Consider the following 142072-nt stretch of genomic DNA (forward strand, 5'->3'; position numbering starts at 1 on the left):
GAAGCCTTTGGGGATTGGAAAAGTGGCCCCTAGTGTCTTCCAGAGTCCCTTGAAGGCAGTGGCCACAAACAGGGCTGGAGGTTGAGAGTTAGTTCCCTGGCCATCTCTGTTGCCTCCAGGGCCCACTCCAGGCACCCTAATTCTCACACTGCCTCATGTTCACTGCCCACCCCCCAGCTGTGTCCAGGCAGTGTTCCAAAAGTGGCCCTCTGCCCTCTACAGGCAAAAGTAACCTCCCACAGCTTGTGGACCAGACCTCTGTCCAGAAGTTACCGAGTGTGTCCACCCTGCACACTCACACACACTGACTGGGCTGTGAAACCAGCAGACTCAGCTTGAGAGAACACTAAGATCATATTTCTTTTAATAATTTACCAGTAGCAGTCTGAGGCCCAACCTGCTCATGCTGGCAGTAGTCAGGATTTCTCCTGAGGTACACTTCCCTAGACAATTTCTGGGCCTCCCAAGGACAAGTGTTCATGTCTCCAGTTTTATCCTGGAGTCATTTGTAATCTGACTTTTTTCTATCCAGCTGCTCTTAAGATCTCTTTGGATTTCTGCAGTTTCACTACAGTGTTTCTAGGTCTGGGTTTCTCTTTATTTACTCTGCTTCAATTCTTCATGCTTCCTTCCCAGGATTTGTCTTTTTTATCATTTCTGGAAAATTCCTAATCAATATCATTAAGTGTTGCCTCCCCCAATTCCCTCAATTATCTCCTGTGGAATTCCTAGATGACATTTGTTAAATTCCTTATTCTATATCCCATGTCTTTTTTTCCTCTTGTTCATATTTTTCTCTCTGTGCTGTGTTATGGCTAATGATTTCTTCAAATCTGTTTTCCAGTTCAGTAACTATCTCTTCAACTGTATTTAATTTGGTGTTTAACCTGTGCATTGGGTTTTACACTTCAATGTTATCGTTTTCATTTCTGAGTCTATGTGTTCACTTTCATATTTGCCTGGTTTTCCTGGTAGCATCTTTATTTCTCTAAACACTTTTAACAAGTTTTTGTTTGTTTGTTTTTGTTTTTTTAATATTCTGGATCTGATCATTCCAGTATCTTAAGTCTTGAAGGTCTAATTTGGCCATTTGTTGTTTTTACTGACTCACTCATGAGCAGTTGTTTCCTCATGTGCTTTGTAATTTTGTATTGCAAACTCAAGCTTAGCTGGGTTCTACACGTGGGACTCCTGCACAGCAGGAGTTGAGGGTGTGTCCCTCCCAAGAGAATTTGCTTTTGCTTCAGCCCTGTGCCCCAGGGGCTACCAATACACTTGGAGTTAATTTCACTACTTGAAGTTTCCTTGAACACAGGTAATGCAAACGTTTATCCTAACTAAACCCTTGTGTGGGCAGGCCTGTGGTTACAAACAAAAAGGCTTTTTTTTTCTATCTAGAACACAAGCTGAAATAAACAAATATTCTTATCATTTCTCTTTGCCACTGGAGACTTTTTTTCTCTATCCTTTCACAAAACGTGTAGCTTTGAGAGCCCTGGTTTTTGTTTTTTCGTTTTTTGTGTGTGTGTGTAGAGGTCTCAGTTTCAGCTCCCCACCATGAGTGCCCACAACCTGTCTCCTTCTTCCTTGTGGAGCCTTTAACAAGACCCTAGGCCTTTGTTTCTGGGCCTGGACAACCATGTCCCCCAGAACACATTTCTGGTTGTCACAACTGGAGGAGGGAGTTGCTTTGGCAACAGCTGTTACTCTTCCACAACCTCCCTCCTCCCCTGACCTCCAGGTCTCTTCACCCACCTCGCTCACAACCTCAGAGAGAATGTCCTTACCTCCCCCCAGCCCAAGACCCCAGTCATTCCCACAGCAAGAATATGCATCCCATCCCTCAGAGTCTGTGTCAGGCTTGTCCACTCTGGAATCCAGAGCCTGGCCCACAAGAGATGCTCAGTATTGACTTGCTGAATGAACGAATGAGGCCCTGCTTCTGGAGCCAGCAAGGCCATTATAATAAGCGAACGTACATTTCCTGGCTTCTGGGTTATTCAACTTCAAAGTGACACCATGTTGGGACAGCCACAGTGCACATTTAGGGAAAACTTTTCTCTAATGCTTCAAGGGCACAGCCAGCCGGGCTAGAGGAGCTCCTGATTTCCATAACTAAACAGCGCACTTAACCTTGCAAACTGCCGCATCTGTGCTCCAATTTGTGGTGACTTTACAGTTTCCTCCGAGAACAAATAGGGCGGACTCTTGCTTGTTTGTAACTACAGGGCCCAGCCTGGGATGAAGACAGACAAAGCAAAGGGAGCCCATTCCAAAGCCTTAATTCTCCACCTCCAAAAACTCAAACTGCCGCAACCCCCAACACTCTCCCTGGAAAGAGCAAAACAAGGTCTTTGTGGTCAGAGCAGTCCCTGGAATTCCAAGGTCATTCACTCCATTCATTCATTCATTCAATAAATATTTGTAGAATATCTCCGTGTGCACCGTTTCAAGCATCTGAAGTTTAGTAGAAAATAAAGTCCCTGCCCACTCAGCGCTTTTATTCTCCTGGGAGAGACACAATCAATATACTATGGGATGCCAGGTGGGTGATAAGATCTATGGCTGGAGTAATGGGGAGGTGGGAATGCCGTTTGAGGGGCATCAGAAAATGCCTCTCTGTGAAGACAACTTCGTTCAGTGAAAGTAAGTGCGCCAGAATTGGTGGAGGGGAGGGAAGTTCGGGAAGAGAAAGGGGAACAAAGGAAGGAAAGGAAGCTGGAAAAACACTAGGGCCCCACCCCATTGAGCCTCTTGGGCCTTGGCTAGAGATCTGAGGTTTATTTTCACCGTGATGGGAAACCTGGAGGGTTTAAAGCAGGGGCATGAAAGAAGCCGATTTACATTTTCACAAGGTCCCTCTTGCTGCTGCATAGGACCTGTGTGAGGAAGCAAGAGCTGAAGCAGGGGGCCTAAATAACCCAGGCTAAGTGAAAGACAAGGGAAGGGGGCAGGGCACAACCCTTTAAGAATTACATAGCCACACAGCTGTTGTGGATATGACATAAACTGGTTAGGACTAAGTCCAAGATGGTGGAAGATTCGACTTCCAGTGGACCTTGAGCCTCATTATACGCTCATTGTAATACATTAACTAAATGACACACCCACAGGTGCCAGGACAGTTCCAAGGCCAACCATAAAAGGCCAAAAAGTGGGCAGTGGCCCAATTCCTGGAAATCCCCGCCCCTTCACCAAAATAGTTGGAATAATCCTCCCACTCAATAGCCTATGAAATTACCCAGCCCATAAAAACTAACCACCCCATATTTTGGGGCCCCTCACCTCCTGAGATGGTCCACACTCTGTCTATGGGGTGTGTTTCTCCCAGAGCTGCTCTCGGCCTTTTGAGACGGACCACATGCTGTCTATGGAATGTGTATGTCTCTAAATAAATCCACTTACCTTTCAGTTTGCCTCTCGCTGAATTTCTTCTGCACTGAGACATAAAGAACCTGAGCTTCATTAAGTCCTGAGAACAGGTGTGCAATCTTAATTAAAAGACAGTGGGTTCGAGTCCCAGCCCGTGAGTTCAAGTCCCAATCTGAGTATTGGCTGAGTCCCATCTGAATTGTGCAGTTTCATAAGGATAGTGGTGGTTTGCACCAGATGGGAAGGAGCGGTTGGATTTTGAGACACCTCCTAAAGGCAAGCCACCAGGACTCGCTGACACACTGGATGAGGGGTGGGGGTTAGGGGTCAAGGTTGATCCTATAGTTTCTGACCATGAGGCTGGTGGGCCCTTTTATTGAGAGGAGAGAAGAGGGAGGAGCAGGTTGAGGGGCGGTCGAAGGTCTGGATCTGCACATGCTAAGGTGCAGGTGCCTGGTGATGGGGTTCAGAACAGGCCATCCCAAAATATGGCACCTTGGCATATGGAATATTTTAAGCTGAGTGTGTTTAAAAACGGCAGAAGCAGGAAGGTCACCCTGACCTACCTCCCACCTTCCTTCCCTGAAACAGGTCATAAAACCTTCATGAGACAGGTGCTCTCCCTACGCCCCATGAAAGGAGCTTCCTCATCTCCGAAGACAAAGTGGTGACAAGAAGGAACCTAACAAAGAGGCCCTGCGAAGTTCCCCTAAGTTTATTACACTTACCTCTTACTCTCTAACTTGTCATATTTTTGCTTTTTTTAAAGCTGAGGCTAAAGTGATTTTTTAAAATTAATTAGTTAATTTCTATTTTTGGCTGCATTGGGTCTTCATCGCTGGGCGTGGGCTTTCTCTGGTTGCGGTGAGCGGGGGCTACTCTTTGTTTCGGTGCGCGGGCTTCTCTTGTTGCGGAGCACGGGCTCTAGGCGCGCCAGCTTCAGTAGTTGTGGCTCGCGGGCTCTAGAGCGCAGGCTCAGTAGTTGTGGCGCATGCGCCTGGTTGCGCCACGGCATGTGGGATCTTCCCGGACCAGGGCTCGAACCGGTGTCCCCCGCACTGGCAGGCGGATTCTTAACCACTGCGCCATGGGCGAAGTCCCTCTAACCTGTCATATTTCTATGCAGCTGGCTTCTCTTCATCAAATATAGCATAAAAACACTCGGTTCTGTTTCTTCGGCTCTTCTTTCCTTATGAAGGCTCCCATGTCATGTAAAGCTTACATTAAATAAATGTGTATGCTTTTCTCATGGGAATCTGTCTTTGTCCGTTTAATTTTCAGACCCAGCCAGGGGTCCTAAGAGGCTGAAGGAAAACTTTCCCTCCCCTATGCTGGCAGAACTGGGGAATGGGGAAGGAGCCACACAAGTCAAGTTCAGGTGCAAGAACAGAGAGCTGGAGATGCATGTCTGGGAGTCAAAGCCACAGGACTAGCCCCTAGGGAGAGGGTACAGCTGGAGAAGGAAAGGAGTCTGTGGCCTGAGCCCTGGACACACAAGCATCCAGAGGTCATTAAAAGTGCATGTCATGCCCCATCCTGCTTAAAGCTTTCCAGTGGCTTTCTGCCTGCATGGTGCCGGGTCCTGGGTGATCTCCCCTTGGGGTCTTTGACTAAATGCTGCTCTGGTCCCATCTAACAAAACTTTAAAGCAAGACTTGAAAGGATTGAACCATTTCCAAGTAACTTAACCACATTCTGGACAAGCCTCAAGAATATTTGTATGTACACAAAAATAACCAGCCCCCTAGGAGGTAAAATTTACAGTATCTGGAATCCAGTCAGAAATTACCAGGTATACAAAGACAGAGGAAAATGCAGGCCATAATGAGAAAAGAAATCAATCAATTGAAACCAACCCAGAAATGACATGATGACAGAATTAGTAGACAAGGATATTCAAAAAGTTATTATAACTGTATTCCATGTGTTCTGGAAGTAGAGGAAAAATTGAACATTTAACTAGAGATATGAAAGACATTACAAAAAGACCCAATCAAGGGGACTTCCCTGGTGGGCCAGTGGTTAAGAATCCACCTTCCAATGCAGGGGACACAGGTTCGATCCCTGGTCGGGGAACTAAGATCCCACATGCTGCGGGGCAACTAAGCCTGCATGCCGCAACTAGTGAGCCCACGCACCACAACTAGAGAGAAGCCAGCGCACTGCAACAAAGAGTCCGCGCACTGCAACGAAAGATCCTGCATGCTACAACGAAGATCCCGCATGCTGCAACTAAGACCCGAGGCAGTCACATTAATTAATTAATTAATTAATTAATTAATTTTAAAAAGACCCGATCGAGCTTCTAGAGTAAAAGAAAGCTACAACGCTGAGATTAAAAATGCACTGGACACAAACAACAGCAGACTGGATATTGCAGAGGAAAACGTCAGTGGACTTGAAGACACAGCAATAGAAACTATACAATGGAGAGTGTGGTCAAGACGGCAGAGTAGGAAGACCCTGACCTCACCTCCTCCCACAGGCACATCAAAATTACAACTATTTACAGAGCAACTGTCTATGAGAACAACCTGAAGCCTAGCAGAAAGGATTTTCCACAATTAACGATGTAAAGAGAGAACCACAATGAGATGGTAGGAGGGTTGGAGACATGGTATAGTCAAGACGCCCACACTCGGGTAGGTGACACATAAACAGGAGTGTAGTTACAACTGCAGAGGTTGTCCCCAAGGAGTGAGGGGGCGGAGCCCCACACTGGGCTCCTCAGCCTGGGGGTTCTGCATCCGGAAGACGAACCTCCAGAATGTCTGGCTTTGAAGGCCAGCGGGGCTTGCCTACAGGAGAGGTGAAGGGCTGTAAGAAATAGAGATTCTGCTCTTAAAGGGCACACGCAAAATCTCACCTGCTCCGAGTCCCAGCACAGAGGGACTGTCAGACCCACTTGCTGATCTTGGAGAGCCTCCTGGAGAGGCAGGAGGCAACTGGGACTCTCCCTGGGGACACGGATGCTGATGGCAGCCATCTGGGAGGCTTGTTCTACCACAAGGACACTAGTGCTGGCAAGTACCATTTTGGAGTCCTCCATCTCGCCTGTTAGTGCCTGGGGCTTGCCTGCCAGCCAGCAGGCCAAGGACCCCCTGGACCAAGTAGCCAGCCACACCAGACCCGGCCCCGCACACCAATGGGCTGGCCCCAGCCCTAGGACCTGGCCCCACCCACCAGCAGGGGGCAGCCAACCAGGCCAGGGGTCGGCCCTGCCACCAGTGCGCCCACAGTAGCCAGCCCTGCCACAACAGAGGGGCCCATGCAGTCCACATGGGGGGCACCCTAGACTATATAGCTCTGGTGACAGGAGGGGAGCACGCTGCTGGGCCCCATTGGACATCTCCTGCCTGAGGCCACTTTTCCAAGATTAGGAGATGTAACCAACCTACCTAATACCTAATACATAAAATAAACACAGAGAGTTAGGCAAAATGAGGAGACAGAGGAATATGTCACAAATGAAGAAACAAGACAAAATCCTAGACGAATTAAGCTAAGTGGAGATAAGCAATCTACCCAATAAAGAGTTCAAGGTGCTCTCACCTTCTGAGATGGCCACATCTGTAGAGTGTTTCTCCCAGGGCCATTCACACATTTTGAGATGAACCACATTCTGTCTATGGAATGTGTATCTCTAAATATATCCACTTCTTACCTACCAAAAAAAAAAAGAGCTCAAGGTAATGATCATGAAGATGTTTAAAGAACTCAGGAGAAGAATGGATGAACCCAGGGAGAAACTTAACAAAGAGTTGAAAAATATAAAGAAGAACCAGAGGTGAAGAATACAATAACTGAAATAAAAAATATATTAGAAGGAATCAACAGTAGATTAGATGATACAGAGGAATGGATCAGTGAACTGAAAGACAGGTGGAAATCACCCAAGCTGAACAAAAAAAAAATTTTTTTTAAATGAGGATAGTTTAAGAGACCTCTGGGACAATATCAAGCATACTAACATTTGAATTATAGGGGTTCCAGAAGGAGAAGAGAGAGAGAAAGGGGCAGAGAATTTATTTGAAGAAATGAGAGCTGAAAAATTCCCTAGCCTGGAGAAGGAAACAGACATCCATCCAGGTCCAGGAATCACAAAGAGTCACAAACAAGATTAGCCTTCAGAGGTCCACACCAAGACACATGGTCATTAAAATGGCAAAAATTAAAGAATAAGAGAGAAAAGCAGTGAGAGAAAAGGGAATCTTCGTGCGCTATTGGCGAGTATGTAAATTGGTGCAGCACTGTGGAAAACAGTACGGAGGTTCCTCACAAAATTAAAAATAGAACTACCATACAATCTAGTAATTCCACTTCTGGGCATTTTGCCAAAGAAAACAAAAACTTTAATTCAAAAATAGAGGGGCTTCCCTGGTGGTACAGTGGTTAAGAATCCGCCTGCCAATGCAGGGGACACCGGTTCGAGCCCTGGTCCAGGAAGATTCCACATGCGGCCGAGCAACTAACCCCGTACGCCACAGCTGCTGAGCCTGTGCTCTGGAGCCCGCAAGCCACAACCACTGAGCCCGCGCACCTAGAGCCAGTGCTCCGCAACAGGAGAAGCCACCGCAATGAGAAACCCGCACACCAGAATGAAGAGTAGCCCCCACCCGCTGCAACTAGAGAAAGGCCATGCACAGCAACGAAGACCCAATGCAGCCAAAAATAATAAAATAAATAAATTTTTAAATACCCAAAAATATATGTGCACCTCTATATCACTGCAGCATTATTTACTAAAGTCAAGACATGGAAGCAACATAAGTGCCTATCAATAGATGAATGGATAAAGAAGATGTGGTATACATATACAATGGAATATTACTTAGCCATAAGAAGGAATGAAATCTTGCCATTTGAGACAACGTGGATGGACCTAGAGCATATTAAACTAAAATAGATAAGTCAGACAGAGAAAGACAAATACTATATGATTTCACTTGTATGTGGAATCTAAAAAACAAAACAAACGAATGCACAGAACAAACCAGGAACACACTCATAGATACAGAGAACAAACTGGTGGTTGCCAGAGGGGAGAGGAGTTGGGGGATGAGTGAAATAGGTGTGGAAGATTAAGAGGTACAAGCTTCCAGTTATAAAATAACTAAGCCACAGGGATATAATGTACAGCATATGGAGTATAGTGAATAATATTGTAATAACTTTGTATGGTAACAGATGGTAACTAGACATATCGTGGTGGTCATTTTGTAATGTATAAAAATATCGAATCACTGTGTTGTATGCCTGAAACTAATAAAATATTGTAAGTCAATTTTACTTAAGTAAATAATTTTTAAGTTAAAAAAGAGAAACTATACAAAATGAAACACAACGAGAAAAAAGATTGAAGAAAAAAAAAGAACAGAGCATCCCTGAGTTATTGGAACAAGGTCTAATATACACGTAATAGAAGTACCCCAAGGAGAGAAGATAGAGGGAGGACAGAAACAGTTCTGAAGTAATAATGACCAAAAATTTCCCAAATATAACAAAGACTACTAGCCTACAGATCCAAGAAGCTCAGCAAAATGCAAGTACAAGAAACGTGAAGAAAACCACACCGAGGCACGTCATGGTCAAACTGCTTAAAACCAGTGATAAAGAGAAAAACGTAAAAGCAGCCAGAGGAAAGTGACATTATATACAAAGGGACAAAGATAAGGATGATGCACATTTCTCCTTGGAAACAACACAAGCTGGAAGACAGGGAGCAACATCTTTAAAGAACCGAGATAAAGGCTAGAAGCTGGGAGAGGCACTGGGAGACTGTGCCCGCCACCCAGGGGCGAGAGGTGGTGGGAGCGTGAGGTCCAGAGGTGGCAGTGGGCATGGAGGAGAGAAGAAGAAGAAGTGGGCACAGAGAAGATGGTGGGGACTTAGCCACACATGAGAGGTGGGAAGGGGAGGTCTAGGGGAAGGTTCAGGTTTCTGGTTTTCATGGCTGTTGATCACCAAAATGGGAAGCAAGGAAGCGGACCACGTTTAGGAGAAGACTGAGTTCCACCGTGGACCATTCACAGAGCGAGAACCCTGGAGAACTGTAGCTAGTGCGGTGCTCAGCAGGAGGTTTGGAAGCTGGAAGAGAGATAAATTTGGCATTTATTTGATGATCTATTAGGCAGGATAGGAAAAGCTATAACTTAGCAACCAATCCTGAAATCTCAGCATCCTAGCAAAAAAGAGATTTATTTCCTGTGCATACAAAGTTGGCAGAAGCTCTCCTCCAATCCGTGGTTCAGAGAGCCAGGTGACCTCCATCTTATGTGCCACCGTCTCAACATGTGACTTCCAAGGTTGCCGCAGCAAGAGAAGAAAAGTCTGGAGGACGTACACCTGTGCTCTTCCGGAAGTGATGGACATTGTCGCTGCCCACAGCTCATTGGCCAGAACTGGTCACATGGCCTCAACCCAACTGCAAGGGAGGCTGGGACATGTAGGGGGAGGACATGGAATATTGGGAAAGTACTGAGGTGGAAGAAGAAAAGAGCAAATGGACACTGGCCTGGAGCCCCAGAGGGAGCCCTAGCATTTGAGGAGTGGTTGGAAGAAAAGAAGCCCCAAACCACAGACGAGCGTGGGTGGGTGGGCAGAGGAGGAAAGGAGGGCACATTGTCCTGGAGGGTAAGGCAACCAGGGCTCCAGGGTGGGCTCATGTCCCCTCCTGACCTCCTGTGTTTTCACGATGCTTCTGTAATCATCTTCAGTAGATACTTATCTCCATTTCGCAGATGCAGAAACTAAAGTTGGGAGAGCTGAGTGACTTTGGTGCCCAAGTAACAGAGACCAAAGCCAGGGTTCTAGCCCCAGACCCCTCAGTGGCTCTGTGTCCCCTCCCCCGCCTATGCACAGCCAGGACCTGGCACAGCTGTCTACCTCCCCGGACAGCGTGCACAGGTGGCTCCTGCCTTCCAAGCTCGGCCCCCTGCTTTCCCAAGTACAAGCTCAGAAAGGACAGCGTTTACCAGGAAGATGGTTTGCGGGGCTCCCTGAAAAGCACTCCTCCCCTAACTTCCTAGGTTGACCAGGATGGTGGTGGGGAGGGTCATTCTGGGGCCTCTCAGATCTTGACAAACCTCTCGACTCTCTGGGCTCAATTTCCTCCTCGGCTACTGTACATGTGAGGGGGTAGAGTGCATGGTCATTGGGGTCCTGCCCAGCTCAGACATCTAGTTCTATAGCTACTTCACCAGCGAGTCCATCTCCCACACTGTGGTGGAGGGCGGGGCTGGCAGGCCCACCCTAGACTGGTCCCCAGCTCCCCAACAACCCCCATCATTTCTCCATCCTCTTCCACTGCCCACAACGTTAATAAAGCCTCTTCCTTCAATCACAGACAGACCACCAGGGCTGGGGAAGCCAAACGAAGGGCCTGATTTGCAGGCCTTAGTGTGTGCACAGTTGCCATAGCAACTGACCCTAAAAGACTCTTCTTTGCAGTTGCCTCACCTTTCTGTACCGCTGGAATGCTGGCTGCTTACCCAGCCTCTGAAGGCTCAGAGCTCAATATCTCATTTAATGGATGAAGAAACTGGGGCCTAGAAAGGGAAAGCAACTTGCCCAATGGCACACATTGAGTTAGCCGCCGAGCCTTACTTAGAATCCAGGTCTCCTGATTCCAATTCCAGGCTGCCTGTCATCCTGGGGTGGGGGTGAGGGGGCAGATGGGGGCCAGTTCCCTATCCAGTGACCAGAGTTGTACAACCGTGCTCCCCTCAGGCCTCTGGGGAAGACCTTGGGAAGCTACAACGAAGAAATGAAGCATTGGACTTTGGGCAGGGACTCAGTGATAGAGCTGAGGGCTGGGGGCTGGGGGTGGGGCGGTGGAGGTGGGGATACAGCTAAATAGGTTCCTCTGGGTCTCCAGTCCCACCCCCTCCCCCCAATCCATTCATTCAACTAGTATTCATTATATGCCTGCTGTGTGCCAGGGACTGTTCTAGATTCAGCTGTGATCAAACTGACATTTGTGATTTATGATCAAACTGACAAAAAATCCCTGTCCTGGTGGGGCTGACCTTCTGGTGGGAGGATGAAGATAATGAACAAACCACATGAACGTAAGATGATGTCTGGGGTGAGGTGGTCTCCAGAAAGTGGTGGAGGGAATGCTTGCTACTTGAGTTAAGGGGATCTGGGAAGTCCTTTCAAAATCAAGTCTTTCAAAACTTACCTGTCCCCGCCGTTCCACGCCTTCAGGGCAGCTGGTGTCTTGAAACCTGACTCCTATATGGTTGCCAACCATTGCCGTGTTGTAGGAGAACATGCCTCGACCCAGAAGCCTGAGGCTTTAGCGGTAGAATTTGAGGTAGCATAGATGGCAGGTGGGAAGACGTTTGGGGGCAGTGGCCTCCCTGAAACGACATGGGCAGCTGCCCTGTCTGTTCCCAGCATGGCCTACGGGCTCCAAGAGGATCACCCACCACCAGTCACCGGCACCAAAATAATGACTGAAATGCAGTTCCTGGTGCATAAGGAGCTCAGAGTTAGAGAGAACATCAAGTCACAAGTGCTCCTGAGAGCAGATACCAGGTGCCAGCCTCGGTTAGCAGACCCCTTCCTGGTGAAGGAATTTTATTTATTTATTAAGGAAATTTTCAAACATCTGTAGCAGGAGAGTAGTATCAAGAATTCGCAGATGCCCAAGCGCAGCTCAAGAACCATCAACTCAGGGCTACTCTGGTTTCAGCTCCACACCCTTTCTGCCCACTGGAATCCTCTGGTTTTCTGGAATACTGGGGCTGGTTTTATAAGGAAAGAACTGGAAGAACAGGAAGCTCGTCTCCCCCAAACCTAACCTGGAAGAGGAAGACTCCAGAAGTGCAAGCAAGGGCAGCCAACAAGGGGGGAGTCTTGGGCAGGAAGTACCTGGGGCAGACCCTGAGGTTAGGGAGGCCCCAGGGGTACGTGCTCCCAGAATGGGGCTCCTGGTCCTGCCGATGGAGCAGAGGATCCTGGCTGGGGCAGCCAAGCCCCGTTTCCTGCCCCAACTCCATCTCTCTTTGTTTTCTTTCCCTCCTCTTTTTGGCTTTTTTCCCTCTAATTATGGGCTTTATAAAAAAAAAAAAAAAAAAAGGCAAATTACGGTGACATGCTTTAATTATCTGCCGAGCAATGGCGGGCTGAATTACACAGGCAGGGCCTTGGACGTTACCTAAAAATAAAGCAAGAAGCCTCATTAGATGCTAATTGCTGCTTTAGCCAACTGAAGTGAGATTTTGGCACCGTGTACCACTCAGTGCCGGGGTGTCTGCAGGGAAGTCGAAGCCCTGGGAAGCTCAGAGTGCCAGGGCCAAGGCCTGTGGGGCAGTGGGGCAGGGCAGGGCAGGCACAGGGGTAGAGAGGGGCTCTCGTGCCAGGGAGAGCCCCTCAGTCTCCCCTCAGTGTTCAGTGGCTGGATGGAAACCCCAGGCTGGGGGGAGGGAGCAGAGTCAAAAAAAGTGAGAGCATCAAAAACAAGGGTCCATGGTCTGACCTCTGGCCGGGGAGGGGTCCCACAGCCTCCTAAAAGCTCAGCCTCCTCCTGCGGGCTCCCGAGGACCCCTCCCTGGGCCTGGAGGCTGAAGTGGTGCAGGGGACCTGGCGTGGTGCTAACAGGCTCCCTGGCCCCCTTGCCTCCGCCTCTAGGGCCCAAGGAGACAGGATGGGAGAAACTGACCATAGGACAACTGGAACTCAGAACCAGCCCATCTGAGCTGGAAGGTATCCAAGCTTAGATACTGCTTCCGAAGCTGAGTGCCCAGGATCCTGGGAGTTCCACAGAGGTGTCCCGTGTGCCCAGCCAGCCTGGGAGCTCAGTGGGCTCCTGCTCAGGGCAGGTAGTAGCCTGGTCCTGGTTTTGAGCCTCAAAAAGCTCTTGAATGGCATTCTTCTCTACTGGCTGCAGAAACCCCAAGGTCTGATACCACACCTGGCTCGTTCACCGCTGCATACCCGGGGCCTGGCTCACAGTAGGTACTTAATATCTGTTGAATGAATAAGGAAAGGGGTCTTATCAGATTTGTCTAGATTTTTCCAGGACTCTCTTGGTTTTAGCACTGAAAGTCCTGCATCCCAGGAACTCCCCCAGGCCCCAGGAACCCTAGGCCTGAACTCCACCCTCCCCCTGCCCTCCCACAAACATATTTCAATCTCACACATTGGTCTTTTAACACACAGTTAGTCTTAGGCAGTGGTTCTCAAACTTGGTTTTGCACAGAAGTGACCTGCAGGGTCTATAAAATGGGCTTAAGGACCCACCCCCAGAGCTTCCAGTTCAGCCCACCTCGGGTGGGGGTGGGGAGGAAGCCCATAATTTGATTTTCTAACAAGTTCCCAGGGATGCTGATGCTGATTTAAGGTTCTGTTGTTGGAACGTTGATTCACCTGGCCCATTGGGCTGCCCCCGATCTCCTGGGGAGCTTGTAAAGCACACTTGTGCCAACCCACCCACAGGGCCTCAGATCGTCCTTCTGAGGAGGGCCCAGCATCTGCATAGTCTAAAAGTTCTGGTGGGGTTAGAATCTCCACTAGCCTAATCCTTTCATCCTGCCCTGAGGAGAGCAGCCATGGGGTGTGCCCCTGACCTCACCCCTGGGCCTCTCACTCAGAGGCTGAGGCCCCAGAGGAGGGGTGAGCACAGAGCCTGTGGAGACCCCATCACCCCTCTTGCAGAGCAAAGGTTTCTGGGGGCCGCCGGCTTGTTCCAGGGAGCCAGGGACACTGCAAACCCCCCATCTCATTGAAATAGAAAATCCTGAAGATACAAATATCTGTCCACCTTTCTTGGGTGTCCCATGAGCCTGGTGAATTAATCATATGGGATGGAGAGCAAAGATGAGCAGCCAACTAGCCCAGGAAGGTCTTCCCCACCATGTGCATCAGGGCAGGCCCCACCTGGGCCCACCTGTGGAATCCCAGCCCTGGCCTCATGGGCCTGGATGTCTTCCGTCCCACACTGTTGCTGCAGGCCTGACTTCCACAAGTCCTGCTGGGGACTGGTCCCTCCTCTCCAGCTCTGGACCACGGAGCCTGCACACCTCTCCTCTGTACCAGACCCAGTGGCTCAGCATTCACACCCCACCCAAGTCTTCCCCACTTAACTCACTCATTCCCATAATTATGTTTCTTTGGGACCATCAGCATTTCTAGGCTGTTTGGCTCCCTGAGGGCTGTCTCCCCCATCCAACTGGTGGCCTCCTGAGGGCAGGGCCTGGATGCCCCACCTCCCACCTGCCCCTTCTCAGAGCCCCAGGCAGGCTGGACTCGGCCAAGCCTCAGGGATGCCCGATGGGCCTAAGCCCCACCGAGAGCCCACCCTGGCCTGACCCTCGGCCTCCTCCTCCCCCTAGGAGGCCTTGAAGGGAGGGGAGCAGAGGGGGCAGCACCCGCCTTGGAAGGAAGGTGATTCTCCCTAGAACCTAAAAGGGGGCTCCACAGATGTGGGGGACCTGGGAAAGTCCTGGGCTGAGCATCAAACCCTTGAGTTCCAGGCCAGACCCTCAGTCTAGGCCAGACTCTCAGTCTAGACTTGGGCCCCAGCACGGCGATCACTGTAGAGGGACATGGACCAGAGAGGGAACAAGGTGCCCAGGCTGGGGGTGCTATCAGAGAGCTGGCCCCACTCCCCTTCTACATCCAGCTCCTCCCCACCCCACCCCCACATATACTGCCCTGGAAGCTTCTGGAGGACGCTCTTGGACTGACACCCTAGTTTTGCCTGATTATCCTGGGGCACTGGGTAGAACCTATGCCGGGTGGCAGTCTCAGGGACCATTCTTCGAAAGCAAGATGATCAGTGTGAGACCTCCTTCCCCGCCCCTTCCCTTACACACATATTTACTGAGCATACAGTAGGCGCTGCACACACACGCAGTCTCACACAGACCCTCGGGGAGAACGGACTCCCAAGTGCAGCCCGCCCCCAGGAGTAGATGGGCTGACAGAGGGGCACTAACACGTGGCATGATTGAATGCCCCAGCCTCACCTCTCACACACACCCACACCTAGTCCCCCCCTGCCCCGACCGGGTCCCTCCAAGCCCCGCCCCCCGTCAGGTAGCAGAGGAGGTGGAAGGGGGTACGGGCCTGGGGGTGCGGCAGGAAGGGGCGGCACAGGCAGCCAGGGCTCTAGCTGCTGCCTGTGGGCTCATTGTGTTACTGGCTCTATAATTTACCCCTGGCAGGGCCCAGCCCCTGAGCGGCTCGCGCTCCCTATCTCCCAATCTGCCACGGAAGCCAGCTGCTGTGAACGCACTCTCACACTTGCCCAGGACAGGCATCCTCACGACATGGGTGTGATGTGGACTCACACCCACGTGCGCCTAAACAGACAGACAGACACTCCCACGAGACAAACAAGCTTGAATATGGAAGTGCAGGAGCACCCCCACACACAGATAAAACAGACACGCACAGGAATGGGGGAAGACACACACACACACACACACACACACACACACACACCTGTGCCGTGCACCTGGCCCACCTGGCCACGCACCACACACTCATCACCAAGACAGTCACACGTCAGCCCAGCACCTGTGACCTGAAGACAGGACAGGCAGGAGGGGAGGGCTGTGGATGCTGGGAGCCCGGGAAGGCGATTTCTCAAGAGCAGAGTTTCCTGGCTGGAAGGGGAGGAGCAGCTCAGGTTACGGGATGGGGGGGTGGGGCTCAGGCATGAGGGATGTGGGCCAGAGGAGAGGCAGGGCAGAAATGGTACCCTCCTTAGGGGCTGCAGGATGGAGGACAGGGACAGAACATCCCCCTTACTTAGGGGAGTACCAGGGGCTGATTTCTGGAACCTCCCACAGTGTCCTGGCCCCTCCCTGCCCAAGGACTCTCCAAGACCCCACCTGATGCCAGCCCAGGGAGCAGCCTCCACTGCCCCCAAGCCCTATGTCCCTATCAGCCTTTTCCTCCTTCCCTCTAACTCCAGGCTCTCCAGCTTCAGGCTGGGCCAGGGGTCCCACCGCAGGACCCTCAGTGGATGTGAAGCCAGGGTGCAAAACCATGTGTTTACTTTTATTAGAAATGTTCTTGGTATAAAAACAATCATGCGCTACACATTGTCATCAATAACCATCACCAAACACCCAGGCACTGAACTCCGTGTCATCGGCAGGAGGGGCAGGCGGGCAGGACACATGGCAGACGGGCGGGGGCAGGCGGGCAAGCTGCGGGCCATGGGGACACACACAGAGGCCACCAGGAGGACGCAGCACTTTGCAAGACACTCGAGATTTGTTTTAGTTTTGGCTTTTTTGTGTTTTGATTTTTTTTTTTTTCCTTTTTTCTCTTTTGCGACATGTAAGATTTGGTGAATTAGGAAAAGATGGCAGGGAGAGAGAGCAAAGGTTGGATGTAAATGAAGGTGAGGAGGCGGCTGAGGACAGGAAACAAAAATGCGCAAGAGGAGAGACCTGGGTGGAGCACAAGAGAAAAGACAGGAGAAAGCTGGAGACGGCAGAGAAAAGGCAGAGACAGAAAGAAAGAAGATACAGAAAAAGCAGACAGACACAGAGAGAACAGGCGATACAAAGAGAGAAGAGAAAATAAGGACAGGGATGGAGACAGACTGAGAAGGTCACCAATAGGACGGAGAGAGACGAGGGAGAGAGAAAACCAGCGTGGGGGCCCTCCTGTGGTTTGGGGCAGGGAGGGGCTTTGGTCCAGGACACAGGGTCTTGGGGTGGCCTGAAGCTTCCCCGGCCCCTCATCCTCCTCCTGCCACCAGCCCGGCTTGCCCAGGCAACCCAGCAGTGACCGCTGGGGGCTGTGCTATCTTCAGCACCAAGCCACGTCCGTGGGTGCCCACGGGCAGGTAGGACATCAGCTGGGCCCCCCTGGGGTGGGGAGCCTGGCCCGACGCACCATCCACAAGGGTCTGTTCTCCTCCTCCTGTGCAGCTCCGGTGGCCTAGCTAGATTGCATGGTTGGTGTAGGCGACGTAGGTCTGTTTGGTGGCCAGCGCTGGAACAAGAGAGATAGGGGGAGGAGGAGTCAGGGGATGTCTTCTTCCAACGCCCCTTCCGCAGGGGTGTGGCCCTGCCCACGGCATCAAGTCCGGACCCCTGAAGTGAGCATCCCCCAGACCGGGGCAGGGTCCCACCCCGCCCCTCGCACCACTTCCCCCAGACTCATCCCACCCACACCCACACCTGGGCTGCTGGCCGGGAGGGCCCTTCCCTCTTCACTTTGTCCCTCTAGGAGCACTGCCTCCCGACCCCAACCCTCTGTGAGTGTCACACCCCACACGGAGTCCCTGCCACCTCCTGGCTCCACCACACTTTAAGAGAATCGTTTTTATTTGTGATATACTGTCTTCAAGTATAATCAAGGGGGAGTTTTTCAGAAGTTCAACACACACTCTGGAAGAGCACGTGTGAAGAATATACGTAGATGGCAGCCTAGTGGAAGTGAGTGGAAAATGGGAACAAAGGAGATAAATAATGGAACCAGAGAGGGGTCTTGCAAGGCTAGAAACTGAGGCGTATGACTGATTTGGCCCTCTCCCCATGCCCAAGGGAAACGGAAGTCCTCCAGGGCCCCTCAGGCCTCCGTGCAGCCACGCTTTCCATTTCTGGGTGTCCTGACTCGCCTCAGCCTTGAGTCTCTCTTATCTGCACCCAACACTCTGGCCCCTGCTCACCCCCACTGGGACCAGCGTTGCCTCTCTGGGTGTCTCCTCTCCCCGCCACAGCCAGGTGACAACGTCAGCTCCCCTGGGCAGCACGAGTGCCCCCACCTCCACCCCGCCGGGGTTCACGCCTCACGGCAGCCTCGCAAGGAGGCCAGATAAGCAGCACCCCCATTTGACAAATGAGGAGCTGAGGCCAGAGGGGTGAGGCGCCCAGCCAGGTCCTGGTTTTTGTCCTGTCCTGCCAGGGTTCAGGGTCTCCCTCTGTGGCCTGGGAACAGCTCAGTGAGAGTAATTAAGGCTGGTCTGCTGGCGCTGAGAGAGAAGACTAGATGGGGGAAAGCCCTGGTGCCCTTGGTCGTAAAACTGCCTTGACTCCGTGAGGATCCTGACAGCTCAGATAAGAGGGTACATCTGCCAGGCGCAGCCAGGGGTGTCTGCCTGGAGAAGGTGACATGGAGGGGAGCAGTGTGGTGGGCTGCACGCTGACCACCCCCAACCCTCTTTCCCCATTTTTCACTGCCAAGTTAAGGACCACATTTCCCAGACTCCCTTGCAGCCCCACGTGGCCCTGTGTGACTACATTCCTGCTAATGACAAGTGTCAAGGGCTGTGTGCAGCTTCCATGTCATCTGATTAAAATAGACTGATTCCCCTGTACTTCCTCTCTTTTCCCTTCCAGGGCCAGAACAGACATTTGAGGTCAACCAGCCTCGGCCATGAGGATGAGGACAACCCTCACGGAGCTGATGAAATGACAAAATGGAAGGAACCCGGGTCCCTGCACCTGCCCATCCCCCATGCACTACGATATCAGAGAAAAACAAACATCTGTCTGATTTGAGCCACTCTGTCCTGGGGCCTCTTTGTCACAGCAGCGTAACTAGAAGCCCACTCATACAGGCAGGACTACTGTGTCACCCTCTCAGGGGTTCCCCCAAGTGTGGGAAGAAGCAAAGTTGCCGGGGTGGGGTGAGCAGAGGGGATACCATGGGACCAGTGCGGAGGCATGAGGGTCAGAGTGCAGCTGAGCTAAAGGAAGAACTCTCTCCTGGCCTGAGCTGAGAGCGAAGTAGGTCGCTTTGTGCGGTAGGTGAGCTGAAATGTTCCCTGTCAGCAGAAATATTCAAGCGGAAGATGAACAATCACTGGGCAGGGAAGTTTCACGTTTTAGGTGCTACTGGAAGGAAATGGTGCCCACGACACACAAGACAACATTAAGAACACAGCACAGCGCCTTACAGTTTGTGAAGAACGCCCACCTTCATTTCTAAAATGGCCCAGGTCCCTCCAGGATGCTGGAGGACCAAGAGGCGAGAAGAAGCACAGACCGGGCACCATTAAGGAGGGGCCTGGGCTGGGAGGCACCAGAGGAAGAGAGCTGAGCGACAGGAGGCTGGGACCTGGGGGTGGCACAAGGTGCTGAAAAGGAGGCGGAAGGTGGGAGGCCAGCGCAGATCAGCCTCTGGAGACCAGGGCCTCAGCCTCCCTCTGTGACTTCAAGCAGCTCCTCCCCTGCCCTGCGAGGCTGTGGTCTCCCTGCCAGTAGCAGGAGAGGAGTAGCCCTTTTTGCCTAGACTTCTTTTCCTGTGGGGCTTTGGCCACCCCCACCTCTCCACCCCACTCTCTCCCCCACCACCAGAAAAAGAGCCGGCAGCTGTCTCTGTGAATCACGAGCCCGCAGGCCAAGGCTGGTGAGAATCAATTCCCCAGGGCTCCATCACCCCTTGGGTGAACTGATAATTATTGAGTTTCTAAACCTGTAAACCTGTCAGCAGCTCCTGGCTCAGAGGTGAAGGAAAACCTCAGCAGCAGCAGCAGCAAAATCTCCACTGACTGCAGGGAAACGGGAGCCTGAGGGTGGCCGTAGCGGCACCGAGAGCAGTAGGGACGAGAGAAAGTGGCCGGGAGGTGAGGGACAGCTGGGCCCCTCTTCTCCCTGAAACACCAGAGCTGCCTCCTCTAGAAAACCCAATCTGTAGTTTTCAGAACCTAGAAGCACATTCGGCCCTCAGCTATAAGCTAGGAGCCCCAGAGTCCTTCAGCAGAGCCTCAGTCTGACCGTCTGGAAAATGGGAGCAATGATTGTGCCCGGGGCCCCCAGGAGCTGTGAGGCTCAAAAGGAAGAGTTCTGGCCAAGAGTCAGGACACTTGAGGTCCAGCCCTGCCCTCACTGGTGTAGGGGATCTCAGCACCTGCCACGCGGCCTTTCTAACAAATTGAACCTCTCAGAGCCTCAACTCCCTCATGTTAGATGGGATGATCATAAACCCTTAGCTGCTTTCAGCCACGGCATGGATAGAAATACTCTCTAAACCCTGCAAAATGGTAGGCGAAGGGGCAGGGCTGAATAACCACAGTGATGAGGACAGGATGGGGACAGCGACACTCCAGGGGCAGCCTCAGCATGGGGGGGAGCGGGGGAGGGTGTGGGCAGAGGGCCCCGACCCATCCCTCGCCGACGACAGGCCCTGGCTGCTGGCTTTCAGTCCCCACCGCCTCAGATAACAATTAGCTGGGCGGCGGCAGGCAGAGCTGTCAGCCCCCATTTGTCGGCCCCATGTTTCCTTGCCTAATCTGCCTGCAATGGCGTCCCTGAATTATTTATTCTGTTGTTTGTTTAAAGATACGTGGCCTGCCAGTGACAGAGTGAAAACTGTCTCTGCTCCACGGGAGTGACACCTCCCCACTCCTCCCGCTCACACCCCCTCCATCTGGCTGTTCCCAGAATTAATCACCCAGCTCCTGCCCAGCGCCTTCACGGCCCCTGTTGTCACCGAGCGGAGACGGTGGGGGCAAGGGGCACTGGCCTCTGGTCCTCAGTGCAGGGGGCCATGGAGAGGGGCAGCTCTCACCCTTCCCTCACAGGAAGCAGGGGCTGGGAAGGCTGGGTCTCCCCTCGCCATGCCTGCACACCCTTCCTTGTCCCCTGCCCCCAGGTGACCAGCCTGAGCAGAGGCAGAGGCAACAGTGTCAATGAGGTGACATCAGCGCTGTGACAGCCCTGTCCCTGTGGTCCCCTCTGGCCTGTCACAGCACCATGAGGGCCACCCTCTGGGGTCAGGGTGCTATCTCCTGTTAGATACCCATGGTCTCCAGAGGGCTGATGCCCCACTCAGTCTCATGAGCCCTGGAGCAGAGTAGGGCCTGGAGGGATGGGACCCAGCAAGGGCGAGTCTCCGTGGGAAGGAGGAAAACTAAGTCAGGAGCCTGGGGCAGGGAGTGGCGAGGGGTCCATGCTTAGGATAGGAGGGCCTGGTTAGGGGCGGCAGTGGGGGTTTCTGCATATCTGCGTCGACAAGAAAGGCCAAAGGTGGGGAGGCCCACAAAGACACTGCCCCTTCCCATCGCAAGTAGAGGGCCCACCTGGCATCTGAAGGGAATATCCCAGGCTGTAGGTACAGGGAAGCTGGTGCTCTGGGAGAAAGAGCAGGACTGGAGAGAACCAGATGTCATCTGGTGGAGGGTGTGGCCAACAGAGTCATCAGGGGTGTCCATCAAAAGGGGGGGTGGTGCTGGAAGCCAGGTACACTGCTCAGCAGAGAGAGAGAGGGAGGCCATATGAAGTCAGGGTCAAGGGAAAGACACTGGGTGGGGCCAGCCAGTCACCACCTTGCTATGTGACTTCAGGAGAGTCACTCACCCTCTCTGGGCCTCAGCTGGGGATCCAGCCCAATCCGGGCCTCACAGGACTGCTGTGAAGATCACTCACAGGGGAGAGAGCTCTGGGAAGTGAAAAATCCTGTTTGGATGTGGGAAGCTACTTTCCTCCTTTCCACGGCTGATATTCCTTCTACACGTGGGAATGATGTTGAGAATGGAAGATGCTTCACCCAGAGCCCCAGCGCGGGGAGCCTGTAAGAGGGGCTGTCCCAGTCCAAACACACCTGCGAGGGGAGGTCTCCTGTTTCTCCTGATCTCTTGGTGGGTGACAAAGGGGCTCCTCTCTGGAGCCTACGCTCACCAATGTCCCTCCTGCTGCCACCAACAATGTCCACTTCTGGCCTTTCTCCCAGTACTAGAGGGAGAAAGCAGAGTGCTAACCCCAGGTGCCACCAGGATCTGAAACTCTCCTGGGGAGAGGGGCTCTTCTCCTCCTCCCCCACCAACGGAAGCCCCCCAAGACTCTCAGAGAGCAGGGAGGCAGGAGGAGCTGCCATGTTAACCATTTGGACACTTACAGGGTGTGCAGGGAGGGAGTCAGGTGTGCAGTGGGGCAGGGGTGACCACAGCAACCCCTCAACCCTGTCTGCCTGGGAGCAACCAGAAGCGAGGCCCCTGGAGGCCCAGCCCACAGGCCGGAGGCCTCGGTCTCTGCTCAGAGGCAGCGGGGATACCACGTGCTGCTGTGTGGCCTGGGTGAGTCCCTCGCCTTTCTGAGCCTCCCTTTCCTCACCTGTAGCAGCAAGTAACTAAAAATCACTGCTTTCAAGGTGGCTGTGAAAATGAAAACTGGTTCCTGGCAGGTGTGGCCCACAGTTGGGGTTCAAGAAATGGTCACCACTGTTACCGGTCCCCCAAGGCCTAACCTGTCCCTCACATGCCCAGCCCCTCTCTCCTCTCTGTCCCTTCTCGTCACACCGAGGGCCGGCTCCAGGGGGGACAGGGAGGTAGGCAAAGATGGTGGCCCTGCTCCCTCCTGTACACATCCCTCAACCACTGAGGGACCAAGTCCTGCCCAGGCTTTGGGTCTGCCCCTCAGATGCTAAGGGTCCCACATCCTCCCCCAACCCTCTCAAAGCACAACCCTCTACAGCTGAGGTCTCCTTGGACACCTCCCCGAGAACCATGGCTCTGCGGGCCCTCCTCCCCGCGCCAGCCCTCACTTACCCATCCCAGGGCCCGTATCCTGAGTCCCCATCTCTCAGGGCCCTGCCAGGGGGCAGCTGGGCAAAGCCAAGCCGACGGGTTTCAACTGCTCTGGCACCAGGGCCACAGCTCCCAGGTTACCAAAGGGCCCCAGAGCAGTGGCCCTCCAGACAATCCCTTCCCCAGGGAGACTGAAAGGGCACAGGCCCAGATGTGGACTCCAGGGCAGAGAAATCCCTAAGTCTCAGGTCACTCTGCCTGAACCGAGGCCCCCCCAACACCCCCCCCACCCCACCCCACCCCGCCCCACCCCGCCTCTCCCTAGGTAGGCAGGGATCCCTGGAAAGGAGAGGCTAGAGCGGGGCAGGAGGGTGTGTGGAGCGGGACCTGGAGAGACCCCATTACCCAGACAGAGTGGGGCAGAGGGGGCTAAGCTAGAGCCTCAAGCCTCTCTTCTGGGTGGGGACGGCTCACCTGCGGCCTCAGGGCTCTCCCAGTGCCCTCATTGGACCAGACTTGGGGGGGGCTGACCTTCTCCAGGAAGGGGGCGGGGCCTGGGCGGGCCCAGAGGGAGAGGGGCGGGGCCAGGCACTCACCTGGAGCTTCCAGGTTCTCGCAGAGCTCGGACTTGGCCTCGCCGTTGGGCCGGAGGCTGCCCTTCTGCGTGAACTTGTTGGACATGGTGGCGGCGGTGACGACGGCTTTGAGGCTGCGCTTGCGCTTGGGCACGTTCTGCTCCGGGTGGAAGAGGATGATGTAGACCTTGGGCATGTAGAGCATCCCCAGGGACACCGAGGCGCTCAGACTCACCGAGACCGTCAGCGTCGTCGTCTGGATGTACAGCTGGGGGCGGGCCGGGGGCGGTGTCAGGGCGGGCTCCGCCCCGGCCTCTCGGGGGCCGTGTCTGAAGCCCACGCCCTAGACAGACACAGTGGGGGACAAACCCGGGGACTGCCCTGTGTCCCGCTGGCTTCGGGCAGAAGGGAGTTGTGGTATAGAGCTGGGACTTTAGACCAGAATCCCTGGATTCAGCCGGGCTCACCACTGTCACTGTGTGATCTGGGGCAAGTCACATCCTTGGGCCTCAGTTTCCTCGGGTATAATATGGGCATGATAATTCTAGCCCTTTCCTCATAGGGCTGTTGTGAGTTTGAAATGAATAAATGGCAAAAACATGTAAAATAATATTTGGCACATGGTCAGTGCACAAAAGTGTTCACCACTGTTATGTGCTATTTGGTAGAGGCCCCTAGGGAGGGGCCCTCAGGGGACAGCTGACCCTCCTTGGGGGCAGCGCCCCCTGCACAGGGCTGGGAGTGAGATGAACATCTGTCGGTGCCTTGTAGTAACTCCCAGTGGCCATGGCACAGCCCCTCGACCGCGCCCCCCATTCAGTGACTGCCCCCCCACGTGCCACCCTGTGCAGAGCAGGCCACTGGCACAGGAGCCATGGCCTGAACGTGATCCACTGATGGCAGCCCAGTCAAAGCTCATTTCACGCTCACTCACCAGCACTAACGGTGACAGATGTTTAGCAAAATGAAAGTCCATTAATCTGGGTGTCGGGTAATCCATTCTTCAATAGTGGGGCCTTCCAGGCAGGGCCCGACAATTCCCACCACCCCCGCCTGGGATCCCCTCCCCACCTCCTCCCTCCCTCCGGGTCCTCCAGGCCTCAGCTGCCCCTCTGGCCCCCTCAGCCAGGGTGGGGCCAGGGGAAGCCCAGGCTGTGGCCCCCAGGTCTGGGTATGGGAAAGCAGGAAATGCTCTGCGCCCAGATCTGCCGTTTCCGGGCCTGGGCCCCTCCCCTGGGGCCTGGCTAATGTACCACCTCCTCCAGGAAGCTCTCCCTGAATCTCAGCTCTAGCCAATCCCCCATGATAGCCTTCACTCCTTGCACCCAGCCCAGTAGTGGGGGACCGAGGTCTGGACTTGCCTCCTGAGGTCACAGGAGCCCTGAGCTCATCTGGAAGTCTCCCGAAAGGAGGGGCCAGGTCCTCCCATTCTCACATTCCTCCCCATCTCTCGCCCCTCTCGTAAATACCTCATGACCTGGATCTGAAGGCCTTCATCCCAGCCACCCTTCCCCGGGTCTCCTTTGGGAGAGGGGCTGGAGAAGCTCTAGGGTCCGAGAGGAGAGAGGTGTGTGACCCTGAGGAAGTCTCATCCCCTCTCCGGCCCTCAGTTTTCTCAACAGCGCAATGGGATAATAGCACCTACCTCACCCAAACCATGAGGCTACCCAAGTGCAGACTGTGAGGCCACATGAAACTTACAGGGCACCAGAGGTGGGTGGGGGGGAAGGAGGCTGGGAGTGTAGAGAGGCTGTTTCATTTGCCACCATTCAGAAAATGTCACAGGCCTGGGGAAATGAGAGCTTGTTCCCTAGTGAGCACACAACCCTCTGTCCTCACACGCAACCCACACTCTCACCGACAGGCACAGTGCTGCCGCCCAGCATGTGGACCGGGAGAGGTCATGACAAGCCAGTAGGAGGGTGCTGACCACCTCTCCCACCCCCTGGATGGCACTCGGGGCCAGGGCGGAAGGAGTGAAGGGGGACAGTCTCCAGAATATCATAACAGACCCTTGGAGAAGACAGTGGAAATCTGGGCTAAGCAAGAACGGGCTTGTTACCTGGGTCTTCACGATCGACTGGGGGTCCCGTGGGGACAAGGTGTGTCTTCCTCATTAGACTGGGGGTTTCCTGAGGGCAGGGGTGTCTCTCCTTTTGCGCTGGGGGTTCTTGGGCATAAGGGTGTATTTCCAGGGTAGATATCCATCTTAGGTCTTTTGCCCCCAACTTGTTGATGGGAAGGAGGTATAGTTGGGCCAATATGGGGATGGTGGGACAGGGGTCAAGCACCCTCTCTGGGCAGAGTGAGGCCTGCAGTGGACACAGCCCTGTATGGGGGTCAGGGGGCTGGGTTCCAGATTCCACTCTGCCCTGACCCACTGAGGGATGCTGAGCCCCCTCCACTAATACAGGCAGAGTTCGCTCCATGGGCATGCACACTCGGTTTAACACCTTGCGGCCGCCACCTTGAATCCTGAATAATTTTTGAACAAGGGGCCTTCGTTTTCATTTTGCTCCTGTCCCTGAAAACTATGGAGCCAGCCCCGAGCACAGGCCTCGGTGTTCTGTTCTAATCTGTTTTTCAGCCTAGGAGCATTTCTGCACACAAAATACAAGGAGGGGTGTAAAGAGATCAAACTTGGACAAAGCTGCCCCAGTCTGCTGGGGCCCCTCCCCGCCAGCATGGGCCCTGGGGGCTCCTCTAGCCATGCCCAGGCTGGGGGCGGCTGGCCCTGTGCACAGAAGTGGGGCTGTGCACCCCCAGCCCCTCTCCTTGCCCCAGGGTCTGGAGTTCTCACCCCACCACTGGCTTCAGCATTGTTCTGGGGCCCCCCGGGGTGAAGGTGCATGTCATCACCAGGAGGTGGTAGCGTGTTAACCTTGTCAGAGAAGCAGCGGTCCTCTGGAACCTCTAGCCTGCAGGGATGGGGCCCAGGCACGGATGCAGGTCTCAAACGGATGCAGAGTAAGAGGCGGCTTCCAGGATGTGATTTTACCTTCTCTCTTCTTCCAGGATGTGATTTCACCTTCTCTCCCATCCACCCATCCTCCAGCCTGAACTGCCACCCCTCCTGCTCCCCTCTTTGACTTTGGTCAGGCCCTTGCTACACTCCGTCCTCTGCAAGGAATCCTGCCTTAGCCTCACGAGTCACTGCTCCCCAGAGTGAAGGAGGTTGTCAGAGCTGGGTTTGATGGGGGAGGACAGAGGTCACCTGGGGTGGGGCCAAAGGCAAAGAAAGGAGCTGCTGTGGAGGTGGACGATGCAGTTCCTGTCTTGTGCTCGGTCTGGTGGGGGGCACGGAGGAGTCCGCCTGCTTCGTGTTTCTGCCCAGGCTGACTCTGGTGGGTCCTGAGATCCTCAGTCTAACAAACCAGACAAATGACCTTCCCCACAACCTGGCCGGCCTCTGAGGCCACGGCCCGCCCCAGCCTGGCTGAGCAGTAGCCCCAACCGGTGGAGAGACGACGCCCCAGTCAGCTCAGGGTAACGGCACGCGGCTACGCAGGTGAGCCCTGGAAATCCAGGCCAACATGGGAGATCCGGTCGCCTGCTCACCAGAGCAACATGGACAGCTTCACTCGGCGCCACCTGCAGCCTGGGGGACAGGCGGGGTTGCAAGTACGCGTGCGCACACACCAGGGCACGCACAGATGCTCACAAATCCACACTCATGTACCCATGCAACCCTGCATTCACACACACACACACACCTGAACTCACAGCCGCACACTCCTACCTGACTCAGATACACCTGGGTTCTCACACACACACACCCCTTCATGTACCTGGGTACACACACGTGTGCACACACACAGATGCACTCAACACACCTGCACACATACTTGAACACACACATACACCTGTGCACACACACACCTACACTCAAACATCTGCACATACACTGCTGAGCACGCACACTTAATCTGCACACCCAAATACACCCTAGCAGCCATGAACCCTCAGTGCACACACCTGTCCATCCCCACTCAATCTGCACACATACACACACACACACACTGCCCATCCACTGCTCAATGTGCACAAAAAGGCACACACACATTCTGTACACACATACTTCTGTACCCATAACACAATTCCCCATAGTAGCCCCACTCTACTCCATCTACACAAACACACACACACACACACACACACACACACACTAGCACCCAGGACCCAGCAGTCATTGGGGCTGTTTGTAGCTCAGACATGACACAGCACAGATAGAGCCCCAGGGTTGCCTGAGCCTCTAAGAAGCCTGGTGGTCTGAACTGGAGGGACTTCAGAGCTCCCCTCCCCACCCTCGCCTCATTCAGAAGCCCAGAGAAGGAGGGGGCGTATCCCGCGTTGACACCATCAGGGGCAGAGCTGGGTCTCAGGACCATACGCTGGTGTGGGCCAGCCTGCTTTGTGACCCTGGGCAGGTCCCTCGCCCTCTCTGGGCCTCAGAGGAGATCATCTCAGAGGCTCCTTTTCATAATCTGTACTGAGAGGAGCCTCCTAAAAAGGGAGAAATCAGAGGCAGGTGGGGTGGCCTGGAGAGGTGGGGGGAGGGTGCCGAGAGGGGGGCTGGGCCCCAGCGCCTGGAGGTGGGAGGGTCTGGTAGCAGGATGACAGGGACCGCACTGGGAGCAGCGTGCTGGCAGGCAGCCAGGGGAAGTAATGGGAAGGCAGAGCAAGGGCCTGAACCACCATGCTGTCGGCCACCTGGCTGTGTACCTTTACACCCTGAGGAGGCGAGGGAAGGGGCCTCCTGGGATTGTTGAGGGTAATGTCTCAAGCTGCCAGCTTCCTGGGGCGTGGGCGGCCTCCCCTGATGGCTCCACGGGCCCCCTGGGTGCTGCGGGGCGTGCAGCGGGGAAGGCCTTTCGCTGGCCTGCTGGGGGTGGAGACCCAGCCCACCGTGTGAGCTGTTCCTCAGCGGCGGTGGCTTTGGCTCAAGTGTGCAGGATGGCGTGGAGCCAGGTCTGGTCTCAGACCTCAGGGCGCTCACTGCCAGCCTCAAGGTCTGCTTCTCAGAACCCCCGGCCTGCTGGGTCACCATTGGAAGACAGGCCACAGGCCTCTCTGCACCAGACCCAAGGGATTTGGGGTGGAGGGCGCAGCTCCTGCCCTTGAGGAGCTGCTGGAGAAGGGGTGGGCGCCTACCAAGGAAGGCCCAGCGGGAGAGGTGCCCCAGAGCTGCAGGGAGTGGTGTGGGCTTGGGAGGGGCTCCTGAGTTAGACAGAGTAGGTTCAAGTAGTCCAGCCGTGCCTCCTACTGGCTGTGTGACCTTAGACAAGTCACTTCACCTCTCTGTGCCTCCACGTCCTCATCTGTAAACAGGGATGGTGAATCTACCCTAGCCCACTCTTGTGGTGTCTGCTGACCACCAGGTGAAGTGCCTAACACATGACAAGCAGCCATCTGTGGTTGCTTTGACTGCCGCCTCACTGAGGCCAAGCATCCCTAGGAGCTCACACCCAGGCTCACTCTTTAAATGCTGTCCACAGGATGGCGACTCCCCCAGGTACAGATCTAACCCAGCCCTCGTCCCTGAACCCCAGACCCACATAGTCAACCACTGACTCAACAGCTGCACTTGGACGTCTCATGGGCATCCCAAACTCAGCACCTCCAGAGGACTTCCGGATCTCCGCCCCCCATAGGCTCCGCTGCCGTCTCTACCCCGCCCTGCACCCCCCCACCCCAGTGCAGACACTCCTTCCTTCCCATCGCTCACACCAACGACTGTGGAGTCATCCTGACTCCCCTCTGCGCCTCTCATCCCACATGCACTCCATCGGAAACCCAGCCAGCCCCACCGCCCTGACACAGCAGGAATCCCCCGCTCCTCACCACTCCTGCTGCCAGCAGCTCCTGTGGGGATCATTACAACCACCTCCAGCAGGGCTCCACCCAGCAGCCGGAGGGATCCTTTTAAACCTATGTCCCAACGCATCCCTCCCTGCCCAGAACCCCACAGTGGCTCCCTTCTCACTCCCGGTAAAAGCCAACATCCTTCCCACAGCCTCTGGGTCCTACACCATCTGCTCTGTCTGCCCCTTGACCTCGTCCCCTCCACCCTCCTTCCCAGCCCCAGCCTCCTTACAGTGGGTAAACGGCTTTTACACCCCTCATGTTGTGTGATTGTTACAACACCTGTAAGGACTGCAGAGGAAGGGTCATGGCCCCAATCTATTGATGAAGAAACTGAAGCAGAGAGGCCAGCTGGCTTGCCCAGGATCCCACAGTTAGACACAGAGCTGGGGTCCTCGGTCCCTCTGATTCTCCCTATCTCTGGCCTCTGACATCAGTGACTCCCAATCCTTCAAGATAAACCCCCCCAGCACCCAGGCAGCGCTGGGGCAGTGATGTGGGCAGAGTCCACGGGGCCCTTGGGGTGTATCTAGACCCTCAGGCCAGGCTGGCAGGATGGCCTGACAGAGCCAGCAAGAGGCGGCTCATCGGCAGCTCCGGCCAGTGGAGGGTGGACCCTCAGCTGATGCTGCCAGGTACTCCCGCCTGGCCTTCGGGGTGGCTTGGGGCCAGGGAGAGAGGGAGCGAGTGCCCAATACATCACCCACCTCGGGGACCCATGGGAATCCTGCAAGGGCGGAGAAGAGGGTGGAGAGAGGAGGAAGAAAAGAGGAGTGGACAGAAAGGAAGATGGGCTGAGTAGGGAAAAAGGTAAGGGAGAGTATAGAAGAGAATGGGGAATTCCCTGGCAGTCCCGTGGTTAGGACTCCACGCTCTCACTGCTAAGGGCCCGGGGTTTGATCCCTGGTCGGGGAACTAAGATCCCACAAGCCACGTGGCACAGCCAAAAAAAAGAATGAAAGCGGGGGCAGCATCCCAGGCTGGCAGAGAGGAGAGAGGAAGGTGGGAAAGAGATGGGGAGGAGAAAAAGGTGGGGCGGGAGAGGCAGGGATGGAGAGATAGGGAAAGAGAGAGGAGAGGGAGAGAGGAGAGGCGGAGGGTAGAGAGAGGGTGGGAAGGAGCAGGAAGGAGAGAGATGAGGAAGCGGAAGGTGGGGGGGTGGGCAGAGAGAAAAGGGAGAGGAGGCAGGAGAAGAGAAAGGGAGAGAAAGAGGAGAGAAACCCAGAACCTCGAGAGAAAACTGAGACAGAGAGAAGACAGAATGAGGCAGGAATGAAGGCACTTCCAGAGCAAGGTGGGAGGCCAACTAGCCCCAGGAGGCTGCCCCCTGCTTACCGCCCTCACCCACCCCCAGCCCCTGCCGCTCACCTTGTCAGCCGACTGCGAGGTACCAAAGAAGATGGGGATAAAGGCGAGCCAGACGATGCAGGTGGTGTACATGGTGAAGCCGATGGGCTTGGCCTCATTGAAGGTCTCAGGCACTCCGCGCGTCTTGATGGCGTACACGGTGCACGTGACCATGAGCAGCATGCTGTAGCCCAGCAGGCAGATGAGCGACAGGTCCGAGATGTCACACTTGAGCACGCCCCTGGCGAAGCGGGGGTCGAGCGTCCGCTGGTCCTGGAAGTCCACCACCGAATGGGAGGGGTCCACTACAAACCACACGCAGATGCCCAGCAGCTGCAGGGAGATGAGGCTGAAGGTTATGGCCAGCTGCGAGGCGGGGCTGATGAAGCGCGGGGCGCTGACCGACCGCTTGCCCTGCTCGAAGATGCGATAGATGCGGTTGGTCTTGGTGAGGAGGGCCGCATAGCTGATGCTCATGCCGAGCCCCAGGAAGATCCGGCGCAGAGAGCAGGTACCCAGGTCGGGCTCGGCGATCATGAGGAAGGTGGTGGCGTAGCACAGGAAGATGCCCGCCAGCAGCACGTAACTCAGCTCGCGGCCCGAGGCCTTGACGATGGGCGTGTCGTTGTAGCGCACGAAGGTGACCACCACGAAGAGCGTGGCAGCGATGCCCACCACAGCCAGGAAGAGGGGCAGCACGGCCCAGGGTGAGTCCCACTCAAGCTTGATGATGGGGATGGGCTGGCAGCCCGTGCGGTTCTCTGTGGGCCGCATGTCGTAGGGACACGTCTTGCAGGTGTAGCGGTCCACCTGGTACTGGTACCCCGTGCAGGGCTCGCAGTGCCAGCAGCAGGGCATGCCCTTCACCGCCTTCTTCCGCTCACCCGGCTGGCAGGGCAGGCTGCAGATGGAGCGGGGCAGCTGCTGCCCGCTCCCCGGCCATTGCATCCGCTCTATCTGGCAACAACAGCGCAGAGGAGCGGGCCTCAGGACGTGCCGCCAAGTGCCCTGGACCGCCCCACTGGTGGCACCAATCTGAATCACTTAGTTAGTGATTTTAGTTAGATGGCTAAAATCCAGCTGCCCGGGCCCTGCCAGGATCAGCTGAATCCAACAGTTGCATTTAAATAAGCTCCCCGGGGCAGGATTCAGACCCAGCTGACCATGGGGGATCCTGCTGGAATACAAAACTCCCAAGGGTCGTATGGAGAAACGCCCAGAGACTGGCAGTGACAACCTAGGGTCACATGGCAGAGTGGAGAGAACCCAGCAGTCCCGACTCCCAGCCCCATGAGGCCTTGCTACTCAAAGTGGTCCCCAGACCGGCCACATCAGCATCACCCAGGAGCTTGTTGGAAATGGAAATTTTTGGTCCACCCCAGACCCACTGACACAGAATCTGAGCTTTAACAAGACCCCGCGGGTGACTCCTGTGCACCCTCAAGTAGAAATGTGCTATGGCTCAGCCCACTGGGCCTCCCCCAGGCGGCACAGGGACTTGGGTTCAGAAGAGAACAACGAATAAACATTCAATCAGAGGACCAGTAATGTGTGCCCACGGGTTAGCGTTTCTTTGCATCTTGCTCTAAATGAGTGCTAGTCACTGTTACATGTCTCTGAAGACACAACTGCTGCAAGCTAAGGAGCGATAGAAGCTGGCACGCCCTACTGAATGTGTCACAAAGTTCTGGAAAGTAAGCAAGAGCCCCATAGAGCTCCAGGCACTGGGCAAAGGGCGCCTGACTACACCTGGGAGCCGTATTCAAAGCATCAGTTCTAAATAAGTGGCTCTTAGGAGAGTTCATGCTTAGAGAACAGCAGGCTGTGCTCTTTGCCTTAAGACGTCGTCCTCCTCTGTCCAGACGCAGTCCTCCCCTTCCTCACCTCTCTCCCCACCAACCCCCCCCCCCAAAGCTTTGAGCCCCTGAACTCCAGCGTGACTTCATCTATCCAGAGTTCTTGCCCTGCGAAGGGGCAGCAGGCAAGAAGACCCCAGGCCAAGGGAAAGGGCAGGGGCAGGAAGGGCAGCAGAAGCCCAGCCGCCCTGTTCTTCTGTTTCAGGGTTGGGGGGCTCAGGGCCCTCTGAGGTCTACGGTGGGACATGGAAGGAAGCCCCAACTTGGCAGCAGCAAACCCGGGGGGCAGGGCTAGTCGGCGGCTGCCTCCCCTTGGCCTCCCCTCCCGGGGTTGGGGTGGCCTCACTCTGCCCCCTAGCCCCCCGGGACCCCTCCCTGCCCTCCCGCCAGGTGCTTACTCTGAGGTGCAGGTGGTCAGTCCAGGAGCCGATGACCTTGTACTCGGCAGAGCCGTTGTGCAGCTGGTACTGGTAGATGTCATAGCGCCCAGGTGCGTCTCCATTCTCATTGAAGGTCACAGGGTTCCCCGCGATGCCTGCGGGGGCCCGTGGGGGTCACACACTCAGTTTCTTTGCTGAGCCTTCACCCAGAGTCAGGAAGGATCGTGAGCCCAGGGCAGAGACACCTCTGTAAGGTACCCCTTGGAAGCATCTGAAGAGACCTCCGCGCACTCCCACCCCATGGAGCCCCAGGACCCCTTCCCCAGGGTTGTGTGGTGCCCCCACCTGAGAAATTGACGCTGCGGATGTACTTGAGCAGCTGGGTGCCGTCCACAGGGTCCATGCGCGGGCAGAGCCCCACGCGGCCCGGACACAGGTCACGGTGCATGGCGTGCAGCGCATGGCCCATGGCGTACACGGCGTCAATCACAAACTGCACCTTCCCCTCCTGCTCGTATGCCGAGTCCTGCCCAATGCGCTCGCGGTCTGCAACGAAATATTCAGAGTGGGGGCGCCCATGAGGCTCACCATCCTCACAGATGTATGGTGGGAACCACAGCAGCCCCGTGGGGCCCGGAGAGCCCACCTGGGCACACCTAGGTCTCCGGGCCCCTGGCCCAGTGCTCGCTCCATCACCCCAGGAGATGGTCTTGTGGAGGGCCTGGGGGATGGTCCTGAAGGTCTGCTGCCCTCACTACTGTACCGCTGGACCCTGTGCCCTGAGGCCCCAGAACAGCCAGGGCAGGCTCCCTTGTCCCCATCACCCTTGGAGGGCAGTGAGCCTGCGGGTCTCCCTGTGGCCATGGTGCTTGCCTTCCCTCCCCCAGCCTGGCCTGGACCAAACACGGGAGCAGCTGGCCCTCACACAGGCAGGAGCTGTGACTGTCGATGAGGGCAGTGGTGCCCTACAGCAGCTCACCCATGGGTAGCCCCAGCACAGGGTACGGGTGGGGGAACTGAGGTCCAGAGAGCGTGAGAGACCTGCCACAGGTCCCTCAAGATTCAGGACACCAGATGCCCTCAATGACTTCCAGATGCCCCAGACACCAGAAGGCACCATCATCCCCATCCACTCCTCCCCCATGTCAGTGACATCCCCCCATTAGCCACGGTGAGTGAGCTTTGCAAAATGGGGAGCCCACCCCACTCACCCCCTTCTCACTGCAAACAGCAGTGGCTCCCCAGGGCACCGTGGCCTCCCATCCTCACCCCCCGGGCTCTGGGCACACCCAACCCCTCTGCTCTGGGCCCTGTGCAAACTCTTTGGCTGCCGGAGGTCTCGATGTCCTCTTGGTAAAAAGATCATCATCCTGCCTCACAGAAGTGCTGTGAGCTTTAAATGAGATGAGATACAGAAAACACATGGCACATAGTAGCTGACTAAGCCACACTGTTATTACGCTTAAGTGGTCAGAATAGAGGGTTTCTAAGGTGGGCTACAGAGGTCCCGGGGACAGAGCAGGCCAGGAAGGCTTTCTGGAGGAGAAGGAGCTCCTGGCCTGGGCCCTGGGTAATAATGATGATGAAGAATAAGGACTGCTAACTTCTTTTTTTTTTTTTTAACTTGCTCCTGTTTATTTTTTTTAAATTTTCAATTTATTTTTGGCTACATTGGGTCTTCGTGGCTACACATGGGCTTTCTCTAGTTGTGGCGAGCAGGGGCTACTCTTCCTTGCGGTGCACAGGCTTCTCACTGTGGTGGCTTCTCTTGCTGCAGAGCACAGGCTCTAGGCACGTGGGCTCAGTAGTTGCAGCATGCGGGCCCTAGAGCGCGCGGGCTTCAATAGTTGCGGTGCATGGGCTCAGCAGTTGTGGTGCGCAGGCTCTAGGGCACTTGGGCTTCAGTAGTTGTGGCACGCGGGCTCAGTAGTTGTGGCTCACAGGCTCAGTAGTTGTGGCACACGGGCTTAGTTGCTCCGCAGCATGTGGGATCTTCCCAGACCAGGAATCGAACCCATGTCCCCTGCATTGGCAGGTGGATTCTTAACCACTGCACCACGAGGGAAGTCCCAGGGGCTGCTAACTTCTATGGAGCATCCACTCTGTGTCAGGCACTCTTCTAAGCTCTTTATGTATATTAAGTCATTGAATACTCAGAACAATGCTATGACGTGAGTAATTATCCCCATTATAGAGATGGAAAAACTGAGGCACGGAAAAGCTCACTGGCATTCCAGGACCACAAAGAGCTGGATTTGACCAGGTGCTCCAGCTCCCAGCCTGTGCACCACACTACACCTGAGAGATTGTAAGAGCCTGACTGCAGGGGGAGGGCAGGAAAGTGGGGGGGGGGATGGGGCAGGGGCTCTGAGGTGAGGACAGAGGGGCCGGAGGATGACAGAGGAGAGGAAGGGAGAGTGCTAGGGAACCCCAGCTTCCCCTCCCACAGCCCCTGCATACAGCATGGCCTGCAGCCTCCTCCCTCAAGGCCAGGACAATGAAATTTACCCTCATACACACACACACACACACATAAACACACTCACACACACACCCATGCCTCCCTGCTAGAGGGCCAGTGCTGCACCTTACAGAAGTAATTCCCCAGCGGCCAGCAGGGTGAGTGGCTGCACCTGTGTCCCACCCCATGGGCCACGGGCCTGGGTGTCCCATGTCTGTCATGTGGGGGGTCAGGTTGAGGCCCCAGGGATCCACAGATCACCCCCTAGATTCCTCTATTTTTAGCCAATGCATGGTCACTGTGCCCTGCTGCCCAGGGCTCCCATGGAGCTGATGGCACATCTCATATCCATGTCTTGGCCACCAAGACTCTGTGACCAAGGTCAGAACCTGACTCCAGTACCCCAACCTCAGGGTCAGAGATCAAAGGTCCCCAGTACACAGACTGGACAGTTTAGGGGCAGAGATGCCCAGTTGGCTCTGGGGGCACTGCTGGGTTCAGAGAGAGCCCACAGCTTTTACGGCATGGCCTTGGGGCTGGAGACAGGGTAGTCTTCAAGGGGGCTCACCTGGCTCTCTCAGGGGTCAGCTAAGCCCCTGGCTACCCACTACACTTCATTCACACAAGACTGTCTGGACTGAAACCCCAGCTCTACCACGTACTCTAGCTGTGATCTTGGACCTGCCACCTCATCTATCGGGCTTCAGTTTCCTCATCTGCAAAATGAGGATAATGATGGTACTTACCTCATAGGTCGGGATAGGGTCCCTATGAGGATAAATGGGTTTATATTCACAGCGGGTCATAAGGAGGGGCCTGATGCTTGCCAGGTGCTGCAGAAGTTTGTTGAACACAAGGGTACAAAGAGTTCTAAGCCCTGCCTGCCTCGGAGCTCCTGGGACAGCAGAGCTTTGCTAACAGGCAAAGCTCTCTCTAGGCCACAGCACAAACAGAGATGGATGGACAGGAGAGGCGAGTTCTCCAGCCTCAGCAGCCTGCCCTCTTGTTCAAGGACTTCTGATCACAGCTTCTGAGAGCCAGGAGAGAAGCGCAAGGGACAATCCTGTCCCCAAAGGGTGACAGAGGGGCCTGGGGCAGGGCTGCATGGAAGGCTCCAGCCCCAGACCCCACCATCACCCCCAGCCCCCAGGTCCTGCCCTCTGTATCCCGCTGCTCCATGCTCCCAAAGCTCCCATCACGCCCTCATTTCATATGGATGAGAGACTGAATTACTAACCAGGACGGAGGGGGAGGCTGCAGCCACTGCAGAGAAGAAGCAGCTCTATCCCAAGGCCAAGGACACACCAGGCCAAGGGACACTGGCTGAGCTGCCCTCAGCCCCCTCCTCGCCCTATCTTCCCAGGGGTCCCTCCTCAGTGGTCCAGCTGAAGCATCCATCCCTGGGCCACTCAGGTCCAGAACCACGTGCTCTCACTGGGGTCACGAAGCCACCTGCACTGGCACTGGAATACAGATGACCCCACAGGAGGGCCTCACCAGGGGAGCCCACCTCTGCCTGGGGAGGTTCCCGTGGGAAGGGCTTTGGGGTCCTGTGGGCTGTGGGCTGTCAGCAGCCCTTGAGCACTGCCCCTTTGGGATCTCCACCCCAGAGTTGTCATGGTGCCAGCCATGGACTTCTAGAGATTTCCCAACACAATTTCACGTCCTTGACTTTTGTCTCAAGTCTGCCCCCAATTACAAATGAGATAACAGGGCAGTGAGGTGCCCTGCAAAGGGCCTTAATTTGAAAGGGAGCGGCGGGCCTTGAGTGTGACTCCCTACACACACACACACCCCTCAAACTCCAAGGGCACTTCCCCTGAGCCCCACAGGAAGCAACAATGACAGAGCCTAAGTGTGCTCCCTTTGGGGGAGGGGGAAGGGATCACAAACTCAAGTCAAACAAGGTCAAGACATGCTGTCCTGAACGTCAGAAGCTGTGCCCATAACCAGTGCAGCTCTCCGCACACCCTCGACTCTTCAGCAAATAACCCTGCAGCATGGCTGGTGCTTCCTCTCCCCCGAGCCTCTGGGATGTAGGCCAGACTGGCCCCCATCACAGAGGAGGTAACTGAGATTTGCAGGTGGTCGAGTACGGTACCCAGAGTCTTGAGGGAATCCTGGCCCCCAGCAGGTGTTCCTACCCACCTGGGGATTGGCCTGGCTGGTGAGTAGCTGGGATTTGAACCTGGATCTCTCTGGCTCCCAGAGAATTTCTACCACCCTGAACTGTCTGCCTCCTTCTTCTCCCTCCATCCAGCCCCGACCTGCCTTTCCCCTTCTCTGGGGCTCAGGCCTTGCCCCAGTTGTCTGGCCAGGCCTAACCAGGAGCTAAGGATCCCTGTCGCCAGAGCTGGAGGAGGCAGATGGCCATGGAGGGAAGCGGGGGGGTGGGTCAGAGAATCCCCTTTCATGGGTGGTTGGGACCCCCAGGCCCAGACAGGGGAACCACAGTTCTGGCAGGAAACAAGACACACATTTCTGAGAGCTCCTAGAGGAGATAAATTCCAGACACATGGCAGCAATGACAGCAGCAACAGTTTGAAGATGTCCTAATTGTGTCCCGAGGCACAGTGAGCTGGAGATGTGTTTGGCTCGGCCACGGATGACAGCCAGCCCCGGAACCATCCGGGAGAGGATTTTCTCCGTCCAAACCCCGCAGCTGTGGTTACTACAGCGACTGCAGCCTTTGTCTGCAGGTTGTAAATTGTAATTGAAATGAGTTTTCAAGGTTGAAATAATCAGAGTTCCTCCCTGTCTCCCTGCTCACCTCTCCACAACTACTCACCCCACCCAGCCACAATCCTCCTGAGTTCTAGGCTCATGTGTACACACACACACACACACACACACACACACACACACACACACACACTCCCTCACATAAAGGTATACAAAATCAGCCACATATACACTCACATATTTTCACATCTACACATATAAAGTAGCAACACACAAGCCTGCATGCATTTATATACATCCCTATACACACATCTATGTTCAAACATGTAGAAACCTAAGTGTCCATATAAACACATACTCTATATATTGGGTTGACCAAAAGTTCGTTCGGGCTTTTTTTAAGATTTTTTTTTTTTTTTTGATGTGGACCATTTTTAAAGTCTTTATTGAATTTGTTACAATATTGCTTCTGTTTTTATGTTTTGGTTTTTTGGCACGAGGCATGTGGGATCTTAGCTCCCCGACCAGGGATCGAACCTACACCCCCTGCACTGGAAGGCAAAGTCTTAACCACTGGCCCATAAAGGAAGTCACTCGTTTGGGTTCTTGTAACATCTTACGAAAACCCGAACAAACTTTTTGGCCAACCCAATACACAGCTACACAATTAGCATGACACTCCTACAAGCATGTGGTCATTCAGATTCACTGTCGGCTGAGAAGCCCCACAAGCAGGTCCTGACAAGGATGTGAGTACAAGTGTTTCATCTGGGTGGTGATGGCTGGAAGCACAAATCGGGGGTGAGGAAGTGAGGCGGAGACGGGAAAGGATGGGAAGACACTAACGCCAGGTGTGAGGCTCAACCCCGTGGGGGGCTCTAGAAAACTGTGTAGCCTATGCCTCAGGGCTGTCCCATCTGAGGGGATAAATAGCCCCACTCCCACCAGTCTCAGGCTGCAGACTGTTCCTGGGGGCATTAACTCCATTGGCAAAGCAGGGCTCGGGAGCGCCGAGGGGACCTGGGGCACCACACCCACAGGTTCAAGTCCACACGTGTAATTGGCGTAGGTGTGTGGACATACCACACACATCTACACACATATAAACTTGCACCTACATACAAATGCGCAAACATACACACCGGTTTTCATCCCTTGTGCAAACTTCCAGGGAGCAGGATAAGAGGGTCCTAGGATGCCCCCCCCCCCAGGGAGAGCTGTCTAGTGTGTGGTTCTGCCCTGGACCAGCCATAAGACCCTGGTCAAGTAAAATTTACATCCCCCAGATGTAAATCCAGGGTAATAATACTTACCTTGAGGGGCCACTGAGAGGATTCAAGGAGGCGCAGACGTAAAACACACAGCATCATGCCTTATACATAGTGCTCTCTAAGCCTCCGTTTCCCTCTCCTCCCTAACACTTCCCCGTGGATAACTCCCCACCCCCGGAGGCCTCCCCCCGCAGCCCTTGGCCGCCCCTCCATCCTGTCTGCAGCCCGGCATGTGCTGGGTCTTCCCAGACCCCCAAAAGATGAGGGTGGGGGGCCCAGGTCAGCTCACCCACTGACACTCAGATGGGGGAGGAAGCTGCCACCTGTGCTTCCTGGCCAGTCCCCCTCTTTCCTGACTCTGCCTGTGGTTGAGCCATTCTCCTCGTCACCTCCCTGGAACACGCAGGTCTTTCTGAGGGTCCCTGAGTCCTCTCCGGAGGCCAGGCTCCACCACCCCGGCATCCCCAGAAGTCACAGAGCGGGCTCCCCCTCCTTGTCTGGAGTCGCACTCTTGTTCTTCAACCCCACTCACACCACGGTGTCTGCCAGCCCCTCCCCTTGAACTTTCAACCTCCATCAAGCCACCTGTTTTCCGGGTAGGGCACCTCTAAACAACTCAGCCTGGTCCCCCCACCCCTAGATCTGTTCCGCCAAACTCTGCCACAGCTCTCCGCCAACTCCCGTCCTGGGGACCCCTGAGCCAGCCCCAGTGTCTTGGGGGGTTACGGGTGGGGGCCCGTAACGGTCACCCCCTCGGGGGCGGGGAGGTGAAGGGTCTTGCCCAGCAGCAGGGGCGGGGGGTGGTGGCTCCTGACTGTCTCCCAGGTGCTCTCTTTCTGGCTCTCAGTGGTGGTACAGCCCAGGGCTCCCCGAACTTGAGCCAGCCTCAGGCCCCTTTTGAAGGAAAACAATTCTGTCCCAGGATGATCCTAGGATGAATATGGCCCCGGGATGAAAATACTGATGTCAGAGGCTGAAGCCCTGGCAGTGACAGCTACTGCCAACTGCAAATGATCACAGGAGCAGAGAAGTTGTCTTTGCAATCTGTAAAGACCGCTTTCGGAAGGCCGTCGAATGAAAATGCCAAGTTCAAGAATCGTCATGGAACTCCTAGGTCCCTGAGAGTCTGACCTCAAGAACGTATCCCCAGATGTCCACAGACCCTAGTTCAAGAAACAGGACGTGGACGTCCGGCCAGATGGGAGCAGCTTGACACCTCACCCCCCCATCCGCATTCAGCCTCTCACTAGCCTGCCGAGTTGCTTAGCATCTCTGAGCTTCGATCCCCTTGTCTGTAATGAGGTCGGCTTCCGGGACCATTAGAGAAGAGTGATACCTGCAGCAGAAGCCACACTCGGCACCTGCACAGGCCAGCTCCCAGGGAAGGCCGTTCTCTACCCCTCACTGGTTCTGCCCAGCCCAGGGGCCTGGGCTTAGCTCTCCCAGACAGGGTCAGACTAGGGCCAGGGGTGAAGGGGAGGCAGCTCTCAGGGCCAAAGTCACAGCCAACTCCCCATGTGGATGCCCCTCCTCCCCCATCACCCAGCCATGCTCCTTTTCCTTCCAGGAGCATCTAGTTTTTCCTCTACTGGATCTTTGCTGTCAACATAGAAATATGTTTTAATTTCTTCCATTTAAACAGAAACCGTTTCTCGACCCCACTTTTCCCCCAGCTAGCATCCCTCTCTCCCTGTTTACAACAAAACGTCTCAGAAGGGTTGTCCTTACTCACTGTCATCAATTTTTCTCTCCTCCATTTTTCTCCTGACCAACTGCAGTCTGGGTTTTGCACCCACCTCTCCCAGGAATCTCCACATGGCTATGCCTGACCCTCCACCCCCGCCCCCCCATCTCAGCGCACCACCAAGAACCTCAGAGTCATCCTTGATTTTCTGTCATCTTTCTCTCACCTCAAATCCTTTAGCAAACTCTGAGGCCACACTGCAAAACTGATAAAGAATCAGACTCCTTCTCACCATCTCCATGGCCACCACCTGCTCCAAGTTCCCATCACCTCCCACCTGGACTACAGCCCCGGCCCCTAACTGATCTCCAGCTCTGCCCTCACCCCCATCTCTGCTCCAGGAGGCAGCCAGAGTGAGCCCATTATAACATAAATCTGATCACGTTAATCCTTTTTCAAACCCTGCCATGGCTTTGTCTCATTTGGCATTAAAAGACTAAATCCTTACAAATTGCCAACAAGGCCCACAGACCTGTGCCACCCCGCCCCACCTCTCAGACTTCATCTCCTACCTGTTGATCTCTCTGCTCCAACCACATGGGTCTCCTCACTGCTCCCCAGACCTGCCAGGCCTGAGCCTACCTCAGAGCCTTTGCACATGCTGTGCCCTCTGCCTGGCATGCTCTTTCCCAGTCACCTTCCCAGTGAGGACTTCTGACCTCCTGATTTAAAGGTGCAACATCCCTAGTCTCCCAGAACTCTCCAGGAGGCCTCCTGGATCTGTCCTCTCTGGTCTCATGATTAAGCTCTCTGGAGGCCCTCAGCTCTGACTACTGGGACCACACCATCATGTACCACCTTGTCTTCAAGGCCATATCATCTCCCACCTGCAGGGGGAGCTCCCCAGGGCAGGTCTGTCCCCTTCACAGAGCCCAGCATAGGGCTGGGGACACAGTCAGCCTCTGAGTAAATGCCAGCTGAACAAGTAAGAAACAGCACTGAGGGGAAGGGCTCAGGACCCCTGTGGCCACCAGGTGGCTGTCGGCTTGGGCAAATGTGAGTTCCTCTAATGAGTGGCACAACCTGGCGCATAGTAGGTAATCCCAAATGTGGGTCTTCCTTCCTTTCCCCAGGTTCCTTGAGGAATGTGGAGGTGAAAAGAGCCACAAAGCCACGCTGGAATAGCCAGAGGGCCATGGGGCTGGGATATCAGCTGGCCTGAGGCTGGACATCCCTGGAGCCAGATGGCCAGAGTTCAAATCCCAGCTCTGCCATTTACTACCTGTATGACCTTGGGAAAGTCTTTAACTTCTCTGTGCCGCGGCTTTTTCATCTGTAAAATGGGTTGCTGTGAAAAGCAAATGCAAAACACTAAAACAGAGCTTGACATGTAATAAATGCTATATAAATATCAGCTGTTATTATTGTTATTGCTGCTAGCCCAGGCTGGGTGATCAGCATCTCCCCACACATCCCCAGCTGCCATGCGGCCACCCTCCCTCTCAGAACTCCCAGCCCCTGGGAGCAGCAGGCAGTAAATTTCTCCTATCTCCTCATCAACCAGGCCTTCCTCCGCTCAGCCATCACCTGGCTGGCAGTCCTGTCAAAAAGACGGATGCCACATCTGCCTTGTTTACAGCTTTAATTCCCAAGCCCCGCTCTGCAGGCTCCTGGGGAGGGGGGCCAGGAGAGGAGGTGGGAGGTGGGCACTGCCCTCCCGCAGGCCTTGACAGCTGCAGAGACGCCCTGCTCAGTGACCCCTATCTCGCTCAGTTGTGCAGCAGCCCGCAGGCTATCTTCTAGTGCTTCCAGCAGATCACCTCCACTCCTTCTCTGGGAAACCATGAGCGAGGCAGCTCTGCTAGGGACAGGGCTCTGGGGGATGGAAGTGGGTAGTATGATCCCCATTTTACAGATGAGGAAACTGAGGCCTCAAGAAGTGACCTGCCCCAGGTCGCACGGCTAGGAAGTGGCAGCACTAGGATTCACACCCAGTTCAGGGGGACTCTCACAGTTGTGTATTTGAGAAAGAATGGGTGCCCACGACCACTTGCCACTTTGAGGCACACCAGCCCACACCAGCCCAGTCTCCAACGGCCAGTAACTGCCACTCTTCTGAGACTCTCTGGCCACAGAAGCCCTCTTTGCCAGCCATTTGGCATCTGGAGGCACTGAGGAATTAACACCCTCTGGGAACAGCCAGCAATGATTGACAGGAGTTGGTGTACACACACCCCAGCTCCCTCACACCTCCAGTGGGATGACTGCCAGGCGTGCTCCTTTCTGTCTCCAGAGCCCCCGGGGGGAGTGGAGCTCCAGCTGTTCACAGTGGTAACCTGCTTGGTATCACACCCTTTATGTCTGCCTTCCCTCCCCTACCAATGTTTCCTGGGATTCTCTCCCAAAGAAATGACTGGCTCTCAATTCCTTGTCTTGAGGGGAATTCAACTTTTTTTTTCTTGGCCGCGCTGCACGACTTGTGGGATCCTAGCTCCCCAACCAGGGATCGAACCTGAGCTCTTGGCAGTGAAAGTGTGGAGTCCTAACTACCAGACCACCAGGGAATTCCTGAGGGGAATTCAACTTAACACAGCCTTGAAGGATGGATCGGATCTTCCCAAGTGTAAGACCCCAGCATGAGAAGGTCCTTCCCACCCTCTGAGAAGGTCATCAGGCCCATCTGTTGCCCTGGGGAGGGAAGGCACGGACTTGGCACAGCAAAGGGCAGTGGAACACAGGAGTGGCACTCGCTCATGCTGAGATCGTGGGCAGGGCCCGAGGGACTGAAACAGGCAGAGGCTGACTACTGAAACTGTTAGCATTGAGGGGACCAGAGTGGGCCCACCCAGTGTGGATGGGCAGGCAGCCTGGAAGAAGTGAGCGTGAAGCTAGGCTCGGGAGACAGAGTGAGGCAGGTGGAGAATACAGGGCTAGCTGAGGGCAAGCTGAGGGCAAGCGAGAGGGTGGCTGGGGGCGTGGGAGGAAAGGAAGTGGGAGAGGCAGGTGGGGCACCAGCTGGAGAGCCAGGTTGCCTGGGTATGAATCCAGCTCTGCCAATTCTCTAGCACTGCGATGTTCACCAATCACCTCAGCATCCTCTTCTGTAAAATGGATGCAACACTTGTGACAGCCTATACCACCCACCCTCAGGATGGTGTCCTCCCCATCGGGGATCCTACAACCGACAGAATCCTTACAGCAGACTTGAGCTGTTAAATTACCCAGTTGCAGGTAAATCCCACCTCTCCCCCTCCCTCTCTATCAACAACAACCACCATTTTATCAGCGCTGATCATACACATCCTTTTTCAGCCAGCTTCTTCATACTCTTCAAACACATCACCAATCCTCCCAACAACCCACTGAGATGGGTGGTGACTTCCCTGCCTTCTCTGAGACTCAGAGAGGCTAAATAACATGTCCAAGGTCACACAGCAGGGAGGAGGCAGAGTCGGACCCAGACCCTGACACATTGACAGGTGCCCGGTCCAGAGCCCGTACTCCATGGGTGTCACCCCAGCCCTCCTGGCCTAAGGGACAAGCTCAGCTCAAACCTGGGCAGGGCCATGAGAAGCCAGAGCTGCCTCCCTCTCACCCAGGGTGGGTCTGAGGTCCCACAAACATTCCCAGCAGCTCCCCCGCCCCTCACCTCACCCAGAGATGGACGGGCTCACTGTGCCTGACGTGGGGCCACCCAAGGACCCTTACCAGTCTCTGCTGGGGGTTCAGATGCAGCGAGAAGGATCCAGGTCAGCTGGAATATGCTGTCCTTCCACCCCTCCCTGTGACACACACCCCAAGCTCATCCCAGGCTCTGATGCTTTGCTCACGCCTTCCCCACTGCCTGGGGTGCCGCCGTCACCCCTTCTATCACCCACCTCTCCTTCTGAGGCAGTGGTTCCCATACTTGGCTGCACAGTAAACCACAGGGACACTTTTTAAAAATCCTGATGCCCAGGTGGTACCCAGGGCCAATTACATCAGAATGTCTGGGGCTGGGAGCCAGGCGTCGGCATTTGAAAAGATCCCCAGGTGATTCGATGTGAACAAAGCTGCTCTTGCCCAAGGTTCCCAGTCCTAAATACACATAAAATCCACTGGGAGAGCTTGAAAAACAATCCACCCCTGAGGTTCTGCTTAGTGGGTCTGGGGGTGGGGCCCTAGTAGAGCTCTAAAAGTTCTAGGTGATTCTGATGCACAGCCAGGCTTGAGCACCACCCTCTTACAGTTCACCAAGTGCCTCCAATCAGCTTTCTCACCTGCACCCCCAGACACCCTCTGGGCTGGCTCACCACCAATCCCATTTCTCAGATGAGAAAGCTAAGGTCCTGACAGGGTACAGCTGGCCTCAGGTTCCCAGTGAGGCTCTACACTCTCCTGAATCCTGATCAAGCCCTCCTTCCCCACCTGCTCTGACAGCCCACACACCTCCCTGAGGGCACCTAGAGAGGTGCCCGCCCCCCGCCCCAGTTCACCAGCAGCTGGGGAGTCCTGATGAGGACTGGGAGTCTGGAAAGAGCTTACAGGGACTGACCAAGGCCTTCTCCCTGCCTGCGCCTCCCAGACCAAGAGGAGACTCCAGAAAGCCCCTCTCCCTTGGCGAGCCAGACACAGGGGCCGAGATGCCCCCTTATCCATGTTGCCCCACTTTCAGTCTCACCCATCCCCATCTCCAAGCCAGGTCTCGTGACCTATAATCAGGGTGAACATACAATCTTCCATCCCCACTTGGGCACTTTCAAGAATAAAAGGGGATGCTCTCAATAATTATGCCAGGAAAAGAGAAGTACACAGGATGCTCCTACCCATGAGGGCCCAGCCTCCCACGCCCAGGCATGTTTGTACTTCTTACACCTTTGTTGTGATTACTGCCTCATAAAGACCTTTGCTGTGCAGCCTTGGGCAAGTTACTTGACCTCTCTGACTCTCAATAGCCTCCATAATATGGGGGTCATAAGAGCCCCTAGAGTTGTTGTGAGGGTGAAATGAGATGATGTTGTTAAAATGTCTGGAACATAGTAAATGCATAGTAAAGAGTGGTGTTTGTGGTTATTAGCTCACCCAAGAACGTCGCCCCTACGTAAGACAGACATGCACATATATACCTTCTCTTTTAGACACTCATGTACATACAAAGTCACATATAGTCACACACACAAGGGTGTACACACACTGCTGCCTACACCCACAGGAGTTTGCCTACGTCCCCAGGGGATACCCACAGTCCTAAGTAGCCACAATTGCCCTGGCCACCAGAGGTCAGCATGCTCCCCACCGGCCCACCCATCTCACCATGCTCCCTCCTCCCCTGGCCCTAGTGGACCAACCCCCCCGCCCCCAACTGCCAGTGATTGCATGCAGCATGTCCCTGCGGCTGATCCAGTGGCCCTTGCTCATCTGGCCCTCTGCCCAAGCTGCACCCATCAGTCCAGGAGACTATAAGAGGGAGTTCATCATCCTTGCATGGGCACCACTCACGGTTGAGGGGTACACAGAGCCCTCCCAATGTCCCTGACGCCAGGTCCTGCTGCAGAGCTACCCAGACAAAGAGGGCACAAGGATCCACATCCAACTGTATCAAAGGTGAACGCGCCAAGATGGCTACCGTAGGGGTCTGAGGGCCTAGAGCTCAGACCTGGGCCCACATCCTGCTCCACCACCTTTCATCTGCGGGAACTCAGGTCCCTTTACTTACCTTCTCTGAGCCTCTGTTTTCCAATCTGTAAAAAAGACCCATCGTCCCAGCCTCCCGTGGCTCATTCCCTGTCCTTTTCAGGACTCTGCTGAAACGTTACCTTGCAGGGAGGCCATCCTCTTTCTTATCTATTTTGTTTCTACTGCACTTTTTCCTTCTGACATAGTCTATAGTTTACTTACTTATCTTGTTTATTGTCTGTCTCCCTGTTAAAATAAAAACTCCAAGAGCTTTTTGGCTCTTTCATTCACTGCTATATCCATGGTGCTTAGAAAAGGGCCAGGGAGGGCTTCCCTGGTGGCACAGTGGTTAAGAATCCGCCTGTCAATGCAGGGGACGCAGGTTCGAGCCCTGGTCTGGGAGGATCCCACATGACATGGAGCAACTAAGCCTGTGCACCACAACTACTGAGCCTGTGCTCTAGAGCCCACGAGCCACAACTACTGAGCCCACATGCCGCAACTACTGAGGCCCATGCACCTAGAGCCCGTGCTCCACAACAAGGGAAGCCACTGCAATAAGAAGCCCGTGGACCACAACGAAGAGTAGCCCCTGCTCACTGCAACTAGAGAAAGCCCGCACGCAGCAACAGAGACGCAAAGCAGCCAAAAATAAATAAAATAAAATAAGTAAATTTATAAAAATAAATAAATAAATAAATGGTAGGGACTGTGTTTAAAAAAGAAAAGGGCCAGGGAGTGGGAGTCAAACTGGTGTCTGTTGAGTGACTGTGGGAACCTGGAGGGGTTAGAGATGGTTTCTGTAAAGTGCTCAGATCGGTGAGCGTTAGGATTCACAGGGCAGCTGGGGTCAGTCAGTTCTGTGGGCTTGCCAGAGGGGCGTCCAGATGAAGCCCAAGGTGAGCAGCCAGACGGCACCTCTGCCCAGACCCAGGAGCCCCTTCCCCTACTCAGCAGCGTCCTACGGCTTATGGTATGAGAGATCACCGAGGTTTCAGCTACCCTAAGCCCACCCACCGGCAAGGCCCCGGTGTCAGACCTTGAGTCAGTCCTGGCCCCGTCCCTTCTGGCCCCACCACCTTAGGGCTCCGCCCCTTCTGGCCCCCAACTCCGCCCCCAGGCAGCACCGCCTGGGCCCCTAGACACTGCTACCCCTGAGGTAGTGTCCCGTAGCCACCGCCCACCCCACTTGACACTCTCAGCCTTCTCCCCCATAGCCCCACCCACTCAGGGCCCACCCCGGCCCCGCCCCCTGAGGCTCAGTCCCACGCCCCGCCCCACGCGCGTGCTCACTGGTGCACTTCTTCACATGGCTGCCTTTCTTGAGCGCGTGGCGGCTCAACTTGCAATGGAAGTTGTCCTCCCAGAACTCAGCAAACCAGATGTTGCGCCGGTTGTTGTCCAGCGTGCGGCTGGAGAAGTAGCGGTCGAAGCCTGGCGGGAACCAGGACGTCAGGACCTCGTGCCTCCCTTCCCCACCCGCCCCCTCCCCTTCCCGCTTCCCGCTTCCCGCAGCTTTCATGTGGCCCAGGCAGAGGGAGGCGGAAGTGAAGAGCACATCCTCCGATCCAGGGCCCAGCCGGAAAAAACAAAATGTGGACCATTTCATTTTCTTCACAATGAAAAGAGCTGTATTAAATTCCAGGGAGAGCCTGTGTAATCTTACAACTGCTTCCTTTATGGAAGAAGTACAGGATGAGGGTGCTTCCGCTGCTTCTCAACCACCAAAATGGTAATATGGGGCCTCTTTGAGAAGGAGTCACCTGGGGGCCCTGAGATTAGAGCAGAGAGGCTGGTGGGGGGCAGGCACCCAATCCTGGGAGCACCTGAGCATTCTAGTTCTGAAGAGGAGACCGGACCAGAGAGTGTAGGGAATGACCCAGGTCACACAGATAAGATGGGGAGCTGGATCTTCCTCCTTCAAGTCCAGAACTTCCCCATCACTGACAGAGGCAGCCTCCTTCTCCAAATGCTCCTAAGGGCTTACCCACTCTGCTCTAAGCCTAGAGAACCCCATCCCAGGGTAGGCAGGCTGGTGAGTGAATATCGCCTTCTCTCTCCTACCAGTGCCCCTTCTATATATATCATGATCATTCCGTGTCATGGGCACAGTTGTCTGACTGTCGGAGCTGTCAGGGAGGTGCTGGCACTGGTGGGGGACTGGCCTTAGAGCAGAGTTTCTCAACCTTGACCCATTGACACTAGGCCCGATCATTCTTTGCTGGGGTGGGGGGCGGGAGCGGCAGGGGGCTGTCCTGTACATTTCAGGATATTGAGCAACATCCCCGGCCTCTACCCACTAGATGCCAGAAGCATCACTCCCTAATCGTGACAACCAAAAATGTCTCCAAACGTTGCCGAACGTCCCTTGGGGATCAAAATCACCCCCAGATGAGAACCACTGCTCTAAAGGCTCCTCTAATGTCCCAGAGAAAAAAGGGATTTGCCTGGCAAGTCCAGGGTTCAGATCCCAGTTCTGCCACTTAATAGCAAGTATGTGTCACTTACTGCCACTACATGTCACTAAATCTCTCTGATCCTTAAATGTATTCACCCACTAAATGTGGATAAAAGTTTCTTTTGGGGTTGCAGGGAAGATTGAATGAGATGTCTGTAAGGGGCCTGGCGTTTGCGGGTACCAAGAGCCATAGTTATTGTTATTTTGTGTTTATTATGGCTTGAGGCTGAGAGGGGAGGTGTGGAAACTTCTGCGGCCTATGCTCCCTCTGCCTTAGGGTGAGTAGAGGACACGGCAGTGTGACCCACATCCCTCCCCTGCTCAGGCCTCGGTCTCTTGGAAAGTTTGGTGGAAGCAGATGTCTGCAGGCCTTTCTACCTCCATCAATGCTGGATTCTATTGACCAGAGCAAGAGCAGGGGAGAAGGCCCTGGGAGCCTGCCTCCCCCATGGGGAGGACAGTGAGGTCCCTGCCAAACTGAGCCATTAATAGGAACTTCACGCCTCACGCACAGCAAGGTTCTGGCCAGAGCAATCTCTTCCTGCCCAGGGTGACTGGGTTCTGCCCCAAGAGGATGGGAGGCCGGGCAGGGCAGGCGCAACCCCTGCCCCCACACCCAGGGCCCGCCAGACCCAGGGGGGCTCTGCAGGGAGGCCCCTGCCCCCTGGCATGGCACCCTCTTCTTGTAGCTTGCTGGCAGTGCCCGGCCCCGTTCTGGCAGAGGATGCGCTCCAGGCAGGGCAGGGATCTCACCTCTTCTATCCCAGATGGGAGAAGGGATGAGAGTATACAGGGATGAAGGAGAGTCCTTGATAAATGAGCCTCCTATACTTGCCACCATCTCCCACACCCACAAATATCTGAGACGGAAGGAAGAAAGGTCCTGAATCTGGATTTGAATCCTGCTGGGTTAACTGTGGCCAGAAAGGCTTCCTATCCCAGCACCCGAGCACAAAGAAGCTGTGAGCCAAGGAAGAGGAAAGACAGGATGCAGGAAGACGAGGAGCGGGAGAGGAAGGGCATGGGGCGACGATAAGAAGGAACCATCGGGGTGACACTGACAGCGGTGGTGGATGGTGCCGGGTGAGGGCGGCGGGCGTGCCGTCCGGGCTGCCAGGCCTACCTCGCACAGACATCCTCTTGGGGAGGATAGTGACGGCACCCTCGGCCACCTCCTCCAGGTGCAGCACAGGGGCGATCTTGGAGCCCCAGCTGTCCGAGCCCATCCAGAAGAAGTGGCCGGTCTGGTTGGCCTTCCGGGCCGCCTCCAGCACACGCCTGTGGGAACACGCACCAGCCCAGCCCAACCCAGCCGTGTCTGCCCACGCGGCTGCCGCCACCCTGGCCACGCCTGCCCTTGGCTGACCCCCTTCCCCGAGGCCCACACCTGTCCCCCTCCCAGCCTGTGCCTGGATCCCCCATCCTGACCCACATGAGCTCAGGGCCCATAGCCGCCCCAGCACCCATGTCGTACCCCCAGGCCCACAGTTCCCTGCTGCCCTGGCCCACACCTGCCCATAGGCCCAAGGCTTCCCCTCTAACCCATACGGCACCCCCAGCCCCTGTCTGTCTCCCAGACCCACTCCTGTACCCTAGGGCTACCTCAGTCCCTGCAAAGACCACAGCTGTTTCCCTCAGTTTGGACCTGCTCCACGTCTGACTCAGGTCCCCAGAACCACATCTGCCCAGGCTCTGTCCTCTCAGGTACATGCCACCCTGGTCCTAAGCCCAGACCCACATCCCTTGGCCCTTTCTCACATTTATATCCACTGTCTCTCTCTCTCACACACACATACACACACACACACCCCACTACACCCTTCCCCCTCTGCATGCCACCTTCTGTGACAAAAGTCCAGGTGCTTCAAAGAGCTGCTCCCCACACCCTCCTGGATGGATGAAAGGGTGTGGGCAGCCAGGGCCTCACCCCTCCCCAGGCCCCCAGTGACAGTGGTCCTAGTCAAGTCAGGGGCCCTGGAGCCCAGCACAGGGCCCAGCCCACAGGAGGCTTTCAGTCGGTGCTTAACGGATGCTTGAACTAAGCGGCCCCTCAGAGACATCTAGGAGGAGAAAAATAGGAAGGACTGGGCAGAATTCTCCCAACGCACCTCCTTCCACGGGGGAAGAACGGAGCAAGCAACTTGCTCAAGATCACACAGCGAGAGGCCAGGATACTAGAAACTGTCCAGGCCCTTCCCATGGACAAGGCCAGGACAGACTCCAGGGCTTGGGGTGGCTGCCGGGCCTGAGCAGGAGGTGGCCAGCTGGGGCAGGACCGCCTGGGGCTGCCAGGGAGAAACATGTTTCCCAGCCCCGGGGCCCACACCTGCCCTCCTCCATCGTCTCCTGATGGACATTCCCAGACCCCCAAAGCTGCCGCAGCCCAGGCAGGGCCCCGTAATAGTAGGTGAGGCTGCTCTCAGAACCCACACCACAGCCTATTGATACCCGCCTGCATCCGGCCAGCCAGAGATGACCAGAGCTCCCAAGGCTCCATCTCTGTAAAGTCACCTGGGTTTATTTTTACTTCTGTTTGCTTCTGAACCGCCTGTGGATTTCCAGAAATGTGCCCCCCTCCCTCACACACCCCCACCCCCCGCAGCTGCTCAGGGAGTCAGTCTCAGGCCCTTCCCCCTCTCCCCCAGGGGCCTCTTCTCTGGGACACGTGGCACCTTCATCCTCCCCTCCCCGCGTGTGGGTCCATCAGAGCCGCACAGGAGGCCTGGAGTGGGGTGCGTCCCGGGGTGCAGTGGGACCCAAGTAGTGCTGGGCTTTGGGGTGGGAGTAGGGGCAGGGGGGCAGCGACTGGTGACTGCAGGGAGGGAAAGAGCTCAGAAGGAGCCCCTCCTGCCCCAGTTGCCAGCAGACCTGTGGCAATAGGAATTTAGGGGACCTGAAAGCTTTGAGGGGGTCAGGAGCAGCCTCTGTTTTCAGCTTGGAGGTGCCAGATGGATCCTGAGGACTCCCACACCCTGGTCCTTCGAGGCCTGAGAAACACCTATTACAGTTGGTTCTTGCGGCTTTTGAGGCCTTAATGACCTTCCCGAACTTCCCCCTCCACCCCTCCAGGGACCCGACAATGTCTCCTGGGGGGATATCTGTTTTGCTGAAACTCAGGAGTCCAGGATGGGGTCTTCACAAGTGGGAAAGAGTGCTGGAAAGAATGCGACCCAGAGAAGATGCTGGTTAGCAATGGGGAGGCGGGTGCACGGGGGGGTGGACCAGGCAGGCTGGGCTAGGCAGGTGGGCAGGTCAACCGGAGGACACAGCGGGCTCTGACAGCTCAGGCCAACTATCTGAGGGAGGAGGCCTGGGGAGAACCACATCTCCTCTGCCAATCAGACTCTGAGCAGGGGCTGTGTCTCCCACTCAGACTAGGGAATCAAGGAGGCCGGCCCCTCTTGGCCCTAACATACAGTCTCAGAGGGGTAGTAGTGAGAGAAAAGGCAGGAAGAAGGGAAGTGGGTTAGGAGGGGTGCTCAGGGGTCACCTTTTAAGGGCACCTGAGTTTCTGACCTGAGACTCAGGACCCAGGGGCAGACGTGCAGAGAGGTGGGGTGGTCCAGGGTTTCTGCGCTGCATGGTTCTGGCACCCGGAGTCCACCTGCCCCCAATCTGCAGACGTGGAGACTGAGGACCAGGGAGGGGACAATACTGCCCACAGTGAGTGTGTGCCCAAATCAGGACTAAAACCTCAGTCCAGGCCTCCTCCCACTACTCTGAGCTCACCGAAGAAAGGAGGGAGGGGCTGAGAGGTGGCCAACCTTGCCAGCCTCTGCTCGAAGCCCCTTATGAACATTCCTGCATTCAATACTCAAGCAACACCATCAAGCAAGCATAATTAGCTTCTCTCTTTTTTAAAAGCAGAATAGAAGCCCTGAGAGGTTGAGAAACTTGCCTGAGGTCACACAGCTAGTAGGAGGGAGAGCAGGCGAGGAACCTAGGTGCTCTGACCCCAAGCCCATGGCCTTAGCCCCTCTGTAAAGGTACCTGCTTACCATCCCCAGTTGGTAGAATGGATGCAGGAAACAGCGAGGGGAAGGGGAGCCCATTAGCAGTAGCCTGTGCCCCAGCAAGAAGGGTCTCCCCACCGCCCACTCACTGGCCCACCCCATCTCTCTGGACCCCAGGGTGGGTCAGGCTTGCCTAGGAAGGTCTCCAGCAGGGATCCCCAGCTCCCAAGCCCCATCCCAAGCCCCGCCCCAAGCCCCACCTGCCCTCACCTGATATCATCCTCATTGGCAAAGATGATGACCGCCCTGGCGTTCGAGGTCTCCAGGAGGCGCCGGATGATCTTGTCGAACTCCCCAGGCTTGGGTTCCCGTGGTATCTTGACCGACTGGGCAATGCACACACCCCCTGCAAGAAGGGTACCAGTCAGCCTGGGGCGGACAGAGTCTCTCCCCCAACCCACACTCCTGGGGGCTGCTCACGGCCCTGTAGCCTGACTCTTGGCTCCCAGGTCCCCATCTCTGGGCACGGGCTGTGCAGTCGGCATAGCCCCAGTGGGAATTTCGGCTCCACAACTCACAAGGTTGGTGACCCTGGACATGTCACTTAGGTTCTCTGTGCCTCAGTTTTCATAAATAAAATAGGTTGTTAGCAAGAGGCAATGCAGCATTGTGCTTAAAGCTAGACTGCCTGGGTTCAAATCTCAGCTCTGCTACTTACCGCTGTGTGATCTCAGGCTGGTTACTGAACCTCTCTGTGCCTCAAATACATCATCTATAAAGTGAAGATAGTGATACTACCTATTTCATAGTGTTGTTATAAAGCTACGTGAGTTCATGCATATAAATACAATAATATCTGGCACATAGTAAGTGCTCAGTAAACATTGGTTCTTTTCAATGCAACCACCTCATAAGGCTTTTTGGAGGAGTAAATCTGAGAACGAGAGCAAATTGCCCACCCTGGGCCATTAGTGCCTCTGGCACCCACATCCACACACACCTACCAGGGCTCTTGTCCCCGGGCCCCATGCTCATCAGCAGGCCCCTTGGTAAGAGCAGTGCGCGCATGGCTGCTGACTCATGCCCACACATCCTGGGCAGCGATGCTGCAAGCCCAGCTACAGTCCTCATCCAGGTCTTCCCAGGTCCCCTTCCAGGAACCCACAGGCCACTCAATGTGTAAGTCTCTCCAGCTCCCACCCTGGCCTGGCAGGGTGCCTTGATACTCGAGGCCCCGCCCATCTTATTTGTGATCAGATTCCTAGCAGGGAGCTCAGGAGAGCCCCGGAAGGTCATTCTAACCGGAGTGCTTTGGGTGGAGGGACTGGAAGAGCTCTGATTGGGGTCAGAAGGTCTTTAGGGGCCCTCCTGTCACTCCTTCTTCTCTGGGCCACCGCCTACCTGGCTGGGTCCTGGGGGAGGGGACCCAGGGCCTACCTGCCTCTCAAGCTCATGCCTCTACAAGAAGCCCAGCCCCCAAGCCTTCAGGAGCCAGGATGCAGTCAACACACCCCGGAATTCACAGCCAGGCCATGTGGCTTACAGAAACCCTGGGAGCACTTTCCACTTCACCAGCCAGTCCCCAGCCTCAGACGTGTCTCTCCAGTGCCGGCAGGGGACAGGTATCATGCGTGTATTTCAATCTCCCCTCATCTCCTGCTACAAAAGCACTGTGGACCACTGTTTCTATCAACTGCATTTGACAGATGAGGAAACCGAGGCTCAGAAAAGAGAAGTGGTTTACCCAAAGCCACACAATTCCCTGCCCTACTGAGGTACAGAATGGGGGGCCTCCAGGGAGTAAGACCCCCCCAGGACCCCAGGTGGCAGAGTCAGGGCTCAGCTGATGGAAAAACATGAGGGATTACTCTTGATGAAAGCAGATCCTTTATCTGAGACCACTACCTTCCTCTGGGTCCCACTCAAGGGTCTCAGCCCAACTCCACCTCACACAGGAGCCCTTTAGGGCCCAGCCAAACTATCCACCTTGGCTGCGCACCTGGCTGTCACCCCTGGGCACCCCCGAGCCTTCCGCACAGACTCCACGCACCTCTGCATGGAGGACTGGCTGCAAGGGGCTCCCAGCGCAGGGAGATGTAACACACCCACCTGCCCCCCAGGGAAAGGTGCCAGCCCCCAGCTCCACCCAAGGAGGGCCCTTTACTCCTGGGCGTAGGTGGCAACCAGGGAAGGCTGCCCAAGGGCGGTGACCCTGAGCCGAGTCTTAGCAGGAGGAGGCGCAAGCAGCCGGGGGGTGGGGCATTCTGGGAGAACAGGTACTCACACTAGAATGGGGGCTGCTCTGTGCCAGGCACCTGCAAGGCCTGGAGCCACACGACACAGACACATTCTCACATCGCCAGGAAGTAGTCCCGCTGGTTCTCTGCACCAGTCAAGGCAGCCATGGCCCTCTGCCCCCTGCCCTGACCAGCACCCACCTCCCTTACTTTCTGCCACTTCCGGGCAGACCAAGCTCCTCAAGACCTCCTAAGACACCCAAAGAAGCCCCAAGCACAGGAGAAAAGCAGGTCGACCAGGGGTTCATGGGGGAGGGAGAGAAGGAGGGAGGGTCTGGGGGCAGGACGGGGCCCCTCCGGTCCCGGCTCACAGAGAGAGCCCAGGGAGCTGCCCACAGCGCTGGCTCTGCCCTAACAGAGGCCGGGCAGACACGGCTCCCAGCTAAACCCTCCATATGGTTCCTTTCCAGTTAGAAATTGGGCCAATTGCTACATTTCTCCCCCTATCTGGGGAGACAGATGGACAAGAGGAGGAGGCTGGCTGAGGGGTTAGGACGTGCCACCTGGCTCCAGGAGGGAGGAGGGGGCCAAGGGGCAGAGGGGAGGCAGGCATAGAATAGGAGTTAATTGTTCTCAAGGAGGGAGAAACTTTTAGATTAAGTCATATTTCTGGGCAATGCTCCCCTAAGAAGTTCCATAGGATGGCCCCACTTGACACGCCAGGGTATATCTTGCAGGCTTCGTTTTGCTGGTGAAAGAAGAATTAGGTGACCACAGCTCGGTCAGCTCAAATGTGAGCGAGTCACAAGGTACTTGAGATGAGAGCTGATCTTAGCGGGATGCGATATTCTTACAACCACAGGGGTGGGGGGACTGGAGGGGAGTTTGGGGGTTTATGCAGAGCTCAATACCAGTGAACGTTTATAAAGTGCCTAATGCCTTTGAATATTATTCTGCATATTTTGCATGGATTCACTCATCTGAGGTCAGTATCATCAGCACAGCTCCAATTTAGAGATGAGGACGCAGAAATGCAGAGAGGTTAAGTGGCTTCCCCAAGGTCACACAGTCAGGCACAGAGTGGGGTTTGAATGGAGGCTGTCTGGCTCCCGAGACCACCCCTTCGCCCAGTCCAATGTGTCACGACCGGTCACGTGGAGTCAGGGACCACCTGGGACCCGTATATATGGCTGGGCACAGGGCTTACCCTGGGCTAAGTACCACTGGTGTCACTGGCCCCACAGTGAGAAACCAAGTGTCTCCATGGCCCTCCTGACCCCATGCCACAGCCAGAGAGGACTGGAGTGGCCCAAGAGGGACCGCATTTACTAAGCACCCACGGCATGTCTGACACTCAGTGAATCCTCACACAACCTGGGGCAGGGGCTAATGGCCCCATCTTACAGATGTGGAAATTGAGGCTCGGAGGTGCTAAGTAGCCTGACGGAGGTCACATGGCCGGTCAGTGGGCCTGTAATCCAGGTCTGTGTCCAGAGCCTCCCTCCAGCAGAGAAAGGGAAGGCCCCAGTCGCTGGGTCTCTGTTAACCCCCATCTCCTGCAGCCCCTCCCCACCCCTGGGAAGATCCCAAGTCTCATGCCAAGCCCGCCAGCCCTCCCATGTCCAGCCCCTGCCTCTGCAGCCCCATCACTGTGGGGACCATGACTAGCACTCCCCTGGGACGCCCTCTTCAAACCTCTCCACCAGGGAGGGGGCACTTCTCTGCACCCCTCCTCCTTTACCACAAGGACCTTCTCTTTGGATAAAAAAAAATCCATGAGTCCATACTGAGAGCAAATATAATCAAATTAAACCCAAGCAGCAAGGAACAAGCCCATGCACTATCTCTGCACAGAAGCTGGAACCCTCCACCTGTCCCAGGCTCCAGGAACATGATTATAAGAAGGGGGGTATGAAGGAGTCTGGGGTTCCCCATGGCTCCCCTAGGCCTTCCTGGGTCGCCCTTGGCAAGCCCCTCACCCCACACACAGCCCCAGCCCCAGCCCCCTGTCCAGCACCAGTTGCCACATGCCAGCTGCAAGCTCCACCGTCCGCCCAGCCAGTGCCTCTGTGCAGGGCCAGGGGCAGGAAGCCACAAGCACTTGCCAGGAGCATCTGAGTGCCTGGGGGCAGTAGGGACCTTGGAGAGCTCCTGGCCCAAGTGCTCTGGAGACTGAGGGCAGACCGCACCAGCGGGTCTAGGATCCTACAAGCCAGCGTGTCCCCCTCCACATCCTTCCCAGAGAAAGTCACACACAGGTGCAAGGGAACGTGCCCAAAGATGGTCACTGTGGCGCTGTTCGAAACAGCAAAAAAATGGAAACCACTTAAACATTTTACAACAGAAGAATGGCTAATCTGTGGTGTGTTTGCACAATGGAATATTATGTAGCTCTCATGTATCAGCACGACAAAACCCTGAAAACATAAAGTTGGCTGATAAAGCAAAGTGCAGCACAATCTGTCCCATTTATGTAGAAATTAAAAGCCACGTATAATAAGATTTATTCTATATGGACACATACATATATACGAGCAAAAGCTGCATGAAGGCAGATTTGGTCTATTGTATACACTGCGATCTCCCTGTACCTGGCACACATTAGGTGCTCCATAAATGCTTGTTGAATGACTAAACAGGGACAAGAAGGGAACTCATCCCCTTCAGAGTCGTGGGTAGAGGGTACCTCAAGGGAGGCAGGGATGGAACAAGATTGAGGGCTCCGTGAAAGGGCTTCCAGGCAATCCCCATTTTATTTCTTGGAAAAAAAAAATCAGAAGCAAATACAAGATGTAAAGATGTAAGTGCTTGGTAAATGTGGACCCCAGAACCCAGGCCAGACCAAACTTTCAGACACGAGTGACAGTGAAGGCATTCAGTCCCTCTGTGCGCTGCCCTGAGCCTCTTTGTTCATCCGTGACACGGGGTCACTCGGCCACTCCCAGCCCGGTGGAATCCACAGGACACTGGAGGGGAAGCACGTGGGGAGCCCACCTGGGGCTGCCCTCCTCCTGCCAGCCATCTGGCTCCCGAAATCCTACCTCCCCCTGGGGACAGGCTCTTTCCTGGCCAGCCCTCCCCGGCGCTGGAACCCTGCACCTCCCCCAGGCTCCAGGCACCTGCCCTGACTTGTACGTGACATGGAGACACCACTAGTGAAACTTGATATGGGTTTCCTCTTGTATTTTGTGGTCTTTGCGCCCTTTCCATTTGCAGTCTGGTGACCTTTCCCGGTGTTCTCTGGGTCCAGCCAATATATCTGTGTCAGTGTGTGCCTCCAGCTGCACTCCCCAAGGGCAGGGCCGGCTCTGCATGTTTGTTTGTTCATTCGTTCACTCATTCATTCATTCATTCAAGAAGGGTCCTGCTCAGTTCCTGGCACGTTTGGTCCTTAAGAAACAATAGTAAGTAGGGACTGCCCTAGTGGCACAGTGGTTAAGAATCCACCTGCCAATGCAGGGGACACGGGTTCGAGCCCTGCTCCGGGAAGATCCCACATGCCGTGGAGCAACTAAACCTGTGCGCCACAACTACTGAGCCTGCGTGCCACAGCTACTGAAGCCCGCGCACCTAGAGCTCGTGCTCTGCAACAAGAGAAGCCACCGCAATGAGAAACCCGCGCACCGCAACGAAGAGTAGTCCCTGCTCACCGCAACTAGAGAAAGTCCGCACGCAGCAACAAAAGACCCAACTCAGCCAAAAATAAATAAATAGATAAATAAATAAAATTAAAAAAAAAAAAAAGAAAGAAACAATAGCAAGTAAAACCCCTTCCTTGGGAGCTCAGTCTAGTTGGGAAGCAAGACAGGAAGAGAGAGCGACCAGCCCTAGGAGGGGCACAGGAGACAGCACTGCTGGCCACACTGGTGGTGGGGAAGGCCCCCTGGGTGCCAGGCCCACCGCACGCTTCCCCAGACACCAGCCATCCAACAACGCACACTGTCCTGCGTGCTACCGCTGCTTTTCCTTCGCTGAGTCAAGTGTTTACTGAGCACCATTTAGGTGCTGGGATGCAGCCGTGAGGAGGACAGAGCCCCTCCTCCCATACAGCTCTCATTGCAGGGCAGAGGAGGAAACAAGTGGAGTGAAGTGATGGAGGGAGGCTGGGGGCTGCATCCTAGGGGCAGGGAGGCTCAGGCCGGGCCACGCAGTGGCAGCAGCAGATGTGGACTCTACTCAGACTTTTTTCCAGGAGCTACTGCCTGGACTGAGAGCCAGGAATTGAAGACACTTTGGACGTGTAAACTCCACCCGCAAGTGAGAGATCGCTGCTGAAATGCCCTCATTTTTCTACCCTTCGCTGCGTGGGATTGTCCACACTTGGCTCCCTCCATCAGCAGAGATGACCCAGGGAGCTTATTTGAGGACAGGGCCACAGAGACCTGCAGGCACTAAGGACTCAGCGGGAGGGGGCGGGGGGTTGGTCATCAGCCCAGTTTCCCGCCTGAGGTGTCTCCCTAATGTCCTGGTGGACTCAAGGTTACACCAAGTATGATCACTGCACCTGTGCTCAGCTTCCTTCTTCTCTTGGCACCTCCCTGTCCCCCACGGGGCGGCTCTCTCCACTCCACCCATCTAAATAAGTCCTCCCTACTCGCTCCAAGCAGCCCCCAGACCCCCTGCCTTCACGACACGCCAACTTGTGGGCTGAGCCTAGCCCAGTGGCCCAGGGCAGGCAAAAAGAAAAAGCTTCCTCCTGGAGCAGCCCGCTCCTGCCCAAGCTCACCCCAGGTAGGGGGCAATCGGGGACCTGGGCTCCGCTGTGCCTTCCCAGAGCCCTCAGCCACATCCTCCAGGCTTGGGAATCCTCTTGCTCCCCCATCCTTCATCCTCTCACTCACCAAGAGACCCACCCTCGCCAGGAAGCAGCTAAGCAGCCAGCCCGCAGGCGGTGGGCAGCGAGGTGACCCAGACAGGGCACTGTGTCCACAGCTCCAAAGCCCTCTTGCTCTAACACCCAGGGCCCTGGGATCACATTCTGCAACCCAGGCTGTTCCCTCATCCCAAGCAGCAGCACGGGCTCTGGGCTCCAGACCAGGGGGGGAGAAAATCCTCCTCCAGAGCATCGAGCAATTTCCCTGCAGACAAACAGTGCAGGAGGCCAGCAAGACTGGGCTCTTCTCCTCTCTCTCTCTTTCCCTCTTCTTTTTCTTTCTTTCTTTCTTTTTTTTTTTTTTTTTTTGTCTTTTTAAACTTAAAAAGGGAGAAAAACAATGAAAGACAAATCCGAGGAAATCAAGTGGAAAAAATCTACATTATGGCAAAACAACGTGAAGGCAGCAAATTGCAACATGGAGAGAAAGTGGGGATTGTTAACAACCCAAGGGGGTCCCCCACGCTCCGCTAGGTTCCTGCCAGAGAGGGAGTTGGGGGGGAAGGCATGAAGGAGGCTGGGAGTTACCCTGGACTGTATGGCCTCACACACACACACACACACACACACACACACACACAAAACACACACACATACACTCACACACACACACACACTCACACACAGAGGTCTTTCTCCCTGGTCCTCCCTTCTTTCCCTCCCACTCCAAAGCCAGGCCCTCCCCACAAACCTGCTCTCAGGAAAGGGCGTTACTCAGAGGGCTCAGTGACTAACATGGTGTTACTTTTGTTTTCAACCAGGAAGGAAGTCCTTGTCTAAGTAAATGGAGCCATATGGCAGATTCCAGGCAGCAGAGCTGTGGCTAAAAGGGCGTCTGAGGTCAGGAAGGCACCCAGGCCCTGAGCGAATGCCCCCTAACCTGTGGCTGTCCGGGGTGAGCGGGGCTGGGGGGCACAGCGAGGGGTGGACCTGCACTCTGGCTGGCTCTGGCCCCACAGAGGGCGTGAGGGCTCTCCGGGAGGCAGCTCAAGCCTGGTTCACGCCCGCCATCCCCCTGTCTGCTCCACTCCTGGCCCGACTCCCCACCCTCCGGTGTCCACTCCAGCCTCTTTCTACAGCACAAATCCCTCTGACACATGGCTCCCTGCCTGCAACCCTTGGTGGTTCCCCACCAGTGTGTGTGTGTGTGTGTGTGTGTGTGTGACATTCAAGGCCACATCTCCTCCTCAGGTCTGGTCCCTACAAAAATCCACCATCCGACCACATCTGCTGCACCAACAGGCCTTAGCAGAGGCTGTTCCCTCGGCCAGCCCTTCCCTTGCTGGGCCCCAGTTTCTCCTCGGTGTCTGTCTCTCCACCCCATCCCTCATGGGGCCCAGCACACATGCTGTGCCTGCTCGGGTCAGGCAGTGACCCACGCTTGCCGGTTGAATGAGTCACTGAGTGCCCGACTGACAGGGATGGGAGGGCTGGCGGGGCAGGAGCCGCTGGCGTGGGCAGAGGGGCAGAGGCTCTGTAGGAATCTGAGGTAGCCACCTGCTCAAACCTTCCCACTTCCTTTGGGAACCTCCCTGACCCCCAAAGCCCACTATGACCTCCCCTCTGAGCCACCACCTGGTCACACAGAGTGCCCGAATGTCTGCATGCATAGGCTCTGGGCACCCACTTTGTGCCGGGCTCTGGGCTGCAAAGGTTATCCATGCACAGCGCCTGCAGGACACACTGGTGAGCTCCAAGTACACATGGTGCTGGGCGTCATGCACACCGCGACCTCTCTCTCAGTCCTGCCTTCTGCTGGGAATTTACTTCTCCACCTTGATGCAAATTCCTTGCTACGAGCGCTCAAGAAATGCACATGCAAAAGAACAAGTGGAGAAGTATAAGATAGCCATGCAAACTGGCCGGGCCCCAAGGGCCCAGAGCCAAAGATAGCTGGGCCAGTAGAGAAGGGCATGAGGGCAGGGCGACTCCAGCCCTGTGGACACGGTGGGCCCACTGTGAGAGATTTGACTGGAGCCAGGAAGACCCAGGTACCAAGGGACAATGAGGGGGAAACAGTCACTCCGGTTTCCCAGCTGCAGGTGTCTCCCTGATATACCCCATCAAAGGTTTGTGCAAAGCGTGGATACTGCACCTGCTCTCAGCTTTCCCCTCCCCTCCGGTCTGAGACAGAGGGGAAGATGCCTGCTCCACTGCTTCCTGGCTGTGTGACTTTGGACAAGTTACTTAGCCTCTCTGAGCATCAGGCTTCCCATCAGTAAAATGGGAAAAAAGCCCAGTGGGGCTGGAGTGAGGGTCAAATGCGATGGTGTTTGTGAAGGCCTGGGTTGGCCTCCTGGAGCCAAAGCCGCTGGGGAGCAAGTCCTAGTGGGGGTGGGGGCTGCTGAGGCCGGGGGGCAGGGACCTCATCACCCAGCTCGGGTCAGGACCCAGGGCTGGTGAGAGATGCTCTGGGGACCAGAGACACCAGCTGAAACTGAGAGCTGTCCCCAGGGACAGAGTGCTGGGCAGAACCTGGGGCCTTAGCCTAGAGGCCCAGGGACTATGCAAGGCAGGACACACATCCTTTCTTTCCTGAACACGCTCAGCTCCTCTCCCCACCACTGCATCACTCCCAGCCCCGCCCCGCCACACACACGTGGTGACACACCCCCTCACACAGTCACATACCACACATCACTACAACCTCACACAATCTCACAGCCACACAGGCTCACACACTAACCACACCGCCCCACACAGCCACACTCCCCACGCCCAACCTCCCAAAGTCACACCCTCCACACAGCCACACAGCCGCAGACCCAGGCGCACAAGTCAGCTGTCCACATCTCCACCAGCCAGCCCGGCCACACCTCAGCACCATCAACACCTCGCCTTTGCTACTGGTGCAGGCAAGCCTGGCTGGGGGCTGCTAACGGGGATGGGGTAGTGACAGGGTGGAGGGGTACGGCACCTCTGTCATCCACAGCTATTTACCGAGGAGCCTCAGTGCCCCCATCCGGGCAAAGTCCTCAACTTTCCTCTGAAACCAGGCCGTCCACTCACACCCACCTGCCCCCATAGAGAATCGGGCTGGACCTGCAGATACGGGGGCACAGGCATCAGAGAGCTGGCTTGCTGTGACACAGGAGGCCGAGGCTGGGCACAGATGGGGCCCTCATCCCACCTCAATCCCTTACGTGATAAGAGCCAAGTCACCCAACCTCTCCGAACCTCCACATCTGCATCTGTAAAATGGGACGGCATTCTCGCCACTCCCCAGACGTGGCAGGGGTGTTGTGAGGATTAAAGGGATCACCTGTGGACAGGCCTGGCCCCTGGGGGGATATTTTGGGGAGGGGTAGGAGGCAGGCTGTGGGGGACCAGCCAGGGCAGCTGTGGGGCTCAGGGCCCCTGAGCTGAGTGCTGCTGTCCCCTCGCTGGGAGGCCGCTAAGCAGCGCAAGCTGTTCAGAGCTGCATTATTCATGGCACTCAGCTCTGAGCAGAGGGAAATTTGCTGAGTGATCGACCTAATATCTTAACACAAACCCATTTAGGTAAAACACCTTTGAAGCAAGAAAAGCAGAAAAAAGGAGAGAGAGAGAGAGAGAGAGAGAGAAGGAAGCAAAGGTGTTTGGAGGCAGGTGGTGGCAGGAGGGGACTGAGGGTGGAGGGGCCCTAAGACTGATTTCTGGCCCGCCCCCACCCCAAGGCCCCCCAGGAGACCCCTGCCCCCCCGGCCCACCTCCCCCCACTCTCAGTGGCCATACCGGGCATTCTTCAACTGAGGGAATCCCCCCCATTCCTCAGATTTTGTTCAGAGAGGGAAAGGAGTCTGCCCAAGGCTCACACAGCAAGTCAGGCCAGCCAGCAGCCAGAAACAGGACTGCTGAGTGTTAGCGCAGAGTCCTCTGCTGAAAAACCCCTTTCAGAACAAGACGGCCCAGCTCCAGCGACACACCTAGGGGCTGAGATCACGTAGCAGCTTTTCAGCCCCTTCCTCAGCCTCACGACTCCACACTCTACAGCAAGACCACTTTCTCCAGCGCAACTCAAATTTTCCCACCCTGGAGCTTTTGCTGGTCCCTCTGCCAGAAATACCCCTCCTGCTTCCCCACCTGCCCAACCCCACCTCGGGGCTCAGTTTCTCCACCTCCTCCCCCCACAAAACATCCCAGAGTGGGGACTCATCGCTGCCCACCCCGGCTCTCACCTCACCCCTCTCCGCTGGCACCCGCCATCCCCTGCCTAGGCTGTCGGTTTGTGACTCTCGTGCTTCAGGGCATGAAGGCTGGAGCCAGGTTGCCTGAGTTCAGATCCTGGCTCTGCCACTTCTTAGCTGTGTGACTCTAGACAAGTTACTCACCTCTCTGGGCCTTGTCTCCTCATAACAAAGCATGAAGAATAAGTGAGTCAATACGTGTAACAGTGCCTGGCACCTAAGTACTCAATAAGTGTTTGCCGTTATAACACTGTTGTCCGTTTCCTCCATTAGCCCATAAGCACCTTCAAGGGGCTTTCTTTCTTGACTGTACCTTTCTCTTTCCTAACTAACTCCCTGGTTTCCAGCAGAGTGTCAGGCATACAGGAGGTGCTCAATCAATGTTGGTTGAACTGAGCCTAATTTCTGGCAATGTTGTCTGCCTGGCCTCTTCACCCCTAACCCCTTGGGAAGAGAAGACAGCGCTGGGCTGGTGGTAGAGACCTCTGTGTGGGGTAGGGGCATGGAGAAGATGACCTCTGGCCAGCTCCAGCCCAGAACAGGAAGCGAGGCTCAGCTGGGCAGGGAGGGGCCAGGGTTCGGGGTCGGCAGCCGGGCCTGCGGTTTGGCCAGAGAGGAACAGGCAGCTGCAGGCTGGGATGAAATATTTAGGAGCCCACATCCCCAGGAAGTGGAAACTGACAAGCAAAATGAAGGGTTGAGATGTAATTACCCAGATAGGCCAAGCATGTCTCCCCACCGGCGGCGGGCTCAGGCCTCCCCAGCGTGCCACAAGCAGGCACTGGGTAATGAAGTCCTCCCGGACCCTCTCCCACACCAGCCCTCCTCTTCAGGCCAGGGCAGGGGGAGGGACGGTGAGGAGCCCGGCTCTGGCTCCTCCAAGCCGACACTTTTGATGGAGGAACAGCAGGAAATGCAAGGAATGGGGGGGTCTGGGCCCAGCCTTGGCTCTGGATGTACCTGGGGTGAGGCCTCAGCTTCCTCAGCCAGAAAATGGGGCTGCTGACGCCCCCGGCTGGGAAGGAGGATGAGACGGTGGGCGTGAGTGTTCTCCATAAACTGGCTGTGGTGGAGGAGGGCAGTGAGGACAGCGCAGACACCAGCCCGACCCTGTGGACCGCCGGAGGCTTTCCTGAGGCGCTGGGCTGCCTGGGACTCGGGTTAGTTAAGAGTTGGTAGACAAAGGTCAGGGACAGAGGCCCAGATGTGGCCCTGAGCTGGAGAAGCGCTCACCCCACCCCCCAAAACCTGCCCCAGGCTTTCCCGACGCTGTTGGGGAAAAGCTTGGGGCCCCACAGCCTGAGGGCCTGCTTGGCCAGATCTGGGAGTGCAGAGACAGGGACCAGGGAGGGCTGGAAAGGGGACTCCAGGCCTGGATCCTGGGAGCAGCCCTGAGTGGGCCTCAGGAGGGCATCCGGGGAGGGGGGGTGGGAGAAGCGTGCTCAGCTGATCTTGCCCTTCCTCTGGAAGGCCAGAGCTGGGGCAGGGGATGCTACCATCTGCTAGTTTTTCTCAATAGGCATTTGGGGTCGGACAGTTTTCATAGTGAGAGACTGTCCCATGTTGTAATACAAGGGACATCCTGGGAATCTGGGCACTAAGTATCAGGAGGGACTCGGGTCATTGTGATATTTATGTTGACATTTAAATGCTCTCCAGGCACTCCGGCCCCGGTGGGACTGCCCAGAGCTAAGAGGTCTTTTAATTAATCTAAACCAGAGCCCTGGTCCCTCTCCAGGCTGGCTCCATGCCCCAGGGGCGGGTCCAGCCTCACCTGGCAGCAGCCAGCTGACCCCTCAGGCCCGAATCCCCTGTGTCCCCCGACTCCTGTCGACACTGCCTGACCAGACCAGAGCCCCACACCTGCATGCAAACCTCAGCCTGCCCAGCCTGGCCACCCCACCTCTCCACCAAAACTGATCCCACCCCAGCACACCCCTCCCTCCCACCTTCGCTGGCTCTCACCTCCCTCAGGGCTCAGGGCAAAATCCAAACCCCTCAGCCCAGTCCTGAGGCCCTGCGGCCTCAGCTCCCATCACTCCCCACCTCCAAGGGCACCTGCAGTTCCCAACATTAGACTGTTCGCTCTGCCTTTATGCCCAGTTCCCCTACCCAGACTCCTTCAAGTCAGCTCCTGTCAGTTCTTGAGGATTCAACTCAGGCCCCCTCCTCCAGGAAGCCTTCGTAGTTGTCCCCAGGCTCCTTCTCCCCTGGGTGCCGGTAACGATCGCAATGTCTCAAGCACTGCACTTAGCACAGGGAAGGGAAGTTACTGGACTAGATGCCTCTGAGCTCCAGGGAGATGGCCACTGCTGGGCCCACTGCCGGGCACAGAACAGCCACTGATTCTGCAACAATTTAAGCTCTTCCCGGTGCCAGCTGCTGCCCTCAACACTACGGGGACAGCCACGGATAGGACAGACAAGAATCCTGCCCTTTGGGAGCTGACTTCCCTCTATGAAGTAGACTATAGATGCTGAGGAATGAATGAATGAATGAATAAATGAACAAATGACTGAATGGACTAATTAATTAAGAGCTGGCCTATTGTCCAGAAGGCCTCTTACCCCCATCTCCAGCTCGTGTCCCTCCACCCTCATCTTCCTGTCTCCCCCACTCGGTCCCCTGCCCCATCCTCTCCCTCTCCCACACACACATTACTCCACGGCCCCTCACATTCAGGCAGCACTCTTCAGTCGAATAATGTTTGCACATGTTCTCTCATTAGCTCCTCCCAATCAGCCCACGTCTTAGGTGCTATGACCATCATACAGATAAGGAAACCGAGTCCCAGAGCCTAGTCCCAGCTGCCTCCACCTTCCCTTTCTCCAGCCCATCTGCTCCCTCTCCTCTGCCTTTCTCTCTCTCTCTCCCAGCTTCTGGGGTATCTGGCACGTTTCCACCTCTCTCCGAGCCTGTTTCCCCATCTTAAAATGGGGCAGGCAGAGAGGTTCTGAGAGATGGTAAACAGAGCCCGTGCTTCCCCTCCACCACTCTGCAGCCCCTACTGTGTCCACCCCAACCCCGCTCCATTTCCTTTCCCCTTCCTCCCTCCTCTCTCTTCTTGCTTGTCACTTTGTCCCCTGCTTCCTCCCCCATCCTAAGGCCTCCCTCGGGCCCCAATACATCTGCAAGATGGTCGTTAGCTTTCCTTCTGGCTCATTAAAAATGAGAATTTGCATAGAATATCCATATGATCATTCTGTCTATAGCAAAATGGGGCACAGATATAACCCGCCACATGAGTCAGGGAGAACAAGGAGGACGGTCACAAAGGGACCGGGAGCACCCAACCAGGAAGAGGCCAAGTGCTCACCCTTGGGGTCTGAGGCCTCAGAGGCAGCCCCTCACCCCTCCAGCCCTTTCTTGGCCTTTCTGATGGTTAATTCACCCATTTTTGTCATTCTTACAATAACCAGCACAGTAGGGACTACAATTACCCCATTTTACAGTTGGAGAAACTGAGAGCCAAAGAACAGACACACAGCAAGTCCGTGGAAGCCCTGAGGGTCAACATTGTCTGCCATGGGCCGACCTACCCCGCTCAGTGTCAGGACTGCTGCCCCCTCCTCACTCTCAGAAGGAGGGCATCGTGAATAACCACATTCAGTCACTCAGCTCCCCTACCCAGAGCACCCTGCTGCTCCTCTGAGACAGGCCCACCGTTCTTCAAGGCTCTCTTCCCATCACCCCCTCCTCAAGGAAGCTCCCCTTCCCCCAGTTCCCATCCTAGCACCCCCCTCCATACAACAACAATTTAGCCAGATGCAGAGATTTTTGGAGACAACTGCTTCCAAACCTCTCATCCCAGCTATATAATTGCATTCAAACCTGCCTCATCCCAAAATGGATTCACAGCAGTGCCCAGAAATAAACATATTTGGCTAAAAGAGAAATGGATAACAAAATCGAGGGGAAGGGACCAGCACTTTACAGATGAGGCTCCGATCAGCATCCAGGGACTGGCCATTTATTTGTTGGGGACCTGAGCCAACCAGGGCTTCCCCGGTGTCTGGTGCTGGCGCTGTCCGTGGTGCTGAAGCCAGGAACGCCTGGGCGACGCCCCTGCCCTCTGCCCACACGCAACCCAGGAGCAAGTCCTGTGGGCTCGAGCTTCAAAACATACCCCGGATCTGTCTCTTCTCACCACTCCCAGCCCCTTGGTCCCAGTCATCATCCCTTCTAGCCTGGAGGACGGCAGCAGCCTCCTCACTGGCCTTCCTGCCTCAGGCCCACAGTCTCTCCCCCACACAATGGCCAGAGGGATCCTAGTAAACCCAAGTCCATTCATGTCCCTCTTCTGCTCACAACGCTCCCATGGTTCCCATCTCACTCAAAGCAAAAGCCAAAGTCCTCACAGTGGCCCAGAAGGCCCCCTGTGATATGCTCCTCCCCTTCTACTTCTCTCCCCCTCATTCACTCTGCTCCTTCTTTCTTCTTGGCTATAGTCCCCAAATGCCAGGCAGGCTGCTACCTCAGGGCCTTTGCACTTGCTGATTCTCCTGCCTGGGGCACTCTTCCCACAGATCTCTGCATGGCTCACTCCCTCACTGTATTTAGGGCTCTGCCCGAATGTCACCTCTGCAGAAAAGCCTTCCTTGACCACCTGTGTTATAGTCTCCCCTACCTGCGCCTTCTGTCTACTTATGCTGTTTTGTTCTTGTTCATAGAAATGCCCATCAGTTCCTATCTGAAATTCTATTATACGGTGATGTATTTACTTGTTTACTATAAGCTGCCTCTATCTCTCTCCCCAAACATGAGCTCACAAGGTCAGGGATCTTCATCTGTTTAGTTCACTGCTGCATCCCCCATGTCCTGGTTCAATGTCTGACACATAATAGGTGCTCAGTAAATATGTACCCAGCAAATGAATTAATTACTGTATAGACGTGAGGGGTGAAAGGGCTGAAGAAATGCCCCCACTGCCCTCCTTACCAGCCACATCCCCCCAGAGAAGCCTCTGTGATCTGGAGGCCTGGACTCTCTCCTTCTGAGTCCCTAAAAACCCCAGGAGCACGAGGGAAGCCATCACTGAAAAGGTGAGCATCAGGGGATGCATTCCTCCTGATCTCCAGGCCCCGTTACACCAACTTCTAGACAGAGCCCCTCACAGGCTCATGCAAGGCCACACGTGACTTGGTGACTCCTGTCACACACACATTGTCCGTCACAGGAGCCGCTCCCCCTCCTCCTTCCCTGGCTCTGAGAGAACCTCTGGCCTCTGTGTGCGGCGGTGTCGGGGGGGAGGGGGAAGGGGGAGTCCTCCGAGGTCCATCCATCTGACTGACCCACCAACGCTTCCCTGGAGAAGCCAGGTGAAAGGCATCAGACACCTCATTGAAAGGAGGGCTCCACCCACCTTCCTTCCCTCCAGCTGAGCTCCGGGAGTCACACAGACCAGAATGCACATCCCAGCTCTGCATCTGACAAGCTGTGAGGGACTGCACCAGTCCTTGGGCAGCCTGAGCCACGGTCACCTCCTCTGTAAAACGGGGACAATTCTCAGGACGGCTGTGTAGGAGCTGGGGCCAGGGTCTGGTAGCTTCGATGAGGATGGGTAACGAAATGTTCCCTAGAAAATTGTATATTAAAACAAAAGGAGGTCCAGGGGTCTTCACACAGACCAGGCCGGGCTGGCTGAGGGGCTGGCGCAGGAGGCAGAGCCTGGGGCTAAAAGGCTCTGGGAAGAGGGCTGGGTGGGTGACACAGGATAATAAGGCAAAGATGGCTGCGGGCATCCCTCCGTGTGTCCACGACATGCATGCGCCCATTGAAAAAGGCGCACAGCCCCTTCCCGGTCTTACGAACTTAAGAACTGGAGGCTCGGGGAGGGGCAGTGACTTGCCTAAGGTCACAGAGGAGTAGGGGATGAGGCTGAAACCAGAACCCGCCCAGGACACTCAGCAGCCCCATACTGGCCTGAAGTAGGAACCTCAGGGTAGGGTGGGAAGGAAGCCACAGTGCAGGGAAGGGGGGGATAGGGCTTGCTTTGGTGACACCTCCAAGAAGCTCAGAGTGGGGGGCTGTGGGTGCTGGAACCCTGCCTCAGATAGGAAAACAGGCTCAAACCCAGTAGTCAGCAAACAGGTGAAGAGGGCTTCCTGGAGGTCCAGGCCCAGCCCGGAGCTGGGGGTGGTGGGGGGCAGGAAAAGGTCAACAGCCTTTGCCACCTGTTCTTTAACAAAGGGGAAGAAATCGGAAGGGATCCCTAAATGTGGGAGCCTCGGAGGACAGATCCCAACGTGCTCCAGTGCAGAGGCTCAAGGAAGGGGAGGAAAAAGAAACAAGGGCAGGAAAAGGAACTTGAAGACAATGGGGTTCAGACCAGGTTTAGAGATGTGTTTGTCAAAAGGCTCAGAGGTAAAAAAAAAAATAAACCAAAGAGGCCAAAGGAGCTGAGGAAACAGATGCTGTGGATGTGGCTACTCTGTGGGCTCAGGTCTGGGCTCAAGAACAGACACAGCAGAAGCCAGAGGCCAACCCCATGGTACCCGGACCTCCATGTGGTGAGGACAGAAAAGCCAAGAGAGATGGGTGAGAGATGCAAAGACCCACATCACGGGGGACCTCAGAGGTCCCCTGACCCATCGCCTTCACATTGGTGATGAAGCTGAGGCTCAGAGAGGGAAAGTGACCAGCCCAGTGTTACACAGCCACCCAGAGACAGAGCCAGGACTACAACTGGGTCCTGATCCCCACTTCCCACTCTGATGAATAATGGTGAAAATTACACCTCCAGAAGCTTAGTGCTTAGTGCAGGGCCCAGACTGTGCTAGTTAGTGCGTTACATGTATTAACTCATTTAATGCTCATGGCAACCTGGAAGGCAAGTGCTTCTTTTTTTTTTTTTTTTTTTTCTCTGCAGCACAGCACGGCTTGCGGGATGTGCTTAGTTCCCTGACCGGGGATCGAACCTGGGCCCCCTGCAATGGAAGCATGGAGTCTTAACCCCTGGACTGCCAGGGAAGTCCAGGGAAGTGCTATAAATATTCCCATTTCATGAGGTGGAAACTGAGGCCCAGAGCCCCTAGGTGACTGCTCAAGATTGCACAGTTCATGGTGGCCAAGCCAGCATCTGGGCTCTTAAGCCCTCCACTCTACTGTATCATCCAGGGAGGACAGGATTCACAAAGGGGCTGCAACCAGCAAAGGAAAACTTTTTTAGACCTGGAACAAATCTTCAAACATGTTCCACAAAGAAGCCCGGTGAAAGAAAATGTTGCTTCCTGTCCAAGAGGGAAGGGGTGCAAACTCAGAGCAAAAAGGGTTCAGTGTCCATTCTGTCTCCTTCCTCCTGTCAATCCCGTCAAGCTTAGAGGCAAACTCGGATGGGAGCATGTCCCCATTGTGATAGGCCAGGGCGAACACATCAGAGATGAGTCAGAGAGAGAGAGGAAAAGTGGCCTGATGACACCCAACCCACGGGACTCACAAAATCAAGAAGTGCCAGCACCGCACCGAAGGCCAGAAGGGCAGAGAAATTAGAACGGACAGGCGAAGTCCCCACGGCAGGCCAGACAGCTCAGAGTTCACCTTCAAAGCAGGACAGAGACTGACTGGGTAATCACTGAACAGTCACACTGATGCCAGCACCTTGCCAATCTCCCAGAGCAGCCCGGAGACCCAGCTGGTACGTGGTGGGCCTCACAGCTTGGCAGGGGATGCCCATACCAAGTCCACTGAATTTCCACCCACAGAGCAGTGACGGGCAGCAGACCAAGGGAGAGGAAGATGCAATTTGTCTCAAGTTGGGGGCAGCCTGGTTGATAAGCTAGAATGGTGGGGACTGACTCCGGGGTGGGGTCCACTCCCCGCCCACATTCTTGGAAAATGCATGGTCAGTGGGCAGGGCTGTGGGTCCCTGGGCTGAGAGGCCCAGAGATCTCCCCTCAAGAAGATGCTACAAGCCATCCTGTTCTCTTATACACCAACCCAAAGCCAGTGGCAGGACGCCTCCCTGCTTCCAGCGCCCTGCCCCGTCGGCTAATCTCAACCACATTTCACCTGACTGAGGGTGAGAAGGTCGCATGCTCCAGGATGCATCCCTGAACCAAAAGACCAAGCCTGAAGGGCCCCCATGATGAGCCTTTGCTTACGAGAAGGATGCCTGGCGTCAGGGGCCTCGGCCTAGGAGGACCCAGCCTGCCAGATGTCAGAGCTGGACCTGCAGATGAGCTGACGTGCCCACTCCTGTCACAGATGAGAGACGGAGGCCCCAGAAGGGCAATGACGTGCCCAAGTGCACAGGGCTGGTCATCTGTTCATCCTACAAACATCTATTGAGGCCCCACTGTGTGCGAGGGACGGCGAAGGACACAGAGCCAAGGGGGTCCTGGCTTCCACGGCCTCAAGGGGCCCAGTCAAGTGGAAGAGGAAGAGGGGAAATTCAACAGGCACTGGGGCAGATATGATTGAGGTTCCCAGGAGGCCAGCCTAGGGGAAGATCACACGCCTCCCTGGGTAAGCAAGTCTGCAGGGAGGAGGGGCCTTGGCACCGAGCCGTGTTGGGCAGAGAAGACTCCCCAGGGCCCTAAGTAACTTGGACATGGCAGGTGGACACAACAACCCCAAGTGCCAAAAAACTGTTAAATGCAGGGTTGACCTGAAAGAAACTGCTCAGCTCCATCTCACATGGGTCCCCATCCCACGGCTACTAGGACCAGGCCAGGCCCCTCACTGGGGTCCCATCTGCCTGCTCACTCCTTCCCCCAGGCTCCTGCTCACGCTGTTCCCCCGCCTGGCACACCCCTTCCTTCCTCTCCACTTGTCCAAGTACCCCTCCTCCAAGCCCTGCTGGACTGCCCATCTTGATGCGCTGGGCCCCTTGCAACCCTGGAGTTCATCTCTTCACCTCAACACATGCGTCATCACATCCCTTCATTCAATTATTAAGGCAAATTCTCCTGGGCACCTCCTGCAGGAGGGCAGGGTGCCAGGTCTGGCTGGGCACTGCTCTTCCCACGCCCGCTGAGAGCTGGCAGAGCCCACTGCCTCTCTCCTCTCCTCGCGCAGGGGCTGGGTACCCAGTGGATGTGAAATAAATCCGTGAAGTCCAGACCAGTGGGAGACTCGAGCAGGGTCTGGAAATCTGAGCCTCTTCCCGTTCCTGCCCTCTGGGGCAGGCAGCACCTCAGAGCAAAGCATCCCAAGGCAGGTGCTGCGGTGGAAAGGATATCTGTCCTCAATGAGTCAGGATAGGGTTGGGGGCAGCCAGGAGCTCATAGGGGAGGGCAGGGTCCCAGGGCAGCCTGACCCCAGAAGCCCGTGCTCTGTCAGCCTCAGTCTGCCCTTCTATAGACTGGGAGATCAACCTTTCAGGCCTAGGATGGGAAGAAGGGCTAAAGAAGTGAGTAGGTGGCTGGATTTCATGATCACTCATCCCACAAACATTTACTGAGCAACTACTCTGTGCCAGGGACTGTGCTAGAGGCTGGGGAGGCACCAGAGAACAAAACAGGCAAAAAATCTCTGCTGTCATGGACCATAAACAAAAAAAAATGTACTTGTCAATTGCTATAAAGAAAAACAGAGCAGGGAGCAGGGAATGGAGAGCAGTGGACTGGGGACGCAGTGGTCAGAGAGGCCCCTCTGCAGAGGGGACCCCTGGGAAGGCAACTGAATGCATTGAGAATGCAGCCACATGGACAGCCAGGGACAGAGCTTTCTGGGCAGAGGGAGCAGCCAGTGCAAAGGCCCTGAGGTGGGCTTGTGCCTGGAGTGTTAGAGGAGCCGTGAGGAGGCTGGTGTGACTGGAGAAGAGGCTGAGAGGGGAGTGGAAGGAGACAAGGTCCGGGAGGGGAGGCAGCAGAAAGGGGAGCTTCTGGATCCTGGGGGTGCCCTGGGGCAAACCTCTCTCCTTTCTGGTCTCCCGGAAAGATGACCAGTGCCAGCCCCTCCGGGTGGCACAGCTCTTTCCAGATGGCCAGCTCCTCCCCGCTCCCCTTGGAGCCTCCGTTTACAGCTGGAGAAGCTGAGTCTAGAGATGTCACAGAGCCAGAGGGATGAGGTGCCCCAGCCTTGGGCCTCCAGCTGCCAGCCATGCCACTCCGCTGCGCGGACGGGCCCATCTAAATGCAAGTCTGACGCTCAGCCCTGGGAGTTGGAGCTGGAGGTCAGACCAGCAACAGCTTGACTCACCAACACCTCCGGAATACCAATGGTGGATGCGGGGACACAGCAGGGAGACGAGGCTTTAAATTTTCCACCGTGCGAGGGACAGGACATCCTTCAAGGAGCAGGCCTGAGGCTCCCACGCCCCTTCCCGCCACACCTAGAAAGGCCCTCCCATTCTCACCCGAGGAGTACAGGCCTAGATGTGCCCAGGGTGCTGGAATCACTCATTAGAGAACCAAACTCCCAAGGTGGCCCCATGGAGATGCCCCTGCCCAGAGCTGACCTGTGTGTCCTTCCTATGACGTGCACCAGAGATCAGGAGGCCATGCTGGATTCAAATCCCACTCCTGCTACTTTCCAGCTGTGTGGCCTCAGGGGAGTTACTTAACCTCTCTGAGCCTCAGTATTGCCATCTGTATAATGGAGTTGTCTTGAAAGACAAATGAGTTAACATGTATGAAGCACATAAAATGGGGTCTGGTCCACAGGAGGGCTCCATAAATGTTACCTACTAATATTATCCATTGTCCTGTCACCCACACAGGAGCCCTGGGCTCTGACACTCAACACTTCCTTGTGATCTTAGACAGGCTCCTTGACTTCCCTGAGCCTTGGTTGTCCTCATCTGTGAAATGGAGCACTAGTACAAGTAAACTGAGGCTCACACAGGGCCCCACTGATACGGAAAGGCTGTGGGGTATAAAAGTTTATACTCCAGACCCCAACCCCCGAGAGCACCCAGGACAGTGGTGGGAGGCACCGAGGGCGGGGCCCCATCTGTGCCACCCCCTCTAGCCTTCATCTCCCTCCAAGGGTGACTCACTCACATTATCTCCGGAGCCCAGGCAGGGCCTGCTCTACATACCTAATCCCAGGCCTGGTTGTGTCCCTAGCCTTTCCCTTGGGCAGCCTCTGCCTGGCAGGGAGAGGGGGAGCCCTGCAGCCAGAAGGCAGCGCACACCACAGAGATGGGGGATGCGCCCGACACCTCACAAAAGCACACACATGCCCACAACCTGCTGCAGACACCAGGGCAAGCAGGCTGGCCTGGGCTCCTGTGATTTTGTCCCTCATCCTGTCCTTGGACACTGCCTGTGGCCCCACGCAGGGCCCAGCACCACCCCCTCGGGCCTTCCATCACTGCCCGGGCCTCCCCAAGAGCGGCTGGCACCAGGGAGGGCTGGGGCCCAGGCAGCCAGACCCCTAATAACAACCCTCCTATGTGCATTCCTGAGCGCCTACCTCCATGGGCCGGGAGCACATTTCATTCTGATAACAACAAGTTTCATCCCCATTTCGCAGATGAGGAAACCAAAACCGAGAGAGGCTGAGTGACTTTCCCAGAATCACGTGGCCAGTAAGTGGCTGAGTCGGAGCCCAGGTCTGTCTGTCGAGGCCTGTTCCTTAACCATGCACTGCCATCTCTGCGATATAAGCTGGGGGAGATGGATAGCGTGGGGTAAAGGGCCTAGGTCTCACAGCCTGGCTCCAAGTCCTGCTCAACACCTCAATGTGTGAGCCTGGTCCAGCCACTTCACCCCTCTGAGCCTCAGTTTCCTCATCTGTAAAAGGGGGGCAAAACACTGGGCCCACAAGATTGTCATCAGGATTCACGAAAGTGCAGTGAGGCTGCCTGGCACAGTGCAGGGTTCAGTCAAGGGCCATAGGCTGGCTCAGGGCATAATCCACATGACCAAGTGACTGGGGTGGGAGGGCACTGCTGATGGGGACTGGAAAGTGCAGCGCCAGAGCTTTCTCTAAGCCCTGTGCCAACGGCCCAATAGTGCTGGGTGCTACCCAGGAGCTCCCCACCCAGAGGATGGAGCTGGGTTCCAACCCCAGCTCCTCCACGTTCTGGCTGTGTAGCCTTGGGAAAGTGACCTACCCTCTCTGGCCTCAGTTTCCTCATCTATAAAAAGGCCATAATTATGCTCCCTGAAGGACCCAGAGCCCAGCACACAGGAGGCACCCAGGACTTGCTGGCTGAGCTCTCACCAGGGCTCTGACGTACACCCTCAGCCTGGCGAGCGCACCCTCCCGTCCTCCCCGCTCCCTGGCACTCCTCTGAGCAACGCGAAGATGATTTATACTTCAGAGGACGAATCAATACGATATACAGCAAAGACATCTTTAATCTTTCACAGGGATTAGGCAAAAGGTACAGCGGCCCCTTTCTACTGGCCGCTCGATTCTGATTTCAATTTGGGCAGCTGGAGCGTGGCTTTCTCTCTCTTTTTCTTTTCATTTGCCTAAAGATGGTTCTCCAAATCAAATTTCATTTAGCAGGCGGGGCGGGAAGACCTAGCTGCCCAGCCAGGGCCCCCGGGGCTGCACACCCTGCCAGGGGGTCTGTGGATGAGGGAGGTCCGGCCAGGTGGGAGGCCAGACCCTCAGCAATGGGAAGGAGTGCAGGGGGCAGGGGCACAGCTGTGCCCCTGCGCTGGGCCCGGGCAGAGCAGCTAGTTCTCTTACTTTTCTAGGGGTCCTTTTAAAAATCTTGAGTAGACTTTCTATTTTCTAACTACTCAATGCCTGATTAGATGCTTGCAGAAAATTCAAACAGTAGCCTTAGCTTCAGCCAAAACGCAATGTCCTGACCTCACCCCAAACCCATGCCTCTCCCACGCTTAACACATCAGCATGTGTCCCTCCAGGCCAAGTGTGTGTGTGTGTGTGTGTGTGCACGCGTGACTGTCATACCCCCATCCCTTGCACAGGACTGGTCCACATGGGTCTCAGTTACTGCAGTGGGAAATGGGCAGAAGACAGAGTGACAAAAATGCAAAGCAGTTAAGACCTCTAGTCCTGGAGCCAGCTCGCCTGGATTCAAATCCCTTCTCCACCTCTAACCTGCTCTGTGACCTGATGCCAGTTATTATTTGGTGTCTCTGAGCCTCAGCTTCCTTCCCTGTAGAACGGGGGTACCTGCTTCATCTGGTAGGACAGATTACCCAGAACACCCGGTATAAACAGAGGCTCAGCATGTGCCAGTGGCATAGGGGAGGCTATGTTGAGCACAGGGGGTGGCTTCCAGGTCCCTATGGCAGGGACCAAACACAACTGAACACTAAGATTCTGGACCTCTGTCCCTGCCCCCAACCAGCACTTTTGTCCCCAAATCCAACAGAGGTTGCACCTGAATCAGGAAGGCAGTGGGCTTGTTTGGGGAAGGACTCAAGCCATCAAGGAGGAGAGGAACCTGCATAGCAGGATGGGTGGAGCCAGTGCAGAGAGGTACCCAAGTCTGAGCAAAGAAAGAAAGGATTTGTGGGCAGTCAGAGGGAGGGGCGGGGGGGCTGGGGTCTGACACTGCCCAGCCTGCCTGCAGGTGGGAGTGGGGTCTGTCCACCCCCTGCTTCCTTCCGCGGGGGCTCAGCTGATGGAGCCGCAGCCATCAGTCACACTGCCCCACTTCCGCCACCCCACCGCCCTCGCCGCCAGGTTACAAGCACCCAAGCTGCTTCGGCTGTACAATTAAAGGGGCTTGTCTGAGATTTATAGCAGGATTACGCCCGCAGGGTGTTACCAACGCCAGCCTCTGGACACTCTGTTGTCCTTAGGAAAGGCAATTAGAGTCCCGGGGCTCTTCGGGTATAAATATAGAGACGCCATCCCCCAAGGTCAAGGGCGCCACAGTGAGCTATTTAGAGACAGGGCCTTGGGAGAGGCCAGGAGAGGAGGCAGAGGGGCCCCGTCTGCGGGGAGGAGGGTCCGCCAGGAGCGGAAGGGCCTCCCTGCTTCCTTCCATGCCCCAGGCAGCACGGGAGCCGTCCCTTGGCCCCCACAGCTCTGAATCAGCTTGGCAGGGCTCACCAGCCCAGGTGGAGCCCCCAACCCAGGGGCCTGTCTGCTGCCCCAGACGCCCACACACACACAGTCCCACGCAGGCTGTCCTGCCTCAGTGTGACCATCGGAAAGGACCGGCCAGAGGCCCAGGTCTGGGCCTGCCGTGGAGGTAACCCTTGCTTGCTTAGCCTCTCCTTGCTTGCTGATAACCAGAAGCTTTATCACTTTGAGGATGGCAATTCAGGAATGCAGTGAGCTCGGCGGGCAAGGGGGCCTGTGGTAAGTGGGGAGGAGAGCAAGTCACTTTCCCACCCTTCCCCGAATCCCACCCACAGGGCACCTGCTTCCCTGAGGCCGGCACAGCCCCACCGCAGCCCCTGCCCCTCACCACACGGCCCAAGTTTAAGGATTCTGAGTTCCCAGTCCCTCAAACAAATCCTTGCTCCAAGAAGCTGCTGGTTGGCCTCTGGCTCCTGGGTCCCTGAGACCCCATTGAACAAGCCCACCTCCATCCCCACCTCCTTCTCCTCCTCTCTGCCTGAGAACAGGGGCTGTTCCATCAGCTCCCATGCTGGGAATATTGTCAGTCCCTCCGTCTGCCCAGCCATGTCCGCAAAATTCATTCACATCCACCCCCAGGCCCCAGCAGTCACCCAGCCACCCGCCCACAAGGCCACAGGCTCAGAGGAGAGACTCAGGCCCATGAGGGGGTGGCCCGGGGCAGGAGAGTCCAAGGCAGAACCCAGGGAGCGGCTCCCAAGCAGTGCTCGGCCACCACGCTGTGACATCCCCCCGGCCCCAAGCACGACCCTGCAGGCGGGCGCCGGACTCACCGTCCTCACGGGACTTCTGGATGAAGGCCTCCACGCCGCTCTCACCGTAGCTGCCCTCTGAGGCTAGCGTGGACACGTAGTTCCACTTGAGGGCACGGACGATGTCCACCATGGCCTGGGCCTGGTACGTGTCTGAGGGCACCACGCGGGAGAAGAAGTCGTAGCGGCTGTTGTCACTCAGGTCGGGGGCTGTGGAGGCGTAGCTGATCTGGGGGATCTGGGGGCGAGAGGGGCCACTGATGGGGGCGGCTGGCACCTCACCCTGCCTGGCCAGCACCAGCCCCTACACCCCAACCTGCCTCCCACCCCATGGCCTTGGGACCCCACCCCCAGCCCTTCCCATGGGCACTGCCTCCTCTCGTCCTGGGGGACACCCCTTGACATGGGCTGAATAGGTCCCAGCCCCACTTGACAGAGGAGGAAACTGAGGCCCAGAGAGGGTGGGCAAATGGTTGGTCAGCACCGCCCCTGGCTCTACCCAGGGTCCCAATGCCTCCCACCCCCACTCAGCTCCCCTGCTCCCATCTCTCCCCAGGCCTCTCCCGACTCCCAGCAGGAGTGAGGCTGGCATCAGGGTGAGAAGTGAGAGGCATGTCAGCATCAAGCCCTCTAGAAAGTCTCCCAAGCCACCTCACCTGGTTCTTGTGGCCGGTGGTCCCTCAATAACACACACGTACACACCCCAGAGTCATAGGGGATAACGCACATGCATGTACACACATACACGCACGTGCGAACACACACACACACACACACACCCCACGGGATCCTCTGGGTGCCTCAATTTACATAAAGAGCTGGAACATCCCAGCTGGAGAGAATCCCCAGGTGGCTGAGACGGTTGGCCCAGGGATGGAGTGGGAATTGGGATGGAGTGGGAATTGGGATGGGGTGGGGATGAGGGTGGTGAGAGGGGCCTGAGGGTTTATCTGGTCCACTCCCTGCCCCCAGGCAGCCTTTCTTGTCACCCCCCCAGCAGACCCCATCCCCACAGCTCCCTCTGGGCCCAGGCTCCTTCCTCCTGCCCAGCTCAGAGGGGACAGAGCCCAGGTTCCAATTCCCACAGCCCTCGCCCCACCCCACAGATTGAATCCCAGAAGGCCAGAGAGAGTGGGGCCTCCAGGAAACCCTCTCTCCGCAGCCTGGGACACAGGGCCCACCCGGTGCCACAGCCTCTCAACGGCAGACTCCGGGCCTCCTGGCCCCAGCCCGGCTCCCCCAGTCACAGGGCACCTTCCTGCCCTCACACCTCCCACCTGGCCCCCCAGGCAAAGGTGGGACACGGAGCTCTCAAGCTGCCCTTCCTCCTGTGGTTGACATCCAACATCCCCAAGGGACATGAAAGGGGCCGTGTGGACCCTCCTGAGCCTCCCCCACCTTCCCCCCACCCACATCCCCGGTGCCCTCCTCACAGGGCTCTCGTCTGCTCCCGGCTCCCCAGGACCAGCCAGTGGCCCGTGCTCTCCACCCCCTGCCTTGGTCCACACCGACATGTACCCTTCCTGTGTGCCCTTTACCCTGCTCTCAGTCGTCCACGGTGACAGGGTGAAGGGCTGGGCATACTGATCTGGGCTGATGTCAAATCGAACATTGATCCCCCTAAGGAATAATTAAGATTCAATCCTGGCAGAAAAAAATTAATGGCCAGAATTTTAGTCCACATGGCAACTGAGGGTGGGAAAATATTCCGGGAGCCAGAGGACTCCAGGAGCCCCCTGCACATGGGTTTGCCCACCTGGCCTCTGCCTAGGGTGTGGCTATCCCCAGGGACAGTGGGGGGATCCACCTTCCACTGGGGTATATACTCAACCTGCTCTGAAACTAAACAGGGGCAAAGCTGCTTCCCGGGAGAGAGCCAGGGGCTAGAGGCGGGGTTGGGCAGGACCTTCCACCTTAGACTCTCTGTATGTTTTCCATGTAGAACCACGCAAATACAGCACATGTTTAGAAAGCAAACCTCACTGGAATGTTCCAGAGCACATGCGTCCCTCTGCCTGCCTGAGTCAGCAGTGTCTGAAAACTAGCCCAGTCCTCTCGGCCCTGGAGGACACTTAGCATGAAAGCAGCACCCCCTACAATGCGGACTCTTGTTGGACATTTGATGATTCATTCAAAAAGTATCGCTATTTTTAAGGTCTGATGATGGTATTATAGGTGCGGTTGGCTGGCTGGTTTTTGAGTCCCTAGCTCTTAGAGCGCGGTTTCCCCACCTCAGCACTGTTAACGCTTGTGGAGGGGAGTGGGGTGTGATTCTTTGTTGGCGGGCTGTCCTGTGCCTTGTAGGATGTTTAGCCGCACCCTTGTCCCCTACCCACTAGATGCCAGTAGCACACCCCTCCCCAAGTTGTGACAACCAAAAATGTCTCTAGACATTGCCAAATGTCCCCCGGGAGACAAAACTGTCTCCAGTTGAGACCCACCATTTCAGAGATATGTACTTAAATATTTAGGCATGAAGTGATATGATGAGGTCTGGGATTTGCTTCAAAATAATCGCTGTGGGAACGCGTGGAAGAAGAAATAACACTGGCCAAGAGCTGCCAACTGTTGACTGGTGTGGACGTGGAGGTACACTGCCCTGTTTGTTGTACTTTTGTGCGTGTCTGAAATGTCTACATTTAAAATTTTTAACAGTAAAACAGAACAAAATAAATGTCACCCTTGGGGTCATCCCTCTGAAGAGAAGCGCCCTGAATCTGGAGCTGGCAATGGAGATGCAGGGCCACCACAGCAGGTCCCTGAGAGAAGATGGCCGTGTTTGTTTGTTTGCCAGCTCACCTCTGCCAGCCCTAATCACACACCCAGAAATCCACTCGCCTCCTGATTAGAAGCAGCTTGTCTCCTACTTCTGATGTGTTCTCCCAACACAGGGCCATAGGGCCGGAGTCAAAAGTGCCCGCTCAGAGGAGGGGCAGTAGGTGCAGGGAGGTCTTGGGGCTGGTGGCCGAACGGGCCACAGCAGCTCACATGAGGCAACTTCTCATCCCTCGGTTCTCATTCCAAGCCACCTCCCCCCTCCCCTCCCATCTAGGCACTCGGCCTGGGCAGGGACAGCGGATGGACAGCTGGCTGTCCAGGTGCCGGGACTCAGAGCCTCCCCCAGTGAGCTCAGCCTGCTTCGGCCGGCGTCAGACCCAGGCGCCGCCCCTGCCCCCTGCACACCCTCATTCCCATAAAGGGTGGGAGGGCCAAGCATGGGGTTCCTGCAGGTGTGTGTGTGTGTCAGCCTGCAGGAGTGCTCAGGGCCTCTGATTTCTGAAGCCCAGGAGGGGCCCCTGCACTGCCTCCAACCATTCCTGAGATCCTGGAACAGGGACCCTGCCCTGAGATGATGAGGGTTGGGGAGGGGTAGAGCCAGCTTCCTGAACAGTGTCCAGGGGATAAGCCAGCATCCTCTTACACATCGCCTCTGCCAGCTCCTCCTACCCTGCCCCCTTCAGGCTCCCTCCTCAGCTCCAGGCCCCCCTGAGGTGCCCAGGAGGATGGCCTGAAGCAGTGATTTGGGAGTTAAACTGCTTAGGTTCAAATCCCAGGTCTGCCATGCATCGGCTGGGAAACCTGGGGCAGGTTACTTCACCTCTCTGGGCCTCAGTTTCCTCCTCTGCAAAATGGGAATAATTCCAATCCCTTTCTCATAAGGTTGTGAGGGTCACGTGTGGGAACTCACGGGAGGTGCTAGGGGCAGCGCCTGGCAGGCAGTCAGCACTCAAGGGTTAGCTCTGATATGGGTTATTATCCCTCCCCCTGCACGTCCTCCTGGCAGCTCTCTCTCTGTTTTTACGCTCTAGGACTGTCCCTGGTGCCTCCCCCTCCCACCCCCAGCTCTCTCTCTGTAGTCACAGAGTTATTGCTTAGTGGGGACACCTCCTGGGCTGGCAGGTCCCCCCAAGCTCCCCTCCCTCCCGTCCCCACCCCAGCCTGGAGTGGAGGGGCAGAGGCAAGGACTGCCCTGGGGACCCCATGGGCAGGGGGATTGTGACAACCTGGCCCTAGTGGGGCTCTGGCATCTCCGCAGCTCTCACTGTCCCCGCAGCCCAGCCGAGAGGGAGGGAGGCGCTGGCTTAACATCCTCCTCAGAAAACGTTCCTCTCCTTCACAACAGCCATGCCCATCCTGTCCCACCGCCAGCTCCTCCCTCTCCGCCTCCCTCCTGCTGTCGCCCAACACTTAGAGCACCAAACTGTGTGTTGGGCACTGTTCCAGGTGCTGGGGATGCCACACCTTCCTATTGCGCCCTCATAGGACAAGAGTCAGCAAGAAGTCAGACTCCAGCAGCCCTGACCAACAACGGCTGTCCTACTCTGGGGCCATCTGTCCGCGTGTTTCTCTTTCCTCTCTGCCTGCCTCCCTCTGCCCACAAAGCCCAAGACCTCATCTCCCCACATCCAAATCTTCCTGGTGCATCAAGGCCCAGCTCAGGTGCCACCTCCTCCAAGCAGCCCCCCAGGAGCCTTCATCCTCCAGAGAGCCTGCTCAGACCTCCCGCAGCACCAAGTCGGGCTGCTCCAGGGGCAATGAGCACATCTTTCCCATCCTCCCAGGTGTTAGGTATTTGGCCACTTAATTCAACAAGCATTCTGAGGCACCCCGTGTTGTGCTGGGCAAGGCCACTGGGGAGACACTGAGGGGAACTGGGCTCATTCCACCCCCAAACCCAACACTCACTGCATCTGGGGGACACCCTGGGGAGGAGGCAGGTGGGATGCCCATGAGTGGCACACAGTGTGTCTGCAGCTGGCACCCAGCAGAGCCTCACGCCTACAAAAGTACGAAAGGGGTGAGTGACTGAAGAGGGAAATACATGAATAAACACTCTCTCTCCCTCCCTCTCTTTCTCTCTCTCTGGCTTCTGGAGTGACAAGGAGGTCCCTGCCACATGGGAGACAAAAGCTGCTTCCGGGCTTGAGCAACAATGAAGATGAATGTCAAGCACATGTGTGTTTGTGTGACATGCGCACGTGCGAGCACATGCTGGAGCATATGCCCTGAGCACACAGCACACTCATTGATTTATTCCTCTTACCAATAGTCACCGAGCGCCAACAACCTGCCAGGCACAGCTCTGAGAGCAAGGATAGGCGGTGGACACTGCCCCGTGGGGTACCCCATGTAGACAGGGGCAGGTGATGGAAAGGCAATGCAGAGCTGGTAGATGGGGATGGGTCCCAGGAGGAAAAAGAAATCAGGAGAGTTCAGGGGACTGTTAGGGAGAAGGCCAAGGGAAGCCCCTCTGGCAGGGTGACATTTGAGTCAAGACCCCAAGGAGGTAAAGGAGGCAGCCCTGGGTATTTGAAGGAGGGCTTTTCAAGCAGAGGGAACACATGTGTGTACGTGTATGCACGTGTGTGTAAGCATGTACATGCATGTGTATCTGTGTGTTCCAACCTGAATCTGTTCTGAACCTGCCCCAGGCCTGGCCAGCAGCCCCAAACACCCCCCGGGGCACAGAGACACTGGCTGGGATGAACGTGGTGCCCCAGGTGCCAACAGCTCAGGCTCTGGGTCACTGGCTCCCCAGCCAGCAGAATCTGAGGACCCCCTGAGAATGGCCGGTCCCCATCCCACCCCATCCAGAGGAGTGTCGGGGGATAAGCAAGCTGCCCAACATCTCAGAGTGCCCCAAGGGCCCAGTCCCCACGGCCTCTGAAGGCCAGGGCTCTGTCAAGGCCAGGGTTTTGTTCATAGCAGTCAGGGGTGAACCTCCCACACTGACCTGTGCAAGGCCTGGGGAACCCTGAGTCAAGCAGCTGGATGTCCGGGGCCATCACCACGGACACCTAGGGCCACCTGACAGGAACCCCAACGCTCTTCCTGTGAGCATGAGTGTTTAAAAGCCCCTCCTCCTCCCTCCTCTTCCCTAACCCTTGCCTCAGCACTCTCTGGAGCCAACCTGCCCAGGGCTGTGCCACCCAGCTTTGCCATCCAGCTGTGCCACCTTAGGCAAGCAGGCAGCCTCTCTGGGCCTCAGTTTCCACCCTTATAAAGCAGTCACAGTAACAACAGAGAGGACTGCATTAGTGAGAACACACACAGGGCTGAAAACTGAGCCCAGCACATGGGGGCCCTCAGCAAATACTAGATATTATTAGAGAGGGAGGCAAGACTGGGACCATTGTGCCCATTTTTCAGATGAGGAAACTGAGGCTCGGAGAGATGAAAGTGCCCTCTGAGTATCAGAGCCAGGAGAAATCAGAAACAAGGCACAGACCCAGCTCCCCTGCCTCCCTGTTCACCGTCCCCCAGTCCTGGCCTCAGACCCTGCACACCCTCCCAGCAGACTCTGCTCTTTCTGTTCCACCCACAAGCCAGGCCGGGCAGCCACACATTGAGGCCGGGATCCTGAAGCCCCCTCTGGCCACCAGCCCAACCCAGGCGAGGACCCAGGCAGACCCCAGGACCCCCACCTGCCTGGCGCAGCCCCTCTCACTCGGGGAGCAGAGGACCCTGCATGGGGCCGGTCAGACCCCGGAGTGGCTGCCTGCTCCTTGCCCTTCTGATCCTGGCTGCATGAGGCCTCGACTGCCCAGCTCTCAGCATTGGCTGTTTTCTTTGCAGGTAAAAGGCAGCCAGGTTTTAGGTACATGAAAGCTGCTCAGGCGGGAATGTACGGTTCAGAGAGCCGGCGAGAGGGCAGAAGGCCAGCTTCCAAAGGCCTGGGGCGCCGTCTTTTCCCACCCGACCCCTCTCATGGCCTGAGCCACAAGCCCTCTGCTGCAGAGACGGTGCCTGGGAGGAGCAGAGGTGCTGCCAGCCCACCTCCCTCCCTCCCCGGGGCCTCAGGGACAGGAGGGCATCTCACTGAGAGCCAGGCACACAGTAGGCGCCCCCCATACCCTTGTGGATCAGTGACCACCTCCTCTCAGCCAGGCGCTGAAGACACGGATTTAAATAACCCATCTTCCGGGCTTTCCTGGTGGCGCAGTGGTTAAGAATCCGCCTGCCATTGCAGGGGACACGGGTTCGAGCTCTGGTCCGGGAAGATTCCACATGCCGTGGAGCAACTAAGCCCGTGCACCACAACTACTGAAGCCTGAGTGCCTAGAGCACATGCTCCGCAACAAGAGAAGCCACCTCAATGAGAAGCCTGTGCCCCGCAGAGAAGAGTAGCCCCTGCTCGCCACAACTAGAGAAAGCCCGCATGCAGCAACGAAGACCCAACGCAGCCAAAAATAAGTACATAAATTTATTTTTAAAAAATAAATAAATAACCCACCTTCAGAGAACCAGCCTGCTGGGGGGGTGGGGGGAGGAGGTCCTCGGAGTGAAATGCCTCCAGGCTGAAGTGCCGGGTTGGGGGCAACAGGGATTCACTGCGGGGAGAGTCAGACTGTGGGTCCTGAGGAGAGAGCAGAGGCTGGCAGGGTGGGTCGAGGGTGTAGAGAGATTGAAGAGGAGAAATGGGGCGGTGCAGAGAGGGGGGTCAGGGGGAGTTCAAGGCAGCTGGGAAGGGCAGTCAGGTGAAGGAATTGGGGTACGGCAGAGGGGGGTACAGTGGGGGGACCCAGCACGCAGAGGGGCACCTGCCCTCAGTCCTGACCCAGCCCGACTCTGAGAGGGACCCCAGGGTTCAAGAGCAGAGAAGCAGGCTTCCAAAGCCTGGAAAGTGGGGGATGCCCTGAGCAGGGGACTGGGCTGGTGTCTGGGTGGTCTGTGGTCAGCGTGGTCTGTGGAAGGACTGGGATGGGTCCCCGATGGAAGGATGGTCTACCAGCTGCCCTGGGCCTCATCCCAGCCACACGCTAGGGCCTTTCCCCTCAACAACCACCTTCCCCCCAACCCACTGGGCCATTTGGGGGCCACCGGCCACTTTCCCACAGACCCTGTGGGAATTCAGGCCAGGCCGGTCCAGGGCGACTCACTTCAGGACGCCGTCATTAATCAGATCCCATTACCCTGCGGACACAGCCCAGCCGCCAGCTCCGGACCCCGAGCACCAGGTCACTGGGGGCCGGGCCATGTGCCCCGGCCTGGCCTGGGCCCGCCGACCTCTGCCCCAGCACAGTCCATCAGCCTGCCCAGCCCACCCTGGGCGCCCTGACTAGGCCTTCTGCCCCTCTTGCTGCCCAGGGCACTCGGCCTCCCCGGCTCTGCCCCCTCCCCAGGCCCGGAGATGGGGTGGCCTCCTCTGCCCGAGTCACACAGGCCCCTCAGGCCAGCAGTCATTCCCCTCCTTGACCGAGAAATGGACATCAGTCTCCAAGGCTGCAAGTGCTATCTTAAAAGACAGTAAAATCTGCCCACAAAGCCATGTGGTCCCTTCGCCTGGGCCGCTCTGTGGCCACCAGCCTCCCCTCCCTCAACAGGCTCCCAGCCCACCCACACACCTCAGAAGCTCTGTTGATTCCATCATGAATTCACTCATTCAGTGCTTCCCTGAGCACCTACTAAGCACCTTGCACAATCTTTAGCACTGGGGTAAACACACAGAGACCAATCCCCGCTTTCATGGAGCTGACATTCCAATGGGAGAGATGCCACTAAATGAGCCCGCACGTGACTAACATGGGTGCTGGTCCTTAGAGACACTTCCAGCTCCCTGACTTCCTGGCACCTGGCAAAATCCAACCACCTGCCCCTCATGCTTGGCCGGGGCCACCTGCCATGTTCTGGCCACTGAGCTGGGAGCAGAAAATGCTACCATTTCGAGGCCAGAGCACCTCATTGCCATTGTGAGACCCTACAGGGTACATGTTCCCCCTGCTACCGTGACCAGCAATGTTCTAGGCCAGCCTGGTCCCTGAGGAGGTGGGCAGAGCACTCAGCCAAATCATGTGGACATGTAACATAGGAAGTATTCAGTTTACGTATTTTAAGCCACAGAGATGCGGGGGCTGTTTGTTCTTGCAGCACCTCCTCCTGATGCTGACAGACATAGGGGGCGTAAGCTCTAGCTCCAGGAGAGCAAGGAATGGGTCTTATTTACCTCCACTTCAAGAGCCTGGATGTGTCTGGTTCACACCCATCACAGGCTGGCTTGGGCTGAACTGAATTAAATTCACACACACACACACACAGAGATGTAATCATCGTCATCCTGAGAATGAGCATTTATTGAGTGCTTACTGTGTGCCAAGAACTGTGCAAAGTGGTTTTATATGACTAACACCTTTAAACTTACAATAACTGTATATGAAGTGGGCCCTCTTATTCTCCCCATTTTCCCAAAACTTAGGTACAGAGACATTAAGTAACTTGTGCAAGGGCACACAGCTAGTGATTGAGCTATGATTTGAACCCAGAGGAACGAGATCCAGAGCCCATTTTACTGCCATGTAAAACCTCGGCCTCCCCCCTTCACAAGTGGGCCTACACATACATGTACACGTACACACACACACACACACACACACACACAGACTCTGAGAGTGACGGCAGTAGCCTCCAGTGACAAGGAGGGCCGCCCACATCGACTGTGGCCGCAGCGGGGAGAGCCAGCCCTACTACCCCTCTGTGTTCAGCCAGCACCTCCACTCCTGGCTATCACACTATGGACTGAAATGGTCCATCCATCCCCATCACAAAGGATCGGGCAGGGGTGGGGGCCAGGGGCCCCAGAGGGTTGTGTAAATGGCTCTGCTTTGAGCAACAGCTAATTTCTGAACATAATTATTAATTTCATGCTTATCATATGCAAACCTCTGTCTCCCAGATGAGATGAAATTGATTTAATTAGAAATTCCATCATCAAGCCTTTTGGATCCAAGCTTTTAATTAGGGTCACCAACCCCACCCATGGCTGCCAGAGAGTGGGTTCATGGCCCCTGACTCCCCCCGAGGCCCCAGGCACAGCCAGCATGTGTAGGTCCCTCCACTGCCACCAGGGCCCCGCTGCCCAGGTCAGGGCCCCTCACCAGGACCCTCACCTACCTCCCACCCACAGCACGGCCCCACAGTCACAAGGGGCATCTTTTTCCTGCTGGCATCGTAATGGGGCAATAGTTTGGGAAGAGTTCGTATCATCTTGCAGCTGGAAGGACTGAAATGTTTAAGGTGGCAGAAGACAGGAGAGATAACAGGTCTCCCCTCTTCCTGAGAAACTCACACACCAGCCTTCTTCTGGGACCCCCTGCTGGGTGCTAATAAAATGCCCTTTACAGCTCAGCTTAGGGCCATCTGTCAACATGATCAACAACACTTGGCATTTTAACAAAGCATTTTCAACACATTACCTCTGACTTCATCTCCAGCTACCATCCTGGCCTCGCTCACGTGGCTCCAGCCACACTGGCCTCCTTGCTGTTCCCTTGAACATGCCAGGCACACTCTGCCTCAGGGCCTTTGCACTGGCTGTTCCCTCTGCCTGACTGCTCTTCCCCCAGGTCTCCCCAGAGACCCATGTGGCTCGCTCTCTCACATCCTTCCCTTCAAGACTACTCAAACATCACCTTCTCAGACCACCCTATTTAATACCAATCCAGCGTCCCTTTCCTGCACCCCATCTCCACCTCCCTTGCTTTGATTTTCCCCATAACAATGATCACTTTCTAACATGCTCTAGATTTACTTGCTTATTTCATTTATTATCCGCCTCCCCCTAAAACGTCAGCTCCACGAATCCAGGGGCCTTTTTTTATTCCTCACTGTGTCCTCGGGTGCCTGGCACAGCACTTGGCTCAATAAACTCAAGGGCCACTTCATTCCCTCCACACAGCCAGCCTGAGGACAAGCTCAGCAGGGCCGCAAGCACCTTAGACAGGTGAGGAAACCAAGGCTCAGAGCCTTGGGGCCTTGCCAAGGTGACAGAGACGACCGAGTTCTGATTCTCACATGGTCTGACACTTCACCTGGGTAAGTGGAGGGCATTGCTCTGCGGAAGGGGGCCACTCCACAGCAGCGCCCTGCTCACGGAAGATGCTCTGAGGTCTCCCTCCTCCCACCCCAGGGCTCAGCTCATGCACCTCCTGGGGCCCTATCCCCCTGATTTCACAGTGATATCCTAGAAGGCACTCGTTGGGGGGCCATCCCCCACCCACCTATGTCTCTCCCTCCCGGGAACCCACCCAGCCTCTTACCAGGAAAGCAAGGGGACACTTGGATTAAGTTCCAGGCCTGCTCTGAATTATGTTTTCCAGGAGAGAACCAGACAGATGCAGGCAACACGCCTTTGAACAAATATTTCCCCAGAAAGTGCTTTATTCAGTACCTTGTCTCACCCTTTTAAACATTATATGTTTTCTTAGGAGCCCAGGAAAAAAGGGGGGTTGCCGATAAGGCACGGAGCCTGGAAAAGAATAGAGGGCGCAGAGTGGAGAGCCTCGCAGGGCTGACAAAGGAGCAGGTTCTGATGCAGGCTCGGGGGAATTACCGCAGATAAGAGCCGGCGGGGGAGCAGGCGGCGTAAGGGCGAGAGGAAACAAGATCCTCAAATCAGCACTTGTCCTATTTCATAAGCAAAATTTAGATCAATAAATTACACTCACTTTTGCAGGTTTTACATGCTGACTCCGTAACCTTGTCAAGAGTAACATGTGGGGGGAGGCCGAGTGACGGAGGAGCCCAGAGTCTGGGGAGGAAGGGTGGGGGCCAGGGGAGCCCCATGGGGCTGCAGTGCCTGCACCCCCTTCTCCTAGAAGGGCCCAAAGCCCAGGTTTCCGGAGGTGAGAAGCAGGCCACCACACCCTCTGCCCACTGCCTCGCTGCAAGACTGCAGGCAAGTCGCCGCCCCTGTTAGCCTCAGTCTCCTCATCTGTCCAGTGGGCACAGTGGTGAGAACCAGCCTCTGTCCACAGACATGAAAGCTTGGAAAGAGACACAAACATCCAAGCTGCCAGGAGCCATTATTATGTGTCTGATACATACCAGGTGCGGCAGCTACTGATACAGACTCTCCTGTTGATTCTCACCACACCCTGAGGGAGCGCAAAGGTTTCCTTCGCCCCGATTGACACGAGAGGCTGCAGCTCAGAGCTGAGGCCCATGCCTGGGGTCACCTAGCATTGGGGCCGGGAGCCACACCCAGGCCCACCTAATGGCCAAGCTGGGCTTTCTCCATGCCATGAGGCTGCCTGTGGGCCAGGGAGCCGGGCAGCACCCGGCACCAGGCCACACCCAAGTGTCCAAGGGGCAGGGGCTCGGGACCAGCCCAGGGGGCTGCCGTACCCCAGGGCGCCGAGGTGAGGGTGCGGCTGAGCAGGGACCGGGCACTCAGAACCGGCCGGGCCGGGGCCGGGCATCCTGAGAGCCGGGTGGGCGGCAGAAGGCAGGAGGCTGCGCAGGTATTAGCAGAATCCAAGCAGGTCCAGGAGCTACCATTTCAGAAGCTCCTACACCACGCCCAGCACTCCACAGGGATTCTCTCATTTAATCTGCAGACAATAACCCCACAAAGGGAATGCTATTATTACCTTCATTTTGCAGATAAGACAACTGAGGCCCAAGAAAATATGGAAACAAAATCACACAGCAAGTGGCAAGGCAGGATTTGAACCCAGGTCTGACTCCGGCACCTGGGCGCTCTCACCCCTACGCCCCGCCTGGCACATACTCCATTTTCGTTGCCAGCCTCCTGCCCTCTGCCCACACCATCCCTGCCCCTGGGAAGCAGCCAGGATGGGGAGCCAAGAGTCCTTGCTCCTGGCCTTTCCTCACCACATCTCTTGGACACACACTTCCCGTGTCCGAGCCTCAGTTTCCACATCTGTTCAATGGAGGTTTAATGAGCCCTGGACTCACAAGAAAGGACAGAGGACGGGGCCTCCACGATGTGGGGGTGACATCCAGAAGCCTCTTCCACAGAACCCGCTGAGCCCACCCCCAAGCTGTGGGTGTCGGGGGCGGGGCCGGGACGACCTCAGTGAACGGGGTGCCCCTGGAGCATCTGTAATGGCACTGTCCTGCTGGCCAGCGATGGGGGCGTGGCCAGGCGGGGAGAGATGAACCACAGCGTCTGCCCAGTCTTCTCCCAAGTCAGGTAAATGTGCTGCACTGCGTGGAATATATGGCTCTGTATTAATATAATATGATATAATGGGATGTACGAACATTATCGAACACACAAGCCGATAAAAGTCACATCACCATCACTCCAGGTAATTTACATCACAGCTCAGCCACAGCCAGGCTGGCAGGGAGGAGGCCCCACTGGAGCGAGGGAGCCTGAGCCCTGGGCTGGACAGGGGAATGGGTGGGCCAAGTGCAGCAATTTAGCCAAGACTACAGGGCAGGCTGACAACTAGCCACCTGCAGAGCTCATCTCTCCCCTGCCCACCCCACTTTGACCCAGCACTGCCTCCCGGGGCCCTGGGATGGAGCCAGCTGCTGAGAACCCAGCCTGCAGGGGGCACCGCCAACCTCCAGGGGCTTCTCTGATTCCTAGCTGCCCCCACCGCTGTCCTCAGGCACTGGCAGCCCCTGGCGCTGACCCATCTCTCACCAGCACCCTCAGGAAGGGGGCCCCATGCAGGTGTACCTGGGGTGCTGTTCTAGCCCAGGGTTCCCTCTTGGGGGACGTTTGCTGTGGAAGCCCCATCTCCATCTGCAAAACAAGGGTTTCTGGGCCCTGGCAAGGGTGGAGGTGATATGGGCCTCTCACCCCATCATGCATTCATTTAAAATATATTTACAGGATTTCTCTGGTGGTGCAGTGGTTAAGAATCTGCCTGCCAATGCAGAGCACATGGGTTCAATCCCTGTCTGGGAAGATCCCACATGCCGCGGAGCAACTAAGCCCGTACGCCTAGAGCCCGTGCTCCACAACAAGAGAAGCCACCACAATGAGAAGCCCTCACACCGTAACGAAGAGAAGCCCCCACTCGCCGCAACTAGAGAAAGCCCGTGAGCAGCAACGAAGACCCAGTGCAGCCAAAAATAAACAAATAAATTTATTAAACAAAAATAAAATATATTTACTGAGCACTCATTCTGTGCCCAGCGCCATGGTAGGCACCGGGGAGACCACAGTGAGCAAAAGCAGACAAACCGCTGTTCCCGTGGAGCTGAGTCCCGTGGGAGAGACGGTCTCTAACCAGATACGCACACCAACACATACATAATCACAACCTCTGAGATGGGCTGGGAAGAGGTCGGGGGAGTGCGGGGGGGCAACTGTGACAGCCTGGAATAAGGGCCTGAATCCGGCCAGGGCACCCAAGGAGGGCTCCCTGAGGAGGGGCAGTGAGCTGAGACCTGAAGGATGAGTAGGCAATACCCAGGTAAAGAGGGAAGAACAACCCAGATAGAAGGTGAGACAGGTGCAAAGGCCCTATGGCTGGTTCAAGGAAAGGCAAAAACACAGAGAGGATGGGAGAATATAGCATGAGACATGGTTGCACTGGAAACAGATCCGGGGCAAGATGGGAACCACCAAGTGCATTGGGAAGGCTACTGCATTAGTCCAGGTAAGAGGTGAGGGTGGCCTGGCCCAGGGGTGTGTGTGGAGATAGAGAGAAGTATGACCCCCCCCCAAAAGCCCTCCAGCTCCAAGTGTCTCCCTCTGTGACAAAACTCTCAGTGAGCCCTCCCCTGAACTCTGAGCGCACCCAAGACCAAATGAAGAGCCTGAAGCCAGGAGCCAGGCAAACAAGTTCTCCGGGGTCAGCTGCCCGCTTCTCCTCTGGGCCAAGCCCATTCCTTCAAGATAAGTGGGCTCCTGGGGATTCTCCAGCTGCCCCAGTGACATAGCAGGTTGAGGAGGGGCCAGGGACTCAGCCCAGAGCGGAGGGGAAGCTACCCCGCCTCTCACCCCCATTGCTGGCACCTTCTACCGCTCTGAGATCTGGCCAGGGTGGAAAGAGCCTGAATTCTAGTCTGTCACTAACTCATCGTGTGACCTCAAACTAGACCCTCTTCCATCCTGTGCCCCAGGTTTCTCATCTAATAATCATAAAATAACAATCACAGTAATAACTGACATTTACTGAATGCTTACTATGTGCCAGGCTCTGTTCTCAGCATTCATTTATTTCGTCCTCACCAGACACCTGTCATCAAGGTACTAGCATTCCGCCTACTTTACAGGTGAGGAAACCGAGGTCCAGAGAAGTTGAATTACTTGCCCAAAGACATGCATCTGAACTCTCGCTGCTGGGCTCCACCTGCCACCAGCCTCTGCCACCTCCCCGTGGAAGTAAGGATTGACCTGAATCACCTCTGAGACACCCCAGCTCTGTTGTGCTGCCTCTGTGCCTCTCAGCCCAGAAATTCGGCCTCCAGCCTGGAAGGGCCCAGCTCCTCCCAAAGGATGGCAGGTAGGATTTGGGGGGGAATCTCTCCCCAGACCCTTCTGCTTCCTTCCATCTACTGCAGAAACCTGCAGATGTCTGATTCCGTTCAGCGACCACAGCCCACCTGCCCACAGTGTGCCTGGTACTGTGATGGGATGGGGACAGCACAGTCCTGCCCAGTACTGAGGACCTGCTCTATGCTGTTCCCCCAGCAGCCCAGGTGGGATGAGTCCCGGGCACCCACCGAGGTACCAGCTCATGAAGGCAGTGGCCCTGGAACTTCCCTTCTTTCTTCTCCTCCATCCTGAGGGCACCTCCCAGGAAAGCTGCCAGCCATGCTCATCTCAGGTCTGCTCTGGGGTCTGACCTGTGACTGGGCCTTCTAACCTCACTAATTTAATTCTGACAACACCCCTTCCAGGTGGACATTGCTCTCTGCACTTTATGGGCAGGGACTTGGAGACACGAAAGAAGTCATTGGCCCTCAATCCCTCAACTACTGATGGAAACTCAGGCCCACCAATGCCAGAGCAGGAATCCTTCCATCCTGCTGCCCAGCCTCCCTCCAAGCCCACAGCGAGAGCCACCAGCACATCTGGGGCCTGTCCAGACAATGAGGGGACAGGCAGGACATGCCCACAGATTCCCCCTGCCCCAGCCCACGTGTCTAGTTTCCAGCAACTGGTGATCTGAGCTGACGCTTCTCTCTGAGAGGGAAGCCCGGAGAGGATCTTGGCCCCTCCCACCTGGTCCCCCCGACTCAAGCCCCTGCCCCAGAATCTCCATAAAGCCGGAGAGTTGACAAAGGTCTGCCCGTGAGCCCGGGCCTCAGCAGGTCCCACTGGGGGCAGCCGCTGGGAGCAGTGCCCGGAGAGGGGTCCCGTCTCCCAGCGCAGCCAGGCCCAGCAGACAGCGGGCACCTGCAGGGACAATTCAGAAGGGCCCAAAGCCTCCCAAGCATGTCCCCAACACCTGCTGCCTGGCCGACTTCAGCTCTTACCAACCCTCCCCCCACTCACTTCCCTCTGGCCACACTGGCCTCCTCAAACAGCCCCTGAGCCCCAAGCATGGTCCAGCCTCACAGCCTTTGCACGTGTCGTGCCCTCTGCCCGGCTGGCTTCCCCCCGCAGAGCCACAGAGTACATACACCCTTTCACTCATTCACATCTCTGATCAAACATCACCTTCTCAGAGAGGCTGTCACTGAACAGCTCATCTCAAGCAGCCCCACACCCCTCCCTGGCCCCTGACCCATGGCCCTTCTCACTCGACTTGATATAACACATCTCTGCTGGAGGAAGTGTCTGGAGGGAGCTGTGCCTCACAGGATTGGCAGCCTCAACAGCCTGTGAGTCACAGGGGCTGGGGCGTCCCGCACCCACCGCCCAGCCTCAGGAGTTAGAGGTCGAGCTGGTGCCCCTCCCCTAGCCCAGGCTTCAGGGCCATCTATCCTGCCTGGCAGCTCTCCTTCACCCGCCCCTTCCTCCATCTCAGGCCTGGAGATGAAGACTGCAAGAAGGTCCTTTAGGGCGGGCTGGGGGAGTGGAGGGTCAGGAGGCCACAGGGAACAGCCTCTCTCCAGGGGACCCCTGTGTCCCCCAGGCAACACGGAGCCAAGCAGAGACAGGTCCCCCCATGGTCACCTTCAGGGCAGCCAAGGCCTGCCCAGGTGGACACTCCAGGTAATCCAATCTCAGGCTCCAGAGTATCAGCCGATGGGGGCAGGGACCAGGGAGGAGGAAACACGCACACACGGACACAGACGTGGACACACCTGGCAGCCCTGCCAGGAGCCGGCAGATTCAGTCCACCAAAACTGAAGGACCCGCTCACATTCATGTGCCGAGGGCGTCGCGTGCACACACACACACACACACAAGTGCTCGCCCCTGCCCACTCCACATACACCCAGGTACACAGACACGAGAGCACACACTACACACAGAATTACATGAGTCACACACAGATACACCTAGAGGCAGACGGTATGCTCTGAGCCAGGCATGCACACTAGGTCTACCTGGGTGTACCTGAGACACCCGCCCCCATATTCAGGAGCACAAGCTCACACAAGCATGCCCTGAGTCCCACACACACATCCTGGACACACAAGCACACATGCTGACAGTGGCTCATGGTGCTAAATATACCTGAATGTGTGTGTGTGTGTACACGTGCACACACACACACTCCTGTATAATCAGGATGGGCAGGGACAGCATTTACTGTGCGTTTTGGGGAGCACAAAAGAATGTTCATAACACCCCCTGAACTGTCACCACCCTGCCCAGCTGCCCATCAAGCAGCTGGAACTCTCAACTGCCCACAGTGAGCAGGAAAGTGCCGATCACTCTCCCCCCTTACCACCCGGCAAGGGGCGGTTTTTCTGCAGGGTTGATCCAACCAATAGGAGATCCAGCCTGGCAGGGGCAGAGCTCAAGGTGGGCGAGGGCTGATGAGCCTAGACAGGGTCAGTGGGGTTTGAGGGGGACCGAAGGACTGGGCACCAGGGGGAGGGGCAGCCCAGAGACTGTGAGCCCGCCTGCCATGCTCGTCCACCTGTCCCGCTCCCTTGGATACCATGGGTTGGGGAGAGGGCTCGAGTTGGCAGGCCTGTCCCTCAGTCCAGGCCCCAGCCCACCCAGATAACTGGCACTGCTGGAGGGAGAGCGCCCTGGCTGGCCAGCACCTCCCACCGTTCCCCGGGTGTCCAGCACTTCCCTGAGGCTGCAGGGACGTGAAGATCCCCAACAAGAAATGCGGGCCTTGCCCAGAGACCCCGAGACAGGGGAGACCTCATCCCTCACCCCAAGTCGTACCTAAATAACTGTAGTGGAAAAGAGGGGCAGGATCGCTCCTGTGAACCAAGCCCCGCTCCAGCCCAGGGAGGAGAGAGCAGTGTCGCTAATTTGTTTTAATAATCCTGCTGAACTGGGAGAAAATTAACAAATGAGAAACCAGCTCGAAATTAATCAGACTTCCCTGTCCATCCCCCCACCTTCCATCTCAATGAAGGTTATTTATCCAACGCGCAATAGAACACAGAATTAAATTCAACAGGCTTTTTCTTTGAGTCCTCTCCCCCAGCCCCAGGGAGGCAGTGTCTCCCGCTCACAGCTCTATAAGCAGCTCCTGGAGGACCTCAGCAGATCCCGACAGCAATCAGAGGGGCTTCCCCAGAAGGAGCCCCACAGTGAACGCACTGCCAGTCTGGGTCTCACCGCCAGCTCTCTGCCAAACATATGAGCAGCAGATAACTCAACCACCCTCCCGAGGAGGGACAGAGGGAGGTTCCTGAGGTTGGGCCTGAGCTGATTGGAGGCTAGGGAGTCCCCAGGTTCTCTGTGGGGGAGAGAAAGGCTTGATATGGAAGGTGGGGAGCGTGAGCAGCCCCCCAGATGAGGACAGTCTGGTGCCCACAGCAGGTTCCAGCTGGAAACACCCTCCTGGCCCCAACCTCTTGGTGGGAAGGGGCCGGAGGGGGCACAGGGTACAGGGGAAGCTGAAGAAGGACCTCCTGTGAGGACAGGACTCAGCCCAGGGCTCAGGCATCAGGGGGTCACGGCATCACCCTCAGGGCAAGGGTGCACCCCACACCCACCACTTCCTTGGGCAGTCTGTCCGGCATGTGCTTCCCTAAATACCTCTTCCCTGCAGCTTTTGAATCCATGCATATTTCAGCCAGGGTCACCACCTAGAGTCACAGGTTCCTAAATCACTACTCTCAGGGCCCCCTTCAACCATTCCCTTCGGTCTGCCCTCTAGCTTTGAAATTTGTAATAATAATGGCCTTCCCTCTACAGCTTTCACAGACATTCTCCCATTTAAACCTCACATCAACTCAGTGAGGAAGACATTTGCCACGAGGCTCACCTTATGGTGACTGAGGCCCAGAGAGGGCCCTGAACAAGGCACATCCAGCAGTGGCTGAGGGTCGCAGCCGCAGCGCGTCAGGGATTGGGGACCAGGGGCATGGGGCAGGGGGGCAGGAAGAACAGGGCTCTGCAGAATTGCCAGGCCTCCTGAAAGCCTCCTCAGGGGCTTTCTGCGGAGGAGGGCTGGGAGCTGACTGCCCCCTGGGAGGAGGGGAGAGAGAGGGAGGTTATTACACATAAACTCCTCCATGCCTGCCTCTGACACGGCTACACCTTCAGCCCACACAGGGCAGCCAGGGGGCTTTTGACACCATAAATCTGATCCCATCACTTTCTGCTTAAAACCCTCCACAGGCCACTCATGCATCTGGAGTGAACAGCCCCACTGTCCTGGGACCCAGAGCTCCTGCTGACCCAGCCCTGCCGCCTCTTCTCCTCCTCTCTGAACAGCCTCCTTGTTCTTCAGATGCACCAAGAATGTTCCTGCTTCGGGGCCTTGGCACTGGCTGTGCCCTTCACCCACAATACCATCCAGGTACCTGGTTCCCTTCCTTATTTGCCTGGGTCTGTATTCAAATGCCCCTTCCCTGACCACCTGGTTTAAAAGAGCTCTTCACCTCCTCCATCACTCTCGAAACCCCTGGCCCTCTGCAATTTTCCTCAACAGCACCTGTCACCTCTTGAATTACTGCTTGTTTACTGTCTTTCTCCCCCTTTAGAAGGTCAGCTCCACGTGGGCAAGGATTGCGCGTGCTTGCGCGTGCTTTTGTTCCCTGCTCTATTCCTAACCTAGCCTAACATATGACTCATTAATTATTTGATTGGTGAATGAACGAATGAATGAATGACACTATGCTTAAGGCCATCATTCGGGCCACCATATGGCCCTCCAGTCTGAAATGTTCCATCAGTCTCCTAACCATTCTCTCAGCCTCAGGCCTCGGCCTGCAACCAAACCTCCACTCCACACCCAAAGGAATATTTTAACCCCCAAATCGGACCAAGGCACCATCCTGCAGGATCAAGCCCACACTCTTGGCCTCAGCCCCTAATCCACCCCAACTCCCTCTCCACTGACCCTCTCCCATGCCAGGAGCCCTGCTGCATCTATGCCAGACACACCTGAAGTTCCAACCATACCCGTCCTTTCCACTGGAGCACTGTCATGGCTCCCTCTCTGCCTGCAGGACACCTCTTCCAGGGAGCCACCCCATGTATGATCTGTCAGAACCGACCTCTCCCTACCCTGAGCCCCCACACACCCTCTCCTGTACCTCCACCACAGCCCTCCCACACCCCCAACTTGAGCTGTGACAAATCATATGCATGTCATACCTCCGCATCCAGGAAGGACCCAGATTAATTCACTGGCAATCTCTCCCATCCCCACCACCTGCTCCGGTAGCTTGCACAAACTTGGAGCTCCATACATATTTGCTGAATCCAATGGAACCAGTTCAAACACAGCCCAGGGAGAGTGCCCATTAAGAGGGGCCTTTCCTCCAGGTTGCTGCCATTTCAGGCTGCTCTGAGGACAAATGGACCTTTAAGTGTCACTTAATTGCAACCCACAGGAGCAGCTGGCCCCGCATTCCACTCACCTCTCCTTGGGGGTTGCCTGGGAGGAAACCGATTCACGGCGGTTGAGAGGTGACCAGGGCCCTGTTAAAATGGCAACGCACCGCCTCTGGTCCAGCCACCAGCCCATTATAGCAGCTCCTGGCCCACCCAGCAGCTTGCATGTTGAGCACACGTGTGGCCACCCCCATGGGTGAGAACAGCAGGCACAACACAGCCACCAATGAATTATTTATTCCGTACATTGTTAGCACAGCAGACAGAGTAACCGTGTCTCCAGGCTTCAATTAAAATATCAAGGCGCCTGCACCGTCTGCCCAGCCACATGCCCAGCTCCCACCAAAACTGGCAGGATAGCACCTCCTGGGAAGCTATAGCGCCCCCAAGGCCAGCTCTACTGCCCCCTCCTCTGCTTCCCAACAGCCAAGTCCTGCTTCAGCACCATGGACAGTGGCCTCCAGGCTCCTCTGGGGCTCTGCCCCTGAGATACCCAGCACACCTTTCAGGGCTCTAAAAGACCATTTAGTAAATCGATGACCTGAAAGAGCCTTTCCAGATTCCCAAAGCGGCCCTGGGACAAGCCTCGGTGGGTTCTTAGCCTAACTCCCATTCTCCATCCGCTCCCAGCCCACCCCTACAATACCACAGCACATGGCTGGAAGGCAGGAGTTCAAGGCCCTCACCCCAGCTCTTCCCCAGGCTCCTTGACAACTCTAGGCAGGTCACACCACCTCCCTGGGCTCCAATGTTTTCACTCGGAAAATGCAAATGAGGGTGGCCAGGCTGTGACCTCAGGGATTGTCACAACCAATGGAAAGGGATTTTGACAAGGTACAAATGTTGGCCATGCCAAAAGAGGGCTTTAATTTCATACGGGTGGGTTTCTTCAGCCTTCCCACCCCTATCCCAACCTGGAAAACCCTGATTCTAGGGCACAGGCTCAGGATGAAGAAAAAGCTGACAGATCCTTCAGGAGCTGGCTGGGTCACAAGCTAACTAGGTCACCCACGAGATTTAATTCAACAACCCCCGGACTAGAATATGAGGCCGAGTGAAATCAAAGTGGGCGAGCTGAAAAAGAGCAAGAAATTCCAAACACATGCCGCTGAGAACTGTGGAATGAGCAGAGGCTTCAGGGATAGGCAGTGCTGAAGGCCTCCGCTGCTTTCTGGACAAGCCTCAGTTTCCTCACCTGTAGAATAGGGCCAGTGCGACAGACTTCCTAGCCAGTGACTTACATTAGATAACCTATGTGAAACTCCTGACACAGGGCCAGGCACATAAATTCAACTATTCATTTTATGAAGCACCTATCAGGTTCCAGGCCCTAGAGATAGAGCAGACAAGAAAAGGGACACAACCGTGCCCTGTAGAGCTGACATCCAAGTGACCAATGCTGTTATCCATCAGGATATCAGGAGAGGTGGCATTCAAGATGGGCCTTTGAAGCACAGGTGGAATTTCCAAAGCAAAAAAAATGTGGCAGGAAGCTATAATCCCTTTAGGGAAATGTTTGGCAGTTTCTTCTAAATCTAATCATTCATGCAGCCAAAGAACCAGCAATCATATCTACTCATATTTATATATATAATATAAATGAGCACTAATGTCCACTAAAAGACATGTACACAAATGTTCAGAAGAGCTTTATTCCTAATAGTTAAACACTGAATTCAGCCCAGATGTCCAGCAGCAGCAGAATGGGTAAATGAATGCTGACCTACACAAACAATGACACAGTGGAATAGTGCAGAGCAATGAAAAAGAGCAAATCATCAAAATACCCAACCACATGGGGGAATCTCACAGATAATGTGAGTGAAAGAAGCCACACACAAAAGACTGACTGTGTGACTCTGGTTGTATGAAGCTCAAAACCAGACAAAACTAATCTATGCTTTTAGAAATCAGGCTACTGATTAGCCTTGGGGAGGGAGGGATGTGGGCTGGGAGGGGCTCAAGGGAATGTTCTAGGGAACTGAAAATGTTCTGTATCTTAATTTATAAAAGCTCATCAAGTAATGCCCCTGAAATTTGTGTACTTCACTGTGTATAAGTTACACTTCAATTATTTTTTATGTAAAGAAAAGGTAGACAGAGCATTCTTCAGGGGCTGAGGGAACATCAGAAGCAGAGGTTAGCAGATTGGACATTGCAGGGGGTGTGGTCAGGGAATGACCCAGGGGAACTGGGCTGGAGCTGGCAGGGGCTGGAGGGAGGGCTGGAGTTGAGGTGGGCGAGAAGGGTACCAAGGCAAGGCCACCCTGGGAGCCCTGGGGCTCCTGCCTCCTTCTCCCAGACCCCTCCTGCCACGTATCCCTCCTGTCCACAGCAAATGGTGCGAGTGAGGTCATCTCCCCTCCCTGCTGGACTGGCCCCCTGCCCACGCCCTCCCTCAGCCACCATGCTGGATTGCAGTCCTGGAGCTGAATTTCCTGGGCTTTGGGGGCTTTCCTCCTGAGGAGGAATCAAGTGAAGCCACAGTCCCCCAGCCTCAGGCCGGCAGTCCAGCTGGGCACCTCTCCCCACCCCCGTGCTCTATGCCCACGGCATCACGGAGGACACATGGTTCTGCCTCCTATGCTGCACCTGCCACATCCACCTTTCCACCCACCCCCAAAGGGAGCACCTGAACACCCGTCACTCCCAGGATAACCGCTCCAATTAGGTAGGACCCTGCCACCTCCTGCTTCCCAGCACCCAGCACCCCAGCCTTCACTGCCACGACTCCTTGTGGAGGGAGAGCCCCCTGGACGTGCACAGACACGGCCGAGGAAGCGGCTCAGAAACCTCACACCCCACCAGCCACCAGTGAGACATGACACAAGCCCACTCGTTCCTCTGGGCAGCTCCTGAGCTGAGGCCCAGGGGCCAGCTTGGCCCTTCCTCCCACGATCCACTACATGAGGCTGCACGGAGGTCAAGTCAGAATCAGCCACAGGACCTCCTCTGGGGCCACGCTCCTGGCCACAGGGCGCCACCGAGTCCAGCCGTCACCTCTTGCTGGCAAGAGTACAAAAAATTACAAACACACTTGCCCTTTGCCCCAGCACGTGTCTGTAGCAATTCACCCTACAGAGACCCGTGGAGTGGCCAATCACAAAATTACCCATCGTGGTTCTTTGTAAAAGCACAAGATCAGAAACTACTAAGTGTCCGTCCTGAGGAAACAGGAAGCAGGCAGTCCTGGGGGCCACACAAAGCCCTTTCGCGCTGACAGAGGCGAACCCCAAGAGCACTGGGAGCTCACCCAGCAGGGGCTGCGGATGTGTGAAAATGGAGGGGGAGAACACACGTGTGCACACACCCCCCACGTGCTGGTGAATGTTGCCTGGAGTGGGTGACACGGCAGCCACGCCCAGGCTGAGAGCTCTCTGGAAGGCACGCAGGGAGCGGTGGCAAGCAGGCGAGGCTGGGGCTGGGGTACGTCCTCTGGCTCCTTTGAACACCCAGGGGAAGGTCTGATGCACTCACACAATAATGCTGTCACTGAAAAGGAGGCCGTGCCTAGGGTGCTCCAGGTCCCCCAGCGGCCAGACAAAAGGCTCATTCCGGAGAGAGAAGCATCTTTAAAGGAGACCCTGTCAGGTCCCCAAACACACACACCCTCTCTCCCCGACCCCCAACTGAAATGCTTGAGAGAGGGGTCAGGACTCAAGGCCAGGAGAGCCCAGCACAGGCGGTGGGGGATCCCCAGTCTGGTGTTGGGAGGCGAGAGGAGGGGATCCTGGTCCAGGCTGAGCGGCCAGGCCCAGGTGGGAATGGGGGCAGAGAAGGCAGGTGAGGGGTCTACTCTCCTCTTATTGAGTTTGTTGTACTTTCCTAATTGATTTTGTGTCTATGTCACCGGGATACTTAGGACCATCTTAGAAACCACTTAAGCAATTTAAAATAATCAAACTACTTAGAAGGCACTTAACGTTTCCTCACACTTCAGGCTTCCCATAAACCCCTTCCAGCTGCGACCCAAGGCCATCCTGCTGTCAAGAGCGACCCCTATGGGGAAGGCGGCCGCCTGGTCAGGCCCAGCTCCTGCAGCCCCAGGCAGGTGTGAGAGCCAGGCCCCCACAAGCACACCAGGCTCACTCTCTCTCTCTCTCTCTCTTTCTCTCTCTCTCTCTCTCTCTCACCACCAGGCCATTGGACGCAGATCCCTCTGCCTGGAATGCCCTCCCCTGCCCACCAGCACTCCCCTTGACCTAGCTAATTGTGTCCTGGCTGGTAAGCCTCAGCTAGTTTTCCTCTTACAGGAAGCCTTCCCTGATACCTCCCCCCCAGGCAGGTTAGAGGCCCCCCTCACCCACCCCCAGGGCACCTTGTCCACCCCCATTAGAGCACTCACATCATTGTCATTGAATTACTGCCCCATTCAACTCCCAAGGTCAGGGTCCTTGGCCTAGACTCCGTGTTTCTAAAGCATGGCACAGTCTGCACAAAGCAGGGGGCCCTGATGTTTGTTAAGCAAAACAATGAATCCAAGCATGACTTCACAGATGGCGTCAAACAGGACATCCCTCCTCTGGATGAAGCCAGAGCCCAGCCAGGCTGCGGCCACCCTGGAGACACCACAGGCTATACCCTAGGGAGTAAAGGCCAGCCCTGACTGAGTCTTCACCATCATCGTCATCCTCATTTTATAGATTAGGGTATCCTAGCTCAGAGAGATCTAGCAACTGGTCCAAAGCCACACAGCAAGTCTGTGGCAGAGCCAGGAGGGGCACTTCCAAATGCAGGTCCTAGAAGCCCCCGGGGACCTGATGAAATAAGACTCCACACCATGACTGTCTCCTTAGAAGGGCTGGCTTAGGCCCAGGCACCCCGGGAACACCTGTGTTAACAAGCCCCTGGGGATCCCAGTGGTGAGGCAGGTTTGGAAACCAGTGCCCTGGCACAGAATGTGGGGAGCAACATGGCAGCCTCTGGGAGAGTTCAGGAGGTTTATTCCCCATGAGTCTGCAATTCCGCTCCTGGGTGTGACCCAGGAGAAACTCTCCAAGAGCACAAGGAGACGCTGGCAAGGATGGTTACGCAGAACCAGTTTCGGGGAACCTGCCTAGGTGACCACACAAAACGGACAGCAATCACACTGGGCACTGTTGCAGTGGAGAGCTACCTGGAAAAGGAAAGGAACAAAGAAAACCGCAGAGCAATGTGACGTTGAGCACCTGCAGAACACACACAGTGTGATCCTGTGTCTATCATGCATACAACAGGCAAAACAGAACTAAGTATTATTTATGGAGAGATGTATATGTATGTATATATATATATATTTTTTTTTTCAAGTGCACAGGAATTAAAGGAATTAAAAACAACCCATACAAGACAGTGCTGGGGCCGTCTCTGTGGGGGGAAGAAAAGGAGTGGGATGAGGAGACGCAAGCAAGGGCCTCTGATTATATTTGCAATGTTTTCTTTTTTAAAAAGAAAACAAGTTTTGACACAATTAGAGTAAAATTATCAATATTTTGACGAAGCCAGGGGGTGGTTACAAGGGCAGTTCATTATATTATTCTCTATAATTTTCCATATGCTTGAAAGTGTGCATTATTAAAATATATGATGCCCGGTGAACGAGGGAAACCCCTTCCTGTCAGACCCACATGGGAGATGCCATTCATCTTTAGTAAAATAAAAGGCTCTTTGTGACAGCTGGGTGCACCCCACTTCCCTGCACCCCAATTTCCGTAGGTCTTCTCTCTGAACTGAGCTGACGGTGGAAGCCACGCCCCTCACAGCCCCACCCCCCAGGCCTAAACTTCAAATGTCTCCCACCTGGAATTCACTCCTAAGCTTTGCCCTCTTCCTGCCCCTCTGGGGTGGGGGCCACATTGGATTCCCTGGCAGCTTTCAGAACCTGAGCCTGGAAGGGGGGAGGCTGCTCAGCCTGGGAGGAAGCTGCACTGAACACAGACGCCCCCTGCCGCCTGCAGCCCTGACAGAGGCTAACGCAGCCCTGTCCTCTCCCCTAAACCACAGCCCCAGGGCGATGGAGAATGAGGTAAGAGCTGCCTCTCTGCTCTGCAGCCCTAAAAGGAGACATGGAGGACCATCAGGGCCCCTCTCCACTCTGCCCAGGGCGGGGGTAGGACCCAGGGGGCTCCCACCCTCCAGACAGTTCAGCTGTGATGAGTTTAAAATTTCCCTGGGCCCCCGGCCTGGTGGCACCCTCACTGTCCCTGCGCTGGGCCAGGGCTGAGCAGAGCGCAGGCCTCCTGGTCACCCTGGGGCACCTCTCAGCAGACCCCAGGGAGAAAGGGAGGCCCAGGGAGGATGGAGGTCCAGGAATGAGGGATGAAAGGAGGGGGTGGGGAGAGTAGCGCATGAACACAGGGCGCCGCAGCTACTGTCCTTGAGCACCTCTGGGCACGAGGCCCTGTGCTGGCCACTCTACATCATCCCATTTAACCCTCACAACCACCCTCTCCATTTCACAGACCAGAAACTGGGCTCAGAGAGGTTACGTGACCTGCCCAAGGTCACAGAGCAGTACGTGGCAGAGCCAGGATTTTCCCTTTTTGAAGCAGGTCCACACCCCTGTGCCTGGCCTGGTCTCCCCACAGCCCTGCGAAGCACACAGAGCCAGCCCTTGTCACCCCACGGGCGAGCAAAGCGGAGCCCAGAGCAGCATCAAGGTGTACCCGCGGCCAGGCCATACCTCCAAGGAAATTTCTGGAGCTCTGTGGGAGGCAACCTGAGTCAGGAGTGGGGGCCTGGGTGGGTTGGGCACCCACTAGGAAGTGCTCAGCGCTGAGATACCAACGACCGTAATCCAGGTGTGAGGCAGGTGGGTGTCCAGAGTTGGCACGAGGCTGGGGGGTGCCCGGCCGGGAGCAGGTGGGCTTGGCAGCCGCTTTACATCCTACCTGAACCACGGGGCCCCGGGATGAGGCTGCCCCAGGTCACCCGGGGAGAGACCCAGACAGAGCCAGAGAGAGTCCAAAAGGGACCAGGAGGAAGAGAGAGATGGGGGAGGCCATGAGAGGGAAACAGAGAAAGCTGCAGAGCGAGACAGAATGAGTCAGAGGGCTGGGGACACATGTACAGAGAAAGAGGGCCTCAGACTAAGGGTGTCCCTGCTCCCCTCCCCCGACAGAGCTTCCAGCCAGGACTCTCCACAGCAGCCCCAGCACCAGCGCCCGGAGGGGAGGCCTGGGCCTGCGTCTCATCACCTCGCCCCAGCCCAGGCCCCCTGAGCGGGTGGCAAGTGAAAAGGTCAATTGGAATATAAAGCAGAATTATCCTTCTTTTCATTTCCAACATGTCTTGGTCATAAAAATGCTAGTTTAATAATTCAGGGGAAACCGAAAAGTACACAGTTCAAACCGGGCTGAGCAGAGGGAAGTAAAGTGGGCTTAGCCCTGCAGCCTGTGCGCCCCACCCACACGGCAGGCACAGCTCCCTCGTGTGGTCCAACTCCTGGTCCCAAGGATGGCAGGCTCCCTGATTTGTCTTTCTGTCTGTATCCAGGCCGGGCACCAAGAGAGGTCCAACCCAGTCCTGCCCTCAACGTGCTCATGAACTTTGGGGAGACCCAAGAATGCCACACGAGAAACCCCATGTACCCCAGGATTTCAGACCTTGGAGGGTCAGGAAAGTCTTGGATGTTGAGTCAGGGCTTGGAGGAGGAGCCTGACTCTGCCCGTCAGGCATCAAGGAGGACATTCCAGGAGGAGGGCATGGCCCAGGCAGAGGCGGGGAGGCAGGCTTTGGAAAGCACGGCCCACGATCAAGGAAGGCCACGGGTGGTCAGCCTGAACCCTGAGGAGTAAGCTCGTCGCTCCTTCTGCAGGAGAGGCTCCAGGTAAAGGACCGGGGTCAGAGCCCACTTAATCCAACGCCCTCGGCTCACAGAGAGGGCAGCCAACCCACCCAAGGTCACACAGTGAGTCAGCAGCAGAGCCAGGCCCAGAGCGCAGGTCCCTAAGCTATGGGAGACTTCTGGTAAGGGGACCCTCAGCCCTCCCCAAGGGGGGAGCCGGAGATCTCCCTACCATCCCCCACACCTAACTGGGAGGGTCGGGAGGACCCCAGGACCGTCACACAGGGGGACTCGGGTACACTCACCAGAGTCATTCCTCTGCCCAAAGCCAGCGACCTGCCTCTCTGCCCCACAGAGCGCCCCACCCAGCATGGCCCAGACCACACCCCTCCTCGAAGGCCCCTTGGATACTCTGTCAGCAAGAGATGAGGACAAATATTATTGACCCTACTGTGCGCCCACCCTGCCACCCGCTCCCCATTCTTATCATTCTGCATCAGCACCTTGAAAGGTGCATGTGATTCTGCCCATTTTATAGATGACATGGTGAGGTCCAGAGAGGCCCAGTGATCTGGGGCCAGGATCTGAGTGACCTACTGTGTGGCTGCCTGCAAGGCCATTGCTCTGGGCTGCCCCCCCAGGGCCAGGCACTCGGCCAATATCCAGAGTCCCATGCCAGGCACTGCCCTGAGCTCTTTCTGTGTATTCCTCATGTAATCCTCACAAGGCCTTATGAGGTGGGGGCTACAAGGGTCCCCATTTTACAGACAAGGAAACTGAGGCACAGAGAGGGGCCTCCCAGGTAATAAATGGCAGAGCAGGGGTATGAACCAGGCCAACTGGCCCAGGGCCCATGCTTTGACTACTGAAAGCTACTGCCCCTCAGGGTCCCCGTCTGCCTCCCTCCTGTCTCCAGCTCTGTTCATCCCCAGGTCAGGGAGCGGGGAGCAGGGAAATGAAGGGGGAGGAGTTAGAAGAGGTACAGGGGGCTTGGGAGGGGGAGGCCAGAGGCCAGCACGGGGAGAGCCAGGAGAAAGAACTAGCCTCTCACATGGGCTCTACCCTTACATCTCCTGCCCATCACCTCTGTGGCTTCACAAGGACTGGTCAAGAACCACCTACCTATTTTACAGGTGAGGAAACTGAAGCCCTAAGAGGCTCAGTGACTTGCCCAAGGTCACCAGAATCCTGGTAACCCTCCTCCCCCAATACCCTTTGCAGCTAGAAGGAGCAGATGTGGGTTTTGGAGCCCCCTTGGTCCTCCTCTCCCTGGTCCCAGGGCTGTCTGGGTCCTCCCTCTTGAGCTCCTGGGTCAAGTCATCAACCAAGCACAGTCCTGCCCCAGGGCCTTTGCACTTGCTGTTCCCTCTACCTGGAAAACTCTTCCTCCAGATATTTGTAGGGGGACCTCCTTCACTCGACTCAAGTTTATGCACAAATGTCCCACTTCAAAAAGTCCACCTCCAACCATCCTAAGTTGGCACCCCCACCCCCCATGGCTTTCTAGCCACTTCCTTGCTTTGTCCTGCAAGGAACTGCTCTCCCGTGACAATTATACGTTTATGTGTTTCACCTGTTCACTGCCTGCCTTCCCTTCAAACGTGGAAGCCCACGAGGGCCAGGCCTCCATCTGCTTTGTTGCCTGCTTTGTAAAGTTGCTTAGCGTGGCAGTTCTCCACCTGGGGTTCCACGTGAGTATCACCTGGGGAGCCCAGGCCCCATCGCACATCAATTAAATCCAAAATCCTGAGGTGGGGCTCGGGTACCCGGGAATTTTAAATTCCCCAGCTGATTCCAATGTGCAGCCAGATGGAGGCCACAGCTCTAGCAGAGGGAGGCCCAGAGGAGATGTTCAATACACACTTGGTGAGTGAACGAATGAATGGATTCTTACAGATGGGCCAACCAAGGTCCAGATGGGGGACAGCGAGCCAGAAACCAGCAGTCATGAACTTGAGCTTCCCCAGGCTCAGCCCCACCTTGGCCCCTCCACAATGTCACACACCTCGCCCAGGGGCCCTGTCAGCCCTACCCAGGCTCCAGGAGCCCACCAGGCCTCCCTCCAGGGCATCTACAGGAAATCTACCCAGAGGCCCCCCAAAGGCCTCCACTCCTTTTCATTCCCAGTAATGAGCCTGTTTGCCAGTCCAGTGATCAGAGCTGAAACCCTCTTGTTTCCACTCCCAAACTTCCCGTGTTCAGAGAGGTCCTGCAACCTGAAGGTGCACATCAGAGGAAGTGGGCTTGAGAGGGCTGCGGGGTGGGCGGGGGCGCTCGCTGGAGAAGCCAGATGGGACAGGAATACCGGGACACCGTGGAGGACTCAGAGCATTCAGCCAGCGGCCAGCTGAGCCTCCCAGCAGGTGTGCAAATACAGACCCAGCCCCAGGGCTCCTCACCACTGGCGGCCCAGGAATCCAACGCTCCCCAGGTGACTATGATGAGCTGCCAGGCTTGAGAACCACTAGGCGATGCAACCTGTACCCCAGTGCCCCACCCACAGGGAAGGACTTGCCGGGAGCACAGAGAGAATTGGCAACTCAGTGGTCAGGGCTGTTCCCCAGGGCCACGTTTTCCCTCCCCTCACCTCCCTCCCCACTCTGTTTAGATGCTGGCCTGACCCTGGGTCTTGAGGCCCCCTCCCCAGACTCCCACCACAAAGGGACACCTAGGGTTTGGGGGAAAGAGAAATGCTGTAAAAGCAGAGGGAGGGCTGTGTGGTCCTCACCTCAGGAGAACAGGCCCTGACAGTCACCCTCAGCAAGACCACTTCCTACACCTCCTCCTTTCCTCCCCGCCCCCCTCGGCTGCTTGGATAGACACCTTAATGTCTATCCAACCTGTTCTCGTAACACCAGCATCCCCTAAGCACCCGCTAAAGGCTTTGCATACTTTATCACTGCTGCCAAATGAGTATCATTACACTCCTTTTTACAGATACAGAAACTGAGGCTCAGAAAGGCCACACAGTGAGTATTGGGCCAGATCTCACCCAAGAATATCTGATGACCAAGAGAAAGGAGAGCAGAGCGGTGAAAACGGTAGATTCAGGGCCAAACAGCCTGGGTTCATATCCCAGCTCCACCACTTACTAGCTGTGTGACCTTGGGGAATTTGCTTAGCTTCTCTGGGCCTCAGTTCTCCGTCTATAAAATGGGGATAACCACTGTACACCTACCCCTGGGGGTTGCTGTGAGGATTGGGGCAGACCCTGACACAGGATACGTGCCATGTAAATGCTGTGATTATTTTACCCCAACGACCTCTTCAGGAGGGTCCCTCATTCACTCCCGAACATTTACTGAGTAAGTCTTCTTGGGACAAATCTCTAATAACAGCCAACAGTGGGACATGGGGATACCCTTTAACGGGGAACAAAGCATTAAGCGAAAAGAATTCCGTAAGTCAGCGAGGAGCTGGAGGTATTTGGGGGGAGGAAACAGGTGGCCCAGGGGTCACCAAAGTGGTGGGCACTAGTGGCCAGTGGCTGGACCCCATGGTAAGGTGAGCTTAGCTACACTTATCCCCATAGCCAGGAGCTCATGCAGGCTCTGCAGACGGGGGCCACCCTGCTGTCACCGCAGAGTTTGGGGAGACATGGGGGCTGCAAATGGCTCACTCTCCATGAGTCCCTTCAGCCATGATTTCCTGAGGGCCCCCCATGGATCTGGCATCTGTTGGGGTCCTACAGGCGCAACTTAGAGGCCAGCAGGGGTCAGCTGATGGTCTCTGTCTCATCTACTTAATTCCAAGGGCATAGCTCAAGAGCAGTGCTAGACAATATGTAAATGAACAGGCATGGCTGCGCTCCCATAAAACTTTACAGACACTGAAATTTGAATTTCATATAATTTTCCTGTGTCATGACATATTGCTTTTAATTTTTTTTCAACTATTTAAAACACGGAGACCATTCTTAGCCCATGGGCCATACAAAAACAGGCAGCAGGCCAGAGGGGAAGCCAAGAGAAACAAGAAAACAAACAAAGAAATACGGACATGACTACAAACTGTGGTGAGGGTCATGAAGGGGAAGATGGGAAAATAATATAGAATAACTGGGGGATGGAGGGTGTTTCTCTGAAGAGAGTCCACTTAAACTTTAGGTTGAATGAGAAGGATCCAGCCTCAAAGAGTAGGAGGAGAACATTCCAATAGAGATGGGACAGCAGGTACAAAGGTCCTGTGGTGGGCAAACAGCACAGTGTCTTCAAGGAACATAAAGAAAACAGTAGGACTGGTATGGAGTGCACCCAGGAGAGGCAAAACGATGTGGTCAGGGCACCAGGTAGCACAGGGTCTGTCAGACTGGCAAGCATTTTGGAAGTTTGCGTTTTAATCTAAGAGCAATGCAAAGTCAAGGAAAAGTTTAAGCAGGGTGGGGAGCAGATTGGATTTGGCTTTTAGCAAGATCGCTCTGTTAGCTGAGCAAAGGTTGGGCTGTGGAAAGGCCTGTCTGGAAGCAGGGAGAGGAGAGAGGTTTCGTCTGGATCCGGGTGAGAGCGCACAAGGTGGGGGTCGAGGAGACTCCAGCACGAGGACGTGTCCTAAAGGAGAGCCTGCAGGATTTGCAGATGGTAGAAAGGCAGAGGTCAAAAATGCCACCAAGTTTCTTGGCCTGGGCGCTGCAAGGACAGAGCTGTCTTCAAGGAAGACAGGCAGGCTGTGGGAGAGTGGGTGGACCCTCTTGAAAGTTCCTCCTGGCTGTGCAGTGAAAACACTTTCAAGACAGGAAAGCCACATCCTCAACAGAACATGGGGTATCAGCTGAGCCACAAAGGTTCCCCAGGAGCCCTGGGCCTGGCACTGAGGGGCAGACAAGCCAAGCACCTGGCAGGCAGCTTTCTCTAAAAAGCACCACAAACCCTTACAGCACTCACAGCCCCGCGAGGGACAAGCCCTCACAGGCCAGGCTGACGTGGCACAGAGAGCCAATGTCGCCCACCAGTGTCCCTGGCCCAGCCTCTCCTAGGAAGCTGGGCACCTGCCCTCCACCTGCTGGCTGGCATCCCCTCTCCCACCTGCCCCTTCCTGCCCTCCCTCCACTCCACCCCACTCTTAGTGCTCAAACCCCACTGTGGTGACAGCCAGAAAACCCTCATTACCTGCAAGTTAAGTTGGCCACTCAGTCTCCACACTGCAGGGAGACACCTGAGGCCCAGCAGATGGTCGGTCCTCTCCAGGATCAGCCTCAAAGGTCACCATCTGTCCCTGCCCACCCGGTCCAGCCTCTCCACATCAACGGAGTCTCCCATGCTGACTTAAGGCCCAGCTACAAGCTGTGCAATGACATTTCCTGCAGGCTGACTGTGTGCCAGGCACCAGGCTAGGCCTTTTCTGGACATTAACCCTTAATTCCCACACCAGGCCTAGGAGACCACTATCATCCCCATTTTACAAAGGAGGAAACTGATGCACAAACAGGCTAAACGATTTGCCAAGGTGGCGAAAGCTGTCTGGCTCCAGTGTCCAGATTCTTAACCACCATGCTAGGCCATATTCCCATCTTCAAGCCTCAGTTTTTGTTGTTGTTGTTTTTTTCTCCACTGCAAGATTAATGAGGGACTCAATGCAATGATTTCTGGATCCTTCTGAGCTCTTACAGGTCAAGGATTTGAAAACTGTTTCCTTCCAGGGCACTTACTATGTTCTTTTTCCCCCCAACAATAACTGCTCTCAGGAAAAGATCTCACTGGCTCGTTCATACTATGGTGTAAGTGACTGGTAGGGTGAGTAGATATGGTGGATATGCTGAGGTAACTCTGGTGGCGCAGCGATTCAAACCCAGATCTGACTGGCTTCAGAACCTGGGCTGTCCCCACGACATAGTATTGTAGAGGCCACATCCTCTGCGTTAGGCTCTCCTCTGAAAAGTATTCTTTACCTCCATCAATATTCCCTTAACTAGGAGAATGGAGCCAAAATGAAGATGAAGGAGAGGGTGGGAACGGGGGAGTAAAGGATATAAGCTGTCAGACCCACAACTTCCCAAAGTCAGGGCTTCTGATCCCTAATGAAGGCCTGGGTTTGAGGCCCACTTCCAACCCAGTTGCTTTGGGCAGGCAGTCTGGAAGGAGTCAGTTCTGGGAGCTGGGACCTGACCACAGCCCTGACCCGTCCCTTAATCAGGGCTCAGTTTCCACATCTGTGTGACAGGAAGTTGGCCCCTCCCAGCTCTGGCAGGTGTGAGTTTTGCTCATACCCTGGCCTTGACGGAACCCCATCAGCATTCTCCAGGCAGGAAATTACCCCTCGTGCCCCCAAACCCAGAGCTCCTCTCTAAGCTTTGCACAGGAAATCCACCTCACGGAGGACAGAGAACTGTAATCACAGCCTCTGGGAGAAGTTCCCAGCAGACCCCACTAATAGCCTTGGCGGAGAGCGGGACTGGGGCGGGACTGGGGCGCAGTGATGTCCTTTGAAACAGACACCTGACACCGCAGCTCCCCCGGCCCCCAAGATGCCCCTCCCTCATCCTTCCCTGCCTGAGGCTCTGCACCTGACCTCCCTCCTCAAAGTTCAACCTTTTGGTCTCTGTAAATGGCTTTTCAGTTTCTGGCCCGGCCTCTCATTTCTATCAGTTTAATTATTGAGGAGCCCTCTTGTCGCCAGCCTGGAACATCAACGCTGTTAAAAGGGACCCAGGGACTTCGGACCATAGCCAGCTGTCTCCTTCTGGCTCTCTCCCCATCTCCCCCACCGCCCGTTCCCTTTCCTTTCCCAACAGGCCCCTTCCGCCCCCCTTCCTTCTCCCCTCCCTAGGCCTCTACCTCCCAGTCCCATCTTGCTCTCTGCGCAGGCTGGGGGAATCCCGACCCGCCACCTCCCCACCCACTCATCTCCCTGTGATCTGAGGAGGCTCAGACAAAACCCAGGCCACGGCCACATTCATATGTGACCAGATGGGCAGCGGAAGAGCTCTCGGCTGGTGAGGCCCTTTGGCCCCACACCCCCTCACCCCACCAGCGACCTTCCCCATCCTGGGAGAGGTCAGCACAGCAGTCACAGCCCACTGCTGCATGGGGCTTCCAAGAGCCCGCTTCAAGGCCTAACGCTGGCAGCGACCTTTCTTAGAGCCTTTGCCATGTGTCTGGTGACACCTCTCAGCTCCTTTGATCTTTTCCACCTCCCTATAAAGTGGGTACTGGTTCCCTTCTGGGACACGGTGGGAAGGACCCTCACCAATGTCATAGCCCCAAGGGCCCAATCACGTTGATTTATCATCTTTATAAAACACTTTTTAAAACACCCAGACTCACCAAGGTGTTTAATACAAAGCTCAGAAAAGGACACTGCAGCAGCCCCATCTGTAGTCTGGCCTTCTCAAAGGCTGGGGGACTGTGCCCCACTCAGATAGGATGACATCTGCTGACCCAGGTCGCCTCACCTCCCAAGCCCAGGGAAGGCAGGCTGAATTGATGACACAGCTCACTGAACCCATCACTAGGCCCCGGGACCACAGAGCCTTGCTTCCCCTCCCCTCTGGGTCTCTACTCCTCAATGCAGAATCGGGCAGGTGGAGGGACTGGACCGGTTTCCCATTCCCCAACCATCCTACCAACGAATGCCCACGAGCAACACTGCTCCCCAGGGGTTGTTTAGATTGCTCACTACAAAGGCACAGTCTCCTTCAAGTCTCCGGCTTCAGCGTGATTTTGCATCCTTCAGAATGCATCCATTTGTTTTTAAATTAAAATAGTGTTTTCATCTGGATCATCAAGCAAAACCAACACTACAGGAAGAAGGCCCCAAGGCAAGGACTGCACAGCACACGTGGCCCAGACCAGCCTATGGCAAAGTTCCAACCCCGCCCCTGCTGTGACAGGACACCTCCAACCACCTTTCTTTCCCACCTACCCCCGCAGCCAACACAGGGACATTCGCACCATTCATCCCCACTTCTACCCCACCCCCCAGAAATGCCCCCCAAGTACTGAGGCATCATGGGATTGGGCAAACGTGTTCCAGAAAGGGTCCAGGAGAGACGGCTCCAGCCTCAGCGCTTCCCATCCTGCATGAGGCCAAACAGCCTCTCTCCGTCCACTCCCTAACTCTGGAGCCTTTGAGGAGACAAGGGGCCAATTCCAGAGGCCAAGAATCTAACACCAGAGTGAAGAAGGGACCCAGAGGCTCCCTTTGTGCCTCCCTTCCTCCTCCTCACCCTATTCTCTCTCTCTCTCTCTCTGTCTCTCTGTCTCTCTGTCTCTCTCTCTCTCTCACACACACACACACACACACACACGCACACACGCACACGCACACACAGCAAACGAGGAGGCTCCCAGAGAGGAGCAGGCACATAATTATTGGTAAAATGCTTGTAATGTTTTTCTCTCTACCCAGTAGCTTTCAGTAGTTTTAGCAGCTTAGCGAAGCACTTGGCTCCAATTGAATTGCAAATCAGCAGCTCCGGCCCCAGGAAGAGAGGAAGGGAGGCGGCAAAGAGGGGGCAGGGAGGGATTCCAGAAGGAAAGGGAGAAAGGTGTGCAAGGAAGAGGGGCAGAAGGAAGGTAATGAGCCAGGGAAGCTAAGTTCAGGGCCAAGGGCACCAGAAACAGGGACTGCCCGCTCCTCCAGGCCTTTTCCCGTCCTCATCTCCATTCGCTGCAGGCTCAGTAGCCAACACCTCATCCAAAAAATCAGGACACATTTTCTGCCTATAATCTTGAGGTGGAGCGGGAGGGCCACGCGGGGCTTTCTCAACTACCCAGGAGAAAAACAGATCTTTCTTGGCAATTGCAATTATTGAAAAACAATGTCAAAACAAAAGTCTTGCTTTTTCTCCCTGGCAATCTCCAACATTCACATTCCCCTTCTATGTTTATCTTTTAACCTGTCTACCTTTCTATCTACCTAAATTTCTATTCGTCCATCTGTCTGGGTTTTTTATATTTCTGTCTGCCCATCTCCGCCTCCCTTCTGTTGTTCGCCAGTACTTCCTTTCCCCTCCTGGTTCAGAATTCCCCGCAGAGGAGCGGAGTTGATCAAGGAGCTGCCTGCAGCAGGTGCTGTTTCAGCACCACGGTCAGCACCACGGGGCTGGGTCCCTCCTCACCACAGGTCAGCCCCAAATTCTCAGATATTGCTGGGGGTGCTGGGAAACACACTCTCTCCCTCGGATTCAGGAGGAGAAGAAGAGAAAGGAGCTGGGCAGGCACTAACCTTGAAGAGGCGAAGGATGTTGGCCACCATGATGGAGACCGAACTCCCTGAAGCACCGATGACACCCACCACACGCTCAGGTTTAGTGATGATGGGCGGGCCGCCGCTGCCACAGCGGACCTCCGTGCCATCCTTCTCAATGAGCGCCTGCACAAAGGTCAGCGACTGCTCCAGGGCATGGGTGTCCCTGGAGCAGGTGTCCAGTATGCGGGCGCCCAACGTGATGTTGGGCAGCAGGTCCGGGTCATTGTTAATGCGATCTAGAGCAAAGAGCATGGCCTCCAGCCGGTGGATGCCCTTTTCCTTCTTGAGTTCTCCGCAGGCCTTGCCCTCTGAGCCCCGGCCGTGCACCGGGAACAGGCCTCCCAGAGTGATGTCACCATCTATGCGGATGGAATTCATTTGAGGGTGGCCTTTGGGCTTCCCCAGGGAGGAAGGCACCCAGGGCCCAGACAGGCTGAGGAGCAGGCAAAGGAGCAGCCGGGCCCACTGCCAGCCCCAGCCCCTCTTCCCAGGCATCTCGGAAATCCCTAGAGACCCATGAACGGCAGGCCTCCCTCCTAGCCGTGGTGGGCCCCTGGCCCACAGCCTGGGGGAGCAGGGGCAGAGCAGCCCCCACAAGTCTCTCCAGCACAGCTTCAGCAGCAGGGCGGCTGATGGCAGCCAACAGGCTGAACCATACTGGTGGTCCTCGCCCCGCAGGCAACGCTCAGTTACAGGCACAGGCCATGCTCCCAGACGGCAGGGAGTGCCTGGGGTGCAGCAAAGCTCTGGGCTTGGTCCCCACGTCCTGCAGGCCTGTTCTTGGTGGATGACTGTGAAAGCAGGAGAGTGCTCCTAGCTTGGCAGATCTTGGCATCAAGGAGAAAACAGCTCCAATGCTCTCCTCTTACCAACCTTAAAGAGAGAGAGAGAGAGAATCAAAGAGAAGCCCAAAGAAGACATTAGCCATTCGGATCTCTCATCAGGAGCCTGAGAGCAGGAGATGCTGGAGGTTATAGCCAAAGACTCCACAAATCTCCTGAACTTGGTTTCCTCCCAGCTGCTGCTCGACTTTGGTCCAAATGGGAGAACTTGAGGCAGAAATTGGGTGGTGTTTGAAGATTTCTTAAGGCCTGTGCCCATTACCATCAGACCCGAGGCCTCAGAGAGCACTCTCCCCAGGCAACAACCTGGGAGGCTTGGGAAGAAGAGAGGTCCCTCTCAACACTCACCCACAGGAAGGAGCAGGCAGAAACCGGTCCCACAGGGCACAGCCCATTTCAGAGATGAGGAAACCAAGGCCCAGAGCAGGAGAGCACCTGACCCAAGTCACACAGGGGGCGAGCAGCAGAACGCCGCCTGGAACCCAGCTTTCTGGCTCCCAGCTCTGGAACCAGACACACTTGGGCTCCTTGAGGACTCAGAGACAAGGAAAGCCAACAAAGCCCCAGGAGAAGTCTGGCTGAGAGCTGCTCAGCCTGAAGGCCAGGGAGAAGCTGGGGCTGCCGGGGTTTGGGGTTCTTCTGCTGAATTGGGGAGGGCTAGGTGGACCCTCCCATTTCCACCCCAGCTGCACCCCCACCCCGGGCGGGGGGTGGGGGGCGGTCAACCCAACTGAGGCTCATTTTCTCTTGCTGGGCCTCCCCCTCCCCTCCCCCCCTCCCCCTCCCCCTCTCTAAGGGTCTTTCTTAGTTTCTCTTTGCTCCTTCTCTCTTCCCCACTTCCTCCCTCTGAGAGTGGGGCTTGGGTTCTGGCCTGAGCTAGTGCACATTGTGATGATGATCGTCGTTAATTACTGTTGTTGTGATTAAATATTTATCTGCAAGGGTGGAGGAGAGAGTACCAGCTCTTCCTCATTCTCATGGCTAATTTGGGCTAATTTCCCCAGGACTTCCTTGTGTGGGCCCAGCCTTCCCTTACCACCAGCAACCTCCCTCCCCTCGACTCAGGAGGCCCCAGGGAGAAAGGCGGAAAGCTGAGCCAGGGCTTGGCTAGGGGGAGACCCCAAGGCCCCCTTCCCCATGGGTTTGTCAAATGAAGACCAGCAGCCACTCGCCCGTTCTGTGCCTCAGTTTCCCTAGCCATTTGGAAGAAGAGCTTGTGTTTGGGTTGGGAGGTGTCCCTGGAAATATGGTCCCTCTATCAAGACCAAGTGGTGGTCTCAGAACCACCCATCCCCCACCCCACAGAGTCCCTGACTGCTCCAGGTCTGTGCAAGGGGTAGAGGAGAGGGGGCACAGCCCAGGATCCAGCCTCAGCTCCCGGGTTTCTTCTAAACCCTCACCTCACATCTTACCCCCGCATCAGAATGCTCCCTCCTCCATTAGCTCCTCAGAGGCCAAGAGTATGGCTCTTAATTCTCCTCAGCCCCCTTCTGCAGGTGAACCAGTAGCCCAGAGGGACCACGTAACTCTGCCAAAGTCAAACAGCAAGTCAAGGCGGGTGAGGACTCAAAGCCAGCACCAGTCACACTGAGAGAGCCTGGGGAAGCTGGCAGGAAGCCAGGACTCAGTGACCTAGGGCTGGCGGTCTGTGCTTTGGGGAAGGCTTAAGAGCTGTTAAAATACAGGAGAGGGGCAGCTACACCTGTGTGGAACCCTCATCAGCACTCACCCCTTTGTGTAAGTTATCAGATCTCTCTCCCAGGGGGCTGTGGGGAGTGAGGGGATGGGGGATACTAGCTGCTGAGGCCAGTTCTAGGGGATTCAGAAGAGAAACAGCAGAAGCCTCAGACCACCCCGCAGTCCTGCTGCTGCCCTGCTGGAGGCCACACTTGTCCCCCTGGGGAGTCCTCAGTTTCAACATCTGTAAAATGGATGGGCTGGAATAAGACCCAGTCTGGAGGCCATCCCGTCCCTGTGGGGGCATTTCAGTTGTCACAATGATGGGAGAGAGTCACCTACTAGTCTGCATCCAGGCAGGGTCAGAGATGGCATGGGCGAGACAGCCCGCACAATGAAACACTGTCTTGTCCAAATGCCAGTTGTGCCCCTTGGAGAAATAACAGCAAAGGACAACACAGTGCTGTGTGCCAGCCACCATGCAAGTGCTTCTCAGGTGACACTCACGTCCCTATGAGCCAGTTGGGACTTTTATCCCCATCACACAGATGACGAAGCTGAGGCACCAAACATCAAACAGTGACACAGCCCAGGGACACAGAGCTTGTGCAGGCCGCCCAGGCCCTGACCACCCCACCACGCTGGCCCCGAGGGTCTCTCAGGCCCTGCCCAGTTCCCACATCCTAGGAAGTCAGGCTTGGTTTTCTTGAATTTCAAATGGAGGGATTTTTAGCATCAGGACAAGGTGGTGAGCCGAGGCTGCAACAGGGCAGATTCAGGCTGGGAAACCAATGCACAGCAGCTTCTGACAGTCAGGCCCTGCTCAGGCTTCCAGATCCTTCGTGAGGGCTCAACACTGGCTTCTCTTGAAGCCTGAGCACCTCTGGGCTGATCAGTGCCCGCACACAGAAACACACAGGCAGGGGAAGGACAGAGGCCACACAGGAGAAGGAGGCCTCAGTGAGGAGAAAGGCAAATACTTGCAAGATGAGAATCACGACCGCAAGGCCCCAGGCCCTGCCCCAAGCTGCTCAGACACCCGCAAGGCCTCCCTCCATTGGACTGGGTCCCAGCCTGCCTGCAGCGAGTCCCCTCCAGCCCTCAGACCTAACAGGCCTGCCTTTTCCGAGCTTCTCCAAGAGCTGGGCAAACCACTGCCTCTTTCAGCCTCCCCTCCTTCCTTTGATCCTGCATAACAGGCACCAGGGAAAAGTAAAAATACCTGGGAGTGAAAGGAGCCAGGAGAGCAGAGGCTGGGGGTGGGGCGGACGGGGAGCCAGGCTGATCCTCCCTCCCCCACGGGGTACCTCCACCTGCAGGGGAGGAGGGAGCTGGGAGCCCTCAGACCACCACCCCCCCAGGTCCAAAACAGCCAGGAAGGCTCAAACCGGGACAGTCAGAGGGGGTGAAATCACCAGGATGGCCACCCACCCCCAGATGGGTCTCCTCTCCCGGCCTCAGTCTCCCTTTCCCACCTCCCTCCTCAGCCCCTTACTCACTTCCCTCTGTTGTCCCTGCTAGATCCTTTCGCTCCGGGGAGGACAGAACTAGGCAGGGAGGGATGAGGAGCACAGGGTAGAGCAATAGTTCACTGGCCAATGGCATTTTCCAGAACATTCTCCTCAGTGAAAGGGGATGGGGGAGGGGAGGCTAGGGGGAGAGCTGCAGTTGGCCCCTCCCTTAGCCCAGCCAGCCCCACCACCTGAGGGTCTCTCAGACGCCCGAGGAACTGGCCAAACCTACCTCAGTGACCCCTTCCGAGTCTTAACAAGCAGGATTCCAGGCTTTTCTCCTGCCTGACCTCAACCCTTCCCTCTCCAGCCAGGGCCTGGGCCAGAAAGAACCACAAACCACAAAACAACAACCAGAAGAGAGCTACTGTGACTTAGTAAGCTCCAATTTAGTTTTCACTGAGCTGCTTTTTCTTCTCCCAAAGCTAAAGAAATAGAATTCTCCCAAACACGAAATAAAGGGCAGAGTCGGAGGGAGGGACCCTGCGCTTTGCTTCCAGGGGTGGGGGCCACAACCAGAGCAGCTCCGTCTCCCCTCCAGCCCTCCGAGGGGACGCTCAGCCTCCTGGCTCCTCTGCAGGCCAGCAGGCCAGCCCCTAGGGCTGAGCGGGTGGAACGAGGAAAGCCAGGTCCAGAGAGGACTCCCCGCCTGCCCGGGGTCCCCAGCACACCCTCCCGACATTCCTGAGCCAGGCCTCCGAACCTATGGTGGCCCTCCCCCTCTGCTTGCCCCAGTTCCCTCCAGCACCTACTTCAGCTCTCTTCACCTTGACCTCTGCTGGGCCCAGCCCAGCCCAGGTGCTGGGAGAACTCAGGGATTGTGAATGGAGGGGTGGAGTGGGGTTTGAACCCCCTGAGCTGTTTAGACACCTCCTTGCCCACATCTCACATTTCCACGAAAGGAGCGGCTGGCAGCTCCACTCCCCAAAGGGGACAGTGAGGGAGAACCTGAGGCCTCTCCCCTCCTTCCTACACCACCCCCACCCCCTTGGGACTGCAGGTCACCTCTAAGGCCCCCCTCTCTCCTATCCCCCTGGGGACTTGCGCTGGCTGGGCAGAGGTGTGGTTTGCTAGACAGTCTCCTTTCAAATGGACAAAGCCTAACCCAGGAAGCAGGTCATCAGAAGCCCGCTACCCCCAGCTGCACCAGCAACAAATCTCCACCTGTATGATTTGGGTCCTTAAGGAAAGGGGGTGACCAATTATCTCCCTCAAACCCCAGCAGCACAACCCTCTCCCCACCTGGACCACAACTTCGGGGGATCACATCATCCTCATCTTGATATCTCTGCATCCCAGCCTGCACGGTGCCTCACATCCCCCACCAGGGTCTGTGGAAGTGACTGAATGATCCCTGGGCTCTTTCCACCCTTCTCTCCCAGATAATCTATTTCTAGAATAATAGGAAGAGTAGCCTTGCTCCAGGCACTGACCCAGCCCGAGCCATGTTCTAAGAGCAAGAAGGAGGGAAGAGTGGGGGTCTGGACCCCATGCCCCCTTCCCTTCAATTCCCTGAGCTGTTCCAGCTCCCTGGCCTGATCAGGAAGCTCCCAAGTTCAGACACCCCAGACCTCACTTCAAAAGCCATCCTCTCCCTGTTCCAAAACAAGGGCCTGGTTCAGAAGCGACTGGCTCTGTGCTGGGCATGCGGTGGGCACTGAGAAATGCGTGTGGAAGGAAAGAAGGAAGGGATGGAGGACATAATTCCTGAGCTTCATGCCAACGGAAACTAAGAAGGGGGAAACAAACCAATTGCCCATGCTTCCCCGACCCTTGGATTCCCTCCAGCCTCCTCCCTGTGGGGCTTACCCTTCAAGTGAGCAACTGAGATACTTCTTCTTCCAGGAAGCCTGCCCTGATGATTCTAGTTCCCCTTATCTCCTTCCTCCACAGCCAATGCCATAAAGCCTCTCTCTGTGTGTTGTTATTTGGCACTGATAAGCCTGGGAGCACGTTAAGGGCCTGGGTGCACAGCACCGCCCTCATCTCCGTGTCCCAGTGCCCAGCCCAAGGCTCAGAATGCAGGAAATTCTCAATCAACAACCAGACAAAGCCAGGTCCCTGCCCAGAGCCAGCACAGCACCACCCTCACCAGTGTGGAGCCCAGGGCAGGGAGTGGGGGTCTGCAGCAGCATTCCAGGTTCCCGGAGTGGGACTCAGACCTTACCCTGAATTCTTACAACCCTCTTGTGTGGGCAGTCATGGAATATAATCCATGACCATTCAGTTATTCAATGTGCCATCCGAATACGTGCTGAGCTCCTGCTGTGTGCCAGACTCTGTTCTGAGCACTGGGGAAACGCTGGAAGTGAAAACAGATACAAACACCTGCCCTGTGAAGCCAACATCCCAGTGGGGAGTGGCGCAGGAGAGACAATAAATACATCTACACACAGATGGGTGGCACTTCAGGGGATCAAGGGGCTATGAAGACACACAAGGCAGGTAAGGAGAAAGGGAATGACTCAGAGGAGCTTTTTCAGAAAAAGATAGTCAGGGAAGGCTTCTCAGAGGAGGTGGCATTAGAGCAGAGATTAAAAACAGTAAAGGCATGAGCCATGTATCTGGGAGAAAAACATCCCAGGTAGAGAGAACAGCAAGTGCAAAGGCCCTGGGGTGGGCATATGATTAGCATTCATTGTTCAAGGAACAGCAAGGAGGTCAGCATGACTGGAGGGCAGTGGGAAGGGAGAGAGGCAGGAGAGGAGGTCAGAGAGGGCTCCAAGCACAAGATCAAGCAGGACCTTGTGGGCCATGGTGTGGATGCAGAAAGGAGGGCCCACTGTGAGCACAGCAGGCAGGGACTCGGGACTAGAGAAACCAGAGGCTCAAAGGCAGCCACCTGCTAAGGCCACAGCAGCTCCCATCAGTTGGAAGGCAAAGCAAGCAAACCTCATTGGCACTGGGTCCCACCAGTTCAGCTCAGAAAATGCCCAGCCTTGACCTTCCCACTCTCCCAGAGCCAGGGGGCCAGCCACCAAGCTCACGCTTGCTCAAGGTCTCCTCCAACCAGCAGCCCCCGTGCAGACCCCCAGGCCTCTCCTTCTGGCCCCAACTCACCCCACCCCCACTTGCCAGGACCATCCAGTTTTCCAGCACAACATCCAAGTGGGCAAGTGCCTTTGTTTGCAGTTGTTGCTATTGTGGGCTTCCTGCTAATGCTGTTTCTTCCTCTCTCCTCCTTCTTCCTGTCTCCCCTCCTGAACCCCGGCACTGCCCTGGAAAGCGGGGGCCCACTGGCTTAGGGAGTCCATGTCCAAACCCTACTGCCTTGCACAGCCATGAACAGAACCACAGCGGTGGGGGAGACTTCCCACCCTAAGGCACCCTGAGGCCAGGCACAAAGAAGGGGCCGTGACATCTGAGAAGCAATCACCTGCCAAAAACTTAAGAATCCAGGTCAGGTCCCCAATCTTTATTTCTATATTCAAATCTAAAAATAACCCTGTAGCGATGAAGTGTTTTTACTAGAAGTCATAGCCCAACCAGAACACGGGTCCAGAGACTAGTCTGTCCCCCTGAGGGACAGAGGGGTGGCTGGGAGGGTTGAGTGTGGCGGACCCGGGGAGGACTCAACCTCCTGGTCCTGATGCAGGTGGCCCAGCCTGGGACCACCAGCCAGCTGAGCTCCCCAGGGCGTCATCACAGCCCCTGGGCGGCCAGGGCTTTCTCCAGGAGAAGAGGGAGGCTTAGGGAGACACCACAGCTTGCTCGTCAGCATGGCTCCAGCCGAAATGGCACGGGCTGTCATTATGGGCTGGCATTTCCCAATTACTGCAGATAATATCTACCTTAATTGAATGGGGTCCAGATAATGTCATTATGCACTGCATTCCCCAATTTATTTAATATACGTGTGTACACATATATTTATGCCTCACTGCTGCCACGAGATTGCTAAACGGTGAGGTTAATTATAAAACATTTCGACGGGAGTCATCAGCTTTCATTTAAGGGTGATTTTTACTATCCTTGTGGTGCTCGTTTTTCCAAGGAGCCAAGAGAAACTTGGACAGGCGGCTAGAGACTCTCTCTGCCCTGTGGGCTGGGGGGCTGGGAGGCAGGGCTGCAGGGCAGGCTTCATCTTTCCTAAGCAGGTTCCCTTTATAAGCCTCCCTTTCAGGAGCAAAGCTCAGGCAGGGAAAGAGAGGTTGGGGGAGCAGAGGGGGGGCGGTACTGAGGCAGAAGCCCCCAGAGCTTGACTCCAGGACTGGCGGGGAGCAGAAGCTCGCTGGGAAGGCAAAGCTATATGCCTGGGGTTGGGCTGAGAGGCAGCAGGGAGACAGTGGAAGAGAAGCAGAGCAGAGGACAGAGGAAGGCCAGAAGCTGCACAGCCAGGAAAGAAACAGAGCTCCCAGGAGCCAGAGAAAAGGCAGCCTGCACTCTGGCAAGGGCCAAAGGCAGTGAGATCTTGAAATTAATTTTTGATAGTCCCCTGCTAACTAGGGCAGAGTGGACACAGAAACAAGCCCTCCCTGCTCTTTCCAGGAGCCGCCACCAGGCTGGGCGGTGGGGGGGGCGGGGGGGACCAGAAAGCTGGTGCCCTCCACTCGGGCCCGCTGCCCACCAGGGGAAGCCCCTCGGCCTCCTCCCTCAGGTTGGCCTGGGCAGCCAGCAGCTCTGCCAGCCCCAGTGAGCAGGGCCAGAGCCCAGATGCCAGCTCCCCCATGCCTTCTCTGGGTGGCAAAGGTGGCCTCACTCTGCAGAAGTGAGATAATCTCCCATCCAGCAGCTGGCAGGCCCAGCTACCCAGGCTGCCAGTGGGGCCTGCCCACTGGAAAATGGGGTGCTAGACTGAGCAGAGGAGGACAGCAGGGGTGGGCAGATGTCTTGGGGTCACTGGTAATTAGGGGCTGCCGGCCCCACACTTGTCTAAGGGAGAGGATGTGTCTAGTGGCTGTAATTATAAAGCTCAGAAGCCCATGGTCCTGGTGCCATCGTTTCCTGCCAGCTGTCCCCCTGCAGCGGGACAGGTTCGGGTGTGGCCAAGCATCCTGGAAGCTGGGCAGGGGACCCCTCAGGAAGCAGGTGGGGGCTGCAGAGCCCTTCTGGTCTGGGCCCACCCCCGACCTGTCTGGCCAGCACACTGCTCATTCACAGGCTTGCTCGCTGACTCTCTCACCTACCTCAGCTGCCTGCCTGCCGCTGTGCAAGGCGCTCCCTCCTGGAGATGTCAAGCCTCCAACAGAATGAAGCCACACAGAGGAAAGTTGGGGGAGGAGAGAGGAGGGAGGTGGGAGGAGCGGCCTATGCTGGACCACTGAGGCCAAGAAGGCAGCTCAACTCCTGGCATGCTCCCTCCTCCCCTTCTACCAGCTCAGGACCTACTTTATGGGATGTGCTGCATGCCCCACCCCCAACATCCCATACATCTCTCTCCTGAAAATCCACCACCGGTAGAGCATTCCTTTGGGTTAAGCATTGCCTTCTTCCTCTCTGAATCTCTCTTCACAGCAAATGCCCCTGGGATGGGTAGCCCTAGAAGTGAGCAAGATCTCAGGAAGGAAGAACTTTATGATGTTTTTGTCCCTGACAGGTGTGAAGATGTTGACATTTAAGGGAAAGTTGAGGGCTAGAATGACAAAAGTTGGGGGGAGATGAAGACAGTGGTCACCAAATTCACAAGTGGACAGGCATGCCCATCCAGGGCTAAGCAGAGGCTCAGAGGCACCATCCCCAAAGGTTCCCAACCCCATCCCAAGGACAGAACACTAGGGGCTGGGAAGGCCCTCCAGGAAGTGGTCTTCTAGGGGATCAGGGAGAGGGGCAAGGGATCTGACCCCTACTCCCCTCTGTAGCCTCTTCGGGGGCCCTTGCCACTAGTCCCAGGGCCTGCCCAGGAGAGGAGATAAGCCCCCTGCCCTGTCCGTTGGATGACCACACCCAGGAGCCTCCAGACGGCTCTGTGGGAATTCTCTCTGCCACGTCAGGAGGGGTCATCAGAAAAGCTCCTGGAAGTCCTCACCTTTTCATGGAAGTTCTCCCACCACCTTATGCCCTGAGGCCTCTGAGGAGCAGAGGTGCCCACCCAGAGCCTGGGGCTCAGCATCCAATGTGGAGCCAGGGAGAAAGCAAGGCAGACCCAGGACACATCCTGGGGAAGGGGCAATGGGAACTAGAACATTCTTCACTTCCACCATGAGCTGGCCCAGGGATGGGAGGCTGTGGGAACGGGGTGCCCAGTATGGAGACTCTTACAGAGCTGGCCGCCCTGCCAGCCCTCAGTCCCCAACCTCACCCCAGAATGGAGGAGAGGAGGGACTATGAGGAACACACACACACACACACACACACACACACACACACAATCCTCCCTCCACCATCATCTGGCTTTCTGCCAGACTGACAGAGGGGCAGACAGACTAACCACGGCTCCAACAGACACGCGGCTTGGGGCACCCCATTAAGCAAGACCAGCTCAGTCCCGCAAAGCAGCTTTCTCCCGCACCAGGGGCAGGGAGGGTGACCGGAGTAGGGAAAGAGACAAGAAGCCTCCTCCAAAAAGGACGGAAAGTCTGAAGGCGGGGGTGTCACTCGCGGCCTGGGGGAGCGGGCGCTCTTAGGTTCGGGCCTCAGGACTCCCTGCCGCCGCCACTGCCGCCCCATTTCAGCACAAACAGCCTCAGACCGTCCCGGTGCGGGGGCGCCTCTCACAGTCGCGGCCTCCCCCTCCCAGCCCCGCCCCCGCGCGGGGAGGGGGCGCTTTCAGCTCATGAGCGCCGGGGAAAGCCGACCCCGGAGGGGACCCCCCCCCCACACAAAACACGCACACACAGACACACACACAGACACTCGGCCCGGCTGCCCGCCCCGCGGCCGCGTAGAAGCAAAGGTTCATCAGGGTCCCGGAGAGGGTCGGTCCCGAATATCCGAGAAGCACCTGACCGTGAAGTCCCGGGGCCGCGGGGAGACCCCAGACCCTGGGGTGCCGTCCCATCCCGCCTCCGCCGAGAGCAAGCCTCTGGCGCCGGGGTCGGTCGGAGACGAAGGCGACGCTGGGGCGGCCACGGGAGCGGGACGCGGGGCTGGTGTGGGTCAGGGAGCAGAGGCGCGCGAGGCTGGCGCTGCTCTCCCGCCGGGAGACCGCGGGGAACGGGGGCAAAGAACGGCCCGCGCCCCCGCCCGCCCTGCCTCTCCGCAGAGGGGGCGCTCTGATGCCGCCGCCGCCACCTGAGCGCGGGCTCGACCCCCCAATCGGGGGAACCCGAAACAACCCCAGGCACAGAGACACTTTCCCCCCAGGCCCGCGAAAGAGCCGCTGCCCTACTGCCTGTCTCGGGGCGGTGGGACAGCCGGCCCCAGCCCCGAGGGGAGACCCTCTAGCCCGGGTCCCGCGCCCTCCAGCCCCGAAAGCTCCGGTCCGCCGGCCCTCTGGGCAGCCCCGAGCCCGGGAGCTCGTCAGAGGCCACATCCCCGAGCCCTGGAGTCCCCGCCGCAGCTCGTGCCCCAGAGGCCGGAGGGCACGGTCCCCTCTGCCCGTTCCGCGCGGGCCACAACTCACCGCGCGCCGGCGAGGGCTCGGTGGCGCACCCGCCCGCGCCGGGGGCGCAGGGAGGCGGCGGCCGGAGGCTGGCTTTTCGCGGTGGCCGGAGCCCGGGCCGCGGCGGGCGGCTCTGACGCTGCGGTCCGAGCCCGGCGCGGAGCCGCCCGGAGTCCGGGACGCAGCGGGGAGGAGCTGGCGGCCGCCCGGCCCGAGCCGCCTCCAATCGCGCGGCGGTCGGCTGCTGCTCCGGCGAGAGCGAGCCAGCGAGCTAGGGAGCGGCGGGCAGCCCTGCTCCGTCCGCCGCGGAGCCCGGCGTCCGAGCCGGAGGGAGAGAGGAGGCGGCTCCGGGGCGCGGGGTCCGGCCGAGGGCTCCGGGCTAGGAAGGGAGTGGAGCGTGAGCCGAGCAGCGAGCTCAGCCGGCTGAGATGCGGGCGCCCGGCGGCGCCGCGGCAGCTGCACGGCAGCAGGAAAGAAGGAGAGCGAGCTTGAGAGCGCGCTGGAGAGCGAGCGAGCGAGCAAGCGAGGAAGACGCCGAGAGGGGAGGCTGCGGGAGGGGGCGGGCGCCGGGAGCACGAGGGGGCGAGGGGACCGCAGCCGCTCAGCCCGACGCCCACTCTGCTGCCGCCGCACTCGGGAAGGCGGGAGCCCTGCCCGCCAAGTTTGCTCTGCAGGTGCGGCCGAGCGCGCGGCTTCCGCCGGCCTTTTAAAGAGAGAGCACCTGGGAGCCCACCCCCGACCCCGCACCTCCACCGCCGGAAGGCTGGGGCTCGCCCAGCTCCCCGCCACCCCTCCGCACCAGCCCCGCCTTCTGCTCCCCCTCTCACCACGCCCCACCGGCGCCCTCTCCTGGAAGCCCCGTTCTCCCCCCTCCCCCGGGGCGGATGTCTGCTCCTCGACCCAGAGGACTTGGCAGGGACCCCTCCTGACCCCAAAGGTCGAGGGTCAAGGAACATAGCATCCCGACACACTCCCTGAGAAGTACAGCAAATACAGGGATGCCAAGGGGTCACACTCCTCCCCACCCCCACCCCCATCCTCCCTGAGAATCACTAAGACCCCCACCTTAGGCCAGCTTATCACACATCTGCACCACGCACGTGGCGTGTGCCCCCATGTGGCATGTTCATTTGCACACCCCACTGCTCCTGGTTTGAGCATATGACACAGGACGGGAGGGGGAGGGGATTCCATTTGCCCCTGGTCACACAGCCTTCAGGAGCCCCTTCCCACTGAGGTCCCCTCCACCCCAGAACGCCACCAGGCTTGGGAAACTCCCACTCCATGGCCCACAGCCCACTGGTCTCCCTCCAGCACTGGTCTGCAAAGTGTAACAGGTGGCCTGGCTGGCAGACAGGAGCGAGCCTGGGGAAAAATCCCTCAGCCAGGGAGAAGCTGGAGCCCCAGCTCTCCTCCTCCCCAGGGGGGCTGTGAAAAATCCCAGGAGAGGGCTGGCCTTAGAGAGGAAGAGAGGGAGGGAGCCTTGCAGCCCTCTTAGGATTGCAAGAGCATCCCATCCCAGACTGCAGAAGTGTCTTCAGTTAGAGCTGTGACAAGTGACTGTCCTTGTCCCAGGGAGGGTGCTCAGCACAGTGCCAGAGAGCTGTCGGGGGGGGGGGGGGGAGAGTGGCTGACCAGCGGCCTCCCTCCCCCACGTCAGTACCTCAGTCATCCTGGCTGACCTGCAGAGTGCCATCTGGGCTCCACTGTGCCCAGGCCTGGGGGGATTCATGCCCCCCACAGCCCAACCCCTCATTTCCACAGATAATTTCTTCTTCTAGATCAGGGGAATGTCTGGGAGGGCCTGGGAATAGCAGGGTCTGACCCTCCCCTACTCTGCCCTTTCTCCCTCCCTGCTCCTCATCCAATGCCCCGGCATCTTCCCAAAGGCCCACTCAGGCATCCCCTCCTCCAGAATTCCAGACACTGCCAGGCCAGAACCATATCTTGTTCACCATGGTTCATCCAGGGCCTGGAACCATGCCTGGCCCTAGTGAAAGCTCAATCACTGTTTGGTGAATGAACACATGTTGGCAAAACATGAACTCTCTTTGTAACTCTCTCATGTGATAGCCCCAAATACATGTCTCATTTACCCAGTCAGACTGAAGTCTCTGGTGGGAGGGCGGTGATCATGCATTCATTCATGCATTCATTCATGCCTTTTTTTTTTAATGCAACCAGCACTGACTGAGATCCTGCTGCATTCCTAGTCCCAGGAATACACAGAGGGCAGCACAGCACCCTGCCCTTGAAGAGTGCACCCATGGCCACGTGCACCTCGGCCAGATGCATTTTAGAGAGGCATGAATGAGCTAAGGCCACCAAAGCTCCTGCTGTCTGCCGGCTCTGCCCAGCCACGTGTGCACTGCTCTGGGCTTGCAGGAAACTCAAGTCACTCCTGGAGAGGCCGTGGCCTTGGGAACAGCCTGCCTGGGTTCCAACCAAACCCCGAGCGTACCTGAGTCCTCCTGCCCAGGGTCCCTCAGTTTCCTACCTGTACAACAAGGACCATGATGCTGACCTCAGAGCAGGGCTGCCAGGTTGCTGTGCAAGAAGCCACCCAGTTAGGGGTGCTGGGAGGTTCAAGTTCAGCCTGCCTTGGGCTTGACACGGGACACATCCTGTCTTAAGGATGGGTCTGCCTAAAAGATGGGGGTTCTTTGTCTGATTCCTGCCAAGGGTCCATAAGGGCCAGAGCCTGGGCCCTACTGGCAAGGCCATCATGAAGAGGGAAAGAAATAATGGATGCAGGGCACCCAGTCCTGTGTTTAGGTGCCCAGAAGTGGGAGCCACTGCAGTTTTTAACACAGAATATAGTCCTCAATATCCTTTTGTTGAATAGCCTTTTGTTGAATGAATGAATGAATGGAACTGAACATAAAGGGGCCATGGTTTATTGAGAGCCAAAAGGAGCCCAGCCGCTCTCCCCACCCCCTGGCCCTCAGCATTGCCTGCACTCTGGCCATAATTATCCCACCCCCCACCAGCTGTGTCGCAGAAGCCTGGGTAGGCTATATTTTTCAGGGGTTAAAAAAAGAAACACTGTTGGCTGGCAGATGGCTGAGTTTGTGGACTCGTCCAGTTTGAAGGTCTCAGCCTGAGGCCTAGCTCTTCTGGGCAGCCGTCCTGGGCCATCCCAGGCCTCCAGGCCTCCAGCCTCAGAGTGGTCGGCCACCCAGCCCTCACCTGTGACCCCCCCAGCCTGGTCCAGCTGGGACACCTCTTCTCCCTCATGCTGACTCATGGCTGACTTGGCTTATCATGGTAACAGACACACAGACTCACACACACAAACACACAGACACACCCCTGCCACAGACATAGAGACACATTCAGATACACATTCACAGAGACACATATATACACACATACACAGAGACGCACCCACACAGAGACCCTCAGACACAGACATACACACAGACACACTCACACACACCTCCAGAAACATCAGTTGTTGTCCCCTGCCCTGGAGACAAAGGAACTACAGAGCCGCCTCTGTGGGAGAAGAGTGATCACAGGTGACCTCAAGGAATCACACAGCAGGGCCCCAGCGTGGGTCAGCTGCGAGGGCCCAAATTCCAAACTGCTCTTCAGCAAGCCGTCCCATTCCCACTCCTCAGAGCTGTTCTCTGACTGGGAGCGGGGCACAGAGCTGAAAGCAGGAGGCCAGGTCCTCGGCGCTAAGTCTGTGTGACCTGGGGGAGTTGCCCAGCCTCTCTGAGCATTGGTTACCCCATCAGTGACATGAGGGGCTGACCCGAGTTCTTTCTAAGGATGCTGGGATTTGGTGTTGGGTCTTATTCTGAAATCTTTAAGGAAGTTGACCTGATTGACACTGGTGGGGTCCTCAGGGGGGATATTCTAATCCACCAGTCCTGCACACATGGGCCTCCCCAGAGAAAAGGAGACACCGTCTCAGCACCGATGGACAGATGGCTTCGGGGGGAGAGAAAGAGGCAGGTAGTCCTAGAGGAAAGAATCATAGAAAGTCCTGCACCCGTACTTTATACCTTTATGACCTGGAAGTTCTTCCTGAGGTCTGACCTAACTCCCTCCTGCTGCAGCAGATTCTTTCTTCCTGCTCTCATTCTGGCCTCCCTGGCAAGGGAAAACAACTTGCCTGCCGTTTCCCAACCACTGGGTTGGCAACTCAAACTCACCAAGCTGCTCTAGGACTTCTCCATTTCAAAAGATTCCTAATAGGAGAGGGCAATTGTCTTTGAAAATCCTGAAGTTTAGAATTTGTTGAACTAGATCAAAGTGAGCTTGAAGGTGCAGGGGCCTGGGGGGAGCCTGGCAGGCCTGGAACACCTGAGAAATGGTTCCCATGTGGAGTGAAACCAGTCACCGCCTCAGCCTCGGGGTCTGATGGGTTTCAATTTTGGTTTCCCCTGAACCAGGCCATGAGATGGAAATGTCTCTGACAGGGGAGTTTGTTTAAACAATAACTGTCCCCTGGCAGGACATTTCCAGGATGAAGAACTGACTACAAGAGAAGGCATGGCCCCGGGCTCTGCAGAGAGTCCTAAGTCACCCTGCAGGCTCAGAGGAGTTGAGGAGAGCTGGGGTGAGAGGTGAGGCCCGGGGTTAAGCACCCCGGGGTAAGTCACCCCTACTTAGCCTCGCAGGGCCACCCCAGCCCCTCTCCTTTGCCCCACAGAGATATTGAGTCTCAAGGACACAGATACTCGGAAATTGCCCCAGGCCTGGCTCGGGGACAGGCCAGGAAGTGACCCCCTCCTTTGAGGCTGGTATGGGTCCAACCTTGGGAATCCTCCCACAACCCCTGGAACTTTCTCAGACCTTTGACTTGGACTAATGAGTTGGCTAAAGCCATCATCCCTTTTCCACAATTCCAAAATCCAACAGGCTCTGAAAACCAGTTTGTCCATAAATTTTCGGCAAAGTCATTTGGCTGCAAAACCTGATGTGAAAGCGAGTCATTGTAACTGTCTTGCTCCCTCGGTGGGAGATACTCTGTTTCACCACAGGAACCTGAGCCAGCATATTGTTTGGGGGATACTGCCCCAGGCCCCCTGGCGCTGTTGCACAATATATCATATTTGTGCCACATTATCTTTCTAACTTCCAAAACCATCTGGCCCCAGGGACCTATGCACCTGTAATCATCCCATTGGGACCAAAGACTTTCCAGGGTCCACAGCACAGCTGTATCTACACTCTCCCAACCCGCCCTGACACGTGGGAAGAGGAGAGAAGCTGGACGGAGCAGAGAGAGCAGATTCTGAACACAGCTCTGCTAAACCCGAGTGCTGGGGCCAGATGCAGGAGCCGGACCAGGTAGGTAAGGATTTACGGGACAGTCGGCACCACATTGCTAGAGGGAGGGGATATGAGGAAGGAAAAGCAGGGGAGGCTGTGGCGCAGCCCCAGGCTCTTGGGTGGTCAGGGAGGGAGGGGCAGCTGAGGCTGGGAGGTCAGGGCCCTCAGGGGAGCTATCACTTAGACCCTGAAAGAGGAGTAGGATTTGGAAGAGCTGAGTGCTGTGAAGGGGGGGGAGGGGAGGAGGGGGGAGGGGAGGGGAGGGGAGGGGGAGGGGAGGGGGAGGGGAGGGGAGGGGAGGGGGAGGGGGAGGGGGAGGGGGGGTTCCATAGCCAGACTGGGCATCTGAGCCTCCACGGGCTGAGCCTGTACCAAGCATGCAGCAGGTCCCCAATAAAGGTTGGCTTGTTAAACAAATGAATGATGACCAACCCCGCCCCCCCACCCCAGAGAAGGATGCTTCCTCCTCCTTGATTTCCACTCTCTCCTCCTCTCTCTTCTCCTCTCTCTCCCTCTTTTTTCCTAAGACTCTGGATTTTCCAGCCTCTTTGCCATGCTGCAATTTAAAACTACTTATTATCCCTCTCCCTCCTTATGTCGGGGGGCTGTCAGCTGTGAGCCCAATAGCATTAGGATGGATGTCACAGCCGAGATCAAAATACAATTAACTTTTTAAAGCCCCTCCCGCCCCACCCTGGGCCTCATGGCAGGCCTGCTCCTTCCGCTGATGGCAGGGCTCTGGGCGTCAGGAGAGCAGCCAGGTGACAGGGCAGGAGGGGATGCAGTCCAGCTGGCCCAGAGAGGAGGCCTGCAGGAGGCCAGGCAAGGGGACAGGGGTGGGGGGGCAACCTGGAAAGGGGATGTCTTTGCTTCCCCGTGCCCCACCTGCAGTGCCTTCTCCAGATCCTACCAGTCCTTTCCTTCATGCCCACCACACACCTCCCTGATCGTCGCACACGCCACGGAGCACCCCGGCCTCAGACACTGTCACAGCATGCCCCCCACCCTGTTCTAGAGGGCATGTGTCCCATGAACCTCGCCTACTCTGAGCCTCAGCTCCCTCCACCGGCAAATGTGGACCCTGATGCTGCTGCCACTGGGGGCTCTTCGGGGTTGAAGGGAAAGGATGGGGCTGAGAAGCGCTTTTCAGGTCTAAGGATCCCTATGACTGGAGCCTTAGCTTGTCCTCCAAACGGGCCCCAGGCCCTTGGTTTGGGGCAAAGGCCACACAGCCTGGCTGGCTGACTGACAGCCAGGCTGGGAATCCCTGGCGGGCCCCTCCATCATTCCCCACCACACTCCAGCCTTGGTCCTCCTTAGGAACCTCCTGTACAGCATGGAACGAAGTCCCAGCATTTGCTCTCTGCTAAGGTGGAGCCAGACAGCTGGCAGGATAGAAAGCTGGGAAGGACCCCGCAGGACCTCTTGCTAGTGGAGCCTCAAGGAGCATCGATCCCGCCCTTGCTGACTCCAAGGCTTTCATCCTCACTGCTAGGTGCCTGCAGCGGCCCCCGCGGAGAGCCAGGGCAGCTGGGCTGACCCGGAAAACACCCCATGGTGGGGGTCCTGGTCAGGTCACGGGGCAGGGGTTGCAGGGGCCCTGCCCTGCCCCATCCCCACATCCTCATTTATCCGGAACCCGAGCCCCACACACAGGGGGTGCTGCCCCCTCTAAAGCAGCAGCATTTAGGCAAACACCCCTCATGCTCCTCCACCTCAGCTCTCTCTTGCCTCCCGTACCCACAGACCAACCATCACCCAGACACCCCCAAAGAGGACAAAGCAGTGCTGGGAAAGAAAAGCCCACACCCGCCAGCTCCTACCCTCGTGGGCTGCATTTTAACGGCGTTTGACCGGATCGGATGTGCTTTTAATTCCCACCTGGGACATCAGAAGGAGGAGGGGAGAAAGAATCTTTAATTCATCAAACTGAAATATTAATAGAACTCCAACCAGCTGGAGTGGGGTATGAGGCCCCACAGCTGACGATACGCGGGGGACAGGCAGGAGCGAGGTGGGACCGTGGCTGGGTGGGGAGACAGGGCCTCTCAGCCGGGTGTGCTAACACGCAGCCACACCCAACCCAGAGAACCAGGGCTTGCCATCCCACCCCATCTGCCCCCCACACCCCGCTCCACCCCTACATCCCCACACCTGGGCCTCCCCTCTGCCCTCCCCACCTCAGGGATCTGCCCCACCCCTTCAGGGAGCAACTGAGGCCCAGAGATGGGGAGCCACTGGGCCAGGGCTGCACAGCAGTTTCACTGCAGAGCTCAGTCTGACTTCTGACCCTGGCCCCAATTCTGCACAGCCCCAGCCCTGAGCCGCTAGCCCCTTGGCCCATGGCTTCTCTGGCCCCAGCCCCTGGTGGTCACAGGAGGAGTGGGGCTCCTAAAGCATTGACTCTGCCCCACCCGGTGTCCCCTACCTGCTGGTAGAGTCTGAATTGAATCCCCTTACCAGGGGCAAGGGCTTTTCCCACACACTGCAGAGGTCATGGTTGATGGCAGACAGAGCCCCTCCCAAAAGCAAGGTGTGAGTGGGGAGGAGAGCAGAGCAGGAGAAATCTCAGGGGGCACAGAGTAGAAGCCAGGAGCATGAAAGAGCCCCTGTGCTCCTGGGAGACCAGTGTCAGAGTGTTCAGGACTGCGAGCTGACGCAGGCTGACCCTGCCCCTGTATGCCCGGTTAAGGTGCTCTGTGGTTAAAGGCCGGTGCTTTCTCCACCTGAGCCTCATACACCTGCATCAGCCCCAGCTGAACACTCACCACCGGGGGGGGCCCACAGCCAGTCCTTTGACCTCTGTCAGTTTCCTCATGGATCAGGAGGGGATCCCCCAGCGTTGTCCCTATGGATGGTTGGGTGAGACAGTGTATGCAGCTCCTGGCTCCCTCCAGCCTGTGACGCTGAGCCCTCCATCCTCCCTCTCACCTCTGTGGCTGAATCACCTGCCCTTCTCACCCAGAAACCCCCTCCCTGACCTTCAAGGCCCGGCTTAACCATCACCTGGGTCCAGAATTCCAGGGCATCAAGTTCACTGGTTTGCCTTCCCCAGACTGGGAGGGATGATCTTTTACCCACCTCCCATTTCTTCAGTCCAGCTGGTTTAGAGCCTGTGGGGAACAAATGTCACCTGGGTAGACAGGTCGATGGACACACAGACTAAGAGCTAGATGTATAGATAGTCCTGACCTCCTCACCCCTACCGCCACCAAAGTTCAGAACTCAGGAAGCACGTGGGAAACGTGAGACAAAAAGAAGTATCAAGAGAGTGGGGACGGTGGCCCCATTTCTCTCCTGGCCAGCTCCTGCAGAAGGGTGCATCACTGGCCTGGGCAAGCCCCCTGCCCCGGCCTCCTCAGGATGAAGAGCCCATTCGTCCCTGCTCCACCCCAAATATGCGGGGAGATCACCTCTCGGGACGCCCCAGACCGAGAAGGGGCGTGAGGAGCCTCCCTACTGGAGAGCCACAGCGCTGGCCTTCTCCCTTCCCAACCGGCCCGGCCCAGAGCCCCAGCCGCCGCGAGGCTCCCATCGCGGACCAGCAGCGCCGCCCGGTGGCCGGGCGCCCTCACCGCACGCCCTGGCCCGCCCGGGGAGGGTCCGCGCGCGCATCATAGCTGGACCCAGGCCCGGGTCTACGCGGCCGGCAGGACTCGGTGCCACCCCACTTCGACGCCTGGAGAGACATTCTGATAGAGAGGGTTGTTTTTCACTCGAGTAGATCTTGGGAGGAGGCAGCGGGGGCGGCGGGGGTGTCTATTTCAGGGCTGTTTCCAGGCTGGGCCACCGCCCCCACCGACTCGATTCGTGCGCGGCTGGGCTCACCTGCGCTGACAGCAGGGATGGAGGCGGGCACTACCCCCAAATCCAGAAGGAACCGGGCTGACCCCGGACAGGAGGCGGCAGATGAGGGATGTCCTGGATTCCTGGGTGAGAGGAAAGCAGAGTAAGGGAGCTGGGGGTGCAAATAGGAGACGCGTAAGGGGAGCAAGGGGGCGCGCCAGCCGCAAGAAGCTGCACCCTCCAGCCTTCCCAGCAAGCTCCGGCCTCTCTCCGCCCAGGTCAACATTTACTGTGCTCTCACTGTGTGCCTGGCCCTGGTTGCCAACTCTATCGCACATTAGAGTCACCTGGGGGAGCTCTGATGTCCGTCCGCACCTCAAACCAATGAAATCACAAAGTGTTGGAGGGCCCATGTGTAATCATCCCAGTGATGCAACGTGCACCGCGTCTCACTCCCGCGGTGCGGGCATTACAGGCGCAAGTTTGGCTGGCTCTGTCACGAGGTTGCTCCTGTCACTCTTATCACAGCCCTGAGAGGTACATAGACAGTCTGCTCCTCACAGAGGCTCAGAGAGCGGAAGGAGCGCTGGGATTCAGCCCCCTGCGCTGGCGTGCGCAAGCTAAGGCTTCCTCAACTGCAAGAAGTCATCCCTAACAGGCATCATTATTGGCCTAATATGTTTACTGAGAGCACACAGCCACGTCCTCCCATGGGCCAAGGACTGGGGACGGAGGAGACAGAGTGGAGAACAGGGGCAAGAGCACCCCAGGGAAAGAGCTGTTTCCAAATTTGGAAGTGCAGTCGGGGGAGGGGTGTGGGTGGAGAGAGGTGCCCCTGTTTCACACGCTGGGGACGACCAAGCCCAAGTGCTAGCAGCCACAGCTACACTCTTTTTTTTTTTTTTTTTAATTGAAGTATAGTTGATTTACAATGTTGTGCTAATTACTGCTGTACAGCGAAGTGATTTAGTTATACATATATACATTCTTTTTTGGGGGGCGGGGGTGTGCGCTGGGTCTTCATTATGGCTGGCTCTTCCTTGCCCAAGGCATGTGGGATCTTAGTTCTCCGACCAGGCATCGAACCCATGTGCCCTGCATTGGAAGGCGGATTCTTAACCACTGGACCACCAGGGAAGTCACTACATTCTTTTTTTATATATATTCTTTTCCATTATGGTTTATCATAGGATATTGAATATCCTATCATAGGATATTGAATATCAATATCAATATCATAGGATATTCTCTGTGCTACACAGTAGGACCTTGTTGTTTATGCATTCTATATATAAAAGCTTAAATCTGCTAACCCCAACCTCCCACTCCGTCCCTCCCCCAACCCCCTCCCCCTTGGCAACCACCAGTCTGTTCTCTCTGTCCCTGATTCTGTTTCTGTTTCATAGATAGGTTCATTTGTGTCATATTTTAGATTCCACATATCAGTGATATTATATGGCATTTGTCTTGCTCTTTCTGACTTACTTAGTATGATAATCTCTAGTTGCATCCATGTTGCTGCAAATGGCATTATTTCCTTCCTGCTTATGGCTGAATAGTATTCCATTGTATATATGTACCACATCTTCTTTATCCATTCCTCTGTCGATGGACATTTAGGTTGTTTCCATGTCTTGTCTATCATGAATAGTGCTTCTATGAACATAGGGGTGCATGTATTTTTTGAATTATAGTTTTGTCCAGATATATGCCCAGGAGTGGGATTGCTGGGTCATATGGTAACTCTATTTTTAGTTTTCTGAGGAACCTCCATACTGTTTTCCACAGTGGCTGCACCAACTTACATTCCCACCAACTGCCCAGCTACACTCTTTTAGACAAGAGGAAGGATAGGGCTCCCGCGGCCTCTGCTCTATTCCAGGCCCTTTGATGGAGCTCACTGAGGAAACTGCAGCACTAAGAGCTGGGAATTAGCATCGTCAGTCCCATTTTACAGATGAGAGGACTGAGTTCAGGGAGGTGATGTGCTTTGCCCAAGGGCACCGGGCAAATGATGAATCTCCAAGTCCTACCTGTTCCACCTCCAAAGTGGATCCTAAATCTCTACAGCAACATGGGTGAAACTCACAAACATCCTACTGAGCAAAAGAAGCCAGACCTGAGTATACATGTTGGGTGATTCTGTGTGATTCCATTCACACAAAGTATAAAAACAGGTCACACAAAGTAAAGGAGCTGTTACAGTGGAGGATTACTGGACTGAATGTCAATATTATGACATAGTATGAGTGTGTTTCATGTTTGGTAATTGCAATCATTGTTGCTTTTGTTGTGGTCATCCATGTACAATGCTTGGTGTCAGTCTATTTATCTCTTGTAAAAATAAAATACAGTGTGTGTGTGTGAAAAAAAAAAAAAAAAAACAGGTCACAGTAACCTGTAATGAGAGAAATCAATATTGGTTACCCTTGAGGGGGGGCAGTGACCCAAAGGTATGTGAGGGGGCCTCTCGGGGTTCGTGTTCCATCCTTCATCTGGATGCTAATGACATGGGTGTGTCCTTTCTGTGAAAGTGTGTAGTACTTCAGCAAAAATTTCAGTAAATACACAGAATTCTGAATGGGTTGAAACGAGGGCTCCCACGGGCTCCAAAACTCCTTCACCTCTCTAGCTCACATCTGCTTCTCTCTGCAACCCAGCTCCATCCAGTCAGCAGGAAACACGATACTACAGCTCGGAACCTTTCGTTGCAAGCAACAAGATGATTCTGGCCAACTTAAGCACAAATAAAACAAAGTAACAGGAACTGACTTGACAACTCACATGTAACTTCCCAGTGGTCTCTGCCAGTTCACCAAGAGGACCTGAGCTGGGTTCCAGGTTCCCTTAGATAATGGCAGCTGCTGAAATCCAAATCTCTCCACACATCCTCCCAAAGCCATTGCAAACAACAGGGAGAGTAAATAACACTGCCAGGCCCCCCACCTTCAGCATGATCAGGACACGTTTCTTCTTTTTCTAGGTTTTACTAACATTTGTCCCAGGGTTGACCATTCCAGGTCATTTTTTCTAAGTACTTGATAGGCCCTTTTATATATATTTTTTTAATTTTTTGGCCACACCGTGCAGCATGTGGGATCCTAGTTCCCCGACCAGAGATTGAACCCACGCCCCCTGCATTGGAAACGCAGAGTCTTAGCCACCGGGCCACCAGGGAAAACCCGATAGGGCCTTTTATTATGTTCATGTCATTTATTTCTAGAAAGTTTCTTTTTTCTGTGGGAAGTGATACTTTTGTGTGATCTTAGTTCTCTTCTATTGTTTTATTTTTCTGTCTCTGAGCACTCCAGTTATGTGTGTGTTGGACCATCTTTGCTTATATTTAACCACCTCTTTTTCTCTGACACTTTTTACTTTTTGATTGATTTTATTTTTGTTCTCTTGGATTTTTTCATTCCTTTTATGATGTGAATGCCTCTTATGATATTTTCAGTTGAGTACCTTGCAATTTTTTAAATATTTATTTATTTATTTTATTATTTGGCTGCCCTGGGTCTTAGTTGTGGCATGTGGGATCTTTAGTTGTGGCATTCAGGATCTAGTTGCCTGACCAAACCTGGGACCCCTGCACTGGGAGCACAGAGTCTTAACTACAGGACCACCAAGGAAGTCCCGTACCTTGCAATTTAATCTTCACTTGTGAGATGATTTTGACTTTTTCTTCTATTCCTTTCCTGATTTTTGTTAACTCTCATTTCCTGCTTCTCATATTGGGGTCCATTTTTGTATGATGTCTTAAAATTTCTGATTTACAGTGTTTTCTTCATATCTGCAAAACCTTGTTTAAGGATATTTAGCACAGGTTGAAGTGTTATGTTAGACTGCCTGGTGGTGGTTTTCTGGAGGAGAATTTTCATTAGCTGAAATGTTTTGATTCTCATTTTCTATTTTTTTTTCGAATGGACGTTGTCTGCTTTTTTCTGTTCATGTTGAATTATCTTCTGTTTCCCTTGATTAGCAATAACAGGCATTTGCAGACAGGATGAGAGGTTTGAGTGACTTATTAGGTTTCTTAGTTCTAGAGCACCCTGTCCTATAGGTAGAGCGAAGTGAAGTTTTTAATAAATCAATGAATGACATGTTTTGTGGGGGGAGGTTTCATATTTCTTTTGATTTAATGACATTATGTGCCCCAGATGTGCTGCAGGAAGTATGCAATGCCATCTCGGTAGTATTCTTGCCAAAAAATGTTGAATCAAATCCTGAGGACACCACCAGACAAACATGGATTGTAGCATATTCTGCAAGACAACTGGATTCTTCAAAGATAGCAATGTCCTGAAAGACAAAATACATGTGGAGGGTTCTAGAATACTAAAGAATCATGACAACTAAATGCAGGGCATAACCTGGATTGAATTCTGGATTTGTTTAAATAGGTATAAAGGACATCATTAGGACAAGCTTAAGTACAGACTGTGTTTTAGGTAATATTATTGTGTTGACATTGAATTCATGGGGTTGTGTGTTAGTTTTAAAATATAGCCCCCAAATTCTTGGACACTCCTCCAATCAAGAGATGGGGCTCTGTCCTGTCCCTAAATCTGGGCTCTGTGACTCCTTGACTAATAGAATAAGGTGGAAGTGATGCTCTGCCAGTGTTTGGTAGGGGCCTGAAGAGCCTGGTAGCTTCCATTTCCTGCCCCCTGGGACCCTGACACTGGGAACCCAGCTACCATGCTGTGAGGCCGTCCAGGCCACACAGAGAAGCCACCCAGAGGTGTTCTGGCCAACAGTCCCAGCTGAGTCCCAGCCAGCAGGCAGTCTCAACCACCAGCCATGGGGATGAAGAACATTAGACGGCTCCAGCCCCAGCCCCCATCTGGCTACAACCACAAGAGAGGTCCTGAGAGACAGCCCCCCAGCTGAGCCCACTCGACCCACAAAACCAAGAGAGAGGGC

At 55.9% G+C, this 142072-nt stretch overlaps 1 protein-coding gene across 3 annotated transcripts; it reads right to left on the reverse strand.

Moving 5' to 3' along the window:
- Positions 1 to 17284: 17284 nt before the first annotated feature.
- Positions 17285 to 117062, reverse strand: GRM4 (glutamate metabotropic receptor 4). 3 transcript variants are annotated; one of them, XM_068557682.1, is made up of 10 exons: positions 116544 to 117062; positions 79006 to 79222; positions 53265 to 53400; positions 50165 to 50319; positions 47877 to 48017; positions 33176 to 33376; positions 32849 to 32985; positions 30616 to 31551; positions 23407 to 23653; positions 17285 to 17334 (listed from the first exon to the last, which is right to left on the reverse strand). In XM_068557682.1, the coding sequence occupies exons 1-10, from the start codon at positions 117060 to 117062 to the stop codon at positions 17285 to 17287; spliced, it is 2739 nt and encodes a 912-aa protein (XP_068413783.1). The 3 variants fall into 3 exon arrangements, with proteins under 3 accessions (XP_068413783.1, XP_068413785.1, XP_068413784.1); XM_068557684.1 differs by lacking the exon at positions 116544 to 117062 and adding an exon at positions 88880 to 88965 and having other exon boundaries at positions 79006 to 79241; XM_068557683.1 differs by lacking the exon at positions 47877 to 48017.
- Between the last annotated feature and the right edge of the window lie 25010 nt (positions 117063 to 142072).

Source organism: Eschrichtius robustus, chromosome 12, assembly GCF_028021215.1.
Source record: "Eschrichtius robustus isolate mEscRob2 chromosome 12, mEscRob2.pri, whole genome shotgun sequence".
NCBI classification, from domain to species: domain Eukaryota; kingdom Metazoa; phylum Chordata; class Mammalia; order Artiodactyla; family Eschrichtiidae; genus Eschrichtius; species Eschrichtius robustus.

Coding starts and splice junctions, on each gene's coding strand:
- GRM4 (XM_068557682.1), bottom strand. CDS start 117,062: ATGCCTGGGAAGAGGGGCTGGGGCTGGCAGTGGGCCCGGCTGCTCCTT. Junction 50,320..53,264: donor GCCAATGAGGATGATATCAG/GTGAGGGCAGGT, acceptor GTGTTCCCACAG/GCGTGTGCTGGAGGCGGCCC. Junction 23,654..30,615: donor CCTCGCAGTCGGCTGACAAG/GTGAGCGGCAGG, acceptor GCCCGCCCCCAG/CTGTACATCCAGACGACGAC.